General features: G+C 38.1%; 2 protein-coding genes across 3 annotated transcripts; both read right to left on the bottom strand.

Moving 5' to 3' along the window:
* Positions 1-5,858: 5,858 nt before the first annotated feature.
* GPR37 (G protein-coupled receptor 37) lies at positions 5,859-17,892 on the bottom strand (the record flags this gene model as incomplete). Its single annotated transcript, XM_084205885.1, has 2 exons — positions 5,859-6,677; positions 17,182-17,892. 2 exons carry the CDS (start codon positions 17,890-17,892, stop codon positions 5,859-5,861), a joined length of 1,530 nt encoding a protein of 509 aa, XP_084062011.1.
* Positions 17,893-52,922: 35,030 nt separating this feature from the next.
* POT1 (protection of telomeres 1) lies at positions 52,923-109,335 on the bottom strand. Of its 2 annotated transcripts, XM_084205628.1 has the most exons (21): positions 108,954-109,335; positions 108,236-108,321; positions 104,699-104,832; positions 101,015-101,087; positions 99,574-99,665; positions 95,672-95,782; positions 93,791-93,838; positions 92,517-92,631; positions 85,450-85,580; positions 76,421-76,711; positions 72,287-72,442; positions 67,714-67,874; positions 65,326-65,414; positions 64,133-64,177; positions 63,556-63,712; positions 62,777-62,982; positions 61,411-61,546; positions 58,780-58,874; positions 58,104-58,195; positions 55,858-55,963; positions 52,923-54,852 (listed from the first exon to the last, which is right to left on the bottom strand). In XM_084205628.1, the coding sequence occupies exons 3-21, from the start codon at positions 104,819-104,821 to the stop codon at positions 54,740-54,742; spliced, it is 2,340 nt and encodes a 779-aa protein (XP_084061754.1). In that variant the 5' UTR covers positions 104,822-104,832; positions 108,236-108,321; positions 108,954-109,335; the 3' UTR covers positions 52,923-54,739. The 2 variants fall into 2 exon arrangements, with proteins under 2 accessions (XP_084061754.1, XP_084061755.1); XM_084205629.1 differs by lacking the exons at positions 101,015-101,087; positions 108,236-108,321; positions 108,954-109,335 and having other exon boundaries at positions 104,699-104,744.
* Positions 109,336-144,179: the final 34,844 nt, after the last annotated feature.

Below are 144,179 nucleotides of genomic sequence, written 5' to 3'. Positions count from 1 at the left end.
CTATCACATGCACATCCAGCTACTATTAGATAATTTGATTCCAGAAAGTATGTATTCTGAAGTCTCTAGAGACAATTATGAAATTCAGCCACAAGTCATTGTTGAACTGTGCCTATCTCCCATCTCCTAAAAAGTTTAGGGTTGTAAGACCAAAATTATTTAAAAAAAAAAAAAAAGTTACCATCCCAGCCTGGGAAGTTTATTCAAATCTTATCTCTTCAAGATCAAGTCAGTCATGACCATGTTTCTAATTGAGTATTTTGGTTTCCTTTCTCAAAGAAAAATGGGCTAAATTCACTGTGTATACAAACAAAGATGTCTAATGTAAGCTAATGATGGAATTTCTCTAACTAGACAAAAGAATGAGTGCTTGTGGAATTTCTGCATTTTGTTTAGGAAAAAAAACAACCTTTGTGATCACAGAAAAATAAAGGATAAAATATATACATATTAAAAAAGAAAAAGAAAAGCTTCCCCTTTAGCTAAAAACTACCTACTAATTTGAGTAATAATGCTGCCACCAGCACTTATATTAAATACATTAAACTGAGAATCCTGTAACTTTGACAGGCCTGATTTCTACTTGAAGAAAAATCCCACAAACATGTTAGTCAGGATAATATCTTCTGCTTTTCAGTAATAAGAAACTGTGATGCACAACAAGTGCAAAAGGACATAAATCTTTGACCTCTTCCTTGAAGGAGGCTGGGACGTCCAGGCTTATGGATCCTGGCACTGCAGGTAACACTACATAGGGAATGTGTCACCACCAGAAACAGAGCACTGGCTTTCTGAGTTGTCATTTTGAAAATGCCAGGGAGTCTTTGTCACAGCTTTTACTGTCTGAAACCCAAAAACTGAACCAGCCAAATTATACCATAGGGAAAGCAGGTAGCCTAGATTTTAGGGGTTAAATGCAGTGCATGATTAAACACTGACTGGGGAACCTTTAGCTCTCAACATGAGTCAGTGTTTCTGTAGCAGAGAGGCCTGGGTGCCCTGCAGTATCTCAGTCTGTAACTTTTTCATTTTCTTATTCATTACAAAACATATCCAGGTTTTGAAAATTTGACATCTACCAAGGACAGGTGTTAAATGACTCAATGAAATACAAAACAGTAGTGAAATAATACAGCTCCTGAAGACTGAGACAGTACATGTAGGATACCATTAAGTTTTAATGCTTCATATAATCTGCTCACATTGACTTTGGCTGAGCTTTTCATAGAAAAAGAAAGAAGGAAAAAAGTTATAACTCCTCCTAATCACATTTCTGAGTGATACGAGGAAATAAGGATTGTTTCAGCATGCAGGCATAAGAAGTCAGGACATAGCAGATCCACTTCAAGGTCCCTGCTTGCCTTTGCAATTTGGGCAAATCATTAGGTCTAAGTTCTTCAAGAAGTAAGATGAGTCAGCTTTCTGCAGGCAGTTTACTTCTTATAGGTTCTCCCCTCTGTAATAACACCAGTGTGTCTATTACTACAGCAGTTATGCCTTTCTGCAGGTATGTTGAACCACCAAATTTCAAGTCTCACCTATAAATTAAGCAGAGCGGGGTTTTGAATCTTGCTCTTCCATCCTAGAAGTAACAGAACCTAAATTTTTGATTCATCAGAACATGCACAAACATATACATTATGATGCTACTGTATCCACTGACAGCCTGTAATCTTAGACATGCTCTCCATGCACAGAAAAGAGAGCCCTGCTAAGGAGACAGACTAATTTTGAGCAGGTTTTGCCTTCAGTCTTAGTTCCAGTACAATAACAGGGGGATGATTTAAGTGGTTTGGGAGCTCTGTTAATGCCACCTGGCAAAAAAAGCCCAGAAGCAGCTCAGCGATGTATCTGAGCACATCAACAGCAGTCAGGCACCCACAGGGCAAGCTGCATGTATTTACACTGTGTCTAAGACAATGGCTCACAGATACGAGGAGAGGTTTTGAATACTCTAGTTGTTTAATGAATTTGGGTAAGCTACTCAGAATTTCAATAGCAATTCACATTTCATAGAATCTAGTTTGCTTCTGAGTGCCATGAGCACAATAGAGCAGTCTCACCATGGAGCCCAGCATCACACAAATTCTTACAAAGAGATGCAGGACACCATGCTTGGAAACCTCTGTAGTGTCTTTAGGAGCCGTTCCCAGAGCTGCTGGAGCAGCAGCTGTGGAAGCTTACATCATGGTCTGTCTCAATGACAGAACAGGAGCTGAGCAAGTCACTGACATCATTTAAACGCAGAATTTATTCAAGGTTGAATGTAGGAATTAATCTTGCAAGTGGTAAAATAAGAGATCTCTTCTGAGAGACATTACTCAATAATTTACCATTTGTACTTTGGCCTACAAATTATATTTTGATAAAGGTCATGAAATGTTTTCATTGGAGATACTGAAATACTTACTAGAGTTTCATGGTTTTGAATTTCTCAATGAAACCAGGGCTGTGACAATTAGTGCTAATGTGTTAAAGGCTTACATACCTGAAAGGTATAAGGTTTTCCTACTGTACAATCTGATTTTCCATTTCATCACTCTTCTATGTTGATCACCATGCTCCGCAATTTTCTCTAGTTTAGGTAAAAAATTAAATCTTTGCAATAAGGAAACCTTCAGTTATTAAATTCCCTCTTGTTAATGGACAAATGTCTGACAGAACAGGATTCAAACCAGACATAAGCAGCTTATTAATTATTAGAATAATAAAGAATTATTATTTAATATTGAAGAATATTAAAGAAAGCATGAAAAGCAAACACAAGAAAACTTCAAGAGTTCACAACATCAACCCCAAAAGTTGGATGGAAGCAATGCAATGCTCACTGCATCTTTAACATAAAGAATCATTTATCATGACACTTGAATGGCTGCAACAATACAAATTGCTAATGAGGTATTAGTTTAACCAATTTAGAGAACAATTTAGAATAAAAGGGTGTCAAATTGCTACAGTTATCCATGGCAAGGCAGAGAAATAGCTGTGAAAAATGCTCTTTCAGCAGCAGAAAAGGCAAGGTTACTCAGGGTACAAAGAAGCCCCACTGGCTGGAGAATGCTCTGCCACACAAGGAGGAAGATGTATCTCTAAACAAAGAATTACTGACCTGCAGATCCTATATTCTCCAATTACTTATTACATCATTTTGTGTGGGGGTCGTGGTTTTTTTGCTGGGTATGGGTTTGTTGTTGCTGTTGAGATTTTTGTTGGTTTGTTTTGTTTTTGTTGGTTCCTTGATTGGCTTGGTCGTTTGGTTGATTTTTCCAGGATTATCATACATGTATTGTGGAAAACTTTAAATGCAGAAGCAAATGCACCTCTCTGGGACACAGAACATGCAACCTGTGAGCTAGCAACAGTCCTTAGCAGAGCTCACACATTCCCAGTGCTGAGTGGAAAGCTGGAAGCACCTTATATCCAAAGCAATGGGGACATTTCGTGTCCTGGTTCAATCTTGAACCCAAAATAGCAAAGTATGATAATTTAATATTTCCAAGTAAATTCTCTGTTTTTTTCATTTGTTTCTTTTAAAGTGCTTCCTCCCATTCTGCTGTTCTTTTCCAAGATCCTTGAGCCCCTGTTGTAACAGAAAAGGCAGCTGAGGGAAACAGGTCTCGCAGCAAGGAACAAAAAGGGAGTCTTATTCCCATTCTTTATAAATATTGGCATGTAAAAAAGAATAGTAAAAATCAAAATGCAGAGATGGAAATATATATTTGAGGAAACACAGGCACCAAAGTGAGGAAGATTTTTGTTTCCATCTTTTCTCTTTAATCCCTTTCATACTTTATTGAATGTAATCAAGCAAAGCCGAGTCAATGAAAGGTTTTATCAGGAAGGGACAATTGCCATCTTCAGAAGTGATTGAGCATGTTAAATAGGACTTTAAAGACTTGGGTAATTTCTCAAGTTCTAAGCAGAAACAAATGCCTGTGGTTAAAGAAGACTGCCTTGCTAGGCTCAGTATCTGATTCAAAAGTCAGAAGAAGAACTCATGTGGATATATGTTTAGATTCATATTCATATTAATTAATTTCAACTGGTTTTTTTTTCAGTTGAAATTATTATAGGTTAAAATGGTAAAGAAAAAGAAGAAATACTGATTGGCAGGGAATATCACCAAGATTAGACACATTAAGTCTGGAATCTACAAACAAAAAATAGAGTCCTTTCCAGAAGTTACAGTAAGCTCTTTAACATATATAGAGGCAGGTATCAAGAGGGAGGTAAGACTTGCATCAGTTATATTCAGTGTTAATTTCAAAGCATGAATGTATGAAATTTTCCTTCTGCTCAATACAGCTGCATTATTTATTTAATTAGTATTAAAATACAAGCTATCTATAAAAAATTCAGTTCCTCAGCCTGTGTCTACACTTCAGCCTGCTGCCCAGTGTAAATATGAGCCGGCTTGCCTGCCAAGAACAGAATGTCTGCTTCAGCCAAGAGTGGGGATATAAGCTCTGCTGGTAAGGATAGGCACTTTGCAGTCTCCAGCCTGGCTTCCTTATAACAACTTTGGATCTTACTGTATCACACTGATGCTGGCAGTGTTGACATACCTTCCCCATTTTAACAACTCTGCGGACAGCAAGAAGCCACCAGCAAAACACAGAGTGGCTCTCAAAAGCAGCTTCAGGGCTGTGGGCTGCTGGTGAATGGCAGTCTCTGAGAGCAGCATGGTTCTGAACCAGCACACAGAGCCCCTGTGATTAATATTCATGCTACACATCCCAGAACAAATAGGAGATGCCAGTCTGATTCAAAGCTCTCTGAAATTGATGGAAACCTCTCCATTGACTGCCATGGGCTCTAGGTCAAGCCTCAAGTGTGTTTATACCTTTTAAAATAGAAGGAATTCACTCTCCACATGTTTCAGTCCCTCACATTTATTGTCAGCAAACCTCTGGCACAAAAAATGCCTTTCTCTGCAATGAAGCTTCTCACTGAAGCCAGTAGGAGCTATATATACAGAGATGGAGGAAATAAACTCAATGTAAAACCAATAGCATACTGGAAAGAATCTTGATTTTGAAATCACACCAGACAAAATTCAGTGATAAAGTGAGTGTTTCTTTGTAAGAAGTATAAAATAACTCAAGATTTTGTATACCTGCAGGTTAAGAAGAAAATTTTCAATGAGGCACATTGAACCTTCATAATATAACATTAAAAAACCCACTCCTATAAATCTAATACCATTATAATCATCTTCCTTGAACACTTTAATTATATCCTCCAAGTGTAAGTACTCAAATGTTAATTAAATATGGCCACCTAAATTATGATATGCAAAGATTTTTTTTTACTTATTAAAGGAATTTAATACTACTCATAGGTGTCTTTGTTAAATGTAGATTGACAATCAAGTTAAAGAATAAAACCTCATTTATTTTTATGCTACTTTATAAATTCTCTGAAGCCCAAGTCCTCTCAAAATAGTGTACAGTAATTTGATTAAAACTACCTTCAAATACTTTCCACCACGTCTTTTACATGAAAACACCTTGCAAAGCCCACAATGTCTATATAAACATTTTACAGTGATTATCAAAAAAATACTACAGAATTAAATAAATTGATATGGATCCTCCTCCTCAACCAATGAAATCCTAGCACCATACAATATCTCATGATGTAAAACTGAGTGCTGGCTCTCCTCTCTCTCTCTCTTTCTTTCCTTTTAATAACCAAAAAAATTATTTTCCAAAGCATGACTGTTAATACAGATTGGTTTCAAAAGTAGTTTTTAACAGTGATTTTTTTTTTTCCTGCATTTTGCTTCAGCAAGAAAAATATGAAGTAAAAAAAAAAAAAAGAGGAAAAAGATGCAGGAAATAAAGTCCTAAGGTCAATTAACAGTGAGTCCCCACGGAAGCAAAAGTCGACATTTCGCGACGAATGGTACTGAAAGGAGAGAGCTCCAGCTCTGTGGTGTACTCGTTGTCATTGTCATCACTCGTCACCGTGGAAGACTTCTGGATGCATTCATCACAGCAGCAACAGCAACACTCCATAAAGGCCCGGCTGAAAGGTTTACAGAGGCAGAACAGGAGAACTGGGGTAACGCAGGACTTAAAGAACAAAAGGAACTGACTAATGAGATGGAGGAGGTCCATAGTCTGTCGAGAGACCCCCGTGGACATGTAGGCAGTCACAATGTTGCAAATGTTTTCAGGAATGATGCAAAATCCATATAAAATGGTCAAAGCCACCACCGTGCAGTTCATCTGACTTTCCAGCTGAATCTGACGCTTGTTCCCCCTCGTGCAGGCTTTTTCCGCCCTCCTGATTTTCCTCGCCGTCACCAGGGAGCAGGTGATAGTGAACAGGGTAGGCAGACAGAAATAGCAGCCGAAGTACCACCAGAGCCGCGCCCCATCGTAGGTGAGAGCCAGCACGTAGATGGTGTCGGGCAGGGCCGTGGAGATCTTCACCACGCAGCGCTGCCCCGGCGGGCTGCCGCTGTACTCGGGCTCCTCGGTGGCCAGCTGGCGCAGCACCACCTCGGGCAGGGCCAGCAGCAGCGCGCCCACCCAGATGACGGCCAGCTTGGCCGTGGTGGAGGCGCAGTTCTCGATCATCTCGTAGTACATCTGCACGTTGGTGGCGGCTCGGAAGCGGTCGATGCACAGGGCGCACAGCGTGAACGTGGTGACGCCCAGAGAGGCCACCTGGGAAGGAGGAAAGGCAGCGCAGGTTAAGGCAGGTGCTGTCTGGGGGAGGGTGAAAAGAAAATGTGGGGGAGAAAAGGGAAAAGAAAATGAAAAAAAAAAGGGAGGGAGGGGGGAGGAAGAGGAGCAGCTGACCACTGTGGTGCTGAGCACCATCAAAAGAAGCATCACAGACAGCACGTGGCTTCCAGTGCTTGCTGAGCTACCATCCAGCATGCATTCCAAAAAGAGTACACGCTTCTATTTTTCTGCCTACAAATTCTTATTCCAGCTTGGTGTCAACCTCTCCTGGAGGTCCAAGCAAGCATCTGTGCAACACTGAGTGGAAAAAAAACATATATAGGAATTGACTAAAATATAAAAATGAAACTGTTTCCTCTCCCCACTTCTTTCTAAGAGGTGTTTTCCAGAAAGATTTGCTCCACCAGAGGGGTTGGAATTTTAAGTCAAAATGGGAGAGATAGGAAAGTCTTCCTTCAGCAGAAGTTATGACCACCTAACAAGCTCACTATGCATGCAGGGGATCAAAACATGAAACCTTCCATATCTGCACAACTTAGAAATCCTGGGGATGAGGCATCTACTGAATTGAATAGGATCCAACAACTATGTTTGTGGACTTAGGCTTTTAAGCAAAATTTTGATGGGATGTAGGCACATAAAGTCATCCCCCGCCACAAGTTCAAAGAAACTGTATTTGAAATCCTCAGACTTCCAGAGCCTGTGCAAAACTAATCTTCACTACAGTGGTTAGGTTCTATATAACCAAGAGTCAATATTTCATTTAGAAAAAAAATCAAGGAAAACCCAGGCCTAATTTCATAGGAAACATTCTGTGGGAGAGTGTACTGTAGACCAGGAGAAACGGAAGAATTTTCTTTCTTTAAATGATTTAAAGATGGATTGGAGAGAGCTGTCAATTATATACTGGGAGGAACAAGTACAGACCAATGCTTATGTTCTCTGGCTTTAATAATCATTATTCTATGCATGAACAGAAATCTTGTGCTGTCATGAAACATCATTTCCTATCATTTTATCCTGTTTATAATTTAATTTCCTAAAATAAATTTGCAAGAAGACTATATACATTTTGGCCTAATTGTATTAGCAATAAATTCAACTTCAGTTCAAATTTAAAGCAGAACTCCCATTAACTTCAATTGGGGAAAGACTAAGTGCCCTGTTGAATTTTAATTCACTTATTTTCTTGCGTTTGCATACACGTGTTATGCTGAAAAATTGTTGATGTGTTGTGAAGGAAAAACAAAAGTAAAATAATATTGCTAATAAATTGAAAGAATGCTTACTTTTATAATGAATGAAACAAATCTCTGCAATTAACAGGGAAATATAAAGTAATATTAGGCAGTTCACTATAATTTTGCTTATCAAAATTTGATGTGCAATACTATATTTAAATTTCATATAGGCAGACTTTGAGAAACACTTTCTGATTTCCACCACAAAATTGAAATAATACAGTTTATGCATCTGTGAAAAAAGTTCTTTAAAGATAGATAGCACGATTATGCACAATTATATAAATGTATCATTAATTTTGGCCTTCAATTTTTAGCAGCCATATCAGATTGCTAAAATTGACTATCACTGAAAAATATAAGGCACTTGAAATTACAACTGCAAGATGTTGGCTCGGTTGGAGAATTCTTTGAAGCAGCTTCCTAAAAGATGGAATAAGTAAGATGCAATCTCTTAGTAATTAACTTGCAGAAATATTTAATAATGACAAGGCACTACTGTAAGCCATTTTTAATAGGCAAGCATTGATTTGAAAGTTTAATTGTCTGACAAGATTCAAAGAAAGCTTGGTAAATACAGCAAAAAAATAAAAAACATTTAAGGAAAATATTTACAGGGAAATCTTAATGAACAGTGATAAACTTCGCTAAAGAAATATGATTATCCTGTATCACAGCTCAAGGTCAGATTTTTTAATTCAAGATTAGCAACTTTGTTTCCAAAATATTTAAATGTGTGTGCAGTCTTCAAATCTCTCAGTGACAGCAAAACCTTTAGCCTTAACATGCAACCTGAATAACAAAAGGGTCAGGACTCGGCTTGCTACAGTTATAGGAGACAGGGAAATAACAAAGATCTGGAAATGACTAGGGATTGGAATAAAAATCAGCAAAACAGAAGCAAACCTGAGTCTCTGTACATGAAGATGTTTCCTTTCAGCTCTGGTAGGAGCCTCCCCCCACGCCAAGGCAGCCACTTGCACTGCTTCAGCGTTTCATTGCAAACAGACTGTTACACAGCAGCACAGACATTAAACTCTGCAGCTGTTAGGGCTGGCCTAATGAGAGAAGACACATCTGCCACGAAGAAACATAACCTACGGGGCTCCTGTCACATTAACTGACCAACAACTTGGAGGCTTCAAACAGGGAAATAGAGCAAGAGGAAACAACTAGGAACACTGGAAGGCGGCTTTGAAAACCCTCCCATGGATTTGCTGATGAAACAAGCTAAACAAAGCCAGTGTGTCCCTGGAACAAGCAACAGTCTCCTATTTGCTGTAGATTAGCAGAGTTAGTGATGCCATGGAAAAGCTTGCAAAAACCAAACAAATACACTCAAGCAGATGATCATGGATTCACTCCAGCTGACTTGCTTAAACGCAGTAGAGCAATTCAAGGATTGGATTACTTACTCCACACAGCAGACTATGAGTAATAGCCAGCAAAATCAATGGCTGCTGCTCAGAGCCCATGGGTGAGAACTGGGACATGCATTCTGCATGTTCACACAATTCCAGGCTAGGTGTGTTCCTTCATACCAGTCATACTAATAATTAGAGTTAAGCTGAGAGTGTGAAAAAATTCAGAGAAGTTTTCTTTTCAGGGATTATATTGCCTTGAAGCAACTACAGAATTAAAATCATTAATTTGAGGGGGAGAAGGTAAAGCACAAATTAACAAATTGCAAAGTGGTGCAAGGCTGCACGGAGTTTAATGGTGCTCTTCTTGTAACAGCTGAGTGTCTGATATGCTGTTCCAATCTTAATTCCACCAACCTGGCAGGAAATGAGGCAAGGTAAGGGCCACTCAGGCTCAGTAGTTTTTGATCATCACTAAGTTGTCTGGATTATTTCCACTAAAGATTATTGTCCACTAAAGATTCTCCTGCAGCCCCTAGACATTCAGGATGACAAAATTTTACAACTTTCTCTTACTACATGAAATCAGAAAAGTTCCCAAATCTCCAACTGAATGACCATCAATCTGCTCTGAGCAAGTGGTGAAGGAACCCCTGCTTTGAGGAGATACCTACAGCATTTGGGCAGAGAACTGCTGTTGAAGGGATTGCCAGCTACAGCACACACAGACAGAAGAAGACATTATTGCTTCAGAAGAGTCTCTTTAAACACTGTTGCTCTTTAAAAAGCCTTGACAGTGTTCGTGGGCACTGTGATGCTCCTTCAGATGCTGCATAAACCTTTGGTCATTAGCTCACCAGCTGTTAGTCAGCAGTGTCAAAACTGATTTGGGGAACTGAGGCCACAGAGAACAATAGCAAACTCATGAAATGCTCAGCATAATTGCTGTTCTCCTGTCCACTCTTCCAATATACTGGTTCCCCTTTCACAAACTTTAACAATTACCAAAATGTTCCCAGGCCTTTCCTGGCCTGCCCTACTTCTTCTCTTGGCTGTGGTCCCACAGCTCTTGGCCCTGGCTTCCAGGAGCAGAGGCTCTGGCTAACCAGCAGAGCAGTGGAGGTATATTACAGTGAGTTATGGCTGTGGGAATAAGACTCAATTTTGTCCCACTAATTTCTAGTCAAAAGTAATGAAAACCAGAAGCAAAATCAGAAAAGGTGACTTGGGTGAAAAGTCAAACAAAGACCAAATTCTGTAAGTGAGTATAAAAGAGAAGTTGGGTCATTCCACACAGTAAGACAAAGAACAAGAAGTGATATTGCTGCTACCTACAAAGAGGTGTATCATGAGATACAAAAGTTACTCAAGCCAAAAGACAGTGAATGTAACAGAAAGGAAATCAAGCATCTCAGAGCAACTCCAGGCTGGAAATGGCAGTGACCGCTCTGATGGAGAAGTGACGGAAACAATGTAGACTAAGCTTATATTGAACAAGTTAAAATAAAGGTGTTATAAGAAGTAGACCCTTCTACCAGCTGAAGCTGAAGTTTCTAAGACAGAATATATTTTATGTTGATAGCAAAGAATTTCTTAAAACTACATGGCACTCTTCCTTTGTTACAAGATGGGTATACAAAACATTTTCCCATAACAATGGGAAAGCTGAACTACAGAAGAGGTTGGTGACCACTATCCAGGCCACCTCTGAGCTATCAGTGACACCCTGTAGACTCTGTATATCCATTCCTGTTATACCATATAAATTAGTTTTTATTCTTCAAGCCATTATACTTTATCATTTTCTGATGGCTGTTCCACATCCACATTAAACTTCATAGCTTTTGAACATGTTAATGCAACATACCAGGGGGACTCCTGTAGATTTGTCAGTTTTCCCTAAGATCAATAAATAAATTCAGCACAGACTGCAATACTTTTTTTTTTTTGTGCTACTTCACACTTACAGCACAGACTCCCGTAATGAGAACAGACTACTGCAAAATAAAAGATCAACTCATTGCAAACAATAATGTAATATTTATGCAGATTTATGTTCTTTTAGTAAAAAAGTCCCATTCCATTCCCAAAAAAACCTCCAAAAAAACCCCAAAACAAAACCAAGAAAAACAGCCATTATTAAAAAAGAAAAAGATATCTGTATTTCTCACAAGAAGGGCTATTAAACATGATTGGCTTTATGCATTAAAATAGGGAAGAGTCTCACAGTGAAAACACTTCTGTGGTGTGGCAAGAATAATTCAGTGGCCAAGAAGATCTGGGGCCAGTGTACAGCTCTGACATCAGCAATTACCTTATGCATTCCAAGTAAAAATCTACATCACCTGTCTGAAAGATGAGATGACAATTCTGAAATCTACCATCAGGAGAGGATCCTACACACATGGAATAACAGGTACAACAATGCTGTTTCCTTTGAAGAACTATCAACATTCACACCAAGGAGTCACAAAGCGCACATTCTTTATGTGATATTTTTTAATATCACATACAGCACGCATGCTTTATGTGATTACTCTTAATATCCTATACTTCTGTATAACACAAGATGTACTGCTTAGAATCAGAATCCACTTCCACACACCACCCTTGAGTTCTGCTGGAAGCAAAAGCCAACAGACTATCAGGGCACTGGAAATACTCACTAGTACACCACATGCTTATCCAGGGGCTTGGAAATATTACAAAACACACAAGGATTTAATTTTTGTTCATTTTCCTGTTTGCAATCTACCACACTACCAAATAGGTACATTCATTTTTTTTTTTCTTTTTTCTGTATCAGTCTCCACTGAGGATCAAGTTCTTATCACACTCCTCAAGGGACTCCTGCACTAGTTCTTACTAGCAGCAATATGGAACTACAGATAGGAATCTACCTCTGCAGGAAAAATCCTGTCATATGGAGAAATACATACTAGCATTCAGAGCAGAGTCAATAGGGCTGGGATCACAGATGCTGCCTTTTCCTCTTCACACATATGTAACTTAAATATTATTGACCCAATTTTAAACCTACTCTGACACAAATTCATTTCCATGCTGAAATGCCACAGGCAAAGTTTAGCCAAAAGCAAAAACTTACAGGATCCTAAGGACAGTATTTGCAGAGGAAAGACTGACAGAACAACCAACATGGCAGCTATCATCATAGTGCCATTAATACCTAAAGGGCAGAGATATATGAACACTTCAGTTTTAAATAACTATTGTGTGATAAGCACTGAAGATATTCTGCTCAGTTAAAGATACATCAAGCCATTGCCCTAGAAAACTCTCATGATGAAGCCTTGAAACTGCAAACATCTCTCAGTGTCTTTGTCTGTGACCCAGAGGACTCACTGGAGGTTCAGGAGCACAGCTCTGACTGGAGTCAAAGAAGAGACATAAAGAAAATGCCGCACATCAAAAACACAGAAAAGATGGATAATACACAGCTTTTATAAACTCCCATTAAAAATGTATCTGCTTCCCTAAAGTAAAACTTAAAATAGGGATCTCTTCTCCCAGCTTTGGAACAGGCAGAGAGCAGCAGCTTTCTCTGTGCTTCTTGCTTACCTCTGTCAAGTAAAGAGAAATGGGAAAAAGCCTCACCTCAAATTGCCCTGGAGGATCAGCTCCAGGGAAAGAGAGTAATTCGTATTTCAGTCCAAATCAATCCTTATGCTTTCCACTAAGAACACTAATTGTGATAGCTTTCCTGAGCTGGAACTTGCCCACAAGAAACAGGAGTGATGCCACAAATTCATTGCCAAAAGCACATGCAGAGTTTGGGCATCAGATTTCAAAGGCTTTTACTGTCAGCCTGCTCCAGAATCACGCCAGTCTTGTATGCATGATGTGGTCCAGATGAGGACTCCACAAACTTTGTCCTGTTCTTTGTGAGGTGTCTGGGAAAGGCAGAGGGCCTCATGTTCACTAGCACTGAATCGGGGCTGGGTACCATACACTGGCCTCAGCAACTTCTTGCTCTGTGCTGGGCTGCACAGGATGGTAAATCAGCCTCTGCAAACCCTCATGCTGGACCATTCTTTAATTCTGAACTCTCACTTGGCCATAAGTAGCTTGATTCAATCTGTTGACATAGAATGCAACCCCCTCAAACAAAGCTTCTCATGTAACCTCCAAGAGCAAAATGCACACAACTCAAGCTACGTTCCTCCTTAAGCCTGAAAGAAGGGTTCCAGTCCTACCTGACAGAATCCATTTGTCATCTTCTGTTAGTTGTTCTGGGCCTTAAACAACTTATTTAATCTCTCCATTACTGGCTTTTAGCATTAAATAAAATAAAGAAAAAAAAACCTCATAACTTCACATGACTAACAGTTGTAAAATATTTGAAAGCACAGTGACAGTACAGATTTTGGCTACATTTATATTTCTTTCTATTAAGGCCTAGAATAAATCTGTAAGTAGGGAAACTGGAACTATATTCAAAAGCTCAAAAGACTGAGTGCTTTGAACAAAACCAAAAGGATTCCACATCAGCAGAAATTGGCCAAATTCAATGTCTTTCTATTGTCATTTACCTCATGTCTCCTGATTCTGAGCAATACTGACAAAAGTATATGAAAGACAAAACAAGCAGTGTGCAAGTAAACACTTCAGACATGCATGCCAAAACCTAGACTTCTGAACCATGCAGAAAAGTGGCAGAGTATTAAGAGGGCAAAGGAGAAGCACATCTCCACACTTGTTTACAGGCAGAGTAGCTGCATCAGTCATTCAAATTCCCTTCTCAACTCCTTTTCAGTACACTCAAAACTAGTAGTTGCAAGTGGCCATACTGTGATACAATATATAGCTGAAAGCACTACTTAATGTACTTGTCATAGAAGATCTTTATTAAGTATTGGAAAACTGCCCTTTAAATTAAATTTGTGAAGACATTCCACTGGTGGAAGCTCAGTCTTTACCTATACAAATGTGCAGGAAGAGATCATAAAGCATTTTTCCCAGACCGTGTGTGCATATGTGTTATCACTAGCAGCAGATGCTTTGTTGGAATTCTACACAATATCTATGAAACAGCACAAATAAAAACCAATTGGCCACAAGAGGCTGAACTAAGAAAACCCAAGGTATTTTCCTGGGATCACTTGAAACCTTCAAACAACATAAAGCATGCTTGAATTATGTTAAAATGCTGTGATCACTGCATCACTTGCTGTGGATAATCAGCCATCCCCTGTTCTCTAGCTCTGAGAGTAAAAGCTGGTGTGACAGAAGACTCAGGCCAATAAGGGGGGTTTTGATGCTTGAGATATTTCTGGATCTACAAACCCAGGTGAGACACATAGATGTCTCTCTAAACAGCATATGCAAAAAACCCCCAAAAATAAAGAGATGAAAAGATGAAAAGAGACACTTAAAGGAACTAAATACTGTGCAAACTTATAGAGGAGGTTAAAAAGTGTCCATCTTCAGGAAGATGATTCTATTTGTATTCCACAAAGGTCTGGAAACTTCTCCTGAAGATAGCTGTCAAAGCTTTCCTCTCAAGGAGACAAGAAGACTTCACCCTTCCCCTCTGTGTGAGAAGAAGCTGGGCCTGCCCAGGTGAGTGACAAAGGAAAAGAGAGTGTTGTTCAGCTGTCAGATGAATGTACTGCTGTAAACCATCCTTGACAGAGCAAGGAGCAGCAACTGCTCATGGGATGGGTTTCATGACATGCTACACATCTGCATTGCTCCTGGTGGTGTCAGTGTCACTGTGTAATGACTCTGAGGTTAGATCAGCACTTGGAAAGCAGTGAACCTTTGCTCTAGCTGCCTTCTCTGCCTCAGCAGGGTCAAATCCTGATCTATAGGACAGTGTCCTTCGTTCCAGGCTCCAGGTGAACTGTGGAGAGTCATGATGCACTAGTGTTAAGTACCTGCCCCTCATTGCCACAGTTTACAGAGAGGGAAATCCAGCCTTTTACTTACTCCTCTCAAGGTGATGAGATACTTTACATGCATGAGTATCATATTTAATGACCACTGAACAAAAAATATGCAATTCTGGGAGCAACACAGAACCCTAAGGCTAGACCTCTTTATTTTTGTAACTAAGAAGTAAAGTTCTTAAGAACTTAACTTTAGAACTAAGTTATTATACTTCCTCAAGGACAAGGAAAATGCTTTACTTTTAGACCAGTGATAATTAAGCCTAACACAGACACTGGTTCACCTGACTGGACTGGTGCCAGTTCTTGAATAAGACCAACTCTAGACAGCCACAGAACTTTAAAGTGAAAAAATAAGGTAACATTAAATTATAATGGCATATAGCAGCAGCTGAATATATTTCAGGATTACAGTTTTGAATTTCAGCAACTACATTTCAGCTAAACTCCTTTTAGTTTGAAAAACTCTTTAGTGCCCAAAGCTGCAAAGCATAAGCAACTAATTTTGAGGAACAGTGTGGCCACACACATCATCTAAACTACTGATCTGTTTCAACTTTGCATGTGGATACACCAAAAAAGGGTTAGGAAGCACAAAATGTCACATGAAAGTCCTTGAAACACAAACTCTAGTATCTATTTTAAATGAAATGGTTACTTTTAAAACACTGCTGCTTACCTACTGGCTACTTACTTTTCCAGGTTAACACAGCTGCCCCAGAATCCGTTTCAGGAATTTTAAAGGATTCAAGCACTATCAGTTTCTCAATAAGTACATATTTACTGCATCATGTCTTCTTAAATGCTAATCACTTAAGCGTCCCCTGAGTTTTTCAAATGCAGGTGGTATAGTACTGGCCTAGAATCCAACTAAGCATAACACAGCTCCAGCCTTTGTCCAGTACCACCAGTAATAAACTAAACAAATGAAAGAAGCAGCGGCAATTTTATGGCTACACAGGTCACACGTCTTTCATAACACTTTAAAATACCATAGTATCATTTGACAGTTAATTCTGTGTTCCTGTGTGTTAATGTGCTGCTGAAACTGACACTCTCTATATTAATAACAAGTTGGGCATTTGAGGTTTTTGGGGAGGGGGATAGGGAGTTGCTTTTTTGTTTGTTTGCAGGTTTTTTTCTAATAGCTTGTTCTTAGGACAAGAGAACCACCAGTTGTTTCCTCTGCTCTCAGTTACAGAATAATGTTGGACATAAGGTTTTGGGAATACAGGAGAGCCAGCCAGAACTCCAGGCTACCATCGTAGCAGCAAGCCTCAGTGTTCAGTTCCAGTAAATAAATAAAGCGGACAACCTGAGCACTGCCGGCAGGACTGTGGCCAGCTGTCTGAGAGCTTCTTTGACAGAGCCGCTGAACAGCTGCCAAGAAGCTGCAGTTTAAACGGAGCTGGTATCTTAAAAAAAAACAAAAACAAAACAACAAAAAACACAACAACAAAAACAAACAAACAAACAAAACCAGAAAAAACCCAGCAGCTAAATAAACGTGAGATTTGAAGGCTGAAATATAAGAGCCCAGACATTCCATTGATGGGATGATCCCATTTTTACAATCACCTCCTTACAAGCGATCCCCTCAAGCCCTTCATCCGCTTTCCTGACTCATCTTCACTTTACTGAAATAAACAAAGCAGAAAACTTGAAATCTAATTCTGATAGGATCACTTGGTTTGCAGGGTCACAGGGAAGAAGGAAAGTTTGGCAGAAGTCGTGCGAGTGGCAGGAAGCGCCGGACGCATCAGCGGGAGCCACAGAAATCCCGGTGCCGCTGGACCCGGTGCGGGGCCCGGCTCCGTCGCAAGAGCACTCAGGAAACCCGAACCAAAGCGCACCGGGCCGGCCCCGGGCCGGCACCAATGACAGCGAGCAGCGCCGGCCCCGCACACGGCTCAGGCCCGCGGCGGGGAGAGGAGCTCGGGGTCCGCGTATCCCCAACTCCCACGGGCGTTACCTCAATGTACGGGACGATTTTGCAAGAGAAGTCTTCTAGAAGCCACTTCTTGGTGAGTTCCTGGAAGATAACCAGCGGCAGGCAGAAGAAGACGATGAGGAAGTCCCAGAAGGCCAGGTTGGCCAGCAGGGAGTTGGAGATGCTCCGCATGTAGTAGTTGTGGCAGACGATGCACATCACTGCCATGTTGCCCATGATGCCGATGCCGAAGATCACCACGGAGAGGCACATGACGGCGTAGGCGCCGTACGACTCCTCGGTCAGCGGGTAGAAGGGGTTGCGGAGCCGGGCGCGGCGCCCCGTGGCGTTCCCGCGGCCCCCGGCGCTGCCCTCGCCGCCGGCCGAGCCGTTCAGGGGCAGCCAGCGGGGGCCGCCCGCCCCGCCCCTCCCCGCCGCCGCGCCGGCTCCGGGCTCGCTGCTCCGCGCCCGCCGTCGCCCGGTGCCCGGGGCCCCGCGTGGCGCGCAGCTGCCGCCCGGCCCCGCCGCTCCGCCGGGTGCGGCGTCGGCCCCGCCGGGGAGGGCTCCGCGCCCCGGGAGCGTCGCGGCCGCCCGCCGGCCCGGGGCGAGGGGCGGCGGGACCGGCGGCGAGCGGGCGCGCTGCGGGGGTGCCGGCGGCCCAGAGGCTGCGACGGGGTCCGGGGCCAGGGCGCAGGCAGCCCACGCACCCAGCACCTGGCAGAGCAGGGCGAGCGGAGCGCGGAGGGGCCGCATGGCCGGGAGGCGGCGGGGCTCACCCGCTCTCCTTCAGACCCGGCGGCCGCCTCGCTCGGCGGGGCTGGGAGCGGGAGTCATGCCCACCCGGTCCCCGGGGATAGCCTGCACGACCGGGGCCGGGTCAGGACCAGCCACGACGCCGCTGCCGCCGGGGTCCGCAGCGGGCAGCGGCCGGCGCTGGGGCGCGACGAGCGGAGCGGCGAGGAGCCTCTTGTCGCCGACGCCCGGGGCAGACCCGGAAAGTTGTGTCGCCGTCTCCGACGCGCCGAGTTAATGTAGCAAGTGCAGCGCCGGGAGAACCCCCCCTCGGCGCTCCGCCCTTTCCCGGGACCGCTGCCTCCTCGCCAGCAGCCGCACCGGGCTCCTGCTGCCCATTTGCGTCCTCTCGCCGCCGCGGGCACCCAGTGGCTGTACGGGTCAGGAAAGATCCCTTTAGGAAGACACCTCCCCTCGCCGAGCCGTCGCGAACGCTAACTCCCCATCTCCAGCACCTCGGAGAATACAGGTTGTTGCGCTCAGCTTAAGGCGCTTCAGAGCTTTGCAAAACTCTTGCCGGGATCGATTCTTGCACGCGCAAGCACTCGCACGCGGGCAGGGGACGGCGAGCACGGCCAGGGCGCCAAAGATGCTGCCGGCGCCGGGCGGGCAAGCCCCGGGACGGACCCCTCGGGGCTGCTCTCGCCTCCTGAGTCGTGCGGGCACCAGGTGAAGCGGGGCGGCAGCCACGGCTCCGCACAGGCAGGGGCTGGTGTACGGCGGGCTCTGCTCCTGCTGCCGGCTCCCCGCGGCTCCGGCCCCGCTCAGCCCGGTGCGGCTCGCAGGGCTCGGACCGGCTCCGCCGCGGCTCTCGGGGCGCGCCGGAGAGGCGGGCGAGCGCCGCGGCGGCCGCAGTGCGCAAGCGCCGCCCGGCGGTGCCGCGGGGCCGAGGCACCGCCCGCCGGGGCGGCCGGGGCGGGGGGCGGGTGTGGGGCCGGGCCGGGCCGGGCCGGGCCGGGGCGAGGGGCGGGTGTGGGGCCGGGCCGGGTCCTGTGCTCCCCGCCGGTCCCCGAGCTCTCCTGCAGGGATGCATCCCCGCCGCCGGCTGTCCGCAGCTCACCGGCGCGCCCCGCTCTCAGCGTCTGGCTGCCCTCCTCGGGCCGCGGGTGCCGGCGGGACCGAGCGGGGCGACAGGCGAGCCAAGCGCCCTGCTCTGGTAGCGGGAGCCTCGCCCCGGTGCGAAGCGCGGCGCTGGGAGCGGAGAGTGGCGGGGAGGCGGTGGGGGAAGCTGTCGGCACCAGGGGAAGCTGTCGGCACCGGGACGGCGCAGGAGCGGCGAGGGCACCTCGCTGCAGGGGCAGAGGACACGGACCGGGAGAAAGGGGCGCGTGTTCCCCTGGGAGAGCGCAAAACGAAGCAGCAGGCTGGGCGAAGGAGGTGGTGTTCACACATCGTCCCGCAGTGGAATAGCATCAGAAGCGTGTCTACAAATTTCTTTGCTGCTGTGGACATTTGTGTATGGTTTTCTTTCTTGCGTTTGTACAGTCAGATAAACTTCATAGTTCTTCTTGTTTCTCTGGTTTGTGTTTCATTCAAGTGACAGCTTGCCGAATTTGGATGCAGTAACTTTGTAAAATTATAAGTACCCTTAAGGATTCTCCATCGCCCCTACAAGTTGCTATTTTGTAGAGCTTTTGTGTAAAGTATGCCCAACTAGTTTAAAAGTTTAATATTTTTCCCATAAAGCAGTTTGAGAAGGTGTTGTGCTATTTTTCCTTTGAAAAACGTCCATGACAGTCACCCAGAAAACATAAACAAGACAAACAGAGAGTTTTTCCTTTCCTCAAACCATGCTCACACATGTAAGTGAGGTGCAGCTGTGGAAACCGTAAGGTGTTTCTGGCTGTTACCAGAGTGTGTGATCAGTTGGGCACTGCTGTGTTGCATATCCCTAAATACAAGTCCAGCCATTTTCTTCTTCTTCCTTAGCAATGTAAATAAAATCTCCAGGAAAAAAATGACCAAGTATATTTAAGAATTCCCAATAAATAATAAGTTTAATCTAATAAAGGTATCTATGAGTCTTAAAAACTAACTAGGAAGTGCTAAAACCTACCAGGAAAAGAAGAGAATGGCAAATGTATTTAACCTTTTTTTCCCTTACATTTTTCTCCCATTTGTTCCTTCTGAGCTCAGCTGGTGTATAAAAGGAGTTAATGATGATAATGAGCTTACATTTACAGTGCCTTTCTTCCTGAAGAGTCCCAAAGGGCATTACAACCAGATATGATAAATTCCCTGCTTGTTCTTAAAGGGTACTGGGGATTATTGCTGCTGGCTCCTTTTATATGAAAGGAGCAGACAGGAACTAGCAGACACACTGCCCTTCTATATACTTCTGCAAGAAATATGGATCATCAAGAAGAAGGTTAAGCAGTGTTTGGTTGACATCACTGATCCTGTAATGGTGAGATAAGAACTGAGTTGTGCATAGGTTTTCCAGTGTCGGCATTTCGCCTGCTTTATAATGGAGAAAAATGATTTCTGAACACAAAGAAAAGTCTTATAAACTATTATCTTTGTCACATTTCTTTTGGTTCATTAAGTATTTTCTTTGTTGCAAATAACAGCACATACAGAAAATTTGGATTTTGTTGATTGCATTCAGTCAAGCTAAAAAGGTCCTTTGCTGGCTTTAGAAACAGTTGGTTTGCCATTATGATAGCCTCCTGTTTACTTCTGTTGCTATTAAATACTGAAAGTTAGTGTGTGAAAATTGCATTTTTCAAATATCTTTGGTCCCATTTTTTTTAAAAAAAAATTGCTGCAGTGCATACAATTTCTGAGTTTTTGTTTGTTTGGGGTTTTTTAGGGAACAAGTTCATTGTGGGGTTTTTTAGGGCTGATAAGATATTCCTGTAGAAAAAAACTCCTACTCCATTATTTTCTGATACAGCCTACAGTTCATTCAGGCTTTCACAACTCTGCTCAAGAATTTGTATATGTTTTGACAGTCTTTCTACCAATTCATGCATCAGCCTAGAAACCACAAAAACCACACGTAGACTTTTATATTTATAACATGTTTAAAGAAAAAAAAAACTAGTTAGAAACACCCAAAACATTTTTCGCTGTTAGATGGGGGAACTAAAATTCATAGATGTTTTTGCAGCCAAAATCTATAAAAGGAACACCAATAAGCATGTTCCTACATGAAAAAAACATAAAATTGAAAGGTTTCCAAATACATTCATTCTGTTCTGTTGGTGTTCTATGATATTTCATCTATGATAAAAAAAATCAATAGGCTTTCAATGCCTGCACTGCTGGTTTTTTTGACATCTCCAGTAATCATTACCTGAATAAGTAATACTGAACATGTTATTGTGTTTCAGCAAGAAGCTGAAACAGCAAGAAGCTGCTGTTCTTTTGCCTCTCCTCAGGGCTCATAGAATCACAGAATGGTTTGTGTGGGAAGGGGCCTTCAAGATCATCTGGTTCCAGCCCTCCTGCCATGTACCTTCCATAGACCAGGATGCTCAGAGCCCCATGCAACCTTGGCCTTGAACACTTCCAGGGACAGGGCATCAACAACTTCTCTAGGGAACTTGTTCCTCACCACACTCACACTAAAGAATTTCTTCCTGATATCTAATTTAAAACTACTTTCTTTCATTTTGAAGCCATTCCTCCATGTCCTCGTGAAATGTCTCTCTCCAGCTCTCTTTAGGTACTGGAAGGTACTTTAAGTTCTCCCTGGAGCCTTTTCTTCTCCAGCCTGTCTTGGTAGGAGAGGTCCTCCAGCCCTGTAATTATCTTTGTGTCCTTCTTCTGGACTAGCCCAACAGGCCCATGTTCCCAAAAAAACTTCTGCCCTTTTGGTTTTGAACTATGGTGTGCTCAGCTAGTTTACTCTTGCTTCTTCTTTCTCGTTTAGGCAGATTTAATAGAACAACTTTTTTGTCTATAAAAAAGATAGATTTGTCTATGCTGTCTTCTTACATCTCACTGGATTTTGTTGTGTATTCTGTCATAAAAATCTGAGTTTGGAGAGAGCATAATTACTGTGATGTGATACCGTTGGGCTTTTTATTTCAGGCAGAAAAACACACTCTAATCAACAGGAGGAATTTTGGTTTTGAATTCACTTTCTTACATGGTTGGGCCAAGCTCTATAACAATAAACAAATGCTGAAAATTTTGAAATTTAAATTCAAAAAGAATTTGAAGTTTAATGATAGTATTGTAAGTTTCTTGTAATTAGTATTTTGATTGTGCATTTATTGATGTCCATTAGGAAACCTTCTGATGTCTCCCGAGTATAGATTGCACTTCCTGTCTAGGTTCACATTTTAAATGATAATGCTTTTCCCTTTAACCTTTCTCATTTGCTGAAGTTTGAATTCTGTTTTAAAGGATAAATGCTCATGTCACACAGTCCAAATAGATTTGTTTGATAAGTTACCCTTGTTTTAAAAGGGAAGTTTCAGCAACTCTTCAATCACAATTAGTAATAAAGAAACCAAGTATATATGTCACATGGAAAACTGTGATATGGTTGATACTTGCATTGCTGCTTTTCTGTCCTTTTTTATCCAAAAGGCTTCTACCTTTTGATGATGATGTATTGACTATTTACAAACAGTGATATTGAGAAGGCATGAATTCTTTTTTTCTGGTCAGTGACTTGAGGAATAAGTTGTATTTATGTGATGTAGAGCTGTGGGAAAGAGTATCTATTATTAGTGGGTATCCTTGATAGAATATAGTTTAAGACAATGAGGAAAAAGCCAATGTGTGATATCCATCCCCAAAAATTCATTTTATTTCAGTCTCTTCTGTTAGCATCACCCCTTTTACCCTTATGTTCATCTTCACAAGTTTCTGTACAGAAAGTACTCAAACAGTAAAGGCCTCCATACTAAAGGTGAGATGCAAAGACTTCTTTTTTTTCTTTGCCTGGGTATGAAATTTAGATCAGTGCTAAAATAATAAAACCTTTCTTTCTTAAAATCTTATCTGCCTTTTCCACTCTGTAATTGGTAAGAAATGTTGAAAAGCAGTGAGAGTCATATGGACACAGTTTAAACCTTTACAGACTTTAAAAGTGTTAGGTCATGTTCAGCCTGAGAGATTTTTCTTTAAGCATCCACCATGGTGAAATTCTTTTGATTATTGCATTTCAGAGAATTTTTAGATATTTGTTAATTTGGTAGTCTGATTGCTTGTGTGGCGTTTTGTTTGATTTTGCTAGCTGCTTTATACAAAATGCTTTTTTCCTATATTTACCAGTTTGACTATTTCAACTCATTTTAACTGGAGCCATAAAGCCTAAAAAGCACAAACTGATATTCAAAGTTTCAAGTCAGACTGCCATAGTGATATAGATACTCAGCATGAACATTGCTCCTGTGAGTAACTACTTGCCCTAGTTTGTTATCTAATGCAATCCTGAAGTTTGAGGGAAATAAGGATCTGAACTGTGGTGACTTCTTAGTTGTGCTCCATGAATGGTGGAAGATCTTTGGGGCCATAACAAAGTTTCACAGCTGTTGTGAATAAACTGATGGAAGAATGGGAGCTCCACCATTTCCAGTTGCAACCATACTGAGAAATTGCAAAGAGTTTCAAAAGGTTTTGGCAGCACTGCTGTCCTTGGGACAGCCAAGATTGCCCAGCACAGCAGCACCTCCTCTCATCCAGCCTGCAGTCCAGCCAGGAGTGGGTGATCAGGTGTATCTCAGAGGGCAGAGGTAGTTGAGTGGCATCTCAGTAGCTGGTTTTAAGCAGCCTTGTGCAGCTTTAAATATAAATTAAGAATGTGAGAGGAAGGGAGCTGAGAAAGACTCTGAAAGACAAAGAGTGGGGGAAGTCAAGAAGGCTGGCAGAAAAAAAAAGTCATGAATGAGGAAGAAGGGATTCTCTTGAGAGGATATGAGGAAAAGAAGAAGAGCTTAAAGAATGGAATAGTGAAGGGAGAGACTATAGTATAGAGACTGCCTCATCCCTTGAAATCATGAAGCAGACATTTTTACATTATTTGTCCCTAGCCCTTGTTGTTATCTCCTGGTGTTATGGTCCCTGTCTCTCCCTAATGTGTGCATTTCAAGATTTTTCTGTATTTTGGTATGCTAAAATGTATTTAATAGTTAACAAAACCTTATGTTTTTTATAGCCAGATGATTTTCTTCTTTCTTGCTCCACATTAAACTACTAAATATGCAGTTTGGGCATGCATTAACTTTTGTGTCCAATGAAGTGCACTCCAAACAGTCATATGTATCATAAATAACATATATTAATTTCATTGCTAGGCTAAGTGTAGGCCATTGCTTTGACTGTAGAAGATGCTTGGTTTTTTCTTTCTGCTGTGGGGTCTCCCTTCTCCAGTGCAGTAGCTTGGTACTTCAATTTATTTTTTTTTTTTTTAATTAGATCTTAGTTTTTATTTTCTGCCACTTTAACATTACTCTCAGTAGTTTAATCTGTATGTAATTTACATATTGTTTACCTTTTCTTGAGCTTATTAATGAAGCTATTAAAATAAGAAACAACTTCATACTTTGCAGCAGACCCACTGCCTACTTCCCCACAACTTAGCGCAATCTGCTGCCATTTCTCATCAGCCAGTGATTGTGATCCTTCAACCTGCTTTCAATTTACATGACAGTGCTTATGTCCAAAGCAATTTGGATTCATTTTGGGAGATTTAGTAAGACACTGCATTAAATCCTTTATTAAAATCATGCTGTGTATCTCTCATCCAGGATTTTTGCAGTTCCATCAAAAAAGCAATCACGTTTCCTTGGCACGACATGTTCCTTATGAACCCATGCTGCTTATTGCTCATTGTACCATTCTCCTTTGAATGTTTAGAGGAGTGCTTTGGAGTCATACGTTCTGGGGTTTTTTTCTGTTTATTTTCTTTTTCCCCTCAACAAATGTTCTGTTCTTTCTCATTACAGAATATGCTTGAAATTAAACTCCTTGTTTAATAAACCACACTTCTTCCCTTTATTGATGTTTGAGGCTATATTTCCTATGCTATATGACTTTTCAGAAATACTTTTTGAGGACTTACTCTTTTCATTGTGCACTTAGGGGGGTCTTAAGGTGGGCTAATTCACTGGATACAACTGTTTTTCTTACTTTTGTGCTATCCATAGTAATTTTTTTTCTTGTCCTGCTTTTGACTGGGATAGAGTTAATTTCCTTGTCCTGATTTTGGCTAGGACAGAGTTAATTTTCTTCCTAGCAGCTGGCAGAGTGCTGTGTTTTGGATTCAGTACAAAAAGAATGTTTTAACACATTGATGTTTTAATTGTTGCATATTACTGCTTACCCTAAGTCAAGTACTTTTCAGCTGGCTGGTGCTCTGCTGGTGAGGAGCTGCTCAGGAAGCTGGGAGGGAGCATGGCCAGGACAGATGACCTGAACTGGTGAACAGGATGTTCCACACCACAGAGCATCATCCCTGTATAGACACTGGGGGAAGTTTCCTGGCAGCTGCTTGAGGGTGGTCAGCGGATGGTGAGCAGTTGTCTTGAGCATCACTTGTTTCTCTTGGGTTTTATTCCTCTCTTGATTTTATATCATTATTATTACTGTTACTATTATAATATTTTACTTTATTTTGATTAATAAAATGCTCTTAGCTCCACCCCTGGGCTGTGCCTTTTTGTGATTCTCTTTCCCAACCCTCCAGGGCAGGAGGGGTGGGGAGCGAGCCAGGGGCTGTGTGGTTCTAAGTTGCCAACTGTGGTTAAACCATGATACTTTGTTTTCAGCCAAACCCACTTTCAACGGGAACAAAAAATAAATACATGTACAGGGGAAAGTGAGTTTTGCCCACTTCTCTCCCACCAAAGTAGCACTAGATTTGTATCCTGATTGCATTTATTTTATATATTTTAGCAATTCGCTTTGGGATGATTAACTTGTTCTTGGCTTTATCCTGAGAGCCACTGAACCCTTTGACAGAGGTCTACTGAAATTGTAAGAGTAAATTTCCTTTTCATTGCTCCAGTCGTCCTTCAGGAATTTGGATATTCCCTGGTGTTGGGAATATTCATACATTCAGGTTAAGCACAAGATTTTATGCCTTGCTGTTGCTCATGCAAGTTCTCTTCTGCAGTTCATCTTTTCCCTGAAGAGTAGCCCACTGCATGGATTGTCTTCACAAGTGAACACTACACACCCTAGGGAGAAGAGTTATTTTTCATTTATTTATGATAAATGTCATACACATTCTCCCTTTCATGACTTATTTGTTCTCTGTTAAGGGCAGATCTAGAGTTTGTTAAAGTTGTAGACAATTAATTTCTATCACACCCTTACTTGTCAAATGTCATTTTTTTGGCTTAGAATTCTCTTGTCTGTTTTGGTTTTCTTTTGGGGTTTTTTTGTGGGTTTTTTTTTGTTTTGGTTTGGTTTTTTTTTTTTTGTTGTTTTGGTTTTTTTTGTTTTGGGGTTTTTTTGTTTTGGGGTTTTTGTTTGGTTTTGGTTTTGGTTTTGGTTTTGGTTTTGGTTTTCCCTAATTTTTTCTTCCTTTTCCTCTCTCCCACTTTGGTATTGCATGATGAATTGATAGCTTCTGAAGAATGACAGGGAATAAGGAGATCAGCTAACTGCATCTCAGCAGCTGGTGGGTTACTTTTTGTACATTTTTATGCTATGTAGATAATCTGTATTAGAACAATTTCTGTATTTGTTTCAAAGGCTGAAATAGCAGCCTTCCATAGCATTGTTCGAATTTGCCAGCATCTGTTAATGAGGTCGCAGTATAGAGTCACTGGTCATGTCAGCAGGTCATTAAGGAGGAGCAGCAGTCAGGGATGCCAGCTCTTCTGTCACTGGGCTCATGAATCACAGATGTCCAGGACCACAGAAGGCATCTGAGGGTGTTGGTAAAAGCTACCTGTGGTGATGTTAAATTAGGCTGGGCTTTTTCTACATAAATAGCATCAGCACTTATCTCTGCATAGGTGCAAACCTCAGTTTGCTGCATGAGTTAGTACATTCTTCTCTTAAAATCATCAGTGAATACCCTGGTTTAAGCAATGACCTTTGGTATACCAGAACATGTCTGTCAAATAAAATATCATTAGGAGGCACTTGCTATCTGTGCCCAGTAATAAATTCTAGGATACTTTTTACAAGACTGAAAATATCTTGACACTGAGAGCATGGTCATTTCCCGTAGCAGAAATCTCTTCACTTGAGTGGTAAGTAAATTACTTGTAGTACAGTGGGGACACATTTTTGGCTGAGGCTGCTCTTTGCTAAACAAGCCAGCAAAAAATACAGAGTTAAAGTCAATTTCCTTTTAGGTACTTTGACTCTAAAAACTGCTTTGAGGTTCAGGGATGCTCACAAAAATAGTGCTCTGGACTGTCATCTGCAGCTGTCTTTCCTCCTGAGGGGTGTCAAAAACCGTGCTAGATGATTTTTGGCAATCAGCAACTTTCTTTAACCAGGGAAAACTCACTTGCCGTGTTTTAGCTGCCTTTTAATATGTGTAGTTCATAGCACAAGGAGACCAGAAAAGAAAGGTCGAGGATCCAGTCTGATCACTGTAAAGAGCTTTAGAAATATGTTATTGACCTCCCAAAGAACTTAATTCCATGGAAGTCTGAGCAGCAGAGAAAGCCATATGTTTTCTGGAAGAAAAATATTTTATTGGCTAGAAGAGGTTATTGCAATTGTTTTAAAAAACGGTAATTCAAATTTCTAAATAATATAATCTTGAATCCCCTTTTAAATTACTATGGTTTGAAAGAACGCTAATGGCAATTATTTTCCTCTCTACCTTTACTTCCAGAATGAAAGTTAAGGGTTATTAAGGTATAATTGTGAAGTGAATATTGTCTCTTTTGAGAATGCTTTCTTTTTTCTTAGCATCCACAGTGAAACTGTATTTGTGTGCTGTTAGCTTCCTGTAGAGAGAAACACATATGCATTTCACATGGAACACATGTATCATAGATGAGCCTGGTTGAATTATATGTTGCTGTGAACTAAGGCTTCTGCCACATGCCCTCCCATATTATAAAGGTAAGGAACAGCAGCAGCGATTTATGTGAAGAATTTTCAAAATGTATTTAATGAATATTTTAAATAGGAAAGGGCTGGGCTGTTAGGTTTGTGAAGATCCTTCTGCTCTCAGGCTGAGCCTTTCTGAAAAGCACTCATCGTTCAGCTCAAGTCACTGGCTGGAACGCTGCTGAAAATGAAGGGCTGCTCTTTCTAACCTCTCGCAAGGAAGGCTTCAGCCAGAGCCAGAAAAGAGAGCACGACCCAGGCTGCTGCTTGTTAGCGTGAGAATCCCGCCCCCATAGAAGTCTTTGGATTAATGACTTCAGACAGACAGATGTGAGACTCAGAGGCCATGTGTGGGGGAAGGGGTTTCTTGTCAGAGGGCCCTGGAGTGTTCTTGGTGATGAGAGCAGCTTTAGTCCCTGAAAAATACAGGGTGTTGACTGAGCAGCTCCAAAGGAAGGCTGGCAAAGTGGAAGGAAAAATATAAATATTGCAGGTATCTTTGTGCTGGAAAGTAATGCTCAGCAGCTGCCCTGAGTCCATCCAAGAAAACACCTTCCTTTCTCTGCGTTTGCTGTAAAAATCTTAAGCTGAGTTCTCCACATCGGAATACAGTAATGTTACCAATGCATCATTGCTAATGGGAGTGATCTGAGTTTCCCATGAGCCATTATTGCAGGAAAACTGATTTCTGTGGGGTAGAAGATTTTATAAGCACCAAATCTGTCATAGCAAATCCATCAAGATTATCCCCTGCACACTAGCCTTTCTGCCATGCCATCAAAAATAAATGAAATCAAATGAAATCTAAACATCTTCATCAAGGCCTTATAAATGAGGGAATCCCTGTAGAGCACAAGTTACAGTACGTGCATTGTACAATAAAATAATCAATAATAAAATATTTGCATGTTCTGTGACATCTGTAGAGTGCAAGAGGCTATTGTCTTGAATGACATTTGGAAGGCAATTGTGCACACAGAAGAGGCAAATAGAAAAGTTACACAGTATTTCAAAGTGTGCTTATAGAATTATCATGGGAATACAAAAATGCAAAACACTGAAATAGATTTCTTTACATATTGTGCATTCAAATTTAATATTAATTACATTTTTATAACCTGTATGTTTTAAGTGCACACATGCACAAGCACTGTTTCACAGAAACACGTGTCCTGCCACACACTTATTAAAGTACATGTCACGCTTTCTATTTTGTGATGTATGTTAATGTTAAAACCAAGAAAGTAGAGGCATACTTTCAGTCTAAATTCATAACACTGGGAATGGGTAATAGGAACAGATGTGATGTAGAAGGAATTTTATTCTGGAGGGCTGTCATAACAGAATTAAGCTATCCAGCTGACTTCATTTCAGTGGTAGAAACTTTCAGCAGTGGGTGGTGTATGAGCACACAGTCACACCAGTTTAGAGCTCAGTGAATATCTCTTAAATATAGCTAAAGTACAGCCCACTGAAAGATTTAGGAATAATAAACAGCAGCTGATGCAAAAAAAAAAAATTGCTGGTGGACATAATGTGTCACAATAGCCCATCAGATTGAGATAATGTACATCTGCAATGATGTCAGCTGCCCTGTTGAGAGCCCTATGATGGGGTCTTGGAATGATGCAACTGGATAAAATAATAACAAAGGCTCTGTCAGTGTGTGCAGTGTGTCAACAGGCTGGAGATGTCTGAGTACCCTCTTGAGGTGTGTGACCTCCTCCAAGAACACAGAGCTATCTTCTCAGGTCTGGGCACTAAGAACTTCTGATGCATTCAGTCACCTGTCTTTCAAAATTTCCCATGGACCAGGCCCTGCAGCCACAAGGCCAGGAAAAGATCTTGCATCATCATCAAAAAAAAATTGTAAAACTCTGTCCTGTGTTCTGTAATGATCTCACCTAGATATTTCGTATTTACAGCATGGGAAATGGGAAAGACAAAGAGCCTTGAAGGGTGTCATGTTTCAAATTCCTTTACTCTGACACATGATTACCCAGTTACCTCCCATTTTTCAGACAGCTGGAAGAGGAAGGATGCTCTTATATGTAAGACCTTAGGAAATAGCAGCTCAGTAGCTGGCTCTGAGAGAGCTTGTTTAGTGTGTCCTTGAGTAAGTTCTTCAGCTGGCTACTATTTTCTCTTTATTTACAAGAGGATCACTGTTTCTGGTCTTCTAATTTTCTTGATATTTCTAGGCCCATGGGTTGACACCACACACCTACAAAGTATCAGACACACAACATTCCAATGCTGTTTGGACCTGCCTGCATGTCCAAGCACACAGTTCTTACACTGCATGCAGTTGTTTCAGATGAACAGTGAACAAGACTGCTGGAGAACCACTTTAGAAACACCAGCCATTTCCTCTGTCTGCTAAAAGAAAATGATATGGATTAGATACATTATTTATTTAAGAATCTCAGGAGAAACTAAACAATATTGAACTTCTTGAGGGACTGAACAGGTAATCACAATTGTAATTGATGTTTTCCTCAAATTTAATTCCAGAGTTTTTCCATTTTCTAGAAACTCACAAAATAGAGTAGGATTATTTGCTGAATTTTTAGATCATTTTCTTGCAAAGCTTCTGGGTAGAGCATTGAGGAAATCATCCATTATTTTGATCACTATGGAATGTTGACACCTGTTTTCCTTGGAAGCTCTCAAGCAGAAGTTTGAAATGTATTGCAACAGGGCAAAGAAAGAGGAGGTTCCCTCTAATTGTTTCCCTGAAATCTGATTCCACTGGAGCTGTTTTTTCCCTCTGCAAGCGAGAAGCTGTGCCCTTCTCTTTTGATGGTGTAAGGGCAGGACCTCGAGGCACTGTAGGCTGATGGCAGGGCTGTATTTGGATATTTGGAGGCATACACACACACACACACACACACACACACTCCTGCCCCTGACATACCCTGCCAGGAAATGTCTCTGTGTGTCTGACAGGGAGGAAGGAATGCAGGGAAACCAGAGGAGGTGATGCTGATGCTGGTGAGCACTGCAGCACAGGTGTGTGGGCTGTGCCTCGTGCCCTGCTGGAGCTGCAAAGGCTCCCTTAGCATCACTCCTCTAAGCCTCTACCTGCCTCCTACAGTGATTACACACTGAAATGTCTAGTGAGCCATCAGAGATGAGGTCTTGCCCCTTCTGAGCAAAATGTCTCTTGATCTCAGCCATATTTGCTGCTAAAGATCTTTTTCTTGGATCTAAATGATTGGTATTCACAAAGTGAAGGAGAGGGGAGGGGCAGGCAGGAGAAGCAGCAGGACCCTGGCTGCAGTGAGAGGTGTTTGAATGCTAACATCTCCTTCAGCACTTGCTTGAAACAGCATCCTGGGTAAAATAAGGGGAGTCTTGCTAATATTTTATGGATCAGCCTATTAAATAAGGGGCTACACTTTCAATCTAACACATTATTGTTTCTGATTACCACTTTTTGATGTATTTCTATCCACTTGTTCTGGAATGCCTATTTTATCAGACTGACATGGACTAATAGCTTGGTAGATTATCAGGGTAAGTGGACAACAATTGGGAAAATTATCTATGCCTCTTAATACAAGAATTCTATTATGTTAATTATGTATTCACAGAAGAGCCAGAGGGCAAATATATTGTACCTTCATGTAACAGTGTTTCAGCAGAAGCTATTACTGATTATATTTGAATTCATACTTTTCAGAACACTTGTGCTTTTTTACTTATGTTCTTCACAGCAAATTTCTAAAATTATATTTGGCGAAAAATCTTGGTACCAGCTGTGCAGGGTCTGCAGTAATTTGTTATCCTAGAGAGTCACTGTCAAGTCAGACAACCCAGCTCAGAGAGGCAGGACTTTCAGGAATGGTAATGTCATTTCACTGACATGTTCCCTAGTGCTTCCTTTTTTAAGGAAGCTGCTTACCCCACACAAACACACACAAAATTATGAATGCTGCATTGCCTCTGCAGAAATATGTCTATCATATTGCTGCTGTTAGATGTTATGTCACTCATGGGTGGTGGTATATGGTTCTCTATAACTGAGACACCCAAATTCCTAGCTTTTCTTGCTGTTTTCCCCTGCCACAAATAATCATAACAAGTGAGGGAGCAGCTCTTTTTTTGTCTCCTGTTGCTATATTCTGACATCTTAATAGATAGACAGTGTAAGGGAAGACTAGACACAGCACTCTTGTCTTAAACTGCCATGGTGGGATATCACTGTAGTATCCTCTTTTCTAGATCTGGGGACTGGAGAAAGACCTTCAAACAAACCTCATTCTTTAGCAATTTTCTGGGTTAAGTGACAATTGTCTCCAGCAGATACATGTGAGGCATGTTCATAAAATTCTCCAGCAAAGGTCCCCCAGCCTCTATGGGAACAGCCTCAGAAAACAGGATTTTTTGCTTTAGATTGAGATGTTAAGGGAACCTGCTCTAGTTTGCTTAAAGGTAATGACTGAGACAGGACAGTGCAAGCACATAAAGTACACAATTACCTATCTCAGACACTGTGTAGGATGCAGAAGGACTTTGCCATGGGATAAGCCAGAATGGAGTAGCAGGATGCTGCTGACTCTGGTCTGCTGAGGTCTGCCTAGCACATCCTGGCTAACACATCCAGACAAAAATTCCCACTGTGGCAAACTGTGTAAAGAAGCAGCTGCTAGTACACATATCACTGGTTAAGCCAAGATCACACCAACTTAGGGGATAGATGGTACCTGTGAATACCAAAGCCCTCTGAGTATGCCTCCATGCATATCTGAAACATGGAGTGTAGGTTAAGCCATCATGACAGGAGCTTGAGGGAAGGCAATGGTGCTACTGATGCCCAGGAGTTATCTCAGACCAAAGGGGAGGTTAACAAAGCTGGGGGAGAGGAACATATCACTGATAATGGCAGAATTTATGGGACACAAGGAAACCCAGCTCAGCAACTGTGCTGAAATTAGCCTGGACCAGGTAAAAGGTAATTCTGGTGGGGGCAGATTGTGACCACCAGCTCACAACCCACTGACTCCAGAAACCCACTGACTCACAACCCACCAACTCAAAAGAAAAGAAACACTGAACATGGAGCAGTTTAGCATTAGAAGTGAGGGAATAATTTATTCTCTTATAATAAGAGAACTGTGTAACCAATGAGCATTAATTCCTTTGTTTGCTGAAATCCATAAATAGCAAAAAGTGTTGAATGACCTCAGGATCTCCACCACCAAGAAGCCCAGTGTGAAGGAGGACCAATGAGACACAGGTCCTGACTATCCTTTGCTTGATATCTCTCTTTTCCCATCCCTCCACCCCTTCCCCTTTCTATTTCTTTCTCTCTCTCCATCACATTTTATTGTTAAATAAATTCCATATGATTGACTTCTCAGATCATAACAGAGAACAATTGTGAGAGAACAGAATACACCTGCAGGAAAGTCTTTCTTTCCATCCTACCTGTGTTTTTATTTTCTGAGGCTACAATAAGTTAAAAAGAGAGAACCTCTGTCTTAACAAGCAGTCAAGGATGTTTGAGGGCTACTGGAAGATGCTCCTACTTGCTGTTGAATTTTTTGCCTGAAATGTTTTGGTTGAAAAAAGAACTAAGGAAAAGAAGTCTGACATAAAAATCCTAGTAAAATGTGAAGGGAGGAGAAATGTGCTCTTCTCCTTCCCTGGGATCAGACAAATTAATCCACAAGGGCTTTTTGAATATCATGGCACCTTAGTCAGAATTAGTGAGAGGTTTTAACCATGTCTGCTGACATGTGTTTTAACAAGAGAAATGGTTCACGTGCTTTCTCAGTTCAAAAGAAATATACTCACTTCATTGCAAAGCTGATGAAGTTTGAGTACCATTAGCAATAACCATCTCTGGAAATTTTCTAAGGATGCTACTGTTACTGCCATTGAAAACTCAGCAATCCTGCTGTAGCAGAAGAAAAATTAAACTGATGAGCTGCAACTTAAGTGTTTAACAATGAGATATCAGGTGAGCAATTCAAATTTGCTGCAGCATAGCAATTCATAGCTGTAACTAACAGAAGGCAACAACAGGTATTTGGGAAATGAGTGAGAAGCATGCAGTGTGAATGCTGAGGTGGCTATAATGGATGGCTGAAGAAATGAAGCAGCAAAAAGAAATAATTATTGAAGGGGCAAGAGAGTTTAGTAGCTCTGAAGTTGACAGGTAGCAGTGCATTAAATGACTCATCCAAACTGATGGAAGTTGATGATACTGCAATAGTAGCAGAGAATTTTTCAATTATATTCTAATGGTTAAGGCTTTTGGCCAGCAGATGACCATTTCCAGAGCAGTGCAGCTTTTTCCTTCCTTTGTGTAGTCAGGAATGTGGGAATTTCAGGAATACAAAGGAAGAAAGAGTGGCTCCAGAAATGAGGGCTTAGACACTCATCTTTTGAATTACAGGTTAGAGACTAGTAGCTTCCATGGGGAAATAACAACCTACCTTCAGTTCCCTGCTTGGAGTCATTCAGCCATCTGACTCCTGCCTACTTGGCATCCTAGGGCTAGGACTATCCTGGGAAGCAAGTGACCAGAGCCCCCATCTCTGCTCCCCAGGGCATTCCTGCATGTTCCATTCCTTACTCACTGAGAAGGGATCTCCAGCACCAAGGGCAAAAGCTGTACCTGCTGGTGACTGAGCAGTGGCTGAGCAGTTCACTGCCTCCCCACCCCTGGGATAAGGAAACTCTTTTTGAGCAGTACTGACAATATAAATCTTGATGTGGATGGAAAAGAGAAATTATTTGGGATGGAGCATATGACAAACCTTGTCAGCTGCGCTCTGAAGTGGGGAGCTGCAATCCTGGCCATCCTGAAACCCTGGGATTGATGGAGGTCTGCTGAGCTCCTGGTGTTCTCCTGAGAGTCCATTCAAAGATTCAGGTATTTGTTTCTAGCTTGAACTCAGGACTCACCCTGTCACTCTAAATAGGCATTTCCCAGACCCAGAAAAACCATACAAAGAAAGAAAAGGATTTGACTGATCAGACACTTGATCTGACACTTGTTTGTTCCACTGCCTCCAGGCTATTTTCCCATTTTTTACTGAGGCAAATAACTATGAGTGAAATCTGAGCCAAGATGTTCCAGTTTAGCCAAAAGGATGTTTTTTTTGCAATGATAGTTCATTTTTAATCAATCTCGTGGAACCCTGACCCTGACACATACAATGATTATTCATTTTATTGCTGTTATCACTTCAATTGACAGAAGGGAACAAATGGAGCTTCATATGAATATCAAGCAAAAAGGATACATGTCTTCAAAGCTCTGAAGTTCCTTTTTCTGACCCAAGAGAAACTCCAAACAAAAATGAAATGCAGAGAATTTGTTGAAGTATAATAATCCTGAAACAGAGCGAATTACAACAATACTTGCAGAAAAAATACTGTACCAAAAATTATACATAAGTTTTCAAATTAAAATATTGATCATTAATCTGTTTTACAATAGTATAGCACTTTTTTTTCTCAGTAATGGCCTTAAAATGTAAGGTTATATAAAAATTAATTGTATATAGGTAATGAGTATTATTAGGTGGTGAAAAATATTAGAATCCAATACAGAAGCAAGGGCTGGCTATTTCTGTACCCTGTGTAATAACAAGCATAATTTTCATGTTTCTTTTCAACAATGTTGTTCTATATTGATACAAATAGAGCTTTAAACTGGATTCTGTAGGCAATTTATACAGGTGTTTGTAGCTGTTTTTGCAGGTAGAGAATTTGCACAGAAATAAACAGCTTTTTAACATCTCTAAGTACAATCGCCCAAGAGAGAAAAATGACAGAGAGAAGGAGGATGCTGTTCAAAATTATGACTATTAGTGTAGAACTTGTTCTTTCTGTGTGTTCCATAACAACCATCAGCTGGTGTGAAAGTGAATCTGTTCTTTACCACAATTATTTTCCTGCAATTTGAGTCCAAGTTGGCTTGTTGAGATAAACTGGTGGGCTTCTGGCACTCATTTTCCCTTTGGAACCTAAAAGGAAAATAAAGAAGATTCATTTATAAAAAACCACCAAGACAAACAACCAAACAAAAACATACAAACAATCGTAAAAAAAATCCCCCCAAAAAACCCCAAAACAAACAAAAAAAATAAAACCAAAACAACAAAAAATTCTGTAAAATTGTTTTAACATTACAAAGCAAAAATGAGAGCAGAGGAAGTTACTTTTCAGGTCTGCCAATTTCAAGAGTTTTTCCCTAATTTGAAATTGCAGTGGTTCTATGAGCTTGAGTCCCATTTGAGTTTCTTCTTGACCTTTTGTAGAAAGCAGCAGGTGTGAGGGGATAGGCAGTTCCCTGTGTACAGGTTACACTCATGTACACAGCCTTAGGAAGGCAAGGCAAGGTTGGGGAGATGTTACAAACACCAAGGAGTTATTTTCCATTTCCCTGCCTCCCATCCAGAGGGTGATCAGGGCTTTTCAGAAAGTGCTTAGCTGATACAATCTATCCTATTGTGATTTTCAATTTACAGTGCAAGTGATTGACTGATGTTTCTTATTAATGGAGTGAATATGTAGTGAATATGTTTATCTGTGTGGTTTAGGCTGTGTTGAAATTGCATCAATTTACAGTGTTAACTGTTATGCAGCATAACTAGAGCCTGCATGGAAATTTGAATTGGGAACTAAATGAGCAGATGCAGAGATAATTCTAGCTGTCACTATTAATATTTCCTTTTTTTAAAACGCATACTTCTCCAATTTTAAATGCAAGTTGGGGGCTATGTGTGGATAAGACAGGAATCCATTTTTACACAGATATTGTTCAGCCAGGTACCAACAGGCTGGTGTACCCACGGAGCACAACCAGGAGTGCCACCTCCTGACTTGCACAGAAGGCACTGCCCTGCAGGAAACACCTGGTGTGTGCCCAAGGAACTCTGTGCTACTGATGCTGCAGATGAAGACATTACCAATACACAAACAGATTCTCCTTCAGCCCTCTGTGACTTTCCCACTCATAGCTTAAGGTGCAATTGGTGCAATTTCCCTTTGGGGACACAGCAGATGAGAGGACATAAAGCTGGGATGGAAGTCTGCCAGATGCCAACAAATAGCCAAGATTTGGTAGAAGAATTATATTGTGTTTTCATGTTATATTTTGTTTATATAGACAGAAAAGGAGTTTGGTACTAATGTCATCAAATTTGTGCAGATATCCTTACCTATAAACAAATCTGAGTCCTCAGCTAGATATTCCTTCCTCCCTATTTGAGGTGGGGATATAGGGCAAAGCAAGTGGTTGGAACATATTGTTAAGGTGAAGGTCTGCAGGAAAGACACTTCCCTCCATTATTATCATCTTATTTATCTGTTTTAATCTTGGAGACAGCACAAAATATTTCCCAGGCACCCCTAACCTACCCAGCATAGCTGCACTTGCTGCATATTTCTCCTTAGCACACTGATTTTACAGATCTACATCCTAAAATTTGTAGGGAACAGCTCCCTCCCCTGCAAAAGATAAGGTATTGCTGCAAGAACCAATTTTGTACTGATTCCTTAGGTGTTAAAGGGAAAATCAGCCCATTCAGTTGGATTGCAGTGGTAAATTGCTTTTGCTGATACATTTGTACAGTATTTACTATGTCCAGTGTGTAATTTGTGAATTGTACTCAGACATCTAGGTTGTAAATTCATTTACAAATATAATGAGAGTCTATAAGAAACACAATAGAAAAAGCTCACTAAGGGAATTTTTCCCTAGAAAAAAACCAAACAAACTTCTTAAAGACTTTTCTTCTCTGATTGGAGGGCTTATGCAGTCTTTCAATAAAAAGAAGATAAATGAAGCATCTGTTTCATAATCATAATTTAGACAACATAATAGTGTCAGAATGCAAATGCTACAAGAACTGCAGATGCTGGGTCAATCCTCAAAAAGTATTTGATATGATATCCAAGGCTTTGAGAACAGTGTAAGATTAGCATACAGAGAGCAGTCTTTTCATTACAAAAAAAAAACACCCCAAAGCCCTCAAACCACCACTTTCCTGCAGGATAAAGCTTCAGAGCTCATTTTCATGAATTGTAACATGTCGGGTGTTTGCAAGAAAATGTGTGAAGTACTGTAACAGAATTTCCATTCTCCTGAAGAGGTATGGCCTAAGAAGAAAATTAGTGGGTTTACCAAAGATGAAAAGTGATTTAGATAATATTTTCTGCTTGCATTTGCTTAACTGGTATTTAGGAATATCCATACTAATTGAGACCCCTGGGTACAACAGTAATAAAAATAATAAATGTATTGTGAATAGAGATCAAAGTCCCCTTCTTCCCTTGTCCTAGGATTAGAAGTATGAAATGATAAGAAACATTAGAATAGATTAAAAAAAATAGAAATAATATTTGCAATCATAAACTTCTCTGTTGTTATCCAGTAAATCTGTAAAGGTTTTTCCATGGCAAGCCCAGCTGTGGTGGCACGAAAGCCTGCTCATCTCAGAATCAAAACCATCCCCTTCTGGTGCAGTGTGAGCAGAAGGAGTAAGACACTTGGATTTCAAAATTGGATGAAGAAGTTTATGTTTTACCTTGGGTAGAAATCAATATAGTATAAATTTTTCACATCCTATGTATTTTTCAGGCCCACAGTTGTAGAATGAGCTATTAAAATTGCTCTGTAGAAGCTACTGAAGAGTCTAGAATTTTTATTTCCACTAATATATTTCTCCTGGTCCTGAAAGTATGATTATTAAGAAGCATGTCTTTAGCAATACTCACTCCATCAAATGGTAAAACATATACATGTAAGAAAAGTTGTCAGAAAGAAGCTGACAATTGTAAGGACAACAAAAAGATGGTGCTGCACTAACAGGTTGTGGTGGGTCTTATCCTGCCTGGACACCAGGTGCCCACTAAGCTGCTCTATCAATCCCCTCTTCAGCAGGACAGAGGGAGAATAAGATGGAAAAAACAAATTTTTACGAGAAAATGGTAATTTACTAAAGAAAAAGTGAAGATTGCACATGTGTAAGCAAAAGGAAAACCAAAAGATTTTCTTCTCTACTTCACATCAGCAGACACTGTTTGGCCTCTTCTGGGGAAGAAAGGTTTTAGCCTCCACAGTAGTTACTCCAGAAGGCAAACATCGTAAATAACAAATGCCCTTCTTTCCTCCTCCTTTCCCTTAGCTTTGGTATTTATCATAAGGTATGAAATATCCCTTCAGTCAGTTTGGGTCAGCAGCCCTGACATTTTCCCCTCTCAACACCTTGCCCAGCCCAGCCTCCCAGTGGAGCGGTGGAGAGCACACATGCTGTGCCAGCCCTGCTCAGCAGCAGCCAGAACCTGGGGTGTTACTGGCACCTTTCTGGTCCCAGTATAAAGCACAGCACCATGGGGGCTCTGGAGGGAAATTCCCTCCATCCCAGCCAGAGCCAGTAACAGGTTACATGTCTGTTCTCATTTCCATGAGATCTGGCTACCAGGCAGAGAACAGGGCACAGAGCACTCCAGATCTCTACCTGTCACTGCTGATCTCAATCTTTCCTTTGCTTCCTGATGAATCTTTGTAAAGATAGAATAGGAATTCAGATCACAGTCATTACCAAACTATTCCTGGAATATGAGAAATAAACTTGGCAGAATTGGCAACCTGGGGTTCTGGATGCACTGTCCTGTGTTTTCTTTTCCTTTTTTCATTCAGCAAATATTTTAAAATGTGCAATTACATTTTGGTTATTGTTGGCACTCTTTTTTTTGGGTTTCACTTCATACTCTGGAGTCTAATTTTTCAGCCACAACAAAGGGAATAACCTTACTGAGACTGATTATGATGCCCTAGATTCTTTCAAATTACATCCTGGCCCACAGTTGAAGACACTGTGCAAACATATAAATATACACATAGCTTGCAGTGCTGGTCTCTCAAAAATAACCCATTAGCAAAGACAAAATATTGAGAATAGTAATTGGTATAAGAAGCCAGACCCATATTATAATACAAAGGAAGACTTTTAAAGTAAGATTGAATAGGTGGATATCCATTTCATTTAACTATAGAATTAATACTCTATAGTCTGAGGAAAAAAGAGAGCAAAAATCTCATAAAGACTATTATCTTCTTTTTCATGATAAGACTCAATTTTAAAATATATTGAAATATGCTGAGACTTACAAGGAGCAGCTGTGGTCACTTAATTGGTTCAGTTTGGAGAAGAGAAGGCTGAGGGTGCATAATCGCAGCCTACAACTCCCTCAGGGGGGCAGAGCTGTAGATCTCCTCTCTTTGGGGACCAGCAACAGGATGAGAGGAAATAAAAGGAAGAAGTTCAGATTTAATGTTGGGAAAATGTCTCTCATCTGACAAAAACTGAGGAAGAGTATAAGAAACAGCACTGATGAATAATGTCCTTTGATGTGGTTTAGTGGTTTAGGGGTATGCTGTGCCAGAGAATTCATATTTCTAATTAGTCAGGAATAGCCTGGAAGTAGGAACTGCTAAGCAATTAACTGTGGGTGTAGAACCCATGAGGAATTAAGCACAGGGAAGCTTTTGGTGAAATCCCACTCCTCCTAAATTGACAACAAAATGCACCCATTGATTTCAGCAGCATCGGCAATGTATTGACTGCATCACTTACTCACCAGCCTTCTGTCCTTGATCTGTTTGCTTTTCTCATCCCTGATGCAGCCAGTGTGACTATCACCTCCTATTTCATGCTGGAAAGACTGTGTAACCAGCAGGTTTTTCAATCCACAGGAGCAAAAGGTTGAGAGTTTCCAGTGATGGCCCAAAACCACGGCACGATTGATCAGCGACTCCCCGGTGAGGCGGCAGGGCTCCAGTGGGCAACACCAACCTTGTCAGCAAAGCAATCTGCAGTGCTTGTGGCCTTTGGGACTGCAAAGAGCTAAAGCCAGAAGGAATGAGGTGAACTTTGGAATGATGCCACCACCCCTTGGGCATTGCCAAATAAATAATTCCCCGTGGCACTGCGTAGACTAAGGACCCCGCGTGGGGAGTAAAAGGAATGGTGGGCTTGTGCCACAACTGCATTCAACTAAAAGCTGGTGTCTTCCAGTTGCTTTGTTGATGGCAGCATCCAGAGAATTCCTAAATGTTTAAAGGATAAATGAAGTATGTTATGGATTTTTCACAGTCTTTACACTGGGAAGAGTTATGTCCAACATTAAGCTTAAATTGATTTTCAGTGTTTGAGCACTGGCCCGGACAATGGATCTAATTAGTATCTACAGTTATTTAAATAGCAGAATTGAATGCCTGGGTTGTAACAGCTCACTTCTTGCTTTAGAATTATGTTTTGTTGAGGAAACTCTTCTTGTGGTTCTGAGGTGAATTTAATTGGGAACTGTAAACATCAAATAAAACTTGCCTTTGCTATTTAGGCTGTGATAGTTTGTCTGAGTACTCAGCTTAGAAACAAACAATGAAAACGGGAGCCGAGCCACAGAAAAACCCAGCTGCTGTAAAGCACATCTCGTGGGAACCATAAATCTGTATTTATGAAGAGCTTACATTTGCCATGATCTTTGGTCAATTCATTTGGTCTTTTTTTGGTCTTTTGAGGCCTTTTCCACCAGCTTTGGGCAAAGCAGGCAGAAAACTGGCCAGAGTGGTACCTGTGGATCACTAGAAAATTCAAATCCACTACAGTCTAAATCAGAACTCCTTTCCTTAGCTTGTGATAAAGATATAGAATCTTGTGTATTCTAAAGAAGGTATTTTGGGACAGAACAACTGCTAAAATGGGTCCTGGGAGGACTCTGGGTCTCTGATGTTCATCCAAGAAAACAGCCCCACAGCAGCAGGTACATGTTAAATTTAGTCAGAGAAGAAAGATATCCGCCTCACACTGTGTTGCAGTCCTTAGCTACTTGCTACATTTAGACCAAAAAAAAAAAAAACCAAAAACCTGTGGCTGTTACATGCTCATTTCCTTTCAGAGTGAGAAAACAAGACAGATTTATAACTAAATGTGTATGACAGGCTTCCCACCTAATCCTTCAGCTTCTGAATACCCTCAGCTCCCATCGAGGTCATGTGGAATACAGGAGTAATAGCACCTTGCAAGTTCATGAAGGAAAGACTGTTCAGGGGTTGCAGGTTCACCAGAATCAATGACAGAGCTCTGGAGCAGGGGTCACACCAGGGATATCACACATTTTCCTTTCCTTACCTCAGATTGCATTCTGGATGAGTCATATTTGGGGTGTGGGGTATTTTTCTCTGCACAAAACATTATGGAATTTTAATAGCAGCCAAGTGTAATGTTAACCCCTGTGATTGGAATGATGTTCCTCTAATTTGCAATCTCTTAATTAAGGTCTGACAGAGCTCAGCTATTATTTACACTTATAGTGGCTGGCCATCTGGGCTTCACTAATAAATAAGCACTTTAATGGCTGAACTACTTAATAACCCTTCAGTGAAAGAAGATGAAAATTAAGGAAATTCTTTCATTATGAAAATATGCTGTGCCATCTAATTGTTCAAAAGCAGATGTCACTCAAATTCAATTAAGCTGTTTAATGACCTGCATGCTTATTACTAACTTGATGGAAGGTTTGACACAGTTAAAGTAAACACAAATGGCTGGTATGACTTTATCTTGTCATGTTTCTGCATTTTTCTACTTTCCCAAAATATCCACATCAATCTGTTTTTGTTTTTCCTTATGATATATGATAAATTTGCATTGTGTGGTCTGAAATAAGAGCTTATGAAAATTGTTAACAGACATATTTTTCTTCTCACTTCCAGATGTGCAGTACCTTTCTCACAAAAAAATGTCTCAAATTATTCAAATGTGAGGCAGTTGTGAATGTTGTTGGTTAGACAGCCAGCATAGTTCCCCAAGAAAGATCTTAGTTTAGTGATCTAGCCTCTTTTGTTAGTGACAGATTGGGAGAGATATTAAGGCTGCTTTTTTTCTGTAAGCAATATCTTATAATATGCCAAGCTTTACAGCACATTAATGAAATCCCTATATGAGTTCATCCTGGTTTATTACGAAACAGACATACTATATTCCCTGATTATTAAAATAATATTCAGCACTTCATATTTTATAATATGCTTCCCTCTTCCTTGTTTCCCTCATCCTTGTGACTTTTTAAATCAGCTAATATTGCTTGGTACTTATTACTTAAAAAATTAAGCATGGATGATCTTGGTTGCAAACTGGAATCCCTATTGCAGACTTCCTGCCACACAGCTTTCCTGGCATTGTGAGGTGGCTCTATCAGACACATGAAGTCCTGTGGATGGGGTCTGGCTCATCCTGGCTCTGCAGTGGGATAGACTTAAAGGAGTGCTGGAGGTGCTTCCCACAGCCATGTGTACAAGCCAGCTGCTGCTGTGCAGCAAAACTTCTCCCCACAGAAGCCACTGCCCAAGTCCTTTCCTTGGCTCTGCCGTGGGCAGCAAGGTCAGCTGCACCTGCCCAAAGCAAGCAGGAAATGTTTAGTGCTGCCTGGGAGTGGGAGAAGGGCTAAAATGGCCTTTTAAACATCTGGGTTTTAGACTAGATCTGGTGCAAATATCTATTTATTATAAGCAAATTGAGCTTTTCAGATGTCTCGGTAATTCTGAAACAATGACTAAAACCCAAGAAGAAATCCTGGAGTGAATTTTAATGCAGATGCTCTGGATGGACAGCTTCCTGCAAAGGAGTGGGAAGAGGAGCCTGTCCTTCACACACTGATCTCGGATCCAGGATCTGATTTCCAGACCCCATGATGGGAAGCAGATGACCTGGGAGCCCTGGAGGCCCAGGGCCATCCACATGGTGACACAGCCCTAGAGCAACAGAGCCTGAAAAACAAGGCTCTTCAGCATCTGCTGCTGTAGGCAGCTGGCAAGCCTCCAGCTGAACATAGTCTATGTTCCAGCAGAAGGCTTTGAACAGGATGCATTTCTGCAAAATGCTCGCATTTAGACTTTTTTCATTTTATAAAACAATTTTAAAACTGCTTTTGCCACATCCCAGCCTAGATTTTTGCTGTTTCAACAACCTTCAGTAGAACTTATGTCCATTTCCTCTCTTCTTGTATGAATATGGGGCTGCCTGCAAAGCACTGCTCCACCCTCTAGTTCTTAAATGTGTCCCTGTGTTTCAGAAAATAGACAAAGGTACTCTTTGACCAAGAGTTTTGCCACATTTATTTTAATTTAGGTCACTGCAACTGTTGTGTCTTTTTAACTGGCTGTTAACATTTTGGATTGGAACTCACCCCATTTGTGCTTCTCCACATACAGAAGTCCTCGATCTGTGTTAGGCAGTAGATGTGTTTATTTACCTATCAGAGTACTAATAGCAATCTTGGAAAATAAGGACTTTATAGTTCAGACACAGCTAAAACTTGTGACATGGAAAAAGTTTTAAGTTGCTCTGGAAGATAAGAGTGATTTTTTTAAAATTTGAATTTGGAAAGATAAAAACATATCCAAGCTAAACTTAGTTTACAACCAAATACCAGAGATTTGCTAGAAAATCTTCTGAATAGTTAAAAAATGCAACAAAATAAAGAGCAACAAAAGCAGTGATTTCAAAAATGTGTGTCATTCTCCTTATTTTGTGGCTGTGGTCATCATCTGCAATTACAAGTTCTGTGGGAAGGTGAATTGCAAGCATGTAAAATATGCTATTCTCTTTTCCTCCAACTCCTGTGCTTTCTCTGTTCTGCACAGTTTAAACTTCTAGGATGTTTAGCCAGTAAAATTCTACTGAATTAAACCAGGACACGTCTTCCTTAAGAAAGTTCCTTTCCTTTCCTTGGTAAAGTTCTCCTCACAGGTACTTGTCTGGGTGAAGTCTCACTTATGGGGACTCATCTGGGCAAAATCTTACTCTGTCTCCTTCACAGTTAAATGTATCATGGGCCTTTTCTTAGGGCAGGGCTAGCCACAGCTTATAAAAATGATGATCTCTGCACCAAGTGCTGTGATTATTCAGCAGAGGACTGAGTTTTTCACTTGGGGTACTTCATAGGAAAATGTAAACTTGTCCTGCCAGTGCTCAGAGCTGACTGAAATCCATGCTGGAATGGTTAGTACAGTTCTAAGCTAGGTCTGATCCTTCATCTCCAGTGGCTCAGAGTAAGGGTGGTGTAGAGCGTGTGCACCTCTGTACAATACTCTCTTTTTTTCAGTCTGAAAAGAAGGGCTGATATTATCTAAGGATGCTGTATAAAAAAGGTAGTCTGAAATTAACAGAGAAAATTCTGAAACTTGAACAGATCTTCAGATGTCCTCCAATACAACAGCTTTTAAAAAATTAAGTACAAATACTTTGTGATACACTACCCAAGGATTGCCCTGTCCACTTGGTCTTTTTAACTGTGGCTACATGTCCCTAAATGCTCATAAGAAAATCCAGTTTAAAAAGTTACATTCACCATTTCTGTCACTTATTGCCTGCCACTCCTTCTTAGCCCTGATAACCCAACTTTTCATGTGACTCTTTTCACAGCTGCACTTGTGGAATAATCCAGACTAAGTGATCACTTTCTAGCATTTCTTTTTAAGGATTTCATTTATTTTAGGCCAGGATATTTAAAATTCCTTTGGAGAGCTGCCGTGCTCAAATCCAGAGGAGATAATAAACTTTTGGAGAGGGGGTGTAGGAGAACACAGCTGGGTACAAATGTAAATCTGGAAGTGGATTTGCTGCCAGTACAACAGCAGCTTGTGTGGAGAGAGAGCTGCTTCCCTCTAACTCACTATAATTTAAAAATTGAAAATTCTCAGTTAAGCCCTTTAAGCATTTTTTGATGGTGAAATTCTCCAAATTGCAGAAAGGATTTCCAGAACAGGACAGTCAGGAACAGCTGCCAGGCCTTCAATGACTTCTGGAAGCATGAAATAAGCCAACAGGTTTTGGTGAGGAATGAATCTAAGCTTTATTAAAGATGAAACCTCTTTCTCTCAATGATCTCAGGCCAACCCTGCCTAAATAAGAGTACGTAAGGGGAAAAAAGTCAGGTTTTTCTATTCAGATGCCCTCCATTCATCTGCTTCATTTATGAGTTGAATCTCATCATAAGCACACTCAACTTACAACAGAGACTGTCTCCATATGCCTCTCTGGGAGGGACATGGCACATATGATTCCCAAGTCTGGCTGTGGCTCCTGCCTGGACTGGCTTAAAAATGATGTATTAGTCAGATATTTTCTGTCCATTGAAATAAAAAAGGGAATACTTCAGATGTACTGCTAATAAGATAATATGTTTGCTCAGGCTGAGCTTTGGATTTTGCATAATCGGACACGTGGCTAGGCAAATGAATGAGCCTGTGGCAAACCTTATGCAAAAACATAAATGTCATCATTTTCTTGGACAGCAGTCCAGGAAGACTAACTGAGCTTGCATCTATGCTTGTCTCTTCTCTAGAGCAAATTTTGGGTCATCATCCTCAATTTGTGTATATTTAAGTGGATTCCCCTTTAAAAGCATCCCGATGCTGCCAGAACAATAAGGGTAAACATGAAAAGCTTAAACCTCCTCCAGATATATGCCAAAGAGATTAGAATTACAAAACAGAGGATGAGTAAAAGGCTCAGGCTAGAGGGTCTGTCATGAAGATCTTATTTACAAGGAAAGCACTTATTTTCCAGTTTTTGCAGATAATAATACTACTCAGAATAAGAGAAATCTGTGAAGAATCTCTCAGTTCCTTCTTTTACACATTGATAAACAAACCAACATTTTCTTTCAATGAGCACATACATCATCGTGCTGCAGTATTTCTAGTACAATTAAAAGAAGAGATGTGATACTCATTTGCTCAATTTTTTGAAGCCCTTTCCATCTACTTGCATGTCCCTTAGTACTAGATGAATTAGTAGATAATAGTGCCACTGCCTGAAGCACAGCTGGGTAGAAGTTGCAACAGATTGTCTAATTTCTAAGGGGTTGATTTAACCTTAAAAATATGGCTGTGGTTCTGCACTATACAAAACAGATGGGTTGTTTGTACAATTAGGCCTTAAGTGTTAAGTTCTCCTCTTGATTAAAATGCCCAAGACCTCTATTGCCAATGATCAGTTAAGATGTGTGTGTCTAGTACAGGGAAGGACACAACTCTGAGTGTTAAACAGTGTGTTTGTCACACAGCTGGGGACAGAAGGGAAACTAGCACACCGCACATTTCTGCCCCATGTTATTCCTGCTCTTAATTTGGGAAATAGAACCATTTATGGATCATAACAAAATTTATTTGTGTTTATCAAAATCCCACATCTCATCAAGGACCTGACTCTGCTCCATCAGTGAACATGCCAGAAATTTTGGATTAAGAACTTTCCAAGTGATTTATTATGTCTTCAATTCTCACACTTTTGTCTTTAAGACCAGGACATCTGAGGCAGCAATGGACAGACATCAGTGTCTTAGTGCAAGCATCTGCTCCTGAGCCTGCAAAGTTAGAGGCTGTACTGGGCACAGATGCACAGCTGTCCATAAATGTTTTGAAACTTCAGGCACAATTATTGTAAACTGTGATTTAATCTGCTGCTTCTATTTTGAACTTGTCAGTGCTCTCTTTTAGATCTAGATCAACTATTTCATTTTTTAATATCTAACCTTTGAAAATTAATTTGAAGACCAACAGGAGAGTGCTGATATATTCTTTGAAAATTGATGGTGTGTTATACTGAGGAGGTGCCAGTTCTTTTGGGATCCCAGTAAGAAAGGCACTGACACTCCAAGCTGCATGGGAGCAGCTGATTGCAGCAGGATGATTTATTCAGTATGGAAATTGTAGAGGGGTGACAGCAATCTGAGTCCCTTTTGAAGCTGAGAGGTGCAGCTGTTGCAGAGTCAGAGGAGCCCCTCCTTGTGGGTCACAGCCCCCCACTCGGCATTTGCTGGGGCTGGGGTTTGCCAGCGTGGTGTTCACTGGCACTCCCAGGTACAGACTCATCCATCACTGCAGCTGGCAGCTTTGGAACCTGGACTCAGCTTTGAAGAGTCCCAGGGACAGGGCACTCCTGTCTGGGATACAGAATAAACAGGGTCGACTGATGAGGAGATTAAAAGATGGTTTATTGCGAAATCAGTCACACGGAAGGACGAGACCATAAGGTTGTTACATCCAAAACCATCACATCAGAAGCTGTACATCAGAAGCCATTTTAATTCTATTTACAATGCATTTTATAAATTTCTTATCCAATCTTCTACTTCCACAAAGCTCACTAGCATCTTTATAAACCAATTGTTAATTGCTACATTTTACACGATTCTGCTGCAATGCATCTCTTTTTATCCACTCGTGTAACTCTACAGAAACTTATTGCTGTATCTTCTACTTTTTACCAATTCTATAACAAGTTTTGTTGTTAGACTTTGTTTTCTACTATCTTGCTTAACATATTTGTTTGTTTATATGAGGCATGTTTCTACTTGCTTAGAACACATTTCTGCTTAGACTACAAATCTTTATTCTTACTTTGTGTCGGTTTCACTTTTCTGTTCTAAAGCTTCAAGCCTTCTCCAAGGTCTCAGGTCAAACACTGTATCCATCTCTATCTCTGAGCTTGTGCAATCAAGGCCTTGGGAGCTCTCTGTGCTTGCATTTCCCACACACTCCAATACTCCCAGCTCAATAAAGGTGTGCTTCCCAAAGAGGTGCATTCATAGAACCATGGTTGAATACATATTGAATACATGAAAATTGGCTACCTGTGAATTTGTTATGCATACCTTGATCAGTTATGCTACAGTATAAAGCAGTCGTATGGTATCTATAAGAAAAAAAAAAAAATCCCTTTTCAATACAGAGCCTCCCCTGGGGCCTCTGCTCTATTTGAGCAATTTGTTGTGCTTGTTCATCAGATTAAGTTTTTATTTACTACTTGGTTTAAGTTTCAGATAAAAATTCTTTACCAAAGCTGAATTATCAAAAGCAGAATATATCACTGTCCCATTTTTCCATGTGTCAGTTTCAATTATAATTGATTTCCAATTCTGATTTGCTTTGTTGCACGTGCTCTTGACAGGAGAATTTGGTACAGCTCTGTGCTTTCCTGACACATATTACCCAATGACCTCAATATTTGAGATGAGGCTTGAGTACCTTTGCCATAGCCCCTAAGAAAAGAGTTCAGGATTCCCTGCTCCATCACATCACATCAGCTACCTCTTTACCCAGATTGAAAAGTAGGCCAGACATTCACATCTATCTAGACCTTACAGCAGAGATAAATGAGTTTTGAAAATTATTGCTATTTTTAAATTGCCTTGAAAAGCTTGCTGTGGAAAGGTACACTTAGAAAGTATCATTGTGGAATACCATCTTGGCCAGAAAGAGTGATCTGAGTAGGTCTGGCACTTGGTGAATGACAAATACTGCAATTTTGCCAATTCTTTTTCCATACAGTTTTTAAAGGATAGAACCAATTGCCAGTAACTGGACCCAGAGGAATTAAACTAATTTAGAAATATAATTGTGAATTAGTCTAGTTAATCACTTCCAACAGACTGGAATAATATTCGAAATGTTACTTATTATCAATTCATATAGACAACAGCAGTCAACAGATCTGCAATAGGATTTGCAAGGTACAATATCTGATCTATAGAACTGCCACTTTAGATATTTAAGGTTCACTCCTCATTCCTCATTGTTCCTTCATGTGTAACTTCTGACCTTTCCCAACCCTTCAAACAAAGCTTTTGAAGTTTTCTTTTCTGCTTCTATTTCCTGCAAGAAGGACCCAAGCCACAGCACATTGCTAAACGAATGCATTGACTGACCTGTAGGGGAAAAGCAATTCTTCACCCTTCTCCTTACTTTTAAAGTAAAACACTTTGGTTTATTCTCAAAAAAAACCAGCAAGTAGTGGAAGTAGCTGTTTTCCTTTAAGTCAAATGCAGTTTTCTGGGCAGTGAGACCTTACACACCCATCATAGTTTAGGGATGGCAGTTCCCAGTTCAGTGCCCCCACCAAGACTCTCCAAACCATGTTCTGCTCTCTCTCACCCCCCCATATTCCCCTCTCTGTCCCCTGTAGCAGAATAGAGAAGAGAACTGGAGAAACAAAAGGCAAAGGTCACAACTTGAGATAAGAACAATTTACTGGAAACAGCAATGGAACAAGAAAATTAACAGTAACAGCAACGGTACTAATGACAGAGGGTACAACAAAAGAAATTATGCACATGGGAAAAAAAATCCCCGATAGTAGACCAGAGGACCTGCTCTGCCATGCTTACTCCACTTCAAGAAACCTCTTCTCCTCAGAAGGAAGTCCCTTTCCTCCACCCCTGGCAGTGATGTGATGTGGTACAGAATAAATTCTGCATCCCAGGCACACCCACTCCTGGCTACAGCAAAAAATGTGACCCCTGTCCTGACCAGAGGCAGGACACTATGACACTACAGGTACCAGGGCACCTCTGTGTGACAGGAGACCACAGGGCAGCGTGCCTAGATGGCCTGTGACAGCTCTATATCCCTGGCTTAGGTCAAACACAATCACTTCCATGTTTCCATTCTTATTAATGGGATTTTACTCCTTTAGCATAGTAAGCATGTTAGGAAAAGTGCATCCTCCAAGATGGAGTAGCAAATGAATGTATGCCAGTGACAGCATTTAAGACAGCTGGGTGGTGAAAGCCCCCTACCCACCCCCTGTTAAAAACAATAGAGAACCCCTTTGGTTAATATAGAACCCCTTTGGTTAATACAGACCCTGTCAGAGACTGATCATATTTGTCACTTCAAACACTGCTCAGAGGGGCTTTGAGTTGCTTAAAGCATCATTTGTAGACAGAAGAAGCAAGAAATAAAATCTGTAATTAAATCTGTTCCAGCAGCAGATTTTGGTTTCAGTTTTGCTGCTCTTTTAACCAAAAAATTCAAGCAGCATTTATAAACTGCCTTTACTCAGAGAATGCCTTTCAGTGAAGTAACACCTCCATAATTGAAAACTATCTGATAGCTGGCCTTTGAAATTACAGCTGAATATGGACTCAATTCTAAAGGTGCAGCTTGTACAAAACTGTATTTTTTTGTCAGCATCAGGTTAGCAGTGTCAGTCCACAGGCTGTGCACACAGAGTAGAAGGTACAGAACAAGTTATGCTTAAAGCTTTGTGCAATAGAACAGCTGATATAAAAAACCAAAACCTTTTTCTTTGCTGGCACGTATTTCCCCATTCAGCATATATCCTTGTAAAAAATTCAAATTAAGACAAGTATCTATTAAATGTAAATTTATTCCTAGACTTTCAGTCTTATGTAGACAAATGGTCCCAAACAGCAGTTTCATGGAGATACCTCAGTGGGCATGTATCAGAGTTGCTGCAGAAAACAAGGAAAAACACATAGTTGCACATTGTTCTGGGGTGAAGTCCACCCATGGCTTTACCACAAATATGAATTAATTGTAGTACAATGCTGCTCTACATTTTTTAAGCACTTTGGAGTTGATATTCCATCATCAGATGAATGTTTTCCCAAACCATAGCTCTTACTGGGAATTTCATATATAGGAAATGCTGTGAACAGGAGCTGCAGCAAACTGTCTCATGAAGTTTCTCTATCACTTCTTTTTTTTACTACTATCCTCTGGAATTTTGTCTGTTTCCTCTGAAAAAATCAGAATCCTCTGATTTTTTTGTTTCAAATTCTTAACATTCACTCTATACTATAACTAACACTAGAAGTAAATTCTTATTTGGATTTTTTTTCCCCTCCTCCACTGAATAACATTTTTTTGCCGTGGTCCCATTGCACCTGAAGAACTTGAACATACATTTACTTAATTTTTTTCACAAGTCCATTTAAATATTTGGCCTTGCCCTATATGGTAGTATCCCAGCTCCTGCCCGTTTTACATCTTAATGCAATGGCTTGGCCAAAAAGTGACCTAATCTGCATAAGTTCTCGTTATCTAAACTACTGGTACTGAAAAGCTAAGCACTCATCCCTGTTAAGACAATAAACTCTCTTCCTTCTGTTGCAAACCTCTGGGCTCCACTGCCCTTCTTACAGCCCCACTTCCTGCTGCACAGTAGGCAAAGGATTAGCATTAAGCTAAGCATTTCAAAGCCTTGTCTGTAAATCTCTGGATCCCATAACTGCAAAAGCTGATGAGAAAGTTCAACAGCTACTGAACAGCAGGTCACCTACCAGGAATGCCTCCTTGTTTCTGAAATATGTTATTTATTTGCATTCTGTCTTTCCAGTTGGAGTTTCCAGAGTATGACATGTCCAAGACCTTAAACTCAACTAGATTTGGAAATACTTCCAGATTTCTTTTAATTCCCTTAAAACACAGACTTTACGGAGCCAAATTACATAGACATCCCTAAAAACACTATTCCAAGTCTATTTTGTTTTCTTTTCTTTCTTCCCTGAAAAGATCTTTTTTTCTTTTTAATTACAAGTTTATCACTTTTTTTGCACTTAACATGCAATTGGAGCAATTAACAGTTTCATGTTCCTTTATTGGTCTTTCATAGCTCTATTATTTTCCCTCACAGCTCCTCCTTTTTTATTCAAATATTCTTTCCCCTTGGTGATGTTGCTGTGTGTGATGTACTTCACATTCCATGCATATTTTCCCTTTCTAGTAAGGTGATGTTTTGATTCAGTTTTCCTGAATGCTGGAATGTATGTGGAGGAAGAAAGATGTGAAACCAGCAAGACATGCCTGGAGTTTTCACTGGATCTTAGTATACCAGTATTAACCCAATCTCCTGTTGGTTTTGAGAGTATTAAAATACATATTTCAGTAATTTAAAAACTATTAGAATAGACATCTGAACTTTTATTAACATTTTAGAAACTGAAATCACACATCTGGTCAAGAAACTCACCAAAGGGAATAGGACTTTTACTTGAAAATAAGAAAATTGTAAATGTCTGTCCAGTAATTCCTTTCTATACAGTGATCCTTAGTATGAACAAATATATAGTTATTCTTTTATTTCTACACATTATATTTAGAAACAGAAACATGTACATTTTAATCCAACAAACTATACATTCATTTGGAACATTATGTTGGATGAAGGCTAGTGATGACAAATTTTTCACAGTCATGAAATTGAAATAAAAGTCAAATACAAGAAAAACCTCATTATTTGGAGAAATCTTTATTAAACATTTTAATACGATATTCAATAGTAAAAAAATAATGTCATGCATAAGTAGAGATTTTAGGCAGGGATCTCAGACAAGGCATGTGGTGAAATTGATTTATTTTACACAGAAGTTCAAAACATCTTTTTATTTATTCCTTTATGAAGACATGTTTAGAAAAAATGTACAATATCGGAATCTTTCACAGTTGTTAACAAAAATCTAAAAATAGAAATTCATGTTTTCGTACCCTGTATAAATACAAGCAAAGAAGATTTCCTTCAATTTAACTTCTAACTTGTGAAAACATTTGGGTATGGCCATTGTCCAAAGTTTTATAATATTCATTTGCTGTGATTATTTTCTGTTGATGCATTTATGCATCAACATATTCAACATATTTATGCATCAAAAATTCAAGGAAACATTCTTAAGTCAGTAGACTCTGATAAACTGATGGCTCAATTCCAAAATATTTTTAAGAAATTTTTAAAGGAAATATGCACTCACCACTTTTAATATTGGTTCTCCCTATACACAGATCAATAAAGAACAATATCCCGGCTTATGACATATAAACACAGTGTAATTTTTACAGGAAAAGAAAATTACCAGAGGATATATGATGAAATTTTAAGACAAATTGCATAATCTATTAAATGGCCCTCAAGAATGAAAAAAATAAAATGTCATCTACTATCAAAATAATGATCTACTTACAAATATTGCATCTTGCTTCTGCAGTTCTTTAAGAACAGCTGCTGTAAATAGGAAGTAATTTTGCTCAGATGGAAAGCATTTGATTTGACAGGGATTTCTACATTAATTATCCTTAGAGAATCATGCCCTGAACTTGTCTAGAGACTTCTGAATGCAAAGTAAAACCACCACATAGTTTTCTAGTTCAGCAGAATTTTCAATCCATGATATCACCAGATCAGTTCTGTATCTCCAAATTTAAGCACACAATCTGATTATGTAAGACGGAAAGGCAGATCAAGCCTTTGAAAATACAGATCCAGCTAACCAACATGCTAACAACTTTGGTACCCAACAAGGCCACCCCAGAATCATTACCATCTACCTAATATTAATATTCATTTTGCAATTTTTCACTATCTTGCTTTTGTGATTGCCTTTTAGTGATAATCACTACATGGTCATGTTCACAAGCCCATCAGAATCTACAGTCGCTGGTACATGTAGCAGTAACCTGAGTGTTACTAACAGCAGGAGTTTGTCTAAATGCACATATCAGTACAAAATCAAAGAAGTCTCTAAAAACCAACCTCCCTGTCAAACTGAGAACAGTAATATTGGCTTCCACAAAGTAGTCTGAGTTTACTAAAGAGCTCTGTATCTCCGCCTCTGGTGACATAATTTAATACAAAAATGAACACACAGCATCATCCTGACTACATTTTTTGGAGTAAAATTCATTTAGAATAACCTCATCACTGCCTTTTTGAAGGATAGATGGAAAGTAGCTTGCTTCCATCAACCTCAGCCAAGCAGCTTCCAGTGAAAAGCTTAACACCTCCACTTGCCCTTAGATCACAAAGTTGTGTGCCAGGAAAATAGCAAACATATCAAAGCATAATTCCCTTTCCCATCCATACATAAACTAAAAATTCATAAAAACAAGTTGAATTCCTAAGAATGGAACAAAGATAATTTTTTTAATACAGTCTGTGATTCCAGCCTCCCACAGAAACTGGGTCTTACTGGATTACTTCCAATTAGCAACACACGACTATACAACATCTTCAGCAACTGTGGTGTCAAAAATTTGGTAATAAACTTGATTTTTCATTGCGTCTCTGACATTATAGGACTTGATGAAACATTCCAGCCACGGCAAGTCACCTACCAACAAAATCCAAATTACTGTTCAATATTCATTTCTAATTTTTATAGAAGGCAAGTATAACTTGAGCAAGATATTAACTAGGATATCTAAATATATACAATAGTCAATATGAAGAAAAATTGTTAACTTTGAAATTCCAATTGGTATCTTTTAAGTTTCCCACAAGGTCTGAAATGGTGTTCAGTAACAGTCTTCCAAGACTTGTTGTCCCTGTACCAGCACTCCACAAAACACTTGGACCCAGTAGTCGTGCCACAGTATAAAATACATATATGTAAAGACTTTCCAATAATAAAATTTCATCTCCACATGTCTCAATGAGAAAATCCTTTACAATCTTTATTACAGGACAACGTTTTAAAGTATGGCAAAGACTCCAGGGTGATTGCAGTGGTCACTGACAGCCATGTACTTGGAGCATGCTCTGGAGGTTGGGGGTGCATCACACATCCATCTACCTTGGACATGTGTAATTTAGGCAGAGATACTTTCTGCCACAACACCTACACTGTACAAAAATCTCTGTAAATGGATTCAAATTAAGCATTGCTCAATTTCCATGGATATTTCCCATTGCAAGGGATGCTTTGAGTCAGCATCAAAAGCAGGATATCACCCAAAGCATGTGCTTTGGGAAAACGAAATTTCCTTTCTGTTTTCCCTAACATGCTGTGACATTCAGTATGAGGGTGTTCTGGTTAACTTCCATATGGATACAGATGGCATGTTAGGGGCTGCACAGGCATGGCTGTATTCACACACCACTGCATGCTGCATGAGAATTTAATGAACCATTTATTTTCTTTCTCAAAGGTAGAGTTAATATGAAAGACATGCTTCAGAACAAATTAATATGAACCGTGCTTTCAGGATCCAGCATTTTCCTGTATTGAGTTTTGCCTGTGCCTAAGTTGAATTCTATAACTTTTCATATGCAATAGCAGATTGAAAGACAGCTTTCCTCCCCCCCTCCCACCCCTTTAAAATAACAGCAAACTGACCTAATTTTCTTCCTGGAGGACAGAGCGCATTCATGGTCATCTGCATCTTTTGCTGAAGAAAATTACTAGTTAAGATTTCAGAGGCAGGAATTTGGAAAAACTTCTCCTGAAAGAGAACAGAAGAATATGAGGTGTTGAAAGAGCTGTAAAAAAATAATTGATTTTTTTACAGAACCTTGATTGCATGTTCTTTTAGGAATTTAAAATCAGGTAACACAACAGAAGAATAGTATTATTTCAAAAAGCTGTTTGGATACAGAAAAAACCCAAGCTGTCTGAAAAAAGTAATGCTCTTTTCTTCAGTACCCCTGACTATTTAGGGACTAGAGCCACCCAGATAGCACAAATGTCAGTCTCTATACATAACTGGCAGATATTCCTCAAGAACCTCCACAACCAGACAATACCAGATAATGTTAGGGCCAAAGAGGATGGTCAGTCCCCCTCAACAGTCCCTCACATCTTGAGAGGAACAAAATCACTTGAAAACAAGGGGCACTGCAACCTGGCTTTTTATTTGTGGAATTCTCTTAAAGCAAGTTTAATTTGCTGGCAGTTTTAGAAACTATGGAAAAAAGGCTTATACTGTGGGGTACACTTCTGAATGGAGACAGAAAATAATAAATGAAACATTAAAATGTTAAATAAACATTTTCTGTGTATTTTTAAACTACATACATTAAGCATGACTGAAAAAACTCCAAGTTTATTCTTTCCAAGTTTGTTAGCTGATTTTGGATCTCTAAAGGCTCATCATCTTATAACTTCTCATATTGAGCTAAGGTTTTTGGTAGTAATTTCTCATTATTGTTAAAATATACAAATACAGAATAATCTACCTTTGTATAATTTTTGTGTGACATGTTTAATGGCAATGATCAGAAGTTAGTGGATAATCCAGCAGCAAAAATGACACAGATAACTTTCTCTTCTCCTCTCTCTCTTCAGTCTTCTTCTGACTATAGAACTTTTCAATTTTTTTCCTTCACTGACTTTTCCAGTAAGGAGGAGAGGAAAGAAAGGCACTGTGTTCTTATGGAGGCGCAATGGAAGCTAATGTAAAGCTGCACTTCAAAGCAGCCCAGTTCCTTCTCAAGTGGTGCTGAAGGACCGGAGTTTAGGCTTGGAAACTCTTGGCTTGTCTTTGAAGTACCACCAGCAGGAATGCGAGCAGCTGGCACTTCAGAAGAAACTGTAGGTATTTTCCTGCAGCTAAACTGTAGTACTGAGCAGTATCTGCTAAGAAAGTGAGCCACCCTGAAGTAAAAATTTTTGGAATTCTGCATCAAGAGATGTTTAAATCTTTTTCCCCGACTTCATTTTGGAGTTTTATTTTTCTTGATGTAAAAAGGAAAAAGGACAGTAGAAGGAAAAGATTACTGGCTGAAATGGAGGTTGTAGTCTTTGATCTCCGTTGCTGTTAAAATACCATGTATTTTAAGAAAGAACACATTTTTTCCTGATATTATTTTTACTTATAATATTAAATTAAACAAGGAAGAGTATTCTCTTTAAAGTCCCAGTCAAAGTAATTTAATATAAGAGTGGAAAATGTGCAGATATATACACATGAAACAACACCACTGTGCAGAAAAAAGTCCCACTAAATTCTTTTTCTGTACAATTTTGTCACACCCACATTGCTGTGACAGGAAAACCATCCAGTCTTCAGTGTCTCAGGTAGCAGGAATGGGCATAAGTTGCTTCAGAGAAAGACAGGTTAATTCTAAGGTCAGTAAAACAGTAATTCTAAGATCAGCAGTTGAATAAACTGCTTCTGAAATCAAAGATAAATACCTGTACAGATATAGCTGCCTCCTGATCACGTGAAACAAAAAAAACCAAGGATTACTTAATGGAGAGATTCTACTGAGAGTTAAAAAAAAGAGGTGATGAGATTTTAAACTGATGCAGAAGTTAGTTATGTAAATCCTGAAACATTCCTATCATTCACACAGCATTCAGGCTGCATAATTTGACATTGCCAGTAAAAGAGAAATTCAGCCACAGGAATATGTAACAGTTTTTGGAAATACAAAATAATCTATCTTCAAGTGTCAGTTCTGTCTTTATGCTTTAACATTCTATACTCTGTGCAGTATTACCTTATAATATTGCAATTATTCCCACAAAACACTGTAGGTAACATAGAGTGAATATTTGTGCACATACATTTGCCATTTTAAAAACAAATAAAATCCAAACTCTCATCATTTGTAGAGTCTACCTTTACCTAATTTACTTACATTATCAAAAAGGTATGCATTTAGTGATCCTGTTTCATCAACCAGTGTAAACTTCATAATAAAAACATACTGGAGCAGTTCAATACCTAAAACTGAAGAAAAAAAAAATTGATATTTCTCTGAGAGGATATGCTGACTGCATGTAGCAACACAAGGAAGACATGAAGCACAGAATACACATAATTGTTGTGGAATAATTCCTTTCATTTGAGTACTATTTCTTGCAGACTCTCTAGAACATGGATTTTACAGAAAATAAAAGTCTAACTTGTGTGAGTCATTAAATAAGACTGTCTTTAGTTCAGGTCAGAAAAATGGTATCTACAAAAGGAAAAGCAAGATTAACTTTAAGGACTACAAGTACGTACAGTTCGAAGGTAACATCTACAATCAAAAATTCCTGACTTCTGCACTAACCTAAGTGTTACTACTGATACCAATGGTAGAAGAAACTAGTCAGCACATAAAGTCTTTTAATTCATACTGCAACTGTTCCAAAAGTAACTATGTTAATTCAACTGGTATAAGATGAATTAATTTTACAGCACCATATTCAACATGACCATGATTACATACTTTCTGTACAAAACTGCAACCCAGAACTGCAAATCAAAGCACTTCACATCAACACTTCAGAATCAAGGCACAAAAGTATTTCAGGATCATGTCAGCTAACCTTGTGCTATTTCAGTTGGTTCCCATGATGGTTGCTGTTCTGCTGCAATGGAACTTAGATTCTTCAGAGGCTTTGGAGTTGAACACTGCTTGCACCTAGCATTTAAAAAAAGATACTGAGGCTAACCAAACACTGATTATTTGTACTAGAAGCGCTCTACACAGAAAAAACCAAAACCCTGATTTTGTTACACTGCGGAAGTGCAGAGGTATTTCTATTGCTTGAAGTAACTATTTCACCATACACACCAGCTTTAGAGCACAACAAACCCCTTAATGCTGTTTTTGAACTATCAATGAGGAGAAATAGATCTGGAAGACTACTTCAGTGATTAGGCAGGAATAAAACTGTACATCAAAGCTGAGAGAGCTGGAGTTGTTCAGCCTGGAAAACAGAGGGTTCTAGGCAGACCCTACTGTGGCCTCTCCATATATAAAAGGAGCTTATAAGAAAGACAGACTTTTAACCAGGGCCTGTAGTGAAGAACAAGGAGAAACATTTTTAAACTGAAGGAGGATAGATGTAGATTGTGCAGAAAGAAGAAACACTTCACAAAGAAGGAGCTGAGGCACTGGAACAGGCTGTCCAGAAACACTGTGGATTCCCTACACCTGGAAGTGTCCAAGACAAGACTGGATGGAGCTGAGCAACCTGGTGCAGTGCAAGGTGTCTGTGCCCAAGGCAGGGGGTTGGATTAGATGACCATGAGAGGTCCCTGTCAACCCAAACCATCTAAGATCACTACACTGCTAAACATATGCTCATATGCCACTATTTCTCACTTTGTAAATGTAGTAATGAATCTGAACTTACAGCACAGTCTAAACCTATTACAGAGTTACAGGAGAAATTTAGCTTTGCCTATGTTGAGAATGTTAACTAAGAGTTATTAAAACAATCTATTTTATTCCTGGTGTATTTATATCAATTATAAATTTTACATGTGACATAGTAAGCTAATGCTGCAAGTGGGTGGAAATATTGAAGAACTGTTTTCAAAGTTGCTCCCATTTACCTCAAGGAATGAAATTACCAAACAAAACCTTTTGTTCCAAATTAAGCTTATGTATAAGCTTATTACAGTTAGAACTTGAAATAAATATTATCTTTTAGAATGATATGCAAAGCATGCTTTTTAAAAATGAATAAAACTGCTTCTGCTTAAGTGATATAGTCAAGTCACTTTTTTACTTTAAAAAACCTACTCAAACTCCAATAAACTAACTTAACTGTGAATTTTGCTTTTTATATTCAGTGTGCCTATGTTTATTTTTATATATAAATGAATATACATGCAAATACACACACATATAATTCATTCCACTGTACTGAATCTTTTCTAGGCTTTGCTAAGTATATGCCACTGATAAAAACGTGCATGAAACATAGCTCTGAAATGTCAGCATATTTGTAAAGTTCCTTCCTAAGCATCTTATAAACCATTTACTTTTATAGTCCAACCATTTGCAAAGAGAACAATGTCTGAAGGTGAGTTGTGTATAGCTGGGGAAATATATGGATACGGATTATGAAAGTACAAGCAGAAATACTTTGTATTGGTGAAGATCCTGTCCCAGTAGGAGTACCCATATACTGCCTTTATTTAAAAAAAGCAATATCTGTAAAGGTCAAAACTATATATGACAGAGAGAAACAATTATCTGTATTCATTTTATGGATAGCCCCTTATGGGAAACTTTAGGGTTCACAGGAAACATGGAATATTTCTGCACAGAAATGTTTTTACTGCCTGCAGACCTAGCACAGTGCCCCACTGCATGGTGCTCTAACTGAACTGCTGAGAGAGGACTCAGTAGCTTGCACAGAGGAGATTGGTGTTTCTGAGCTCAGTAGCTGCATGTTGCTGGGCACTGGGGGAACACACTGCTGACTGCTCTCACTGAGCAGGAACATGGCATTGCACGGCAGATCACACAGACCAGACTAGGTGTGGGTACTGTATTCCACAGCTTCGGAACTGCTGAATTTAGAAACCTGTTGAAGTCATCTCTACAGTGAATGACAGCCACCAGGTAAGGCACTCTGCAGTGCTGTGGATCACAGTAAGTTACAAATGGTAAGGAAAGGCTGTCCAAAATCCCTTACTGCTTCCAAACTTCAAGCTTTCCCAACACTAAGAGAGAGAATGAGTTGTAGATTGACAGGCTATTTAAATATTATCTGTTAAGTTGTGTGTACATATATATATGTATATGTATATATATATAACCCCTCAGCATACAGTTTTAAAAACAACATATGTTTTGACTTCAGTCTAAATGAGACCAGAAAATGGAAGATGCAGACAAGAAGAGGTATTCAGGTACTTTGCACTCCATGTGCGTTTCCATTTCTACAGCACACTGCCCTGCCCACACACCACAGACAAGACTGAAACTGGAGCGCTGTGTAAGATTTATAGATCAAGAGCCAAACTGCAGTCAGTCCTTTGATACCAGGTATCAGATGATATGGCATTTCATCCCTGATGTCTGTACTGTGGATCATGCCATGTGTTTTACAGAGAATCTTTGGGTGAATTATCCCTTCAAGCACTGCAGTCTGAATTCTTGAAGAAAATGCTATCTATTACTGCAACTAGTGAAATATCAACAAATACTTTTAACCTACCCATAATATTTCACATTCCCTTTTAGAAGAAAAGGAGCTGAAAGATCTAGTAATTCAAGATCATCTTCTGTGGATCTCACAGGAATAATGCACTTGAATCTTTTTGTAAGCTTCCAGATTTCTTTTAGCGTTCCACCTATTAAAAACAAAAAAAACATGGTTCCTTAAACAGTAGTCAGAAATAAATTGAACAACTTACTCAGCTGATTTCAAGGCCTTCAATAATAATTGATATCCACTACCAAACTCAAAAGAGTCCAATACCTTCTCACTTTTACTCAACAGCAGACTCAATTAAGAAACAAAGACGGACATTAATCAAAGCAGATGCCTCAAAATCTTCCTCATAGCTAACACTGTAACCAAGAGGTTGTACTTAGTCAACATCACTTTCATATAATTACTCCTATGATTTTACTAGCCATTTCCTTAGAAAAAAACAAAGCAACTAAACTGACCTTTTATATGCACATATGCATACACAGACCTACTTAGTTGCTGACACTTTAATATCTGAAAATAGATTTACCGAGTTGCATTGCTCAGCTGTTCTAGGAAAAGAGAAGAAAGAGATTTTTTTTTTCCCAGAAAGAAAAGGTTAGATTGAAGTTAGTGGGGAACATGTCAGAAATAAAGCAGCTATCAGAACTAATTTATTATAGAAGAAAGCAGAAAACAGAAGGGGTTTTGTCATTGACCCTCACACAAAGGACCACCTGACTTACATTTGCTTATTCACATCACTACTTGAGCACAATTGAAGGCTTTGTTTTGAACTCTGAATGGTGCTATATGCAATTCATGATTTTTATTAATATTTTAATACTCAATAGCATTCTTGCTATATTGCTTTGTTTAAAAGTCAGTGGCTATTTCTCTTTCCTGAGGAAATCTGATAAAAACCACACCAAACCACGGAGAGGAGCTCTATTAATCTGAAACAACACTGACATCCAGAGGCTGACAAATTTAATTGGAGGCTTGTATGACTAGAAGCCTTTCAAAACTTTCTACATCAATACTAAAAATAGGCTTGTTTAGAAGACTTGGCAAGTTTTTAAATCAGAACTGAAAAACAAGTAAGCACAGATAGGAAAAAAACCCCAAACATTCAGATGTTAATTTTAGCATAATCAACAATAAACAATATTGGCAGTTTTAAAACAGACAGAAGCAGCTTACAGACTACAATCTCCTGTTCCAGACTACAATCACCTATAGTTCCAGCTCAGTTTTTCTTTTCTTTGAAGATACCTTTGTGATCATCACTACTTACACTGAATACAACTTCAACACATCTTTACTTCATACATACACAGAGTGGACACAGCACTGTAAGAATTGGTATATTTGCAATTGACCTTACCTTCTATCATGATCAAGGTGTCTTCAGGATGTTGAAGCATTTCATCATGCTTCACAAAATGGATGGCTATTTCCCTCTGTTTCTGCTCTTGTGTAGTCCATGTTACAGATTCATACCAGGATGTATTGTGTAATTCTGGGTTTGGGGCAGTACCAGCAGAGCCGTGTAAAATGAAGTCGAAGTCATCTCTATCTGGAACTTCTTGCCTAAAACCAGTTCCAAACTGAGTGAGTATGTTCTAACAGTTTCTCCTTAGGCAATCTACTAACAAGGATCACAGTACTCCAAATAAATATTAGAATATAGTCATGAGAGTCCAAGGACATACAGGAAAAATATCCTCATTGTTTTATCAGTTTAAACATTAAGAGTTGTATAGTATACTATGACTTTCCATGTTAATAAATACTTTAGTCAAAGGTATTTCATTAATTTATTTGGAAACTATTATACCTCTTTGAATATCCTATTTTAAAACTGTAATAACGAAACACTTAAGATACTTCTATACAATTATGGTATGGAAAAAACTGTACTGCTGCATTTGCAAATAAAGAAAAATTTTTGTTTTGAAAGTACTCAAAGGATTCTGTAAATGGAACTCATCTGATGATTTAAAAATTTCCCACTTATTAATGGTGAGTTTCAAATCTTTGCACAAAATGATATAAATTTATATTCAGCTTATCTTACACAAAAGTTGAAAACACACTGAAAATCTAGGCATCCCAACACATACAAAGCAATTCCTAGTTACTTATACTGTGTAAAACACTTACAAAGAGTTGCATTTGGAACAATGAAGTTTAACAGACTGATGGAGCTTCTGGGGTTTGTAAGTTCTCAGCTTTGCTCTAATGCGATACTGTTGAGGAGCTGTGCTGTTTGTTATGGTTTTCAGTTCTGTGTTACTCAAATCCTGATGATCTGTTAATACTGCAAAACAATACACAGAGAGATGAAACAGCACCACGCATACTATTGATCACTAAAATATTTGTAATACTGGAAATGGCAATTGCAGGTATGCACTTCTCCTAATTTCCAACTTTTCTTTCCTTCCCAGCTGCAGGCTCAGTTTTATCAACAGAATTACAGTCAGTAGAATAAACCACATCAGGCTGCAGGCGCATGGTGCACTTCAGGGTACAGAAACACAACATGAACAAAAACCAAACGAAAGTAGAATGTACAAATATGCTCCATTCCTCTAAAAAACAAATACATGCATTTATGCTATTGGAATTTATATTCTTACAACAGCTCTCCCTAGAATAACCTTTGAGATAATGTTTCAAAAGTACTTTCGTCCTTCAGCAAAATTAAAATTCACCTTACATTCAAAATGTTACCTACCTGTAACAGATAACTGCTGACATCTCTGTAAGTGCAATTCAAGGTCTAAAATAAAGAAGAATTGTCTAATTATTGTCCTTCCTTCTCTTCTTTTTTATCATACAAAACTGGACATATGGACACATACAAATAGGTAGGTACAAAGATAGACAGGTAGATACACACAAAACCAAAAGCTGAACAAATGAAAATCCCAATAACATATCAAAACAATACAACAACAAACAAACAAAAAACCCCAGCAAAAGTAAGCAGGCGACATACACTGAATATCAGGAGTTAATATATTAAAAGGGGAAGTTAGCCTATACATTAAATAGCAATTCTTATCAAAGGGAACACTTTTCAGAAGTATACTGTGAATGATCTGCTGTAATAAATTGTATCCATCCCGTGTGATCCTTCTGGACAAGAACATAAATACATTATTCTAAGAACAATACAGACTGCCTGGTCTCCCCTCTGAACAACCTCAACTACAGACAGCAAGTGCACTAAAGAGGCACACAATTTTTTCTAAATTTTCATTTATGGACTGGACATGAAGCATTTATTTATTCTTAAGTTTTGCATCCTTTTAGAAATGTCGTATGTTTTTATATTAATAGCTGAGTAACACAGATTTTTAAAAGCTAGAAGCAAAGATACAGACTATGTCAAACCAGCTTTAGAGTTTAATTCCCTTTTAGATATTCTTTTCGTAGGCTAAAAATACATTCAGAAAATAGTATGGGGTCTGTAGAACTGTCTATAAGATATCACTGTTCCATGGAAGTGCACCTTACACCTCAGCCACTGACACAACTTTCCATCCAACAGCTTAAGAAGGACTCCTCAACAGGCAGCTGTTTAGCAGCATTTTCAGTGCCTGTCCCTGCAGAATCGCCCTTTAGAGGGAAGCACTTATATAACTCTACTTTGTGATCTAATATAGTATGATTAAGAACACCATCTGTGTTTAAGAATTTATTCACTAACTCCTACAAAAGTATCTTTCCATGTAATATGAAATGCTTGTGCTGGAAGACAAGAAAGAGTAATGTAAATTTCCAGTCTAATAAACTGAAAGAATTCTCTAGGGCTTTGAATGTGAAAGTAGCATTACACACATAGAGAAGCAGTAACTGTGACCTTATCTTGACCATATATATATATATTGGAAGAAAGAGCAAATAGCTTTCAGTTGCTCTTACCTGTAACATTGCCAAAAGTGCTGTCAATGTCCATTGAACACATGCTTTCCATATTCTGACTGTCTGTCAGAGTAACAGATTCTAAGAACCTAAAGACACATGGCAAAATATTTTATAATCTAGAGAAATCTTTTATACATTATCATACACACACACATATATATATGGGATTACACAGACATTTACATGAAACCTATTTATATACACAGGTGTAATGTTCAGACATAAATGTTCCAGCAGAGCCATAAAACTCAACTGAACGAGAATTTTCAGAAGATGATATTAATGATGCAGACAAGACACTTTCCAAATCACTTCTGGAACACTAAACAAAAAATAGTGCCAAAAGAAATAGGTACTACTAGAAACAGAATTCCTGATAATGGAATATGGACTTTGGTTACTTAGCCTTTCCTAAGGAAGAAAAAAAGTTTATAATGTTTGAAGCAGGGGCAGATCACTCAGCAGGACTACAAGGATTTCATGCAGGCAGAAAATTAGAAGTGCCAAAATCTGACTAGAACTTAATATGGCTACTGCTGTATGAGACAACAAAAATAGCTTCTCCAAATATATCATGAACAAAAGGAGGGCTAAGGAGAATCTCCATCCTTTATTGGATGTGGGGGGAAACAGTGACAAAAGAAAAGACCAATGTACTTCATGCCTTCCTTAACTCCATCTCAATAATAAGAGCAATTATTCTCTAAGTATCCAGACTCCCGAGCTGGGAGACAGGGATAATCTAAGAGCAAATGGTCACTGACCTGCTACACCACTTACACAGGTTTAAGGGGCTGGCTGGGATCCACCATGAATACTGAGGGAGCTGGCACAAGTGCTCAAAAAGCCACTTTCTATTATTTACCAGCAGTCCTAGATAAGTGAGGAGGCCCCAGTAGAATACAGATGGTTATCTACAAGAAGGGTCGGAGGGGCGATCCAGGGAACTACAGGCCTGTCAGCCTGAGCTCAGCGCTGGAGGTCATGGAGCAGATCCCCCTGTGTGCCATCATGTAGCACATGAAGGACACCCAGGGGATCAGACACAGCCAACAAGGGTTTATGAGACACGTCCTGCTTGACCAACTTGATCTCCTTTTATGACAAACTGACCTGCTTGGTGGATGAGGACACAGCTGGGCATGTAGTTTACCTGGACCGTAGTAAAGCTTTTGACACAGTTTCCCACAGCATTCTCCTGCAGGAACTGGCTGTCACGGCTGGGACAGGTGCATATTTGCTGGGTAAAAAACTGGCTGGATGGCTAGGCCCAGAGAGTGGTGGAGAATGGAGTTACCTCCAGCTGGTGGCAACTCACAAATGGTGCTGCCCAGGGCTCAGTACTGGGGCCAGTTCTGTTTAGTATCTATACCAAGGATGAGGACAAGGTGACTGAGGGCACGGCACCCTCAGTAAGTTTGCAGGTGACCCCAAGCTGAGCAGGAGTGTAGATCTGTTGGAGTGTAGGTAGGCTCTGCAGAGCACTCTGGACAGCCTGGACTGATGGCCAAGGCCAAGGGTATGAGGTGGAACAAGGTGAAATGCACTTGGTTCACAACAACCCCATGTAGCACCACAGACTGGGGCAGTGTGGCTGCAAAGAGGCTCAGCCAAAAAGGACCTGGTGAAGGGGCTGGAGCACAAGTCCTGTGAGAAGCAGCTGAGGGAGCTGGCATGGCTTAGCTTGGAGGAGAGGAAGCTCAGTGGGGACCTTAACACTTATCTCTAGAACAAGGGGACAGGAAGTTGTGTTGAGGTGGGGTCAGCCTCTTCTCCCAGGCAGCAACTGACAGAAGGAGAGGAAATGGCTTCAAATTGTGCCTGGGGAGGCTTACATTAAATAACAAGAAAATTTTCTTCACAGAAAGGGTTGTCAAGCATTGGAAAAAGCAGCTCAGCCAAGAATCATCATCCCTGGAGGTGTTTTAAAGTCATGCAGATGTGGCACTTAGAGACATTGTTTAGTGGGGCACTTGGACCAGTGGCACTTGGACTTGATGATCTTAAAGGTGCTTTTCAGCCTAAATGATTCTGATTCCTTACAAGACAGTTTAGTAAAGAATGTAAATTATCTGCTTCATTGTGAACATCCTTAAGCCTCACCATTTTCAAGTAGCACATATGCACAGGTTAAAATGTGCATAATTAGAATTAAGCTAATTAAAACTGAAATCTTGATCCCTACTGTATTTTAAGTTTGAAAAAATTGCCTTTATTTTCTATCCCTCCAAATACTTCTCATCCTAGTGGTGCTAAAGACATATTCTGTTTCTGAGTTTCTGATTGTTAGAAAAGTTTACAATTCTAAACTGCACAGCTGTAACATTAGCCTAGAGTTTTCAAGAATGATATAGAGAAAACCAAACATCTACACATACTACTTACTCTTTTAGCTCCTTGACATCTGGGTTACTTTCTGGCAAGACTCCTATTCCTCGACCATAACAGGTGCCACCATGAAGATGAAATTCCATAAGTGAGACATCTTCATTGTCAGCGCTTGCTTCTTTTGCATGAATACTGTAAATTCGCAGAAAACTTCCAATCTGAAAGAAAAAGAAAAACCCACTTTGATAACACAAAGTTAGTTATTTACATGGAAAATCCTAGTGCTCATGAAGCTTTTTCCCTGTTTTAACTGATCCACAGAACAGCTGAAGCTGGCAGTGACCTCTGGCAATTACCTTGTTCAACTCTTGTGCCCAAAGCAGAGTCAACTAGAGCAAACTTCTTAGGGTTGTTTCCAGCTGGATTTAAAGTATGCTCAGATATGGAAACTGCAAAACCTCTCTGTGTGATCTGTTTGTTTTGCTTTATAAGGAAACACTACTGGCAGCAAAAGGTGATTCAGAACCAGAATAAGCCTTCTTAGTAAATCTAATTCTCAAACACACTTCAGAAGACAGACCAAACGAATCAATACATTCCTTTCCCAAGGGCACAATTTGCCTTCTATATTCCCAACACAGCTTGACAGAGACTGACATCCTGTGATTTGTCCTGGGAATGATCACATTTAGCAACTGACCTCCTGTTCATCATTGTGCATGGCTTATTATGTTTACATGTACATAAAAACATATCTGCTTATCAGATTTCTCCATCATATCCTACATTACAGATAACAGCACCAGGAAAAAAGACAGCATGTGTTAGAAACTGAAAGATCCTGGCATTTTTCCTATCTCTGTTAGATCTTCTCAGGTTCATGGAGAATATGCCTCTTGTTTTGTTCAGAATGTTTTTGTGTTTTCTGAAAGAGTTTTGTCAAGTTACACAAACAGGCTAACTTATACAAGCACCTATTAAAAAGAAAGTTATGGAGTGGTGAACACTGAACACATGTCTATAAGTTTGTTTTTATCTCAAAATACCACTCCCATTTTCCCCCAAAGAAAACCCACACACCCAACCAGACAATCAAAACCAAGCCCAATGTTCTAAAGGCAGATAAAATGGAGACTCAATTACACAGTTACCAAATATTTTTTAAATTATAATCTGAGATCCAGATAATAGCTGGGAAGCTACACATGCTCAACAACCTGGTTTTATATTAATTCTAGACATCTTTTAAATAGCCTGATAGAAATGATGAATTATTTTAAATTTACAGCCATCAATTTATTAAGTCATATTTCAGCTTGAGATCTAACTTTAACCAGTGGAAACTTAAAAAGTATTCCTATTTGATTGGTTTGGTCATGTCATACTACAATACCTCTAAACACATGTATATATGCATAAAAGCAGATGGAGCAGCAACCTGTGTCTAGAATCCTCCTCTGTATCAAGGAACAAACTATGACTACATAATGTTGGTATCCAGCTGCTCTTTTGAACAATAATCACACATGAAAAAGGCAGCATATTTTCCAATTAAGGCAGCAGGGACATAAACAGTGCACTTCAGCCTGCACCTATTTTGCTTCTGGCATGGAGCTCTTACCAGACTTTTAATTGATCTGCCCTGTTAGTAGGCTGCTCATTTTGTTCATTCAAAGCACCACCAGGACAGTTTGTGCATTTAGATGGCAGTTAAGAGGCTTATCCAAAGACAACTTTTTTTTTCCTTTCCAGATGCTGATTTCACTTAATTATGAATGTCCAAAAAAGCAAAGGACACTCACATCATAAGACTAATCTAATGACTATGACAAGTGCTTTTGGAGGAAGTTTCTTAAAAAGTTCTTACCTAAGTTCTGCTTATGCAGTAACCTTATGTAACTAAAACAGTGTCAAACTACTTCCCTGCTGCCAAGAAATTTGCTTATAATTTGCATATAAGCAGAAAAAAGTTGATTTTAATTGACAAATTTCCTTTTTTTTAAAGATAGTATATAAAAAATTAGTATTTTCTCTATGTAGAAACACAAAAAATTAAATGTGGGAGAGGAAAGCTCATAAGCCAAGAATATAAAATGCAGCGTCTGCCTTCTAAACTTATGTGCTGAAATTCCCACAAAAGTGTGAATTCACACAAAAGTCAACTAAACTACAAGTTTTAGTGCAACATTCACTCACTTTGCAAGACTTATCCCTAAAAAATAATCTTCTAAACATTTATTAGATTATTTTCTTAAAATCTTATATTTTATATAGCAAGTTAAATTTTTTATATTCTAATTTCACTTTGAGCTACAAAAAAGAGATGCATAATAATCAGCATTGCCAAATGCTGAAAAGGTGTAGAAGGTTCTAAATGTCAGTGCAGAGATGCCTGGGTGGACAGCATGCTGTTTCCCTGGATTCCTTTGGGAGGCAGCCTTGCTTATGGTTAACAGCCCAGAGCAAATGTGCAAGCTATGGATAAAAATGTTACTGTATTTCTGTTGTTTACACAACACCGGCAGAATGGCTCTTTATATACATATACAGCTCTCTGTATTCTGACTCAGAAGAAATAGTGATCTACGTTAAAGTAAACATCATGATTCACAGAGCCATCACTAAAATCTACAAACACAGCTCCTCACTTGACCTTACAGCAGTTCTGTTTATGACCTACCTCGTTGAGAGGAAGTTCATTTAACAGTGAAATTAAAGTGAATAAAAACATTTCTTGTAGTAATATAAAATATACTAATACCCTATTTTCAGTCTAATTCAAATATTACTATTTAGATAATACATATTAAGTCTAGAGAGAATTGAAATGCACAAGTCATATATGCAGTTCCCTGTAACTAGTTAACTAGAACAACTTTTTGGCACAGGAAATGCTCTTGATTATTTCAAAACATATCGTGTGTTCAAAATCACTCTGGAATTCAGTGAATTCACAACAGCATGTGTCACTGCAGGTAAATATTCATGTTTGTCCAAAAAGGCACGCAAGAAACTGTCTTTATCTACAGGAATCACCTAACAAATTCACCTGTACTTATTTTTTGCATATTTCTGGCTGATTATATTCAGTGGTATTTCTTTGTCATCCTTTTTATTGCATCAACTGTCTAATTTTACTGTGTCTTAGAAAATGAGATAAAGTGCTCATATCTTCAGTATTCTTTGGACAGATGATCTAAAGTTTTTAACAAACTCTTGCAGCAATTTCCCTGACACTGTGCTCCAGGAATTGCCAAAAATTCCCTGTAATATATTAACCACTTTTGGTGTGTAGTAGTTACTCAGAGCTTCTTTGTCTGAACATGTGCCTACAGATACAATTCTAAAATAAGAACATGTATTTCAAGATTTTTATAAATCTGCCCTTCTTGTTATCAAGGTTGTGTAAAACAGATTGTAACAGATACACAAAACATCATTTCCAAGCTGTAACTGTCATTGCAAATGGTACACAACAACAGGCAAGTGTGTAACCTAACAATTCTGTAACAATTTACATTAAAAAGGCCATTCTAAGCTAGTGCTAAGTATAGAAAAAAAGATGGAAAAAGAGTGCATTTTTTATTGTTTCTGAAACCACAAACTGGCAAAATATCTAATCACACTTGGGAAGGTGCATGTGGATACACTAAACACTTGCCAGTTTTATACTGGTAAAAAACGAATTTAAGAAAAACAACTTTGCATAACAAGGTCCTGAACTAAATAAAATATCATACATACTTGGAGTACACTTTTTTATGATATGACATGATTTCCACTAGTATTTAAAAGCCTTTAAAAAATCCCCTTTATTTTCAGGGAAAGCTCCTACCAAATTTTATAATATATGTGTGTATTTATATATAGATAAAAATTATTCTGGGAAATACAATTAATTCTACATGCTGCAATCTGAAATCACTTGTTTTGCTATCTGCAATTTACTTATGAATGGTGTTCATTTATCAAAATGATTTCATGTCTGCTGATAGACCCAGCATAAAAAAGGATTCTCACTTATTTTTATTTTCTGGTAAAATGTTTTCTTAAAAATAAGTATAGAGTATAGAGGGCAAGGCATGAAATGAAAGATGCATTCTTTGCCAAGTTCCTGTATTCAGAAGCAAGATGGCAGTATTGCTGAAGATCTGGTGTTTAATTATGTTGTTGTTTTCTCTATCTAAGCATAATCAACATTACTGACCTACTAAATGAAGATTGCACTGCAAACTGCAGCTTATAGAACAGAAAATCTTGTATTGACTTAAGAATTAAGGGTCTTTAATAGGACTACAGGTTTAACATGGCATTGTATCATTTAAAAACAATTCTAAAGCACAGAATACATTTTCTGAGTGCATTATTTTCATTGTATTATCTATTATAGTGCAGTGTCTGCAAAGTGCCTCATTTGAAGTATTTTTTCACGGCAATTTTTGGGTAATGAGCCTGTTAAACACATGTTGAAAAAGTTTTGCATTCAAATAAAAGGTATGGGAAATACAGTGGGAGATAAAGAGGCACATGAAACTAATTACAGCAGAACTGAATTGATGCATTCTCTGAAGTGATTTCGAATCAGAAAACAAGCCACAAAAAGGGAGTGAAATACCAAACTGTGCATTACCTTAAGTGATTCTGCCAGTTGTACATGATTATCATAGACCAGAATGTCCACTGCTAGATTTCTCAACTGATGAAGGAGAACTTTTTCTCCTTCCAGGTCTTTTGCTTCTACAGGAACCTTCCATGTGGGGTAGGGACATTCAGTGCCATCCCAAACCTGCAATGCAAATGAACTATTTCAATATGCTCAGAATACTTTAGATTCAGACTTTAAATAACTTTTTAAAATATTTTGTTTGATTAAAAATTATTAACAATAAGAGATCTTAGTTGTAGTCTCAGTCTAAAAGTCCTTAAAATACTTGAATTTGACCTTACAGGATTTTTGAACTCATTACTCCTTACAGAGAGTAAAATAACCTCTACAGAGAACATAATCAAGGGCTAAGACCAGGAATTTGTTAATATTTAAATAAAAAAGAAAAATAGCGGCTCTAGCAAAAGCTCAGCTGCTTATCCAGCACAGAATGACACAGTCTGAGCTGGAAGGGACCCACAAAGATCATCGAGTCTAACCCTTAAGTGAATGGTCCACATGGGGATTGAACCCCCAACCCTGGCGCTCTCAGCACCAGGCTCTGATCAACTGAGACAATCTCAGGGTCAGCTGTCACAGCTATCAGAATTCATCATATGCAGAACTGTCTGTACTTAACATTTTAATCCTGCTCTAAGGGTTTTTAACGACTCCAGTCACAGTATGTGAATACTGAGTGCATATATATATATTGCATATGCATATAGAGCATATATTGACTTAATTACTGATGATCTCCTATAGCAGTATACACTGCTAGTTACCCAGAACACATTAGAAAAACATCAATACCTAATCTATATTTATTAACAAGGATTTTAAAACTTGTTTGCCTAAAGCCAAATCCTTGATACACTCCACGTACTGAAATATCAGTAGTTATTTTTCAGCTATCAAAGTGTTGTGAAAAGGTAAGTTTGCTGACAGGCTTAACACCTTGAACTCAAAATCTTACTTCTTAACCCAAACATTATTCTGTAAACTATGGTCTCCTGAGTTTCTGAAGATACACTCTTCTCAAAGATTCAAAAATAATGGTGTGGTATACTGGCATAGTAAAACAAAAATCTAGAAGCATTTGGAATTCTGAAATGCTGCTTCTCATAGGATTTCATATATATAGGTTCAGCAGAAGAACCTATTTTCCAATTTCAGACAGTGTGTGATTCCAAGGTGCTTTGTCCCATGAGTTAGGCACTGCAGAGGGCAAGAAAAAAAGACACTAAAGCCTAATTTTTAAAGCATTTCTACCTCTTATGCTTAACTGCTTTGGATCAACGGACACACAGGAAAAGATCTAAGAATCAGCAGAGCCATGTATAAATGCACTAGGAATAACTCATGGAATATGCATCCAGAATCAAGAGATAAAGGGAAAACTGTTCACAGCGAAAATGACCCATGACATCAAATTATGTTGCCAAATAAGAGTATATTCTGAAGGACCCAGATAATGAGGTGGTATATGCTGCCACAGATTAAAAAAAGCCTGTTATCTTCTGATCCTGCACCATGAAATACTTAAAACCACCTTTGAAAAAGAGGTTGTCTATTGCTTGAATTATCACATCTTTTCCAGAACTCAGCTTGAAAACAGATTTAGTGCATATATACTACAAATTTAGTCACTCTGACAAAGTAAAGAATCTTGAATTTGTCAATTTTTTCATTATTTTGCAACTGGCTTTACTTGGTACACTTTGGCAATTCTACACTGGAGAGATGATCTGACAAATGGATTAAAAGAACCTGCCTGCTCCCTGTTCAGATAAAAAGGATGGTGACTTAGCTCTAAAATGTCCTTTGCCAGAGGAGCTAACAGGGCTGGCACCAGGGCACCTTTTAGAGGAATTTATAAGCTAGTGAAATTTCTCAAAAAAAAAAAATCTTTCAAAAGTAGTTGGAATTGGGTTTTTTCTTGCACAAATACAAAAACACTACCTCAGGAGCTTGGAAGCTCTACTTTACACTAAACATGAAAACATCCTGGTTTCAAACTGTCTTGGTTTCAAAAATGAATACTGGAATAGAACCCCAAACTGGTTAAATTAATTCTGAGTAAGAAACAATAAATTGTTCAATTACTAGTCATGAGCAGATAGGAGCTAAAAAAAAGTTAGCGATAACATTTGATCACCATGATTGGAAAACACTGAAATTGGAGAGACAAAATACCTGTTTCTGTCTTCAGCAGAATATGCTCATTTTAAGACTTACCTTAATGTACACAATTTAACTGACAGACAGAAAGGAAGAAAAGATTAATAATAAAACTCTTATGAAAGGCATAAATGACAGGATAATTTCTAGCGTGTATTCTTTAGTCTCCTCCAATATGACTAGCAAAATTCTCAGAAAATGGAAAACACTAACAGCTGAGTGATACCATCTTTATGCCATGACCAACTGCTGCTGTGCAAATAGGAATAAATTTATCAAGTGTTATTTAAAATTTATGCTACAGGTGATGCACAAAATTGCTGAAAATCATTTTAGTTGTCTTTGAAGCAGTCTCCACTAGGTACATGAGATCAATGCTAATGCTAATAATAATATTAATATTTTTCATAGTGTAATCAATCATTAATTTAACATATATACTTGGAATAAAATAAATGTAAAACATTATTATAAAATGGATAATCAAAATAATACAATAAAATGACATTCAATTTGAGTTGGTATTGAATTGGTTGTTTCGCTTGATTTTTTTTATTTAGCAAATCAAGAAAAAAGTCAGAAATCTGTCAACAAGTTTTTAGAAAGGTTTCTTTTCAATCACAACCAGTATTTAATATCAGAAATGGATTTTGCCACTGTTGAAAAATGGAGGAAATTAGCAATAGACTAATAATGTAACATTTTTAAGCTTGTCCAATGCATTGTAATACATATTTAAGTATTTAATATTTTATACTAAATAATTGATCAACCATTATTTGACCTCAGACTTCTACCTTCCTAAGTCTACCCTAAAATTTCCCCAAGTCATCACCTTTATTATACAAAAGTGACAAAATCAACTTCAGGTCTTACAACACAGAAAAGTGTGTGTTAGGAAATAAAAATTTAAGAAAGCACTTGTCTCTGTCCTTGCAAAAGGTCTTTCAATGCTGAAGATACACTTATTAATGAACAACTTAATTACAGTCCACAAAGTCATGAAAATTTACTGGGTTTCATTTGACATCTATTTCACAAGGCATAATTAAATTGAAATGTTTGTACAGTTGCAGAATATGTTATAGCATGCACTTAAGGTTTGTTTCTCTGCACTAATGCATTGTTCTGTACGAGAAAAATCTTTGCTGCTTCAATGAAGGAATAATGCCAAGCGCTATTTCTAAAAATATTGTAACAATACAGTTTAACACAGTAGAACCAATAAATAATTTTATGAAGTCACAAAGTGGAAAATAACAGCTTGATCATTACTTATGTTTTACAAATTAAGTACAAAAATAAATATAGAAGAGTCTTGGAATAATACCAGACTGATACAGCTGAAGTAAAACAAGGAATATTGTGGAGACCTCCTTTTCATTTAGTTTATGTCAAGGATCACCTTTAGAATCTGCTCTCCTGTTCTGTGGCACTTTGCATTTTATATTTTCAGTAAGCAGTGATGCCTAGAGTGCTTATGAGTAACTAAAAGAAGCTACCTGAAATCCATCATGATAACATAGTCCATTCATTCTTTTTTAGGCAGCACTACTTACTGCACTAATCATATCCATCAAACCTAGAAAAGCAAACAGTAAATGCTGCTAACTAGAAAACAAGGATGCATTTTAAAACTAACAGTGTTTTTCAAGGTTAAGAAATCTTGTGATATTTATCTACAAATCTTTGTGAAATGATGATCTATATAATGCCATCTTAATAAACCTCTGTAAAAAACCAAATCAGCTGATCAACTTCAAAGACAACCAGGCTTTCTATTTTGTTTTCATAAAAACAAAATAGCCAAGGATCAGATTTGTTTACACTAAAAATATTTATCTATATAATATAATTTAAATTAATATGTCCGTTTTATTGAAAAATGTATCACAATGTCTTAATAAACCTAAAAAATATTTTTAAAAAGAAGTCTACCTTTAGAAGAAAAGAAGATCCATCCACTTTTGCTTTTCCTACCAGCTGGCAAGTGAGATCAAAGAACAGCATTGGCTGAACACCAGACAATTTTGTTGCTGGTCCAGAGATGGAAATATTACTGGCTGCCCACATACGTAATTCTTCTATTGCTTTCTGTTCTTCGTCCATGAAAGTGTACACTCTGCTAGAAGTTCGAGGAACCACTGGAGCTCCTACAGTTCCATCAAATGTTAAGGATGCAAATCCCCCACTGGTAATTCCCTGCATCTGTCCATTGTATTCCCTGATCTGTAATAAAATATGAATGAGAAAAAAAAAGTTTGTACTGTATGGATAAACAAATATATTTCTGCTTTATCATAGAATTGGAAAATGGACCACTGATCATTTCTGTCCCTGATGCTATTGGGAGAAGAGAGTCAAAATAAAAACAAAACAAAAAGGTAAAATTAATATTAAAAAGAAAAAAAATGGATAAGTAGAAATATAATCTTACATGAGAAGTTTTTGAAGAGGCAGACTAATTACTGCCTGTAACACTTATACCTACAGCATCTTTGCAGAGTATTTGATTTGCACACATCAAAATATTTGTGTGGGGAACATATCAGGATTGATCTTATAAATGGGGAAACTAAAGCACAAGAGAAATTAATTTTTAGGGTTTACAGAGCAGAATAAAAGCAAAGTTATTATGGATTCTTGTTTTTGGCCCCTCACAATAGCCATTTCCCAATATTATTGAACTGAAAAAAAAAAAATCAGTTCAAGGAGATATTTGTTTTCCATAAAGCAAGCAGTGATGAGCCTTCATTCCTTGAATTATGAATACAGCTATCACAACTATTCAATGTCTATTGCCCTGCTTGTGGCGGGTCTCCCGAATCCTGCGTATTTTGCTGTGTATCTGCTGCCATATGAAACACAGTATTTCAAGTCTGAAGCATTCCTTCAAGGGTCTAGTCTAGTCTTACTGCTCCCTGCAATTATAGATTTATCTGTATCAAAGCACTGCATGACTCATTATCCAGAAATCTGAAAGAGTCTGTTTGGCTCCATCCCCTTCTAATTAATGTGGGGTCACCGAGTAAGCAGTAACACGCACAAACATGGCATTTGTGAGTCAGTCCAGTATGGGATTCCCGGTGCTCAATTTCCAAAGGGTGGAAAATCCCACTGATTTGAGAGTGCAGAACATGCAATGTGTGTCAGAAGCTCCAAACAGCAAAGCAGTGCCAATGATTTAGGCCTGTATTTCATAAACATGGTGAAATTTAAAAAGCAAACAAATCAGGCATTCATTGACCTTGGAAATTCATAAGCAGAGCAGTTCAATCTTGGTGACAGGAACTCCTTTAATCCCTGCTACTCTGACATAATGCATAAATGCATTAAGGGTCATCTCTAAGATAAACTTTGATTTAATTAAGCATTCTTCAAACCTGACCAATGGAACACATCAATTCAGGATGAAGCTTTTTTCAGTGAAACACTGAAAAGCTTCAATCTTTAAACCTTTACATTTAAATATTGAAAATACAAGAAAAGCCAAAGGACAAATAAGAAAAATACATGGTTTCATAACCAATTCCACCCCCCCCATTATCTACGATCTGGAAAAATGTGTTCCCCTGTAAGGTGCAATATAAACACACAGATTTGCTTTAGTTGCTATCACTGGCATTATATTCCAGAGCTTCTCCAAACAGGTGATTTCATCCCCAGAGGGGATGAAAACTCTCATCACTTTTACCTATTCATTCTGTATCAAAATATACTTCAAGAGTATTTTTCATATCTTGTCTGACATGTCAAATGTTTCTTGAAGTGTTTTAATTTCTAATTTACCTATTCATTTATTTCTTCATTAGTTCTTTAAAATCATCATAAAAATATCTTGATTTTTTTCTTAGTAAAAATTCCGTCCTAGTCCTCTGCAAAGGCTCCAAACCTTTCACAAAACCAGAAAGAAAATACTTTGTCTGCCTGGGCTTCCACCATCAGTTATTTTCCTCTTTTCCCAAGTCCTTTATGTCATGCTGTGAGCATTCAGGAGGCTGACATACTGTATTTCTGACATCTCCCAGTACCTTCATTTAGTGAATTTGAAATCAGCCTTAGTGTTGGAAGAGGCAATTATAAAATAATAATTAAAAAAAAGAAATAAAATATGTAAGAAGGTAAATCTTAACTGTCATGATGAGAAAATTACCAATTATCTTTAGCGAAACCAGATGTCCTCAGGCACAGGCAGGTGGAGAAGCCACTGAGTCCTCTCAAATGTAAACAAAATTCAACAATATTATTTAGTGAACAACAGAAGAAACAGGAGAAGAAAATGTAGAGTGGGCTACAGAACAAAGTATTTCACAGGTGGAAAATTACTTGTGCTGGACCCACAAAACAGATGATGACCAACAGAAATTCTCTGGGCTTGTCCTTTTGAAAAAAATCATTGCTAAAGTCATGAGGGATCACTGGAGTGTAAAATGTACAAAATCTATGGAAAAACGTTGTTTCATATTCATCATTTTATGGCACTCATGCAGATCTCAGATCAAGTTAGGCCCAGATACTGTAAACATGTTGTATTTTCCAAATGATTTTGAAATTGAATTAAACTTATAAAAGCCAATTTGGGACTTTTGCATATGAATGATTTCCCCTTCAGTAGATTTTGTGTCATTTCTAGAGGATATGGATACATTTTTTAAAAAATTGGTGGGGGAGGGTGAAGCAGGGGGTTAACAGGGAAACAGGGCAGACTGCTATCTCTTTAAAAATTACCTGAGAATTTTAAATAATTTCAATAAATAATGGTTGCTAAATAAAAATATCCTCTGGGACAAAAAATGGAGCAGATAAAATGCATTTAGCTTGTTCTAAGCAAGTAAATTCCAATACATATTGCAGGAGTCTTTGGCATAGTTTCTGTAAACTAAAGAACAATAGGTGAAATGTCACCTTAATAAACTGCATGGACAATAAACTCTAGTGATTTCTATGGGGTACAACCCTATCCTGAATATGGTTATTGAAAAGAAGCTGATCTTGAAATATTTATAAATAGATTTACAGCAAAGTAAAAGACATCCTTTTTTTTTTTTCTTTCTCTGAAGATGGTGTTATTCATTTCACTAAATGGAAAAGTGTGATAGTAAGTAGTGTATAAAGCTGGAATAATAGCATCTCCACGGTAGCTTTCCATCAAAGCTGATTGTTAAATTATAGAAGCAAAGGACTATTATGAAACCACTGCAGGCACAGATCATCTCAGAATATCAAAAAATGCCTAGGGAAACAACATATACCAAACTAATGTATGTTTTTGTACTAAGAAGGAAGATCTCATTTTTTTATGATTGTCACTGATGATATTTGTATGAAAGAAAGCATCCTGTCAGAAAAAAACCCACCAGAATGCATCTGGTATATTTCATTATATTTTGTAAATGTTTTCTCATCTTAAGTAAATAGTCTAAACAAATTTGGATAATACAGGATGCTGATTATATTTTCTTATATTTTAATAATGTAATTCTGGTTTACTTGTACTGCCAGCTGTATGAACAGAGAGATACTAATGAAACAGAGAAGTCATTTGAAGTATAAATTAAACCATTTTGAATATGTTCAAATATCACAAGAATAAAACTGAACTACCAAAACTATGTGAAGGCATCTCCTAAAAGAAAACTAACAAAGACAGTCACATGGAAGTAAAATGATTTTTTTTTTGAAGACATGATAAACACATTTAGATATTAGGACCATAAGTGACAGCTTATTCTCTAGCATTCCTGAATTGCTGCCTGCAAAATAAGTTTGTTTGAAACATCTGTAGCAATGGAAACACAAATTAAAGAAGAAAATGAGCAATACATTATATTTTATTTACCAATTCAATTCACCTGAAGATATAAGTATTTTGTGGAAAATTTATATGCAAGAAGTTTATATACTTAAAGCAGTTGGAATAATTTCTGGTTTAGTAATTAAAAAAGCCAGAAGGCACTGTGATACTGCTTTAGAAATTCTAATAGAGCAAAAAGTTACTATTTTGGAATATTTTCTACATATTTAAAACCTGATCCAGTAACTTGACCAACAGTATTGATATGAAAATCATATTTGCAAATTTCTAAGACTTCAAATTACAGAGACACTCTATCACTGCCTACAGCCATTATTTCCTGACATTATTTACTATAGGAAAAATACTTGTTTTTAATTTAAATTCTATTCAAAGTGAGTTGCATGCCTTACAGAATTTTTGAAGGGGAACTACAAGCAATATTAATACTGACATTTCTGAGAAAAAAAAAAAAAGTTGCTTTTTTTTCTGTATTAAAAAAAAATCTCCTAACTCTTACAAAAAACCCCAAAACTTAATTCCTTCCACTCTTCAGAAAAAGAATTTCAAAACTGGATAGCAGTGTAGCAGTGCAAAAGACAACACGCTCTTCAACATCTTTTCTAGTAGAAAGTCTCAAACCTAATTTTGGCCAAGTTCATATATTTGGACCACATTTTCTCAGAAGACACTAAGAGTCTGGGAGTTATATTCTGACAAAGTTTAATGTTCATGCAGCATGCTATATATCCAAGCTCCAGACTTAGTGAGCAGATACTTCTGTTCTGTCTCTCAGCATCTTCCATATTGCATCATGTAGAAAGAAGGAAAGAAATCAACTTTCATTGGACAAATTGGATTTAAACTAAGGGAGAGAGTATAAAGAGACAAGGAAAGTGTTAGCTAAGAACAAAAGTAAGATTGCTCCTGGAAGTAACAGCAGATTGTTTAAAGATCAAAGTAAATAACACAGTGGAATGAATGCTATGTTAAATATTACTAGATTTAGGAGAGTGATGCACAAGAAGAGAGAACAGAACTAGTAAGGATCACAAAAAATGGAGCGTGATACTTCTATGCTGTTACGAAGCCATGCTCCATATATTTCACATTCAGATTCCCCCCTCTGTGGATAAACACCTTAGAAAGTCACTAGCAAAACCTACATCTTACACTTGCCAATCTACTGATCTATGAAAGGAATAACCATCTTCATTGTGGCTATTAAATCCTTGTGCTCAAAGAGACTATGTGTTTACACTGTAAATCTAAGGAGTTTGAATCAGATGAATATGCAATTAATCTGATTTTCCTGGTGGTTTTTTTTCATTTTTTTTAATTCTAGAGATCTAGGATGCTGCATTGGGTATGGTGGTAATTTGGTCAAAGGTTGGATTTGATGATCTTGAAGGTAAGTTCCAATCTTAATGATTCTCTGGTTCTGTGATACAACCAAAACAATCTCATTATAATCCATGATTATCCCAAAGTTAGTAGATGACAGTTACTGATGTCTGTGTAAACTCAGTTCAGCTCATGATGCATTTATGATACCACATTCCATAACCCCCAAGACCCTATTTTTCTAAAGAGTATTTTCTGACACGGTGCATGGCTTGAGAAGTGCAGTGGTGATGCAATAATACTGTCTAAGAAAGAGGGTGACAACTTTACAATTCCTACTTCATTTGTTACAGCAACTGGCCCCTATGTACAGAAGTTAAGGTTAATGACAATAAGAGAGGAGAACAGCATCAGGATTACTATGACAAAAAGCTAGAGAATTAAGGCTTTGTAATTGCTACAGAGTTTGCATCATGTCAAGGAAGCCAGACAAGGAAGTTTATAACCAGAGGTCAGTGTCTTGGTCTTCATTCTCCAAGTGTTACACGTGAATCACACAGTTTTGCTGTGCATTGAGGAAAAAGACCCACCAGAACACATCCTGGACATCCTGACTGCATTAAACTACTAGAGTACACTGAACAAGATGGACACCAAAATAACAATGTGCTTCACCTTTTCTAATACTCCAACATTAAAATGGAAATCAAATACCAGTTCTCTTCACTGGAAGTGAGGAAGTAAGTTCTTGTTTGTGAATCACTCAGAGGTAATAAGGAATAATAGAGAAAAGCCAATGAGGAAATTAACCATTCTATCATCATGGCAGGGTTTGAGGCATTTTAAGAAAGGCAGAATCCCAGCCAAAACTCCTCAGTCAAGGAAGTATAAAATATTGCAGGCTTAGTCAGTACCAGCAGATTGCCCCTTCCCACTCTTTAACAGTGTGCCTAGGCATTATTTCTAAGATATTAAGAGTGTTCACAGTGAACAAACAAGAAGGTCCAAAAAAAATCCACCTAAGAAACGTCCTTCTTTGCCATGAAGATAGAAGAAGACTAGACAAATAGATCACAGGCCTGGCTTTTATACTGGGAGATGGAGGACTCACCTTCCACAATCTCTGCAGAGCATTGATTGTGGCTGAAAGCCCAGGTACAGTACTGTAAATCACTAAATTCTGTAATTCATGAGAAATCATCATAAGATGACATGCATAAATATGCACTTCAAGAAACATTAACAGAAATGCAATTAAAACTAGATAATTTTCCAGTTCTATTACTAAGACACTTAAAATTTTCTTTCTCTGCAACAAATACTAAGCAAGTTAAATTACCCTCTATCCAGAGTAATTCCAACAAAATCCTCTTCATTAAATTCCTATTCGCTCTGACCATCAGATCTTGCCAACACCTTTGTTATTATGAGGAGAAGTTATCCATTAGAAGCCAAAAGTGTAAGTGGGAGCAGTGATTTTTAAAATGTGTTTGCTATCAATGTCAACTTCCTGGAAGTCACTTGAAAGCATATCTGGGGCAGACAGAACATGAGGACACCCTGTAAGGGCTGTGTGTATCTATCTCTCCTCATTGGTAAGCATAACTTTCATAGACTGTGGCCTCTGCTACCCTGGCTTCCTTTCCATTCAGCAAGCTAAGAAAAGGTGATTAAAGTCTGAAGACAGAAGCAGGAAAGAGTGGAGGAACTGCAGATAGTGTGATTAGAAGTCATACCTACTATGCTGCTAGTGGCTGAAAGAGAAAGAGGTCCTTCCTAGTTCATTCCCAGAAGCTGGCACCAGGCTTTTGTGTCAGACTTCTCTACCTGCTCAGATCAGATATGAAAACTTCCAAAGGACCCTGTTACTTAGTCTGGGGTAATCAGAACATATCCATCCAGAAAAAGACATCTTAGTCACTCTAGATCATTTTCACTTAGAAAGTAATTAAACAAGCTCTCAACTCATGCATCTGAAGAGACATAGATTGTGAGCAGCTGGAGGTCTGTTAGGACTGGAAACCACTTAGCTTATACTTAGCTCAACTGTGATGAAACAATAAGTGTATATGAGAAGCAAATTGACAGACCCTCTCATTAAAATCTGGAACATCATCTTGGAGAATGATAAAGTGTCAACTGGCAAGGATTCTAGAATTCTAGATCTCCTCAAAAAAGTGATGCCAAATCAGAGCAGTGAGGTCCCTTACCTGTGCTATATCAGTAGGTTTCTTTAGTAAGTTTGTGATAATAATAAATAGTAGAAGTCAGACAATACTATGTTTGCATAAAACAGGGTGCATACATAAACTTCCTAACAGTGGTCTTGTTTATTTTCTTAAAGTGTACTTAGAAATCCAATACTGACCTACCATAACAATACAACTTTTCACTTTTCAATTCTATTATTTTGACCAGTCCCTTTCTACTTTCTCCTTCTTCACATATATAAAATATGTACTCTGTTTTCAGAAGCAATAAACAAGTTATCTCCATTGAATTTATGAAATGAATGTATCTGTACAACATTTACCCTGATGGATTCAGAGAAAATATTAAAATTTAGCATAAGAGTTTTCCATCTGAAGTCAAATTCAAGAACTTCCAAGACTGATAACACATCTCAAGTACTGATCAGCACACAAGCTTCAAAATGTAAATACAATTTAATTCCATTCTTACTACATAGATAAGTGACCTTAGAGAAACCTTATACTAACCCAGAATAGGTTAGCTAATTTCTCTCTCAATTGTAAATACTTATAATATAGAAGAGTAACTTAAGACTGTTTTCTGAATCTTAACAAGTCGTTTCTTAACAATCTCAGTAGCAGGAAAATCAAATCCTGGATAAATCTTACCACTTTTTACATTTACTGTCATGGGGTTTTCTTCTTTGTTCTCCTGCTACAGGAGATATCAAAACGTACATGCTCAGTGCTACAGATATTTATCCCTTTTATCATCCTCTTGTACAATCCTAAATTTCCTAGATCTCTTAAGTTCCTAGGACACTCTCAAGAGTGTTCAGATATGCAAACTGGGTTTTTTTTGTTGATGTTATGTTCTTAGGTTTTAAGGGTTTTTCTGTTTTTTGGTTTTTTTTAATGGCCTCTCTCATTACATTCAATTTCAGCTACAATTATTTTACATAAAAATACAAAATTATGTACGATTATGTTGCAAATTAAAATCACATATTTCATCCCATTATGCACCTCTTTAGTTACATTTAGCACCTCTTTAGTATGGTCCAGCTTTACAAGATTTCCATTCAGTCCCTGTAGGGTGGTTCTTCTTCCCTATACAGTTGCAGAAGGCATAAGAAAAACATCCAGCAGAAGCAGTATCAAAGCTATAAGTTTCCTGCATGCCCTTTGATACAGATAAATAGAGAGTAATGCAGGATAACACTGAAGCAGAAGCAGGAGCACAATTTACACTAACAAACCCAGACAGATTCCCTCTAGTGGAGTGATTCTCCAGCTGACCTAAACTGCTCCACAAGAGAAGACCTAAAGAAACTCCTCAATTCTATCAGTTTGAAGAGGAATAAATTGTGCTGATTAATGTCAGTTAAATTCTATCCATCTAGAAGTACCACATGATTTTTTGTCTAGTAGTTTAATAAATATTGTTGTTGTTGTTGAAAAAATGTTACAGTTTACTTTCAGTTTTGGTCCATACCATAACCATAGCTGTTTTAACAATCAGCTGCTTTATCCAATGTCTCCAAGAGTTAATTTCTGTACATATAGAACTAAATTATCCTACGGTCCTCTCAGTGCAGAAAAGCAAGCACATAAACCCCCCACATCCTAGTACATACCTTTATTCTATGAAATCGAACAATATCTCCAACTTTGTAAATTTTTGGTAGAGAATCAAGGTTTCCACTAAAAAGACTGCACGTTAACTTCACATTTGAGGGGTCCACAAGTGTTACAATTGAGCAATAATCTGTAAAATATAAAAGTGTCTGGATGAGTAACAGGCATTATGGAATTATTAATACACAGATACTAAATCTGGGAGGAACACCCCTATGGCCAATTTTTTTCTGCTATGATCTGTGTAACTTTTTTAAAGTTAATTTTTTTACAGTACCGTAATAACTGAAGTGTGGCCCATCTTGCTGATAATAAGCCCAAATAACTGAAAATGAAATGTGTGATTAAGTACAGCTCTGTGTGCAAGAACACACAAGCCTTTTTCTTCTGTCTGCAACAGGCATGCTATTCTTTCACGTTTCAATTACTTCTTCTACAAAATGAGGCACATATCTACAATTTAATGAAAATTTTCAAAGATTTTGCACAGCTTTCTGAAAAGGTAATGAGTTCTACAAGTTCTACAGGCAAATTAAAGCAAAAATTACATATCCTTGATTTCAACAAAATATGCAAGATAGATATATATACCACAAGAATAGATTCACACAGTGGTAGCCAGAAAGTAGAGTGAAAATATGAAATATGGCCTTCTGAAGTTAAACTTCATAGAATTTTACTTCCAATAATGATCTAAAAAGTAAAATCAAAACAAGACACAAAGATGACAATGCAGATCAGCCAAGAACAGAGCAGTATTTATGGATTACATAAACAAAACCTGTATTTTCCATTTCAGCTTTACAGAACATGTGTGTTCTGATACTTTATAAACCGAGTAAAAGCACATTTGCTCTTTTGCAACATGGCAGCTGGTAACCTACCTGATAAACCAAGTAGCAGTAGGAAGAAAGACTACATCCTGGCCCTGATCTCCTGTACCTCCTATTGTCCCTCCAAGAGACACCTGTAACCATAGCCAGAGGAACAGAGACTAGAAAGGAGGAAGGAGGGGTGCCTGGAGTGAAGCTGAACCTGGGAAAGGTGGAGGAACAATGTTCACCCTAAGTGTTCAAATATTTCTTTGTTTCATAATTTCTGAATAAGTTATTAGATGTCAAGTGGAAATGAATTAAATTCCCCAAATCAAATCTGTTTTGCCCTGACAGACACTTTCTAATCTCTTAAAAAGAAAACCCCCCAAAAAATCTAAATTATCAAAAACCCCAGCTTCCCTTAGCTGTAATTCTATGAGGCACCTGGTGATAATGACACTACACCAGTTTATACAGTGGGGAACTGAACAAAGGTGTTGTAGGTCTAAAACAACATCAATAAAGTCCCTATTATACACATTATAAAGATGCAGACATGAAAGTTGTTGCTAGACAGCTTTGAAAGAGAATGCTATCAGTCTAGTGAAACTGACAGATTTGCCTTGTATAAAAAAGCTATAGGAAGGCAGTCATAAAAAGATGATTGTTTTATGTAAACTCTCTGAATAGATTCCCTAAACATGAAGGCAGGTATGTAAGATACATGCTTCAAAAGACATATTCTTCCATTTCCAGCACATATACCCTTAAATTTTGCTATCATTTGAACTTAAAATTTTAAATTCCCTAATGACTTGAGTGAATGAAGTGGTGAAACAAATCCAATGAAGGCTTACCAAGAAATAAAACTTTTCCTACAGATTCAAAAACCTTCTGTATTTCTATAAAACCACTACTCTTCTTCCTTCCCAAGATTTTACACAGATTCAATAATGATAAATCATCATCTTCTTCATTCAGAAGTTGCTGAGATCACTCTTTTCTACTCCCACCAAAGGCACAAGGTCCACATAGTGTCCATTTTAACATTTTATGCTAGGAATGTCAAGAATAAACTCCAGTCACTGGCTGAAAAAACTGCAAGTATTTACTACTGTAGTCCAAAGACTGATGTATTTCTTTGGGTATGAATTCTAGAAGTTACCTTAAAAGATCTGTTGCAAACACGAGCAAAATGAGCAATTAAGAAGAAAAGCCCATATGGTTCATAGATTTACAATCCTTTGGGGATGCAGAATAACATGCTACAGTGCACTGATATAATCCAACATCACAATCAAGGGGAAATAGCAAAAACATTCCACATTAAAATTGTGGTTACTCTTTGATGCTGTGATTATGCAAACTAGTCAGCTTCATACATGTGCAGCTGCCTATTTAATGGTAGAAGTTAAACACACTACCTCAATTTTCTGTGTAATTAGCATAATCATATAAGACTGATAATCACCCTAGTCAAAGCAGTATAAAATAGTACACTTGCTTTACATAGCCAGGGAACACTTTCTACACAACAGAGGTTCTCTGTCTCTGTGACTTTAGTCTTCCATGCTTTACTATCACCTCAAAACATCACTTCTACAAACCTAATTACAATAAAGATCCCTGAGAACAAAGCATAAATACTAATTTTTAAAATTAAATCCTCATTCAGCAAAGTCCTTTTTGAAGGTTAAAAATAAAAATTCATTTGTATTTTTCAGCTGAAATGTGGAAATTGTTTCCTGTTTTCCACAGTAGCACTACAGATCAGTGAATGAATTCACTTTTCTGAAAAAATAGTGTGTCAAATTCTACAAAGAATTGCTGAATTTACATAATGTCCTAAACAAAACAATATAATGTCATTGGTCACACTTTTGATTTTTCTCAATACATTACCCAAAAAAGCAACATTCCTTCATTATCAAGCCAATGAATAAATAAATAAATAAATAAATAAATAAATAAATAAATAAATAAATAATGGAAATTTACATATTGGAGTAAATTTTCCTTACTAGAGAAATTCACTCAACTGAATAAAAAAGAATCCACTGGTTTTCTTTAAAAGAGAATTTTTACCACTGGTAGATTTTACTTAAAAATATGACACCCAGGATGCACAGCTCAGCAAATTTATATGCTACAGAAGAAAGCTTTCTACTTTCATACTGGATTGTCTCAGTAAAAGCACTGAATTTCAGTGTTTCACAGGGCTACACAGAACTTCAAACTGCACCTACCTTTTTAAAAAATATATTTAATTATTATGAAGAGGTATTCTCAATTAGGCTTAACATCATGTGAGGAACCACCTGCCATGGACAGCTACCTATGCTGGTAACACCCCAGAATTGGTGTTACAAGAACAAGGAGACATAACTCACGTTTAATTTAAATGAAAGTACAGAGTGATGGTCTGCATGCATCCTACTTTTTATACTCTTTCAGCTAAGTCCTTATTGTTCTTTAAAAATACAATTGCTACAACTTGTTAACAAGTTCTTTATTTCATTTCATAAAAAATTCCACAACTATTTGGTAATCAGTAGAAGGTTGCACTGTCTGCATGGAGAATGCTGACTGTCAAGCTATCTAGGTCCTTTAAATAGTTTGAAATAGGAATCTCTTGCAGGTCTGTAAAGGTTACTGAAAATCTAAAGTTGCCTCCACTATCATGACAGTCTAGGTTCATTCTTCAGGTTGCAACTTTTCTTTCATAATGCCATAGTATTTCCATTCTTTTTATGGAAATCTCTGTTATGTTGGCTATTAGCATGAGCAGAAAGCCAGCATTTCTCCACAGTGCGTTCAGATAGATAAAAAACCCACAAAAACCCCACACCCCACAACTTCACGTACAAACTCATTTTTCAGTCATCCTAAGAAAACCAGAATTGCTTAAAAATCTTTCCAAATTAGTAGTTATTGATATTGTAGGACCAACAAGTTGTTTAGTATTTACTGATTAAAAATTTATTGTAGTTGTACTGAGAACTCCAGCAGTTCCTGACAAATATGCTTGTATAAATTGCTAAGGTGGAAAGCACCGATCTAATTACACATCCCCCTTTGGGCAATCATATATTTATTCTTCAATAACATTTAGTGGAAAACCCACTACCCTGAACCAATAACTTCTCCCTTCCAAGAGATAAAAAAGGTTTTGGGCAATGTTGTTAGCAGTCAGGGACTCTAATTAAAGATTGCCTTCTGTTTCTTTTATTTCAATACACACAAAAAAGACAGATTATTGTAGCAAATTATTCTCTCTTCAAAACTAAATGAAACATTTAATACTGTTTTCAAGAATTACTGAGGCCATTCAATACACAAGTGTCTGCACTAACACCAAAGTGCTAACCCAGCTAATTTACCATTTATATTTCAACAAGACAGGAAAAAATAATACAAATATACACACACTCCTATGCATGTATATATATGTATATACAAATATATGCTGCAAAAGCCCAAAACAAAACCTCTGAAGAAGCAAACTGTTTTACTAGAGCTTGTTATTTCTAACATGGTAATACACTTTCGAGATACAATTTGGTAACTACCAGAAGCATCTGGCTAAACAGATGTTTCAATGCCATCATTTGTAATTTCTAGATCAAAGTAATTGTCTTGAGATTTCTATTAACGTATTATTATTATTATTATTATTATTATTATTATTATTATTATTATTATTATTATTACTATTACTATTACTATTATTATTATTTCCTTTAAATATTTTAATCTTTTTTTTAATCATCTATATTTTAAGAGAAGAAAGAGTGATTATTTTAAAAAGAAATGCATATAAGCCACTGTGAACAGAAGGGATCTAATCCCTAGGGGTCCAGAAATGAAATTGCTGTCTTTACCTCTGAAACAGTTTTTGTTCTGTTCTGCAAAACTTATATAAATCCTCAACACTTTGATTCAGAAAAAAACCCCGCAATGGAACACAATACTTTTAAGGAAAAACTACTGCAGATATGAGTCTGCTTCCTCACAAAAGGACACCACAACATTCTGTGATGGGTTTGCTTTGCGCTGTAAAGTTGGTTTGCTATTACTTGCTAAAAACTGACTGTTGTAATTCAAGTTGGCCAAATGGTATCATTTAAATTAGAGTTAGTTTTTCAGCTACATAATTTTAAACAAACTCTGGGCTGTTTGATGAACTTGGCTCAAGATCAAATAAAAATTGAGAACAAAAACAAAACTCTGGGCTTCAAAAATTCTTTAAAAATCTGGTTTGATTCTTAATCTGCATTTTGGGCATGTAGAACTTTCCATCTGAAGTGGTCAAGATTTTTAGAAGTGTTTTTTCCAAAACTGCTATCCTTCATTAATTTTGATTCTATGAAGTATTTCTTAAAAATAAAGTAGTTACAATCTAAATGAATGTCTAGATAGGATAAAATGAGATTTTAACTGAACATGTGACATACAAATACACTGCATGTATCTATGATAAAACACTAGATGAAGGTTTCCCCAGAAAAACAGGACATTAATTCTATTACACTGTTAACCAGCAGCAAGGATTCTTCATTCTCCCTGCATTATGGAAAACACTGAGTAGTACCTGCATGAAAAAAGAAGGGTTGGGGAAGCAGTAGGTGTCACTTTGAATGTCCTAAAACTTTCATGGTCAAGCACATAATCTCTGTAATTGGACACTACAAAGACAGAGGCTCTTTTTTCTTCTATTTACTTCTCTTTTAAATCTCAAGGTTAAGTACTTGAGATATCCTTAAGATTAAGGGAGGCAAGAGAGGAGAATATAATCTTTGTTAAAAATTTAAAATATCTTAAACTATTGGGGAAGGAAAGTTAGAATATAGTTTTGAACACATCCAACAGATCTTCTAGCAGACAAAATCCCATCAGTCTCTTTTATGAAGCAAGACCCAAAGCACTTTCCTGCACAGTTTTCAGAACTCATGAGGGTCTTATATCCAGAGGTTTCAAACTATACGCCCCAAGCAAAAGTGTGCTTAGCTAAAACAACTTTCTCTGTAATAAAGGATTTATGAACATACTGAAAAGTCATTTAATTCATCAGTGTTTTAACACTCACCTAATGCAATAATGGCAATGAAAATTATGAACTTTTAATTACAGATTATATAAGCCAACAAGACTAAATTAGGTACCAGTCCAGCGGTACCCACCTTCAGTAGGAACACAGCGCAAAACCTCAGCCTTAAGCCTTAATATGTGCAAGAAGGAGCAGCATCTTATACCTCAGGGCATATGTATATAGTGAATAAAGACCCATGTGGATAAAGTACAGTGGCCCAACTTTCCAGGCTTCCAGGGGGCATCAGTTTGAAGCTACATGACTCTATTATTACATTGTCAGACAGAGAATGTACTGGTGCAGGATTGGGTCAGTTCTAAAGCAATTACAGAATTTTCTGACAAGAGCCACTTCATGCCCTGACAATGCAGAGCGATCATTGACCATTTTGTACCCTCTCAAGCAAACATCGTTCTGGATTGCGCAAACAATCAAAAACCAACACTGAAATAATTGACTGATTAGTGAATATTTTTACCCAAAACCCCAGACTAATTAGAACTGTATTAGAGATTTTCATTATAAAGTAGCAAGTGAATTACAACTATCTTCATAAATAAGAAATATCAGATTGTGTCCCTGTTCTCTAGTGATACTGTTGCGTTATTTTAATAATGCCAACTGAAAATATACCGGGAAGACATATGAGGAAGTTATTAATAACATTTTGGCATAGACTAGTTGCTAAACAAATAATCATTTTCCCTATTAAATTTCTACTAAAGAAATTGAAGTTATTAACTTGACAAATAAGTCAGCTGAAAAAAATCTCTCGAAGCTGCTTCAGAGACATGCTACTTCGAAAGTCGGTGCATTTAACTTCACGTTTTTATGTTTCTGGAAAGAATGGCTGCCCTAATGATTTCCAGCAATCAGTGCTTGTCTAATTAAGATGTTCCAAGTCCTCAGTTCCCTGAAGTCTTGTTAAAGTAGCTGGACGAATGATAAATCTCCCATAAGAACATTCTTCATTTGCTATCTCCACCAGTCTGCCTAAACTGACTGATACCTAACTATTTGTTTTTATGTTTCCTTGGTATTAGCTGGTCTAAGCTATGGTCAAAGGATCATGTGAATTTGTTTTTCTGGTTGATTTTGAACAAACATAGTAAGAACAGTTCTGGCTGGAGGACATTTCAAATCTCTTGAATATAGTACATACCAGTTCCTTTGCTAATATATGGAGGCTTGAAGAATTTCACAACGCCATACAAGTTCACTACAGTTCCATCTTTAAGATGATTAAGGGGAGTATACACATATTTTGGAGCAACAGACTGAAAAGGCACAATACATTGAGGGAACAGAAGAAAAAATTATTCAAACATTCATACAGAATTTTGTCTTTTAACATCATTCATCCTCAGACATATTTATTTCCATCTTAAAAAAAGAAATAAAGATTAACTATTTCTTTGTATCTTATTCACTTGAGACTCAGAAAGCACACAAGACTTTTAATTTCTTTCTGTGATTGAACCTTTCTTACACTAAGCCAACCAGTTAATTGAAGTAAGTTTCAGCACATGAAGCAGGTGAGTAGAAGTCATCACAATAAAGAACAATGAAAGACAATTTTTTACTGATTCATTTTTACATGTCCATCCAGAGGACTTTTTAAAGCACATATATAAATAGCTTTGTATTCTGCTTGGCAGAGTCACCGCACAGAATCCTTGTCTTGGGCTGGAGGGAAGGTTACCTCTCACAGCCACTGTGCACATATCCTGATTAAAATACCACAGCTGCTGGAGGATTAGAGAAATTAAGGGCTACTTTCTACAGTTTAAGGACTATTCTCCTCTCGTCTTAAGGTTGCTGATTAGACTCTTTTAAAGAATATGAGTTCTCTGAAATTGATTGATAACTTAGGTTTCCAAGTACTATACTGAAAAAATGGAACTGCAAATAAAAATTGAAAAGAAACTCTATCACCATTGGTACTGAATCTTTAACATCATGATAAAGCACACAAAAATTTCATAAACCAGTTCCTCTGCTTTTAAATTACTATTTCTTCTAGAATTTTAAGTCCGACACATAAGGGTTTGTTCCAAACAGAAATCAAAACAAATGTTAAGACCAGTATTAGTAATCTGATTTTAAATCAAAGGAAGTTTCATATTTCCTTTTTTATTTTTACAACACAAGCATACAATCTTATTTAGACCAACAGTTACCTTTCTAATTCAAATTTCCTAAACCAACAAGAAATTCATTTGGAGATCGAGATGGGAACTATACTACAAGTATAGAAAATGTACTACTTATTTCATATTTTATTTTGTTTATATTATTTGCAAAAGTAAAAGCTAAATGACTGCTGGGATAAGTATATGGAAATAAATTAAACAGGAACAAAAATGAATTCCACACCTTCTTATTAACATGCAGTTAATCTCATGTGATTTAAAAATATCCCAAATACAAACTCACCACAGATGTAGTTTCTGAAGCAGCAGTTATTCCTGGTTTAGTGTAAATCTGTGGAGAAAAAATAACAAACTTTCTGATTACAAAATTGAAGGTACTGAAAATATAACAACATTTGATAACCTTAAAGCAAATACAACACTACACAGAAATACAAACCAGCCCTACAGATATTTCTGCCGTATCTGAACCATTTCTGCATCTAGAAAATTTTAGCTACAGAAGAAAAGAAAGTAGTATTTAGTGCACTCACACTCATACAAAAGGTTCTTCAAAAACACACACATTTTCTGAAGTCACCCAGCTGAATATGTTAGGTCACATTAAGAGAGTAGCATTTGAAAGCTGGAGGCCACAAATTTAAAACTACAGTTGCTTAACATAGACCTTGAATGTGTTTAAGGTTTTGTAATTGAAGATGTATGTACATGTCAATGCTTAGAGCAGATAGATCTGCTCTATTCTCAGTGACTTGTTACTTTCCTTTGGCAGAAAAAATTCACCAAAATGGGATAAATTTTATTTAAAGATAGTGCCTAAGCTTTTTGAGCTTTGTTTATAAGCCAAACTTACCTTCACTGTAAGGTCTTTTAAAGAACTAATCATGGAGATTTGATGAAAAGCCAACACTGTCCACTCTCTGTGAGGAACACAGGGCTCAGCTGCCATCCCGATGGCACAGCCCAGCCTGGCTGCTGGACACAGAGCCCCACGTTACAGCTGTGCCCTGCCCCAGCACTGCCCACTCCTGCCAGGGCTCTGCTTTTGCTCTCCACCTCAGCTCCACTCCTGAAGCTGATTTTAAACAGCTGAGTGAAAAGTTATGACTGTGGAAGTGAAGCCCACACAAAGTCTACTCATTTGTACTAATGTTAAGCATCCAATATGTGTGTCACCAAACAAAGTGCCACAAGCTTCATTCTGTGGTCAGTGACGAGATAAACACTGCAGCACAACCCAGGCATTCAGGGAGCTGCACAGTGTCTTTTGGATTAGACTGTATGTCATGAGGTCTTGCCAGTACTCAGTTGAAGGTCTGGAGTAGTTTCTAAAATATAGACACTTTTAGCTTACACACACCTATTCAGACTTGGGGCGGTTTTGGTATCCATGATATTAAATGAAAAATATTCTTTCTACCTGTATATCATCATCATCATCAACACATAATGAATGTCATGAAACAGTCTGCACTATAATTTTAAATAATTCTGTTTTTCACTGAGTTGCGTGGCAAGTTTTAGTTATTTATAGAGGTCAATTCCAAAACAAAAGTGCTTTTCTGAAATTTAAAAAAAAAAGATTTTTTTCTTAAATTTAGAATTTAATTAGACAATAGTTATGCAGGTAAAACTAAACAGAACAGATGTGACAATAGTACAAAAGAAGAAATATTTTACTCAGGACAAAAGGGTACAATTCTCTGTATACAATTTAGATTATAGCAATCCATGTATTTGAAAAGCAACAAGTAATGATTTGAGTTGAAACAGTACAAACTCATAGACCAGAGAAAACTAAAAATTTTAGACCTGAAATTGCTCTTGCACCCTCTACCTTGTCTGCATTATTGAAATGTGTTATGCACAGCAGTAGTTTAAACAGCTCTGGGAATCTATCTAAAGTCAGCCATAGTCAAATTCTTCCACTCGACAAGCAGAAATTTATCTGGAAAATAATTTGCTTATCTGGAAAATAATTTGCACACACACACACACAGTCACACAAGAAACATGTCTTGTTTCCTACTGACCATGGTAAATAATCTCTACCATTTCAGTTTCACATAGATTTTACTGGTTTTTTTCCTATTATAAAGCAAAACCTTTGCATTTTGTATATTAAAATTAAAAAAGAGTAAAAAAAAGTTGGCCAATCACATACATAAATGGTTGATCCAGCTTCTTCAGACACTTCCAGGTGACAATCATGTCTAGCATTCTCTTTCTCTGTAGGCAATTTTATCACCTTGAATCCTGCAGCTATGAAGGTTTCCTATGGGGACAGAGCAATAACAGAAAATTATGGAGATTCTAACACATGCTCTATTTTAAGACTATACAATGTGAAATTTCACCCTAAAGTCTCACAACACTGAAGAAACAAAAATCCTGATCAAATTGTAAAAACTGTCTTTAAGCTTCCCTATTTAGTTCTCCTCCCCACAGAATTTATATTTACAACAAATGCCAGGAAGCTTTTCTTTTTAATTCTGCTAAAATTTTCACACTCATGATGCCACTGTAACGGAGTGCTATTTTTGACAAAGCCTAGGGAGGAAGATTCACACTGAATAAAGCAAAAGAATCATTCTTTGGATGCAATGACTGACTGCTTTCTGGTTAGCTTAACTAAGGTAAAAGAGAAATCACATGTAAGACCTGCAGTAATAAACCATTTTTTCTTAGAGCTTCTTTCCTACTGAATTACAGCTCTACTTTTAAGAAACTCTCCTATAAACTCTGTTTTGGCTGGACCAACAGCTTCCTTAAGGGTTAAATAGGTAGGTCAAGCAACAGGTAAGTTTCTGGTAGCAAAAGCGACCTTAAAAACATCTCTGGCATCACTCCTGAAATTCTGGCACAGAAAGCAATTGTAACTCTATTTTCACTTTGGTACAAAGTTCCTTTGGTACAAAATGAAGAAGAAAAAGATTTTAAGAGTACATGATTCAAGTCCCAGCAGCAGCTTATGTTTTTAGCAGCAACTTCAGCAAATCAGAAAAAAAAAAAGTAAAAATTCAAAAGGAGGAGAAGATAAAGAATACATTAAATATGTTTAGGTAATCAGAGGTGATTAAAAAAGCTATCTGATATAATGTAAAGCTCCTTTATAGTCAGCTCCCTTGCTATCAGAACTGTTTAGCAGGGCTGTGCCAGTGTGCTTCATTCAAATAAACATGTTGGACTTGGAACTCTATTTCTATTCCAGTTTCTACCAAAAGCACTTCCATAAACTTTTAGTGAATAACTTTTCTTTATGTATTTATTTGATAACAACAAATAAAAGAGTTTTCTGATTGAAGTTGACAGTTTTAGCAAATATTGCACCATGTCAGTGCTTTTTTTGCTATTTCAGCAATCTGACAATGCTACGCTAAATGATTTAAGATCCAAAACCTTAATGTTTTGTGCAAGAAAAAGAAAGGCTTCTAGATTAAGTGACAGTGATATATGTAGTTATTAAAACATTGGGGAAAAAATTTCTGCAGAAAACACAAATTTAATCAGACAGTTTAATTCACAATGAAACTACTTAGGGCATGATGATTTTCAGGGAGTGTCACAATGTACACTTTGACTAAAAAGTAATATATAAACCTAGAAGTAAGCCACACTCAAAGCTAAGTTAAAACATGTCAAAACAATTAGAACACTCAGTATTCTCTGCACCTCTAACATGCTGTCCTACTAACATACATGACAGTTGTTTCATTCTTTCCAGATACAGAAACACACAAATATAAACTTCAGGAAACTCCATGAATTTTGCCAAATTCAGGTATTACTATGTGTCTTTCCTTTCACTGTTAGGTGATGCTACCCAGAATGTTCCTTCAACAGTAAAATCACCCTTTATCTAAAAAGCTATGTCTTACTTATACATTATTTCCATTTCAGCATTTTATTAGAATGTAGACTGCACAAGATTCTGGGATATGGCTGCTGAGACAGGACTGGAGATCTGTACAGGGAACTTCTCTTGTCTTGCTCTCCTGTGTCAGAATGAACTTCAGAATTACATAGACTCAGCCTTTAACAAGATGATAATAAGTGAAATTTTTTATAGTAGTATTAGGTCACTAGTGATTACTCTCACATAATATATATGCCATACAAAGCATCTCATTAAAAAAACCAAAACCAAACATCCTCTCAAACTGTGAAAGGACTGTGCAATTTCCATGAGAAAAAGACAGCACTAACCTCAAAATCTAGTTCTACAGGCAGAAAGAATGGATATAGTCTCAGATTTTTTACAAATTCACAGTCAACTTTGGCAGGTTGTGACTTGCATTTTCTAAACATGCAAAAAAACCTTCCTAATATTTGCACACTGCTTTGAAATTTAATGTTATATTAGTTTTCAAAACAGATTATTTTCCATTTCATCTTTAGCTAAGAAGCCTTGGGAATCAAAGCTATTTACTTAAATTGGTGGATTTTGATGTCAACAGAAGTATATTGCATAAACAAATTATGTGATTCAAACAACACTTTTAAAGGGTAAAAAAATTTCCATTTCCCTCATTCAGAAAGTGTGAAATACAGGAAATATGATATTTTTCCTGATGGTTATTCTGTTACAGATTGAGAAGACTCTCAGAAGACAACATGGTCACTCACATTTTTTAGAAATCGCCAGCTCCTTCCCCTGGCTACTTTAGCTAAAGTTCTTACAGTATTGAACTTTATGAAGATATGATATGGAAATTAAAAAATACTAAAATCTGAAATGGTATGCAGCAATAAACACTACCTTCTGGACTGTACTGAAGTAATTCTTTAATGGCTAAAAAATGGGGCTTTTTTTCAAACTCTGCCAGCTTCAGAAATCATTGCTTCCTCATATGCACATTTTTCCAAAATTAAAATCTCATTTGAGACATGAGGGAAGCATCTTGACGGTTCAGTTCCCTGGGGAAGAACAAACTGAGGTTCTAGCACACCTTGGCTGTGTAGCAACCCAATGGCTGTTGCCTGTGGGTTGTAGTTTCCTACCCAGCTCTTTAGTAATGATCTTTTCATCTTCTAATTGCTGCTCAGTGCCCTGTTCAACATTTGTATTTTTATCAGGAAAAAATTGATTTGTTCATTGAATTTAAAAAGATTCAGCAGATTGCATATTTAGCAAATAAGTTCAGGAACTTTCCACCCTAGCTTCCCCATCAAAATTGAAAATTACATGGAATTGAGAAATCTGTATAAAGACTGTAATTTGCCCAGAGAAGCTGTGGATGTCCCATCATTGGAAATGTTCAAAGTAAGCTTGGATAGGGCTTTGGAGCAATCTAATGAGGTGAAATATGTCCCTGCCCATAAGTCCCTCCCTATGACAGGAGGGGTTGTAACTGGTTGATCTTTAAAGGTGCCTTCCAGCCAAACTATTCTATGATTTAGTGTGAATTCATATCACAAATGAAAAAGCACTAACATGAGTTCGTAATGCTTCATATTCTAATTTTAATTTCATATTTGGCTAATACTGAAATGTCAGTAAACTGATAGGCAGTCTTATAAAAAAGACTGAGGTAATTGTTTTTATCTTGTTTTCCTTCTTTAGTGGTAACACATTGTCTCACAAACTCCCAAACTGACTTGTCTAAGTCTTTTACCTGGAGCTAATCAAACCAAACTATTATCTCTGACAAAGCAAGACACTAGCACCAAGTCAATAAAAAACCCTGCATGCAGTTTTGAAATTTTTTTAAAAAATCTTTTAGTGTAACTCTTTTAAGTGAATTTAATTATAAGATATATCTTATCAAATGGCAAAACATTCAAAGAATGAATATAAATGGGTGACTTCTCTATTATCCATATTCAAGATCCTTTGCTTGCTAGGTAAACAGCACTGATAAAAAGAGTTGCTTTATTTCAATATTAGTGTGAGAAAGAATTTACATATGCAAATACTATCGACTTGAAGGGACTGAAAAGACTATTTCTAATTTTAGGGATAGGTAGACCAAGACAAGAAAAGAAGTCAACATACATCTGTGAAAAACAAAAAACAATTCCTAAACCAAGAATTTATATGTATATATGTTTTGGTGGATTTTTTACCCCATGGCGTATAACTTTTGCACAATCCTCTGCCATTTTTCCATATATTAAAACATTGACGCTGCTGATCTGGGAACACAAGTTATCCGAATCTGGAGGAAAAAAAGCAAAAGTGATTCCAATCACTACACCTTCTCCAAAACAAAACAGCAGGGGAAAGAGATTTATAAAAGAAGTTGATTTATAGACTAACATTTTTCAATTAATGTACAAACAGGAAATGTGCTAACTACAGGTCTATCGCTCAGCATATTCTTCATAAGAGGATTAAAATGTGTCTGTTGTACACCAGGGTACAATTAAACAGAAATGAAAAAGATTTCCACTTGGATAATTCAATGTATAGTGTTAGATTAACAATCACATTAACATAGATCCTATTGTAGAATCTATGATAAACTGAAGATATTCTAGGTCATAGAAATATTAATTAATAGCCTTCCAGGAAGAGTGAAGCAGAAATAATGTTGTTATTTTAAGAGTTTTCTACTTTTTACCGTTTCAATGATTTAAATGTGCAAACTTATGTTTCTATGGAGAATGTGCATGAACTCTCATTTCTTGAACAGTCACTGAAACTGGCAAGACTCAGGGAGGTTAAGCATCCCTCTGAGAAACCTGGAGCCAGCAGGGAGACTGACTGAGGCCCAGCAATTCCATTCACCTCTGCTAACACCAGGCACAGGCAGCAGCACCAGGCAGGAGCTGCACACCCCAGGCTGGCTGCTCAGGAGTCAGGGGGCTCTCAGGAAGCACATGTGATTCTCTAGCCACTGCAAGGAATAAGCTGAGAATGAAATGGAAGGAAATGGAAAGTTCCTTGAATCCAACAGACCCCTGACAAATTACCTCCACCACCTTCCTGACTGGAGGGGATGATAAACTTAGGACTTAAAAGGAACATATCACTTTTTCATATCATTTCATATCATGATGAACAACTTAGGTCTTTCAAAGTGCTAATCCAGCTACTGGTATTCAAATTCTTGCATAGTCAGGTGAAATTTCCTTTTCTTAAATGCTTAAATTAAAACAGAATGAAACACAAATATTTTGCTGCTATTCAAAATACTGGCCTATATTAAAGGTGCTCTTACATAGTATAGTATATTATATATATATATAATGTGGTAAGTATTATGTGTGCAATTTTCTTGGTCCTTCTTATGATAAGCAGTTTGAAAATACACTATTAAAGCTATAGATATAGCTAATACATTCCCAGGACAGTCTTTTAAAAAGTTATGCAACAAGAAGCCTACTGAAATATAAAGACTTGTTTCCATTAACTTACCTGGCATAAGTTTATCTTAAACTTTTTTTTAAGAAAATGAACAGTTTTAGAGAGTATTTTAAATCTAACATTCTACTAAACATTATACAAGAGTAGGAACTACTGATCTAGTACCATAAATTTAAAATGTATATTTAAATGTAGTACCTTGAACAACAATCTTGACAAAGTCTGTTCCATCTCTGAGTTTTGTTAATGGGTAGGAAAGAGTAACTATTCCCTACAAGGCAAAAAATAAAATAAAACATTGTGAACTAAGACTGCATGCCCCTAAGCTACTGAAATACTGATATCAGCTGAAACACCTGGAAGATAAAAAAGGCAGAATTTATGGAAAAAGCACAAATTGCCATCTACATTCTTAACAAAAAACCAAAAACCAACTGCTATAGTCACTGATCAAAAGCAACATTCTTGAGATGTAACAAAAGAAGTATTACATGTCAATACTATTTAGATGCCACGGACTAGATGATAAACAATAAAACAGTAGCTATGGAACTATACATGTAACTTTTATTAGTTACAAAAATTGCAAAAAAGACTGGAGTTTTAGCACAAAATCTGAAAGGCATCGGAAGAAGTAGTGATCAAAATCCTAAAAGATACAGCATTTTCTCCAAAAATATTGGCAAAGAATTACAACATAAATATCAGAACAAAATCTCAGTCAAGATATGATAGACACATATGAAGATAAAAAACCTTCTGTGAAAAAAAATACAGCTGTGAGAAGAGTATTAGAAAGTTTTGAAACTGTCATGTCCTAATTGTTTGGCAATGCAAATGCTCTAGAAGAGCCTATGATTTAACAAATAATTCAAAATATTCTTTTTTATTGTAATGCTGGAGTCACAATGAAGCAAAACTCAGCAACTTCAGTGATATTAACATTTCTTTGGAATCTACACATCTAGTTAGAAAGAGGGTATCATCAACAGTACCAAAAATGTCAGTCAAGTGTATCTTTCACAGAACAGCAGATGAAGCATTGTAACCTTGTCAACGATAAATCAAAAAAAAAAAAAAAGGTCAATAAAGAAAAATAAAATAATTGAAAAAAGACTCTGCAAAATGCTTAAAAAACAACACACACAGCACAAAAACAGACTAAAGGTATTTTGTAAAAAGAGAGTATGGTAATATGTCTATAAATGCAACATTCACATACATATTTTTTCTTAGTAAAAAATTTCAATCTGCACCAGCACATTATTTAGAAGTGAAACTTATTAATGTGATAGCGGCTGCTTTTTAACCATCTTTATTTTTTATTTTTCCTTTTACATCCGAGTATCTTCAAAGAGTTTTCAAATTCTGGGACCACATTCTTTGCTATAATGTTCTGGCCCCTCCACTTTCCTTTGTGTCCCAAACCCCTACACTACAGTAGGTGTTAGTATAGTTGTGTTCCCCAGCTACCACCCATTTCCTCATACTGCCCCGCTGCCTTCTACACATGCCTGAAACTCCTGAGCTCCAAACTTCAAAAGAACCCACCTTAGTAAAACTTGCTCAAATTGGCTCTTCTCTCACAAATTCTGCACTGCTTATTGAGCTCAGAAGCAAACTTTTTCTAAAAGGGTTGTTCCAAAATCCTCAACATTCCATATGCCACTAGACACACTCTCAAACCTACCATGTACAATTCTTTTGCTGCATGTGTCTCCCTTCTTATAAGGCCTCACTCCCTCGGTTTGGTTCTTTAGCTGATTTGGCAGCTGATTTTAAGGTTTGGGACAGATTTGCCACAGCAAAATGCAGAGAATTATGAACTAATAGGATAAGACATCATGTTTAGTTAACAGACACGATGACTGAGGAGGTACAAACATTGTTTGTGCCATTTTTCCACAAATTTGAAGCTTGCAGATTTCAAAGAGGTGCCAGGAAGATAAAAATGCAGAAGAATGAAAAGACTGAGGCACACAAGTCAGACAGAAGCATCCCAAATGTCTTTTGTGGCATTTCCCAGAACACATTTCATGACAATCCTCTTCTGCCCTTCCCTCCTTGTCAAAGCATGATCCCTATTTTGGCAGGTCTAGAGTGACAGTGTGCCACCACTAAGATAACCTAACACCTTAGTGCATTCTAAGGTTCACTTCAAGCTCAGCCTGCAGAACTGGATTTTCCTTCACATTTAATGGTGCATTAGCACCAGCTTTATCAGCTCTCCAGTTGTGCTGTTTATGCCAAGCTGTTTTAGTCACCTACTAATCCATGTCAGCAACAGCATGAAGTTCTCTTAACATAATGCAGAAGTCTGAGAAAGACATTCTATACACTTTCCCTTTCAGAATCAGCTATAGCACTGCATATATGCTTTATATCATAATCTGGTAGTAATTGTTCTGCTTTCCAAATGGAAACATATATTTTGGCAGAAACATTTTTTAATTTATAATGCATTTTTGTTTCCTTCACCACTTTCTTCTGAACAAGTATTCCTGTTCTTCCATGTCAGGGCTGCTTGCAGACACAGTTCTTCAAAGCAGGAAAGTCTATGTATTGTGCAGGTGAACAGGGGCAGGAAACTACCCCCTGAGGAATAAACCCTGTTTGCTAGCAGCAGTGGCTATTGACATTTCCATTTGTTCCTTTACAGGACCTGAGGGAGGCTGAATCATTCTCAATCAAATCACCTCCTACACCACTCAACTGCTGCCTGCTTCCAAACAGGGCAGTTCTGCTCCTTCACTATACCAAAGTGCACCACTCCCGGCATCAATTTGACACCACAATGATCCAGTGCAGAGTGACAGCAGCAGAAAATTATCCTCTCTCCAGCAATATGGATGGTCTTCTGCCAGTTTCCTTCTCATAAATGGACTCAATCACAGGGTCGTATAAGAACTAGATTTGGAACTGAGAATATACAGCTGTGGTAGCAGAAATGTTTCTTTCAGATACAGAAAAACATTAGATCAGTTCAGCTCATATTTTTAAAATGTTTGTGCCATTTTTTGAAGGATTCAAGACAACTTAAGTTTTCTACAGAACCAAATTTCCTTAATTTTTCCCCCTTTTTTTTAATTAATAGATTGAAAGAAAACCTTGGTTAATGCTGATTTCCTGATACATAAGCATCAGGGATGCCTAAAATGATTCTCAGAGCCACAGACAGAAAAAAAGTTAAACAGGATAGAAAAAGACCACACTCAAGAACTGATGCTGCATTTTACAGAGAATACTTGTTTTAGGCATGAAAAAAGTTATTTCTGCATTTCATTAGTATAGCAGGATTGTACTTCCAATCCAAAATACATTTGGGATTACGGTCAAATATAAGTGCACACTTGGTAATGATAAAAAAGACTGATTGTGTCTTGATGCTGGTAGTTGCTACAAACAACACTTTTCATAAAACTGGATATTGCATAATTTCATACAAAAGGAGAATTACTTCAGAAGCTTTTTAGTTAGTCTGAAATCTGATCTTTAACAGGACTGGGGTGCTTATTACTATTTCTTTTAAACAAAATACCACTTAACACAACTCAATCCCTCCATTTGCAGCAAACCATTCTGCATATTAATGTGTTTTTAAATCGGTCCACAGCTCATAAACTCTGAAAAGAGAAACTCCTAGAAAATTTTAGTCTGATAACATAAGAGAAAGGATGTGACTGTGAATCAATGAAGGCAATAGCAACATGCAATGAAGTTCAAGATGATCACAATTTTTCACTGCTTAAAGATATTCAACAGATGAACACAAAGACACACAGCTGCAGAAAGTCACCAAGTGAGATGGAATATGAAAGCATCTTGCTAATGTAACAGGAGCTATTTCAAAGCAAGGCAAAATTTTTTTACTGGTCAGTTTACCTGAATGTATTTGTTGGTATGATCACACCCTTCTTGCAAATGTTTTACATCCTCCCTCTGCAAATGGCTTGGTAGTGGAGTCTCAGATTGTCCTTCACTGATCTTCAGCAACTGAACAGGCATAGCTGCTTTATCTAAACAAAAATAATTTAAAGAGTCCTGAAGCTCCTCATTTTGTTCAAATTAAGAGTTACTAGAAGTTGCATCTTACTCAGAAGGGGAATATTTATCTATCTCATAACAAGAGAGTTTAATTATGTAAAACTAAGAATTTTCAGAGGGACTAGCCTCATCTCTTAGTACCATACACAGCAAGAAGAAAGTAACATTTTCTTGGCAATAGACAACCATCCAAATTACTCGATTTTTCAAACATTCCAAAACACCATAAATGGCAATAAAATATTACTTTACATATAAATAAATAGAAATACATATAAATGTAAAGGGCAATGTAAACAGTGTTAATATTTTATGTACAGATATAATATTTTATGTACAGAAATACAGATAAAAATCATGCAAAGACTTTGAATGAATGACTCCTTCCCCAGCAGAAGGTCATGGACAAAGAGCCTATATTCAGTTTTTTTCCTATAAGAAAATCTGACTGCAAGAAATTAAAACATTTTTCGTTTCAACTTAAAATGAACAACAGATGGCTATGTACAGATTGAAAAAAAATTCATCAATGACTCAAGTAAAGAAAAAATAATAAAGAAAATAAGAATGGTATCTACAGATGCTAAGCATGGAAGGCACTTGGAACAAGGTAAGAAATGTATGACTGTGTCATCTATGGTCTGCCCTCACTGTAACAAAAGTCAATGAAATAAATTACTAGTGACAGTGTTATAATGCTGAGAATAGGAGAGCAGAAGAGCAGTCTTTTGCAATGAAGTTACGCATAAGAAAAATAGAAAAAAGTGATCTAGCAATAAGTAGCTATTGCTGTATTTTCTCATTACATTGTCATCTCATTTCTTCTGGGGGTATCTTTGTCTTTGCAGTATAATTTTTATTTCAAGTGGGTATCTAAAAAAAGCTGCAACATTATCAATCTTCTGTTTGCAGTAAGTTGCAATAAACTAAGCAAAAAACAATTTCTGTCTTCTGAAAATCCAGATGGCAGTATTATAGCCACAGACCTAATTTCAAACAGTTTTAGCAATTTTTATATGATAGTAAAGAACAGGAAAGAAAGTACTTCCTATAGTTTTGAATGGACACAAAAATTTGGTAATCTACTCAGTAAAAGCTTAAACTACATTTCAATTACAGTTCGAAAGAGCTTCTGCAGGGCTATGCAGACTGAATTCCTACAAAATATTCAGGTATAGTTAAACTGAATTGGGAAACCATTGCAAAATGGAAAGACCAGTGAATCATAAGTTACAAACGTAAGTCAACACATACAAGTGCAGAGAGCAAAATTATACACATTCTTTTAAAAGTACCTTATTCTTCAGAAAAACAAAAAATCCACCTTATTGTTACTCCAGTATCCACGGATATCTGACCTCACTAATAACTCATGATTATTTCTCTTGTTGTGAGCAACCCTTCTTTTTCCTGCTGCATTTACAGCAAACTCCCCAGTGCTGTTATTCTTCTCTAAGAGATATAAGCAAGCAGTCACAGTGACTCATGACATGTCAGTAAAATACTTTGGTTTGAGGATGTCTCAGCTGCAATGGCACACATAGGGCAATTAGCTTTTGTTTTTTTCTAGTTCCAATTTGCAAGAGGAGCAAGGAGGCATCAATGAAGCATAATGACCACAACCCCCATTCTCTGTCCCCTGCACTGCTCAGGGGAAGAAACTGGTAGAGAAACTGGAGTGGAACTAAGCCCAGAAAATGGGAGAGGTGGGGGAAAGATCTTTAGACTTATTTGTCATTATGCTACCTTGGTTTGATGACCAGTAAGTTAAATTTCTTTGTTTGAGACTCTTTTGTCCACGTAAATGGTGAGTGATCTCCCTGTCTCAACCAGCAAGTTTTTAGTCATATTTTCTCTTCCCTGTCCTCCTGAAGGGAATGATAAGAGCGACTTTGGCAGGCACCTGGCTTACAGCCAGGGTCAACCTATGACAGCACAGAGCTGGGAGTTACAGCACCAGACAGGTTTCAATTTCTGCTTGAGCTGAAGCAGAAGTAAAAGCCTGCTACAAAGGGGCAGATGCTCTTCCTGCTTTGACTAGTGAGGTATTAGAAGTCAGAACTTCCGTAAGATGTTACTAAATGAAGCTAAAAACGATGCCTTTATCGGTATGTTTTCAAACACACACCACAACAGCATTGTTGTTAGCTTACTAGGATTTCAAGTCTCTAGTGAAAAGAGCAACTGGAAGATTTACACAGCTTTTCAGTTCAAGGTATCTACTTCCCACTTTATTCTAGCAGACTGAGAAGCTGATCTATTCCACCTAGAAAGAGTCAGCTTCAAAGTTAATCAGCAATATTGATCTTACCCAGCAACTGTATAATGAGCCAGGGAAATATACAACATAACAGATTAACTGGTTTTTTTACCCTGTTTCTCTCTGTTATACTACTTGAGCAATTAAAAATAGATTTTTCTGTTTGTTTTTTTTATTTTCCCATGAAGATGTCTTAACAACACACAGCATTGTAAATAACATTCCAGCAGAAAACAACTGGGATGTTTTTACAGATCTTAAACTCCTACATATATAAAACTAAGGTCATGTGTTCTAACTGCTAATCTCTGAAGCTTTCAGATTTTTGTTCCCAGCAATTAATAAGCAAAGATATGAGCATCCAGTTCTACAAGTTATGAAAGTAAAATTTCCAAAACAGAGAGAGCGTTGGCCTTCAAAGTGCACATGAAGATATTGTTAGTGCCGTCCTTTGTGTTCCCAACTCTTCTGGAGAGCAACTCAGGGCAAGTAATTAAGTCTGTCAAATACCTTTGCTGCTCTCAAAAGCCTGACAGGAATAATTTCAACTTGAGCCTAAGAAGCCCGCAAATGGTGTAAACAGAGCTATAAATAAGGATGGATATCCCCAAACAAAACCAACAGAGACTGCAAGAAAGGCAGACAGCAGCATGGGACACTCCTTGAAGAGGAGTGAGACACAACACATACACAGAGCAGAAAGAAGACTGTGAACCACAAAAACCTTTTGCCTTCCAGTAATTAAAGTGACAAAAATTTGGAGAGTGAGCAAACAAAGAGCTTCACAACTTTAACAAAAATTTATATGAAAGGATGTAGACTGTTTAAAGTAGACTATATACTGTATAAAGGATGTAACCCACAATTTACCCCCTAGAGAGAATGCAATATGCATCACTCAAGTGAAAAACAACACTCAGGATGACTATGGTCTTGACTCTTATGTGCTCCTCTGCCCTATCCTTGACATTCTGCCTACTAACTAGAAAGCTTAGTCCTTTCTCTACTACCAAAAAATACTTCCATCATACACAAAAATTGCATTAAGAGAACAATGTCATTTTGGGAAACAGAACAAAATAGGTGACTATGTTGACTTCTGAAGGAAACCTCACCAAAGTCTCATGAAGAATGAAGGAATAGCCAAGAGCATCAGCATCTCCTTGATGTGGTCAGTCACAGTGGTAGATACCTGAAGCCCCTGTAAACACAAATACTAGTCAGTGCAATATTCAGGCTAATTGTCCAAAGTTAAAATTATTATGAAGTAAGTCATGCTTCATAATGAAAGCACACACCGGTGTAGACCAGCCATAGATTCCCACTATATTTTATGCAACACTTTGTCATAAAAATGAACATTTGCTGCTTGAACAGAATGGGCAATACAGAACTACCACAAACCCAACGTGCCATCACAAGACAAAGCTTTTGTCATACAGCAGTCTTAATGAAATTTAAAAGAACATCAGTGAACAAAGTGTGTAGTCTGTCTAGAATTTTTTCAGAAGACTGATTTTATAATATATTAGTTCCTTGAGAATTCTCAAGAGGTGAAATATTATGTCAGATTAACTAGTTAAACAGAAGCAGAAATCAAGTCATTAGCATGACACATCTTATTCCCTTAGCTGCAAGGCTCCAGCTTGCTCTTGCTGAAGAGCACTTCTCTTTTATGGGAAGTATGTCCTTGGCTGATCTTACTCTTAAGAACAAGGTGATACTTAGTTTCCTTAGAATACAACACGGTTTCTTAAGCAAACAAAATACCTTTTATTTCGGATAAAAATTCACTTATCTGACACTGTGCAAGAGACTACAATCAAACATTACCTGAGGAAAAGGGATTCTCACACAGCCATTATTATCTCAACAGTACTTCAGCTCTAGAAAGCAGCAATCCACTGCGAAGCAGCGGCCTCAGGAGGCGAGCGCTACTCTGCAGATCCCACGCTTCACACGATACGAACTAATCGCTTCAGAAAGCAAATCCACAAGAACCGAGACCTTTACAACCAAGCCCATCAACACAATTATCAACCGCGTTTACTCAGCGCCCGGAAAGAAACTTTCAAAGCCGCGGAGCGCTGTGCGGGGACTGCGTTCCCGGAGCAGAGCCTGTGTGCGGGGCGGGAGGGAAGCGAAGCCGGGCCCACAGACCCGCCGGTCCCCGTGTGCCGCCAACCCCACTTGTCCCTGTCCCTGTCCCGTTCCCAGTCCCTGTCTCTGTCCCTGTCCCTGTCCCGCCTCGCCGCCGCCTGCGCCACTTCCGCCCTCCCCGCGCGCCGGCCGCGCATCGCGCATGTCCGGGCGGCGCGCGCACGCGCAGCGGCGGTGGCGGGCACGGCGGTCCTGCCGGGACGGGGACCGGGAACAGGGAACAGGGACAGGGACAGGGACAGGGCATGCGAACAGGGAACAGGGAACTGGGACAGGGCATGGGAACAGGGACAGGGCATGGGAACAGGGAACAGGGACAAGGCATGGGAACAGGGCATGGGAACAGGGACAGGGAACAGGGACAGGGACAGGGCATGGGAACAGGGACAGGGAACAGGGAACTGGGACAGGGAACGGGAACAGGGACAGGGAACAGGGACAGGGAACAGGGACGGGCTTGAACCCACCAGTGCTCTTGTTTCTTCTTCTGGTTCTGTGTTTTCATGGCCGTAAAGGATCTGTTTAGCTGTTAAAACTACGGCGTAGTGAAATCGTGGAAAGCTTATACATTATAGATGGATTAAATGAAAATCATTTGGGAACATCAATTTGCGCGGCAGATTAATTTAAATGGTTACTTGATCATCTCCTCTCCTTTTTTTGCTGTTTCTTTTTCCAGTTACTTTTTAATAAAATTTACTATTAGATTCTTTCGATACAGTAATCTTAAGCCTAGAAGAATTGGAAGTTCTTATGCCCTGTCCTGTATAGAATCAAAAGAGGAAAAAAAAGCGCAGAATTTTGATAAAAGAATACCCCAGTTTTATGTGTCAACCAAACAACTGGGTCTGACAGAAATCTAGCCTGGAGCCTGTTTTTCTTTAATTTTTAATACTGTTTTTGAACGGTAGTGTGAAATACAAAGCTGTGTTTTGTGTCAGGTACAGACAGGCAATGTGTGTATTTGTGATTGCGATATGTGTGGACTGACCATGGGACAGCTGTGAATTCTAATAATAACTGAGGAAAGTAAAGCATGGAAGAAGGCCTTTGAACCTAGCGTTTGTTTGCAATTAACCTGGATTGATTTAGGAGCATTTGAATTACAGCATTCAGGATGTTGCTTTTTGCTTGTAGTCAGGCCTTAAAGAGTGCTGCAATAATAACCTTTTGAAGTATAATTTTAGAATATCGCTTGTATCCTTGAAACTATAGCTTTGGAATATTTATAAAGGAAATATGCTTATCTCACGCCTTAACAAAAGCGAGAAAAACAGCTTGAGAAAGGAAGATGGACATCATCTCAAGGATTTATAATTTCGACCAAGGGAAGCTGGACATCACTGTTATGAGATTTATAGTCATTGTAATTAAAAAGGGGGACCCACATCTGGGGAGCTGGACTTCACCAGATGGGATTCGTCATTGTTCTTGCGGAAACCGGACCAACATCTCGGAAACTACCACCACCATCTGGGGATCCTCCTTTTTGGGACGCATCCTGAAGAAAAACTAAATCACAATAGTCTATAGAATTGTGATGTAAAAATTGGAAATAGAAACTGCTGAGAAAGCTTATGAGTACCTCTATAAATACCTGTAAGCCCAAATATCGGCGTGCAGTTGGAGGGAAAACTGCCTCCACTGTACCCAGCGCTATTTTGTTCATACTTTACCATATTAATTAATAAATTGATTGCTGCTTGAATATTGGCCTAGTCAAGCTTCTCGTTTATAACAGTAGTCCTGTTCCTCTCCAGGAGGATGGCACGGGTGAGGGAAGGGCGCTGATGGCACGGCACGGGCTGGCCCTCTGTCGCCGGCCGGGGGCTCTGTACAAATCACAAACGAGACGGGACTGCTGGGAACGTGCCTTGAGCTGTTCTATTTTCCAGCACCAGTCATTACATGGTTATGACAATGGGAAGATGCCATCAGCTCACATCCCAGGCAGCAGACCAAGAACTTACTGTTACAATTTACTTTATAAGTTCTTTGACCAATCACACAAACCAAAAGCATATTGATAGTAGTTCCATCCAATCACTATAAGCACACTTACCTTAGGTTAAAACAATGCTTGATTATTTCGAATACAATACCTGCTTGTAAGCATTAAAACACAATGCACAGAGCTCCATTATTGACCTTCAAACTTCCTAATATCTCACTGCAGCTTAGGGAGTTATTCTAGCCAAGCGTTAATACACAGACCATTGTTCTATTTGTCTTTACTTTTCTACTTTTTAAATAATTTTTCTGCTGACCTATCTCATGGCTACTGCTTAGCTCTAATCACAGTTCTGCTGTCTCTGAGGCCTGCCTTTTGCAGCTTTCCCAAAACCCTCTGATTTTAAGGATTCCCACAGCCCTCCTGCAGAGCCGTGCCGCTCCCCATTCCCGCTCCGGCGGCGGCGCCCTGGGGAAGTGCCCGCTCCCAGCCCCCGGCCACGGGAGCTTCAGTGCCGGCGGCGGCCGGACCGGGGCGGGCTGGCCCGGGAAACCTGCGTGACACGGCCGTGCTCAGGCGAACTTAAAAGCTGCCACCTGCAGAAAGTTAAAAAAAAGGGGGAAGAGAACACCCTGCTGCTTGCTGGCGCCTGTTGTTTAAACGGCTTTGGGAAGCGGTATTCATCACTGACAGCGACACGGGCTCCCTGAGGCTTGCTGCTGTTTGGATGCTGCAAGTTGACACATGCCAAGATCCCTCTGACACATGCCAAGATCCCGTTTGCGGTGCTTGCCAATTCAAAATTACAGCAGTCGTGGCTCAGCATTGCAACAGTGACTCTTCTTCCTTTAGAGACTTCAGCTTTCTGTCTCCAGTACCTCAGAGATAAATCTGCTGCCAGTCTATGCTCTCTCTCTTTCCTTTCCCATCTCTGCAGTCCTGAATATCTGGGACAGCTCTCTTTTTCTTGTTTCTCATCACTTAGTGATTTTAAGAAAGTCCCCGTGGAAACAATTTTCTCCTTTCTCTACCTTCAAATCATTTCCTTCACAACCCTCCTCCTATTTTGGAACTCTTTTAGTTATGTCTCTGGAGTGTTTTATAGTTACATTTAGAATTCAAATCCAATTCAAAAAATGGAACTTGGATCAATCCATGTTCAGGAAGCCTCTGGAGGGACATCTATGCTTTGTACTCATTTTCACCGTTGACAACCTTTTCTGGAACAGGCTTCTTTTCTTTGATCATCGCAGTTCTCAATAAATTTTAATCCTGTAACTTCCACTGGGTATTCACGTACCGTGCTTGATTATGAACAAAAATATTATTTAGACCTTGTTATACAGGCATGATAAAAGTAGCCCACAGTGAGAGTTAAGTCAGAGCTGGGAATTTAAGCACAGCTGGCTACATGGAGGACTAATGATCTCCTATTTGAAGAGCCAGCTATAGCAGATAGGCTGAGAAGATTAGTGTGACTTGCCCACATCCTTTGTTTCCATCAAAAGGTTTTGAGAAATCAAACCTATTTTTATGCTATTAAGTTCTGTCAAGCGAGCATTTCAGGTGGAATATTCTCTGTCTTCTTTTATGATCTCTATTTTTAAATCTGCATTTTGAAAACAATAGTTTTCAATATAGAAAACAATAGGAAAAATTCATCAGTGAAAAAAAAGTTGATGAAGTGGTAAAGGATACATTCAGGAATGAAACATTTTTCGAGCTTTGTGTCATTCAGTAAGAAGATGGATAATTTGAAAGAATATGGCAAGGAAATTGTGCTTTAATCCACTGATGCATTTCTCTTTTCTGTTAGGTTTCTTTTTCTCATGTCTGTAAAAGACCTCTTTAGCAATTAAAATTATGGTGAAGTGAAATCATGGAAAGCTTATGCATTATAGGTGAATTAAATTAAAATCATTTGGAAACATCAAGTTGAACTCTAGAGTAATTTAAATGGTTACTTGATCTTCTTGCTTCTCTCCTCTTTTGATACTTCTATTTCCAGTTACTTTTTCTAAATTTACAATTAAATTCATTCTATAAGTAATCTTAAACCTATTTTATGACCTGTATATAATCAAAAGGGAAAAACTGACAAAAAGCTGTATATAAGCAAAAATTTTAGTTTGATAAAAGAATACCTCAGTTTTATGAGTCCACAAAAAATTGGGTCTGCCAAAAATTTAACCAGAAGTCTGTTTTTCTTTAATTTTAACCCTGTTTTTTTGTGGTAGTTACCTTCCTCTTCTTCAGCTACTAGTTTTAATTCAAGAAATTTTAGGAGAAGTTAGATGAATTATATTAGATAGTGACTTTTAATGTTCCAGTAAGTGTGTTTATTCTCATACTACTTGCAGTAATCTTGAAATATGCTGCAATTTATATGTATCATAATAAAAAAGTAGTACCTTAGCAGTGGAAAAAAAACAAAACCATAATTCTGATCTTAATGTTGGTTTGCTTTGTGGCTTTTAAAAAACGGCTTACACTACGGAACGAAAATCCATAAATAAATAAGAGGGTAGTGTTATTTCCTGAACCCATGATTTGGCGTGGGGTCCACATGGAAGTTACACTTGCTCTTAACCAGTTTAGGAATCCTTGGAAATCCCCAAATGCAACTGAAGTTCTGATCTCACTGAAAATAATAAAAACTTTCCATTCCCTTGAGGAGGACCAAGAGGACCCCCATGCTGCAAAATTGTATGTAACACAAGACGTTGAATCAAAGCTTTCAGGAATAGGAGCCTTATACACTGAATCAATACCTAGTCACAGGTGCTTCTGAAGACTGTTCTCTTAATGAGGCAAGAGCTAGATAGGGTTTTGGAAGCTAGCCTTGAGTTCATGGGTTAAAGAAAAGAAAAAAAAAGAACAAAAGACCAACCCCAAAAACCCTAAAAGCCAAAAAAAAAAAACCCAAAACTGGGCAAGTTTTTTAATTATGTCTTTCCAAACACACATTGCAGTGTCAGTCAGGTCCTTAAACAATATGGAAAATTCTATCTTTTCAATCTTATTTTCCTTGGATGTCTTGGTAAACAGTAGCAAAAGAATTTCCTATAGGAATACAGGCTATTTTCATTAGCAGCTGCCTTGGTATAATGTTTTCCAAGTTCAGCATGAGACATTTCACAGACTAAATGCAGCCCTTTCTACTTCTTTAACTTTGCTTTGCTTTGATGATAGCACTTGATTTTTACTTGAACTCGCATGCATACCAGCCAAATTCAGGCAGAGATCCTTTGCAGTGCCTCTGAAATTATGTGTTGCTTGCTAGAACTGATAGGCTAAGAGAAGTCAAAAATCCAGATTTATTAAAATCACAGAAATTATTATTACAGTATAAATGTTTAAGAATTTCTGGATTATTTCCAGGAATTAATTTTGATTAATTGCATCTTTATAGAAATAGTTATGTGTAGTCACTCAATGAGAAACCATATTATTATAGCATGCTTCTCATTACAAAGTACTTTGCTTAAAGGATTTTCCTTCTGTAAAGAACAGTCAGATTCTTGACTTTAACTGCTGGGAAATCTGAAATGCAGAGACCAGAATTAGAGTAGTTTGAAATAAGTATATATGAAGTACTAAAATAAGTTATTCTTTGATGTTTGTCTTATATTAGTGTTCTGTGTGATTGAAGCTCACTTACATGGGTACAAGTTATGTGGGTGTAAAAATAAATAGAGCATATATTTATAAGTATTTAATGGGTATGTTATGATAATTTAAGAAGGAAGAATTGTAGAGGAGGATAAATCTTTTATTAGACCAAATTGTATAGGTTATGATTTGTATAAGTTATATGATAGCACGGAACATTTTCACAGACTATTACTGATATTTCAGTAGCTCAATCACTGAGCAGATTCATGGCTGGCTCCCTGATCAGAAGAAGCCAGCTTTAAATAACTCACTAATGGACTATTGGGTGAAGAAAGACTCATTTTGAGCAGGAGACAATTTTATTCTGTGTCTAGGAGATAAGGAAAAAGAAATAGGAGAGGATAAATGTAGGCAAGGAAATGAAGAAAGTCTCCACTAATGTGATCCTGGAGACACATCTGCTTGCAGCAATTCTGTAGTTCAGCAGCTCTAAAGTGCATCTGAGAATCTCCAAGTTTGCTTGTAAAAGTAGGTGATATGTGATACATGGAGTCTCTTGCAAAGGATTCTTGTGCCAGCTGGAGACTTCAAAACTTATTGGGGTTTTGAACATTATTAAGACAAATGCTAAGAGAATATATTCACTTATTACAGTTAGTTTAAATTTTGGAAGCTGACATAAAGCTGTTTGAATTCAGTGTTAGTCTTTTCATTGGCTCCAAAGGTTTCCTGTTTATTGAATCATCACAGATACTGCAGATTAGATTTTTGTTTGCAAGTATTAAGTATTAACTTTGTTTAAAATGAGACATTTTTCTTTTCTAAATTTAATATACCGATTAAATATATTTGCTCAGTGGTTGTGTTCTTAGCTAATTTTCTTAGCAACAGGATTTTATTTTCTAATAAGGCATCCAAAAGCCTTCTGTAGAAATCAATTATGGAAATTCCTTAGCTCTTTGCATAGAAGTTTTTCTGTAATTCAGTTGAAATACTTACTAGCTCTAAGAATGGTGAAATACTGTTCTTTATTCTAAAGCCTCAGCTGTCTGACTAGCTATTGAGGTTTGTGCTTGATGGTTATAAGCTTGCACTGACTAAGAAGGCTTCTGCAAAAAAAAAAAAAAATCTAATTCATAAAATTGCCCAAAGAGTTGATGTGTTAGTGTGATGCATGTCCCAGGAGTAAGATAACAAAAAGAAACCCCTACACTTCAGAAGCACTGGATTTTTTCATTTGTTGGAAACACAGGAAAAAAACCAGGGATGTATTAAGATATTTTGTGAGAAAAGCAGAACATCTATAACTACAAGGTAATTAAAACCAAAGTGTCATCACTGGAGTGTTTAATCTTCTAATGCTGGAGCATTTGTTTGTATATCCATTTATTGCATGTGAATTTTGGTTATGTGTGCATCAGTGGCAGACAACACTGGACAGGAATCCAGGAACACATTTTTGAAAAACTCATTGAAAGAGCTTATTAAAGGGTACAGTTGTGTGAGGGCAGATAAACAGAACTATTTCAATAAAAGCTATTTATGTATTACTTTTAAAATAGTAAAATGTTTCTTCTTCTGTTATTTTCAATAGCTGAAGCAATTTATTTTCTATGACTATGTACTAAAACCTGAGATTTTTTCCTTTAGAAAATAGTCTTTAAATAGAAGTCTTTATGAACCAGTTTACCTGGAAATTCAAGTTCTTCCATTTCAAGAATGAAATTCTAACTACAGTTATTATCACACGCATTGCTTTCCTCACTGTGAAAATCTATAGATGCCATCATGAACTGAAGTAATTGTGTTTAACAATGTAGTGGCAAACAAAAGAGCCTGTCTTCACCTCACCAGGTTTGTAGTCAAAATACACTGAGAAAATGGGAATTGAAGTTAATTTAATATGTAGTGAGCTACTTACTTTGAAACTTAGAATAGGAGTTAAATTAATATGTAGTGAGCTACTTTGAAACAAAAAAATATGTCAAGAAGCTGAAGGAGACTTGGAAAAAGATGTTACTGGGAAGCTTATTTCTATTAGATTTTGTAGCTTTCATGTGTCATGATGGTGCCAGTTTTCCAGACATCGAGTTCTCCAGCCTGGAGAAAACTTCTATACATAAAATGAATTATAATTTATTAAAATATGGACCTTTTGGGATATATAAAATACCCCAAAAGCACAAAACCCATTTATTCTCTACTTGAAAATACTTTAGCTATTAGGGCTCAATTCTGATAATCTGTCTTCATTGACTATGGTGGGATTTTTCCAAATTTTTTCTCCTGTTTTTTGTCCTGTTCTCATTTAATTCTCAATTCATTTTTGCATCAAAGTATTTTTTTAATGATGCATTTCTTTTGGCTTTCAGTAAAATAAAGGTAAAAGGAAAATGAAATTGAAATTAAAATTGAAACAAAGGAATAAAAAAACCTGTAGCTTAAACAGAATGACTTTATGTAGTCACACTTGCTCGCCTAATCACATGTTCACCTCCTATCCTGAGATATTCTGAATGTTTTCTAAGAGATCCTTAATTCAGGATTTAACTCAAAGGGTCTTAAATGCTTTTCAGTGCCCAAAGCTAAAGCATTGGGTCCAATGCTCTTAACCTTTTCAGCTTACACGTTCTATGAACAACTGAACAGAAGTTGCTCTACCAGGAACAAGAGACGACCTTATTTAAAAATGTCTATAACTTGGAAGATGTTTGTCTTCAGTCTTCCAAACATTTTTGTCTGTGTATTTTCCTGGGCTGCATAATTACTTTTTACAGCTTCTTTGTCCAGGAAAAACAGAAACAGCATTTTCCAAAACATGGTAAACATAAACCTGTTTTTGGTTTTGGAAACAGCCAGAAACAGTTTTTGGAAACAGTTTTTACATTTGGAAGCAGGCAAACAATTCAAAGTCAGACAAAATATGCCATTTGTTTTTTCATTTCATGACAGAAAGTCTTCCTTAGCAACTGAATAAGAGGGAAGCACAAAAAAACCTGACCTCTGTGTTAGTATCTAACAGCGTAGTGATGAGTTTGTACTCATCTTTACTTCTAGAATTTGATTATGTCATGGCTTAGGACAGTGCCCCCAGCAAGACTCTCAAACCATGCTTCACTCTCTCTCACTCCCCCATTTTCCCCTTTCCCTCCTCTGCAGGGGAGTGGAGAGGAGAATTGGAGACAGGAAAGGCAAGGGTCACAAGTTGTGATAAGAACAATTTACTAGAAACAGCAATGAAACAAGAAAAAGAACAGTAACAGCAACAATACTAATGACAGAAAGTACAACGAAAGAAACTGTTCACATGGAAAAAAACCCCAGTAACAGACAATACCACGTTTTTTTGACTAGCAGTAACCTCTTCTCCCCAGAAGAGTGTTCCTTTCCCTCACCCTGGTGTAGCATATACACCACCATAAGTCCCAGCCATGCCCACTCCCAGCTACTGCAAAAAATTAACCCTGTCCTGGCCAGAACCAGAACAGCCTAACTCAAAAGTGCTTGTGATTCCATCCACTACTGTGCACATTTTTTAGAGTGCAGCTGTGTTGTACTTGATGTTTCATATTCTTCTGGACTTCAATGGTACTTAGAGCCACACGGAATCTTGTGGAAATCAGATTTTTCAGCTGTGTCAAGACCTTATGTAACAGACTGCTGAGCTCTTGAGAGGTACTACATGAGCTCAATTTCCACAGAAATCTCAGGGCAGATGTTCAGGCCCTGCAGAGTTATGAGAATATGCTGGTATGTTCTTACAACCTTGGTGATGGTCTTGCTGCCGTGCTCTGAAAAATATAGCACACTGAGGAAGTATGATAAATTGAGGACTCTTAATAATAGCAGATACTGATAATGTTGATTCATCCTACAAAATTATTTTGTTGAACTGAAGAAAATGATTAAAAAATAAGATGCAGTCAAAAGAGACAAGCAAAAAAACCTATCACAGTGTAAATACACAAGGATAAACAATGGGCTGTGTGGCAGTTCTTTAGAGAAGAAAGGAATGAATCACATGTGAGTCAGACGTCATTCTGTTCTTAAAAAAAAAATAAATTACAAATTGCACAAAAAACCTGTACGGTGCATAAAATAACCTTCCTGTTCAGGAGTTCTGATAAGCTGAAGTAATGTGTCATGTTTCTGTCATAAAACTTTGAGAAAATAAAACCATCAATCCATTGGAGGCATTCTGAAGGACATCAGTGTAAATGAGGAAACATGACTACCAGAGATGGATGGAAAGAGTTGGGATTATTTAGGCCCAAAATTTTTCTAATGTGGAGTCATGTGTATATAAAAAGAGATGTATATTTTTGAAAAAAAAAAAGTATTTCTGTGTGTATGTGTGTCCATGGTACAGAGGAGAAGTAATAACCTTAAATTCTGTAGTGAATTATTTGCATTTGACAATAGGACAGACTTTCTGACCAAAAAAAATTAATGCTGAGGCATGGAATAATTTTTCTGAGATCTGCGTTACTGAATGATTTTTTTGGGCCAGGTTAATAAAATATTTAGTTTAGCTAGATGATTTGTCTCAGAGTAGATGAATAGATAGTTAAGACACCTTCTGAAGGTCATTTTAACTCTATTCTTCTATGATTTTTTTCAGATTTGGCTTGAAACCTTTGCTCACTTTAAATTTATTCATTTCTTAAAGCTGTATTATTCTCAGTTAGCATTATTGTCAGCTATTTATGTGAACTCAAAGTATTCACTGGACAAGGATGGAAATTTGTTTGTATGCAGATTGTGAAATATTTAAAATTTGTTGCTTTTTTGTGACTTATATATTCATTGTATTTGATTGGATGTGATTAATATGAGCTTAAGAGCTGCCATTTAGTTTTATTTTAAGCAATCTTGCTTGATTGTTCATTGCCCCATTTTTATGCTACATTTGTTCTTTGTTGTTTTTTGTATATTGACAATGTCATTCACTTTTGTGGTTTGTGTGTTTTAATGTTGTTTATTTAATTGTTTTGTAGATAACATAAAAATCTACAAAGTGGTAAGAAGTTTCAAAAATAGATGTCAAAATTTCTTTGATAATTTGATTAGTGGCAAAAAGTTATAAGCATTGTAAACAGTGTTTTCTGATATATCATAGTTACAATTGCATTTAACTGAATTGACTATGACTAGGTGCTCAACCAAGCATCTAATTATTTTGAAAAATTGGAGTTGGGTGGTGCATTCTGACATTGAATGTAGACAAAGCTTCCTGATACTGACTTCTGCATCTTAAAGAAAGCAGTCAAGCAGGAAGGAACACAATAGCACACCAAATTTGGAGCTTGCAGCTTCTGCTAATAGAAGCAATGTTTTCTTAAATTAGGTGGTCAAATTATTTCATATATTAATTAATATTATTATTTATAACTGATGTCCAAGATGGTGTTTTCTAGAAAAACAGGACACTCTTCCAGGAAGAGATGAGGAAGAGCTAGGTAGGTCACATTTGTCTCAACCTTGGTGAATATGAGTATTTCTTTGCAATTTTCATGCAAATCTTTTGTGTTATTCAGTTTGCAGAACATTGCAATTGATCGAACACTGCACATCTGAATTTATCATCTCAAATGTGAAGCTTTCTCTGAAGCATCTACAGCAGGGAGGGTGGCAGTTTGAGCTTCTCTGTGACTTGGGTGGGTTACTGTAAAGAAGGTTAATTTCTGTCTAAGAATAGGGACTACTGAGGAGGTGAGCAACATTATGAGAAAGAAAATTTCCAGAAAGGTCTGTGGTGGACTGGTCCTGGCTGGTAGGCAAGTGCACAGCTCCTTCTCACTCTTCTCACTGTCAGTAGGGCTGAAGAGCAAACAGAACAGAAGACAGCTTGTGTTTCAGGATAAAGACAAGCACATCACAATTGCTGTGGCAGGCAGAGTAGACTCAAACTGGGCAAATTATTTATTGAAAATTAATATAAATACTTAGTTACTCTTTCAGGTATTGAGAAACAAAAGCAAAACAAGAAATAACCATTAAAACATTTAAGAAAATACACCACTTCTTTTCCCAAGCTTCACATCAGGCACCTCTCACCTCCCAGCTTGTTCCTGCCCCAGCTTGTACTTTCAATGAGATAAGGGATCCGATGGTGGTGGGGTGGCAGTGTTTGCAAGTCAGGGTTCCTTTTGGCGCTCCTTTGCTTTTTTCCTCTGCTTTGGCATGGGCCTTCCACAGGCTCTGTGCCTTTGGGAATTGTGCTCTGCCGTGGAACAGCTCCTGCCTCTCTGACCTCGGTATTCTCTTGCTGTTTCCCTCAGGTTCCCTCCACCTGTCTCTGTTCCCTCATTGTCTGCATGTTCTCTCCTCCTCTCTCAAGAGTTTCTACCCTTTCATAAAAAGATTTTTGTGGAGGCAACATCAAATTCAGCGATGGGATCATCTTTGGCTTGTGATGGGTGGAGAGCTAGCTGGAAATGACTGTGTCCAGTGCAGGACAACCTCTGACCTTCTTCCACAGGGGCCACCCCTGCAACTACTCACCCCCAAAACCTTGCCACACCAACACAAAAGGTTTTATACATATTGCATTTTCAAATATTCCCCTTGTCACTCTTTAAGAACTGAATAGATTCATCAGAATTCTGAAGTTCGACTTGCTTTCATCAGTTTTAATAATTCCTTTATTCTCAGCCTGCCTCAACTTTTAACTTGAACAAATAATATATAAAGGGTGTGGTTTTTAGCCATTTGTCTGATTTAAACAAATATTGCTATGCATTGGCAATGACAATTTCATTTGTATTGACATCCAATTCTATATTTATTTCAGGATGAGCAAATTTTATTCTTATTTATTAGTTGTATTACTCTAGCAAGTAGGAGATTTATCAGGAACTAACCCTGCACTGTCCTGAGGAGAACACCAGCCACTGACAGTAAGTGCTTTCAACTGGCACAAGAGAAGGCCAGCAATGTAATAAGGTCAGTTTGATGAGAGGTAGTTTCAACACAGCAGCAAATTAAGCTTTGCCACCATTGCAGTCCAATTTCTTAGTGAGTCATCTGTCCATTTTCTTGTTGGTCTGACAGAAGCCAGTGTCCACTTGTGAGAAGTCAAGAGGGAGAAAAAGTCCAAAGGAATGAGTTGTGGTGAGCAAGGTGTAAAAAAAGGGTTATAATAAAGAGTGTACAATATTACCTTCATTGGAAAAATAGCCAACTGTAATTTCAGAGGATTCAAATATCTCACAACTAATATATTTTATTAAATGATGTTAGAAATCACAAACAGAAAAAAAAAAGGCAAAAATTATTGCAGTAGTGATTGAGGCTGATTACTTTGTACTTCTCTTAAACTCTTGAAAATGCCATCACTACCAAATTCTGCCTTTTTTTTCATCCATCATTCTTCATAGTTTCATGAAATTCTTGGGATCAGAAGAAAAGAATATTAGCCGGGGTCTCTGGCCTCTATGAAAAGAACTTTCTACAGAGTTTTCTTAGGGCAGTGCAGTTTGGCACATCTCAGAGGTAAGAAGTTTCAGAGATGGCAATCATGAAGTTCCTAGGCAAGATAATAGCAAGACATTGATTGATAGGTTGTCTATTTGCTACCATAATCTTACTCTAAACTTAATAACCACTGAAATATAGTGATTTCCCACATGATGTGCTTGCAACAGACAGTAATACACTACTCAGAATATTAAAAATATTCCTTTCTTATATTCATTTCAGGAATCAGATTGTTCTGGAAATGTTTGTCAGGTGGTACTGATAAAATGGAAATTGTACCAGTACCACCTCAAATGATAATGTATAACAGAGCACAGCTTCCTCTGGTATCAACAGGTGTTGCATGTAGTGATCTGAGAATTGATGTGGACTCTCTATATAGAGTGACATTTCAGAGATTAATGGATATTTATGGAAACTCATGAACAATCCTTATATGAATTATTTAACTGTCATAGGCACATAGAAAATCAGAGAAAGTTGTTATGAAGAAGTGAAATGGAAAACAAGATAACAAAGCAACAGGACAAAAAGAAAGGCTATAAAACCAATAAAAGATACAATTAACATTTTACTATCTGACCAGACATCTATAACTTTTTGTAAAGCTATACAATGTCACTTAGGGAATAAACTGAGATGATTAAGAGCTCTGAAACAAGATAGAGGCTAACAATTAGCCATTAAAGTTTATTGATAACTACAGAGGAATATTCCAAGAGTAGATTTTAAAATTTTATAAGGCTCTTATGAAAGCCAAAGGATGTCAGCAGATGTTGTGAAAACATCAGAGCTTATCAGGTGGGGCCATGAGTCTCAGATAATGCTTTTCCTTTAAATCAGTGCAGTATTAATTGCACTTTTTAAAAATACTACTGAAAATTGTTCACAATTTTTCACAGAGAAGAGAAACATCCTCAGAAAGTAAGAATAAGTTACAGCCATTGTCTTTTCTAACTGTAAGAACAGGAAAACAGTCTGGAAAACCAAAAATTGGTTTGAGAGAATAGAAAACACACTCATCTGTTGGCTGTTCCAACTGTGGTCATCAGGGCAAAGTCCTGCAGGAGGACACTTGTTAGTGAAGTGAACCATCAGCTGATATATTTTTGCCCAAAACATTTTTGTTATTGGCCTGGACAGGGGGATAGAGTGCACCCTCAGCAAGTCTGAATATGATGCAAAATTGGGAGGAACAGCTGATGGCTGTGCTGCCTACTCTTCAGGAACCTCAACTGGCTAGAGAAGGGGGCTGAGAAGAACCCAGGAGATGAGCCATGTTAGAGGGAACTCATGGAAGGAACCTCACCTGTGATCCCTGAAGGAGTCTCTGGAAAAGTCTGTCTCTCCCCACTGCTGAGAAAAGGGGAACCTGCCTAGTTTAGGCTTTTGTGCCTGACATTACACTTAGGGAATGTGCACCTTTTAAAGCAGCCAGTTTGTAGAACCCTAGTATATAAAATCAATCTGACAGAAAGGATATTTTCTATCATATGACAGCCAGTTCTCAAGAAGTGGAATACAGAGCTGAAATGACATGTTTCCTCACTGTGGTTGCTGTTCCAGTCCTGAGTAACGCTACCTGGTGCTTGTCCAACCAATGTCCTGACAGCTTGTCAAGAGGCTCCTTGGAAATAGTTTTCACATGATTTACTGCATCAAACAAGCTGTCTTTACGTTCCAATTCAGGCTTGACAAATTTGTCAGTTTCTCCAATTCATTCACAGTTCATAAAGTCAACATTTCTGTGACGCAACCTGAGAGACTGGCAAGGAAACCCCTGGAGATTGCTTCAAGTGTGACTAATTCAGAAATAGTGCAATATACTTTTAAATCTCAACAAAAGAATGAGGCTTGGAAGGTAGCAGGAGGTCTTCATTAAAAGCTATTTAACAACATCTGAGAGTTTCCTGCGCAGCAAAGATTTATGTTTGAAATTCTCACTGGTTTGGGGAAACTCAGGACTCCCCTTGAGAAAGTATTTGGGTCAGATTCAAAAGTTATTAGAGTGTGAGTTATAAAAATGATGAGGATAAAACCTGTAAGCACTTGGGTGAGCAAAAAACCCACTTCTTCTGCTGCCTGGGTAAACAACTTGAGTACTGCATTCCTTAAATATTGTCATGCTTTTAAAGTTGTGTTAGTAAAGAAGATTTCCACTTAATTTTTTTGCTATTTTTTCCCTATTAAGATTAATATCCAGAGATATTAATCTGTTACCATGTCAGTTAACCAGGGAAAGATCGATATTAACAGTTGTCTCTCATTCCTTTTCACACATGTTTCTTATTATTTTAGTGAAATTGAGTTTTACCATGTTTTAACAGATGACACAAGTTAAAAGAAGCAATACTGTGTAAATTACTAGAATGCCCTTGTTTCAGCTAGGGTAGAGTTAAATTCTCCTCAGTAGCTGATACAATGCTGTAGTTTGGACTTGGAATGAGAATGGTGTGGATAACACTGGCTGAAGGGATGTTCCACACCGTAGAATGTTGTGCCCAATATATAACCTGGGGGAGTTACCTGGAAGTGGTGTTGATCTAGGATGGGATCTTGCATCAGTCAGTGAGGAGCACCGTTATTGTGCATAAATAATTCTTGGGGTTTTTTCCCCTTTTTATTGTCATTATTATTATTATTATTATTATTATTATTATTTACTATTATTATTGTATTTTGCTTTGGTTTTAATTATTAAACTATTCTTATCTCAACCTCCAGGTTTTGCTTTTGATTCTCCTTCCCATTCTACTGCAGTGGTGGGGTGAAAATGCCATTGAAACAGAATTCGGCAGGGTTTTCATCTAAAAATGAAATGAGAGAATTGGGTTTTGGGACATGTTCTCATCCCGATCCTTCAGTCCACATGATGTGGCTGAAATGTGCACTGGAATGCTCTAAGGGTATGAGCAGATCTTCAGGGTGCTCTAGGCCACACAGCCTGTTGAATTTTGCTTAGCAAACCTGGAACAGCCATTGAACTGACAAAGGTCCCCAGGGCTAAGCCCCATCCCTTGAGCAGCAAGTCCGGCTGTTGCACAGGGAGGGCAAACCTCAGCTGAGGCCACGCCCAGCACGGGCATTGCTGCATCACCAGCTGGGATTGAAACCATGACATAAAGGAAAAGACGGCGAATAAGAATACAAATGTATAAACTAATTTGGATTGGGTGGAATTCTAAACTGGAATTAAGTTTAGTTCACATCACTGTACTTCATGAAATGATATAGCCTGTTCAACGTAGCAAGTCATGATGTGATGTAGAAATATTGTGGGATGTAATTATTTTACTGTTTTTTGTACTGATTGAATCTCCTGCATGCAGTGGAGTGATCAGTTCAGCTTTTTGAAAATTGCTTTAGGTTTTTCTGAAAAATGACAGCAGGCTCTGAATAAAGACAAAGCCAATTTGTTGCTTAGCAGAACAACATATATATGGCAGTGCTTCAGAGGACAAGAAATGATCTTAGTGCTGGCCCAAGCAGTGACAGGAGTATGAGCTTGAGATTACTTGAATGTGTGGGCAGAGACGTGTAACTGATATTCACAAAATCATAAAAGTCTTTGGACAATTTATGGTACAAACAGGACAAGAAATTACTTACAATCTTTTATACAATTGCTTCTGACTCACATTCTCAGCAGTAACCTGCACGCTTGGCCACGCTTGGCCCTGCTGTGCAGTTAGATGTCAGAGAGCCCAGGGTAACAACAAAATTCTTTTGTTCCTGAGACATGCATGCAAACATTACTTGAGGAACTTTGATTTGTGCTAGTACACCTGACATTTTCTCTGTCAGCAGAGAGAAATACCAAATTTGACAAATCAAACTGCTCTTGCTCAAAACACTTTTCTGGAAATCAATTTGTCTCTTTCTCCTGGCAGTCTATAAATTCCTCAGACTTGATGTTCTGTCCTCAAGATGAAAGATGCTTTAAATTATGAGGATCGTTTTTCACTCTTTGGGGTCCATGGCATTTATCCCAGCCTGTAACCTGTGCAGCAGGTTGTTCACAAAGTCTTCAACAATCCCTTGTTCCTTCAGAAAGTGTTCAGTCTGGTAATCAACTGGAAGCAGCTACAGGATATGATCATGGCTGGGTTTGGCCAACAAGAGCCATAATGTGCTTTCTACATTCTATTACCAAGAAGTGTTTGGTAGTCTCCTGAAATAAGTTTCCTCTGCTTTAAGTCATGATCTGTGCACTCAAAATATCTTCCAAAGGTGGGCATAATAGAACAGGTGACCTGCAAGCAGCCAGACAGTTTGGGTTTGTCTGGAGCTGCATGGAAACAGTTTTATTTGTCTAGTTCAGCTGGGCTCTATGCATGCAAGTATTTGCTGACATTGCACCAACAGAGTTTACCTAGACAGGAGAAAGTCCCCTTTGTTTTGTGTTATTACAGATTCAACTTGGAACTACTGGTTTTCAGCTCCACGTTCTCCAGCCTTGTCCATGTAAGGTGCTGTTCTGCTGAATGATGAACTAGCTTGAGAGTACTCTGTGATCTAATATAGTTAGTTAGAGGATTTTATTGAATAATGGCCATAAAAAAGTCAGAGTATATGTGACAGAAGGAACATGTGAACATTGTTGTGCTTTGGCTCTGTTTTGTGTGTGCTCTGTAGGTTTGCTCAAGTAAAAATGCAGCAGGTTCCCTTGCCAGGGGGCTCCTCAGCTTTAACTTGGAGCAAAAGAGTGGTGTGAGATCAATAGCAAATAAGTAAACAGTATTAGATCCAATATAAGGCAGCGATGTAAAATTGAATGAGGATGAATAAACATATGTATATAGGAATGCCACAGGAGCTGTTGCCACATAATTTGACTGTTACAGCATTTATTTTATATGTCTATTTTATGTACATCTAAAATTTTATATGTGCATTATTCATGCAATCTTAATACTTGACAAAAATTTCTAGCTCTTTATGCAGTAGGTAATGATGCTTCTGAGTGTTGGAACACAACTGCTAATGCTACTAAGCTTTTATCTTTTCAGCTAGTGTGTTTAGCAGGATTTTTCAATGTGCCATGAGTAACTCACTCAAAGAATTCCTAGGCATGATGCTGGAACTGAAAGGTTCCAATGAGGACTGCCAATAGATAGTTTGCATGCAACCATCTAATTTTCCAGAATAACAGTGGTTACTAGTTTAGAAACAAGATTCTCTGTACAACCTGGTTTCAACACCAAGGAATACTCTCAGTAAATTTAACTTACTAGCATAATCAGGTATGTCAGTTTGATTTTCTCTTAATTTTTAACTTGCTCTCAATAAAATTCTGTCTAATCTCTTGCAATCTAGAATTTCTGCGACTGCATGCAATACTGAGACTGCATTCTGAAAAGTGAGTTGGGTCTTTCCTACTTAGAAAACTGGCTAAAGGGTTGATTCAGGAAAAAAATAAAGTTGCTTTTATTGCTTCAAGTTACCATAAGTGTTATATCTCAGAGGCTCAAACTTTTCTCTGTAACTACCTAGGTCTAGTAATTTAGTGGTTTTGCCCCTCATGAATCACCCAAATCCATACACTGATGCTTTGAAAAAATATTGACAATAGACTTTGCTGTAAATGAAATATGCAACAAGATGTCATAAAATGCAAGAAGCACATAAGTTAACTGCAGAAGTGCTTAAAAGCATACAGTAATCAATGTATCACATCCTTTTAAATTCTCTATAGTCACAGATGCAGTCATTTAATATACTGACATAACTAATCCTTGTGAAATCAGTAGGAAATCTCACAATGGCTGATATAAAGGACAAGCATTGGTAATTGCAACAGCATCACATATAGGGAAAGGAAGATTATTTTTTTCCAAATTCTATAGTCAGATGGAGCAGACTTAGTAAAAAAAATTAGAAATTTTCATGACCACAAAATAAAAACAAAACCCAAAGAGTCGGATCTCTTAAAAGATACTGATTTTGGCATCTCTCTTTTAGTGAAAGTTCATATAAGAAAGGAAAAACTATCTCCTCAGATTTTTACCTCAGGTTTTTAAAATGTAATTTACAGATTCTCATGATGTAAAATCGGGATTTCACTTAGGGCAAACAACAGGAATTTATTGAGGACCAGAGGTAAGTTATTACAAGCTCTTCTGAGTAGCCTAGTGATTTCTTCTTGGGCTTTTTTTTACTATATGAGATTTCCTGACAGAAAAGTAATTGCAGGTGTTCAGAGAGATATGGATCCAGCTCCCAACATCCAAAGTTAAAGCTGTCAATTGAAGTACAGGAATCTATCCTTTCTCTATGGGATTTTTACTTTTCAAAAACGCAGTATAGTTGCATTAACTAATACTTGGACAATAAAAGACCCACGAGCAACTAACTAAACAGCTTCCCTGGAGTTCTGGTGAACAATGGTCCAAGGCAGATTTCTGTTTCTGTAATACTGGCAAGCCAAGAGCCAGTTTTTTATCTTTCTTATGAATAAGAGTAGATTGAGGTTATCCAAATTTACACAACAATTCTATCACTAGAGCACTGACATACTGAGAGTACTCCTGGGTCTTAAAACCAGCTGTCACAGAAGAGCGCTAGTGCCACTACTAAGCTGTCCTAGTGACCTTCTTTCACTGTTGGGAGTACTGTTGTAGCCAAAATAGCATAAAGATAAATGAAATATTTAATAAATAGGGAATGACAATGGTCAGATACTTGAAAAATGCAGAGCTGGAGGAAACAGGATTCTTTTAAATGTTTTTCCATTATTGGACGAGTATTAGCATATCTCTACCACAATCTGGATAAAAGTTGGGCAAAGGAATGGAGAATGATGCAAAACTTATAGGCAGAAAACACTCACTATTCTTGAATTTCTGTCTGGTGGAGATTCCCTCTACCATAATTATTTACAGCGCTTCAGTGCTATGTGGATGTCAAGTGCAGATATTAATTTTGATCAGACCATGATTTCACCTTGCTTAATAAACACTTTTGAAAGAGGCTTAGTGCTGCGTCTGAGGACATGGCAATGATCTGATCATCCATGCCTGCCTGACAGGATGGGACCTTGTTATCACTTGTTTAATGGCCTTTTCTTGTCACAGATTCAGATATTGATCACATTTTGTTTATAAAATAAATAACATTATATTACCAGTCATAAAAGTAGCCATTTATTTTAAAAATATATCAGGAACATTTGATTGTAGGAGTTAATAGTATTGACAGGTTCACATCCTGACTACAGGCCAGGCAAAAAAATACCTTGGAATAGCCTTTGAAAAAACAGTGATGGTAAAAACACCAATTACTTCAAACACTAAACTAAGCAATCTATTAATTACATTATGGAACAGAAACCAAGGGATCTAGAATCAGAGAGCAGAATGGTCCCTTTTAATCTTTATTTCCAGGGTTTTAATAGTTTTAAATTTAACTAACACTAATAGTGAGTAAAATAGGCAAGATGGGCAATGCTGTTGCATTGGGAAGGAAATGTAAAATTTATGGTTTGTGTACTGTCTACTTTCCCAGGAACCAGTTGGCATCATAATCCAAGCACTATTTTTTACAACACCAGGATCAATACTGAAAATGGGAGAGGTAATAAGCAGCTTTAATTCTTCCTGTAAAGTCAGAGCACCATCTACCAAATGATAAATAGGCTCAACCATTGCTCTGTTTTCTGAAAAGCTCCTCATCCACAAGGACCTATTTAATTATTTCTTTGTTTTTATGGGTCTGTCTACAGTCATTTACTTTTCCTTCACAGTCGGTTACCCAAGGTAATTCTAACTCTAATGACACTGGGATGCTTTGCTACAGACATTGGAGGACAGCTTAGAGACCCTGCTGAAAGCATTTTCCTCTTGCTAATAGTAAAACCCCCTTCCTCTGGGCCTCCTAAGTCCCATTATGAAACATTTCTGGCGTCCTGTCAAGCCTAGAATTGGACCCCTACCCTTCTACACTCATGCCACGGCCAGAAGTCTCATTGCAGCTCAAGCCTGAGCCCCTAGTGTCATCTCATCTGCCTGTCTCCAGCCTCGTCCACATCATTGCCCAGCTGTTGATTAGATTTCCTGGACTGATACTAGACTGAGTTGTTACCTCAGCTTTCTCTGGATGGTGGGTGGAACCCACTGTTGTGGGCATCCCTGCTGTGCTCACCGTGCTCAGATGCTGTGGGTTTGGGATCTGCTGGTGAGGATGCAGTGATGCCTGCGCTGGGCATGGCCTCAGCTGAGGTTTGCCCTCCCTGTGCAACAGCCCGACTTGCTGCTCAGCAATAGCTTTGTCGAGGGATGGGGCTTAGCTCTGGGGACCTTTGTCAGCTCAGTGGCTGTTCCAGTTTTGCTCAGCAAAATTCAACAGGCTGTGTGGCCTAGAGCACCCTGAAGTTCTGCTCATACCCTTAGAGCATCTGGACTGCCAGAGAACTGTTCAGCTCAGTGATCGGGATGAGAACATGTCCCAGATCCCAATGCTCTCATTTCATTTTAAGATGAAAACCCTGCTGAATTCTGTTTCAATGGTCTATTATTCCTGTGATTTGTTAAAAAATTATCTGTGTTTGTTTTGACTGGGGTAATTTTCTTCACAGCAGCTGGTACGGGGCTGTGGTTTGTATTTATACTGAAAACAGTGTTGACAATACAGAGAAGTTGTTGTTCTTGCTGAGCAGTGCTTGCACAGTGTCAAAGGCCTTTCTGCTACGTGTACCACCCCACCAGCAAGGAGGCTGGGGCTGCTCAGGATGGTGGGAGGAGATACAGCCAGGACTTCTCACTCAAGCCAGCTCAAGTGGCATTCCAGATCATATGGCAACATGCTCAACATGTAAAGAGAGGGGAAGGAAGGGTGAGACTTTTGGAGTGGCAGCATCTGTCTTCCCCAGTCGTGTGATGGAGCACTGCTTTCCTGGATATAGCTGAATATTCCTTGTTTTGCTTTTCTTGTGCCCATGACATTTGTGTTCCCTGTTAAAATGTCATTATTTCAACCCACGAGTTCTCAGTTTTCCAATTCTCTTCTCTATCCTACCTGAAGAACCTCAGTTTCTATGAGATGAGTACAAGAGGAAATGTGAATGTGTATCCTATATATGAGCAATCAGTTCTGTAGCATGACAAATGAAAAAATTTCCTCAGAATAAAATCTAAACATAGAATCAATAGCCTGTTGTGTTTGTGAGGTCCCCAGGACAAGGTGAGAGATGAGGAATTTGACTACATGTTCTTAGAAGGCTGATTTATTATTTTATGATACTATATTATATTAAAAGAATGCTATACTAAAACTATATTAAAGAAAGAGAAGGATACAGACAGAAGGCTTAACAAGAATGATAATGAAAACTCGTGACTGACTCCTCAGAGTCCGACACAGCTGATGGTGATTGGTCATTAAGTAAAAACAATTCACATGTTGGAAAAACAATCTCCAAATCACATTCCAAAGCAGCAAAACATGAGAAACTGAGGCTTCCCAGGAGAAAATCCTGGGCAAGGGGATTTTTCTAGAAAATATGACAGTGACAATAGACCTGTTTTTAAAAGATAAAACCAAACAGGCAAATCTAATGGAGAGAACAAGCAGCCTTAAGACAGGCGTTATATTACATATTTTAGTTGGAAGGTGGGAACAAATATGTAAATTTTGCACACTCTCCTTTTTCCTTTGATTATATTTTTTGTTTTGTTTTGTTCTGGTTTAAATTCTTCTACAGCATTTCCATCTCAGCATCATTCCTATTTGCTTTTGGCTTAAATGTCTTTTTTTGAGACATTAACTAATAAGTTCTAAAGTGAATCAATGATCCTAGCCATGCTCTATGGGAAAAAGACTATAAATAAATAATAATAAATAATAATTGTATGTTGGAAAAAGTAGCTCTCCTCAGATCAGGGCCTGGAAATGTTGCATAGTACTAATGTTGTTCAATTTATTGCTCTGTTTCTTAATTATGTCTGAAAAAAATAGGCAAATCTTTCTTGCTGTCAGGAAGCTCTCGTCATAAGCATATCACACATAGGTTCCCACTTGACACAAAGCATGAGAATATGAAATTAGCATTTTAAACTCTGTTCTTTAACCTTTTAATTATAATCTCTGCCTATTATACTGTAAAATATTGCAGCTCCTGTTAAGAAATGCAGTAACAACATGTACAAAGAAAATATGGTTAAGCTTGCATCATCTGGCTTACAACGTCTAGCTAAAAGTTTAAATGATATTTAAACATATATTTTTATGAATTAATTACATTTTTTGGATATATTTTAGAGCATTACTAATACTGCTATTAGTCCTTTTTATTTAAGCAAATCACGTAGGTTTGGGGTTTTTTCCTTTATTTTGTTCCTGATTCTTTCCTGTGAGTTTCAACAATCATCCTGAAATTCTAAGTCCAAACTTTCCAAGGAATCATGTTAAAAGAAGGTTTGTTAAATTATTGGATTTTTTTCTTCTTCTGAAATAAAAACTCTTACTCTGAAAGCTACAGTGTTGTCCTGCACTATCTAAAATGATCAAATCACTGCAGTCAATTCCTTTTTTCTTGGCTGTTGGAAAGAATAAGCAAAACAGATGTACAAGAATTTCACAGTCTGAGGCAGCAGAAAAGGTGTTTGAACAAGGTTTCACCTTTACTCTAGTTCAATTAACAAGTTTCAGTTTCCTGAAACTGTTGTTTCAGTTGCCAGATTATACTTTCTCAAATATCACAAACTCTGTCATCTCAGATGAAGATGGACAGCTAGAAAGATTGAATAATTTTTTAACTCTTGTATGTCAGCATAGCTTTTCCTTTAGTAATGTCAGAAGTCATTTTCTTTAATCAAAGGAATTACTCAGAAGAGTTGACAATTTTGAAGGTGGCCATAATTTAAAATTATGGTCATCCCTTGACAAATCTTTTGCTATTAACCTGTTACAATTGTCCAGTCTGGGTACTTCAGTAGAAGAGAAATATCAGGAAACTAGAAACAAGATAGAGGAGGGCCATTAAGGTGTTGGGGGCCTGAGGAATATAGAGTGGGAAGAGGGGCTCTCAAGCTGAATTTGCTTAGGCTTAAGGAGGTCTTTCTCTCCTGAAATGGAGTTAGAGACAATGGAGCTAGAGTCTCTCTGGAGGTGATGGAATGTCTTCACAGTGAGAGAACCAGTAGCACAGACAGGCTGCAGAATCCAAGCCCCACAAATCCTCGAGCAGCCTGCTCCAACCTTGGAACTTAGCACTGTGCCAGGGCGTAGCATGAAGGGGCTGCTCTGCAAAGGTTGTCTGATCATGCAGGGATGGGATTAGGAAAGCCAAGGCTGACCTGGAATTGAATCTGGAAAAGGGATGAGAAGGATAAAAAGAAAGGATAATGTGAGTACATAAACAGCAAAGGGAACACTAAGGAAAACCTGGCCCCAGGGCTGCATAGGGAAGAGGGGCTGCAGACAAAGGGCATGGAAAAAAACAAGGTATTTGGTGCCTTCTTTTCTTCACTCTTAACTGGCAAGACCAGCCTTTGGGAATCACAAGCCCCTGAGACCAAAAGACCAGAGAAAAATCTAGAGAAAGGAAGAATAACCTTTGATAGAGGAGGACTGTGTTAATGAGAACTCAGCTGAACATACAGAAATGCATGCAGCGTGGGTGGTTGCAGCTCCAAGTGCTGAGTCACTAGAAGCACAGGACAGTGAAGCATTGGAAGACGATCAGGAGTAGTCAGCATGTTTATGAAAGGAAAATCTGCCTTAACCAACCTGATAGCCTTGTACAGTGAGGTGACCAGGTTGGTAGGAGAAGGGAGAAAAGTGAGTGTTTACCTTGAATTTAATAGGGTTTTTGATGGAGTTTTCCATTACATCATCACAGATTAGATGGCAAAATCTGGGTTAATAAACAGAGAGTGAGGAAGGATTAAAAGCATGCTGAACAGCCAGGACCAGAGGTTGTGATCAGTGGCATAAATTCCATTCAAATGAAAGTCGCTACTGGTGTACCCTCAGTGGTTCCCCAATCCACCACCCCTCTTGACAAGGGGACAGCGCCGAGAGACTATAAATTAAAACCAATACTAAAGTCACAAATAACAACAAGACACACAGCAAAAGTACACAAAAAAAGGGGCCCTACCCACAGTAAGAGCAATTTACCAGTGGGGCAAAGTTAAGGAAGTTGCTGTTCCCACCCCACACAGCCCCAGGGAAACAGACACTATGGTGGGGGGCAGGGACGGCTTCTGTGTTCGCCCGCACGGGCCAAGAGAACAAAGAAGACAGTGTGGTAAATGAATTTTTGTGGGCCAATGCACTCCCCCTTCCAGACAGATGATGGGGAGACAGAGACAAAGCCAAAAGAAACCTGAGGAGATGGCTCGGAAGCAGGAGCGTGCCCTGCCGGTGTGCCGGCCCGGCGGGGCCTGCAGGGAGCGGGGTCGCTCCGGGGCTGGCACTGGGGCCTGCGCGGGCTCCGGGGGCTGCCGCCATGGCAGCGCCCCGCACAGCAGCTGCCTTCACAAGGCCTGAGCTCCACCCTGTCACCGGCATGTGTTATGAAAAATCCTTTCCTTAAGGGGTTTTCCTCCTGAGAAGCTGAGAGGCCTCAGGAACAAAATGTAAACAGTGACTGTTTGCTGCTGTGGAATGCAGCAGGTGGATCTGTGACTGGTCTCATGGTGCTGTTTCTGATTAATGGCCAATCACAGTCCAGCTGTCCAGACTGTCTCAGTCAGGGACAAACCTTTGTTATCATTCCTTTTCTATTCTTAGCAAGCCTTCTGATGAAATCCTTTCTTCTATTCTTTTAGTATAATTTTTAATATAATATATATAATAAAATAATAAATCAAGACTTCTGGAACATGGAATCATCTTTCTCGTCTCTTCCCTCATCCTGGGACCCTTTTGATCACTGTCACACCACCCAGCTGGAAAAATGATGACCAGCAAACCTGCAGAGATGACAGTGCAGTCCTGCAGGAAGGCTACCTCTCCCCGAGCTCCAGGCAAGTGCAGAGCCATGCTTCTGCTTCCTCCTGTGCTTAGAGAGACCACCCATCAAAGGTGACATGGATGATGTGGAATGGTGCTAAACTCTGCCTCCTGCCTCTATAACTGGGACAATTACTTATTTTATTTTTTTTTTATTAGACAGAAAGGTATATTTCAAAATTATAGAGAGTTTTCTGTTCAGATTTCTGTCCCTGTTGTTGCCACTCCAGCATGAAGAGGTTTTGATTGATAGGGTGCATCCTTTCACCCTTGGCAGAGCTGTTGCTGGTTTGCCAGCTTGTTGCCTCTCTCAGTAGGTTTCTTACCAAGTCTCTTAACTGACTGTAAACAGCTTGGCAGAGGGGTTAATTTTCTATCCTACATTCTGCAATAAGGTGTACCTAGTATAACTGAATGGCGTAGAAATGGAACAAAAACATATGGGCTGTCAATAAAATGCTGTCACCTTAGAGTCATTATATACTCTTTGTAAGAGCCCAGGCTTTAAAAAATCACTGTGTAGAGGTTTCCTTTCCCAACATAATTTCTATCTTTTTAATTTAGTCCTCTTCAGAAACTACTATATTTCATCATTTAACTCAGAAATTGGATGCCTTAGGGCTTGACTTTATCATGCACTAATAAAATGAAGAGAAAGAGACCTTTAAAAATAATTGTGAAAATACAGTCTGTCAGCAAGGATTAGATTCAGCTGTGGCACTGGCTTGAAAAAATTATTTTGCTCTAAAATACATTAAATATTTATTAGCCTCACCTGAGGTAAACATGTAGTTGTTTACATATCTTCAAATTTGTATATACACACTCGTAAATGAATTTAGAAAGGAGCACCACATTCATGAATATATACCATTCTTAGCTCTATTTTAAAAAATAGATTGTCAAGGTGTTCCATTAGCAATAGGCCAGGAGTAGAAAGGTAGGATATTTGAGAAGCAGGACCCATTTCCTTAATCTGTTTAATAAAATGTGCTATTATAAATTTGATTTGTTTTGTCTCCTTTCTATCTAAAACTCTTCCTCTGCACAAGCTATGTCAATTGATTTAGCGCAGAAGTTATACACAGAAGTAATGTATTCTGGCTTTCCTCATACCAGTAAGACAAGATGGTCTGAACCCACAAGAAACCTAAAAGCCCCTAAGAAATATCTCTGCTGTGATCAAGAGATTTGTGAAACTGAAGACCTCAACAAACTGTTTTCAAAATCTTGCTGAGTGCAGATAACATTCAGAGAGTTTTCTCTGGTGCCTAGGATAAATTTTTGGTAAAATGGGGACATGTTGCTGGACCATGCAACTCAGCAATTAAAAAAGCTTGTGCCCCAAAACTTGTCACTTTTGGCACCAACATTTTGAAGTTCAGAGTCAGAACTTCTGTGACTGAACTTCTGTGACTCCTTCTTATGCACAGAAGCAGTTCAGTGTCTGAGAAAACTGTGCCTCTTCCATAACCAGAGTACTTGGTTAACCAATGGTCAGAGATCCTCAGAGCACACCAGATGCACAAAAAAGTGAACAAGAAAGTATTGAATGCTCTAGTGCAGTATAGGAAATCTGTGTTCCACCCTGTGTTCTCAGGGCTATTTCAATCTTCCCCGTAATGTAAGTTAATTGTCATAGGAATTGAGACAGCAACAGGTTTTAAAGTTAATTTTAGACCTTGGATCAAATTTTTTATGTGATTTTCCAATGCTTGACATAGTTCCATCTGCTCAATCCCTTTTCTCTGGAACATTATTTACTTAATGTTTTTTCAACACTTTTATTTCTACCTCTTTAATAATAGATATTTTTCAGATGCTATGATTTATTATTCTTATCTGTCTGCTGCTTGTAAAATACTTTTATGTGTTCTATGGCAGTAATTCAGATTCTTCTGCTTTGTTCCTTGCAAGAGTCCACAAGTTTTCTTAGCTTTTTACTGCCCTCACCAAATTTTTCCAGTATATTAGATTTCAGTCTATCAAAGATGGTATTCCTAGCACCTTTTAGGCTATAAATCTTACCATTTTTCTCCTCTTGCAGTCCATCTGTTGCCTGTGTCTTGGATTGCCTGATTTCCTTTTCCTTTTGTAGTGAAATAATGCAGGGGCACCACATGATTTCTTTACAATTTTCTTCAGCAATTTAGTAATTTAAATTGAATTTGTCTTTTCTATGTATTTTCTCAGCTACTTACATAGATTTTGACAGTTGAGGGAATTAATCCTTAACTAAATTCTCCCAGTGGTAAGATGTCTCCAGCTTTTCCTATGATTGAAGCAGTTTTTCATTTGCATTATCCTGTTCTTACTCCTCTAGAAAAAGCTTTGGCCTTCACTTCTGCAAGCATCTCCTGCAGGTCTGTGTAAACTTCCATGCACCCTCTCTGGGGGATACTGGCAGTCCTTCGCTGTGGTGTAAAGGACAGTCAGGACACCTCTTGTAGTTACCTTTCTCTTCAGCCCTTCCAGCTACAATGCATATTCTCAGTCATAGGGAGCAATAAGTAACTTTAGAAACATTACAATGACATACTGAAAAAATATTGCTAGATATGAAGTTTCACTCACATAGATATGCTTCTGCCAAGTGTCAGCATTCTTGCTGATCTTCTATTTCCACCTTCAGATCTCAGAGACTAAATCCTTTTAGTTCTTGTACCTATTGAGTGATTTTTCAAACCTTTTAATTTTTTTTCTCTAGATTATTATAATTCTCATTTAGGATTTTTGAATTGACCATCAGCTGTGGTGAAATGCAAGAAGTTTCTTACATGTCCTCAGCTTTCAAGTCATAGTCTCCACCTGCAATCCCTAATCTTCAAACTGAAACAAGCCATTGATACTCTCAGCTGTGACCAAAAAATCACATGGAAATGGAGAAGATTTTTTTTTTTTTGACCCCAGGAAACAAAGACCAGGTTCTTTTTATTACTGTCAGTCATTTGATTAAAGATTATTATCTTTAAGGAGTGTCCAAATTAACATGAATAATGGAATAATTGGAAATATTAATAATATTTTACATCCACATCTGCCTTTGTATCTTTTAAAATATTATAAGATGTTCTTCAAATTAAAAAAAAAATCTGAAAAGTAGATAAAGCTCACTGGAAATCATTAAATTCAGATAGAAAAGCTATTTTATCATATATTTATATGCTTTAACATTAAGGCACTCAATGAAAATATTTCTGTTTCCCAAAGATCATAGTTTTGCCTTTCCCTTAGGCTCTGATAGAATGATCAGTTTCTCTATTTGGTGCAAAAGACTGGAGTGCACATTACAAATGTTCTTGATCTGACACAGCGACAAAACTCTTTCACATTCAGCTGCTTCTTATGTCTATGGACTAAAACTCATACAGCATGTAAACACTGAAGTAGTAATTAAATTCCAATCTGTATTAAACTCAGTGATGCCTGCATCACATGCCTACAAATAAGCAATGAACTTTGTGGAAAACACTAGTGACACTACATTCCACTTGGTATAGTCTCCTCTGCTTAAGCAGTTAAAAATGGTGGCATTATTCTAACTGCAGGGCTCTTTAGCCATTAGAAAGACTTTGCAAGTGTGCTCAGCCTCTTCTGACCCCTGAGGAGTTTCTACTGAGGTGTCTTTCTGTTCATATTTGATAACACAAAGGTATGCCTTATCCACTGAGATCAAATTATTGCTCAGCAGGTATGAGTTGATATTGCTTTGCTCATGTCAGTTGTATGCCTTTTAAAACTTGTGAATATGACCTATGATAGGATTTTGAGTCAAACTCTGTAGGATTTTAGTTTGTTAAAGTGATTTACCCTATTTGCTATATAATTTGAGCAAATTAATATTTTTGGAAGCATACTTTGAGGAAAACCTATTAATACAAGCGTTCACACTGTGCTCATCTGTGTGGTATGTCTACTTCTTACATAATGAGCAGGAAATAAAGGAAAAAGGAAGAATTGATTGAATCAGTGTCTTCAAGCTTCAGCAGTGTGCATTCACACTGTTGTCTCTTTTTATGCCAGCTAGTTTGCTCTCACTATCCTGAGTCAACAGAAAACATTTACTGTATGCAGCTTTTCTATGAAAAAGCAAGAATATATGAAATACAGTGCATGCCCATTCTGCACTAGAGAGTATTATACCCCTTTGCCTCACCTCAGACAGAGTAAATGGAAACTGCACTTTTGTAGCTCAGGGCACATAATTTTAGAAGACAGGATGCACCTCTTGACAGAAGAAGGCTTGAAATATGCATGAGCATTCTTCTGAGAGTTTTCAGTCTTCTGGAATTACCATAGTAAGTATTTTAGCAGATACATCAGGTTAAAAGAGTAAGAGAAGATATTCAGCCCTTGGTGTAGTCTCTCACTGCAGTAAGGCTTTTATACATAGTGTGCAAGTAGGCACAGAAGGGAACAATAACAATCTAATAATGTTTGGTGGGTTTTTTTCAGTTTTAAACATTAAAGAGCACCCTTTCTCTGCCATACTTAATTTCAGGAATATCAAAGCCTCAGTTCTTGGTCCTCTCCTTCTCTTTGTTGCCATATCCATGACTCTCTCAAGCACTAAAAATCAAACTGGGTATTTCCAGCCATGTGAACATGAATCGTTACAATTTGATCTTAAATGTCTGCTGCAGTAACTCTAAATACTATTTAGATACAGAAAGCATTGCCTCTCGTACATTACCTGGGGGTAACGCAAAAACATAACAGAAAAAGAAATTGTTCCTATCTTGGGTAATTGTCTTTGTACAGCTGCATTGACTGGTGCATTCATGCCAATAGCATGACAAACATTTCACATTTTTTAGCTAAAAGAGCAGGTTTTTGGTGTGGCTGTCACACACAAAAAAGGACTGCTGCCTTTCTTTTCAGCACAAAATATTATAGTGACTGTGTAAATGATTTGACAGAGGACCTGGCATAAAAATAGAATCGTGATCTCTCTGGGATGGCTTTGGAAAACACTGTCTGAGATAATTTCAAAAAATCTTTTGACTAACAAATCACATTTTTAATCTTCTGGTAAAAATGTAAATATATCTCAGATAGTGTTAGTCCCATTTAAGAGGATATTTTATTTAAGATTAGATTAGAGAAAATGAAAGAAGCTTGTTTTGTGTTTGGCAATAAGAAAAAAGTACCTTCAACTACCATCATACACTGCTAGCATACAGAATTGCATAACGCTTGAAAAATATATTTCTGGATTTCCTTAACAGCTAGAAATTACTGTATGTTACTTAGACGATTTAGTGGCAGAATACTTTCTTTTTTTTAATAAACAATCAATAGATTTGTATTCTACTTTGTACTTCTACAGATGCTGAAGTGAACTAAAGGGGAAATTAAATTTTGCCTGGCTTATATTTCTGGAAGCAAGAGTTGTAGACTTTGTCCATAACAACTATACAAAAGGAGGTACAGAAAGGTAATTAAGGTCCACCTTTAACAAAAAAGGTGTTACCTTTATTATTATGATACCTGTCATCCTTCAAGAGTTCAGATCTTGTTGACTATGATTCCTCACTCTATAGGTTACATTTTAAGAATCCAGAGCAGTAATCTTTATAAATTTGCTTTAGACACAGAACAATGGCTGTTGTTGATGGAGTGCTACAAACCTCCAAAGTGGAGGGGGGCATGAAAGTAGATAGATAGGCTTGATACTTCCTTGACAGCTAGTGAAAACTAATTAAAAACAAGTTATTTGTTGATAACATAGAAATCTACATATGAATTTTGTGGATAACCATTTTGTTTTAGCCCAGAAGCTGGTATGAACATAACTTCATTGGCACTTTAATAGGATATGTCTCACCTAACTTTAGTTGTGTGAAAATTATGTGTTCAGCCCAAGGTGATTATATAGAGAGCTCTTTAGTCAGTGAAGATATTTTCAGTGTGGGCCATTATAGCCAGAAATAGATTTCTAATACAGAATGGGATCAATTCCCTCTGAGTGTGCTCATCTCTCTCTACAGGTTAGAGCACAATGATAAGTCCAAACCAGTCACACATTTTATGTCAGTTAAGTGACATAAATCCTACTTCTAGGTGAACAAAACACACATAAAGGAGAGGATGAAATTTTAATTTTATTAACTCTGCTTCCAGAATTAGTTTAAATATATTGTCCTGAGATGTTTGTTCACCAGATTTTTATTCACCACAACCCCTAATTTAATTTATTTCATGAATATGTGTGTATTGACCACTGAAAATGAAATTTTGTCCTGTGTTAAACAGAAAGTAGGGTCTGCAGCTGCTGTAAACTGAAACTGCTGAATGATGAAGAGGTGCAGAGCTTGTGCCCTACAACATGCTGAGTAGCATGTTCCCATTTCTCCAGTAAGGTGAAGAAATCCAATCCCATGAACTTCAAAGCAGGTAATGTCTTAGACACAAAACCCATTTGATTATCCAGATTTGCCACCATAGGAAAAAAACCCTTTTAAAATATACCCTAAATGATGCCAAATTATATTCAGTCCTTTCCCAGTTTGCAGCAGAAGATGGAAGAGTGGCAGTACTTTGCAACAGATTAAAACTGAGAAGAAATCTTGGTTAATGACACACTATTTTGTATCAGGTCTCTTGGTCCTTTCTCCCCATTGTACCCAGATGGAGATAAAAAAGTAAGACCAAAAGATCCCATGTTCTCTCCCTGATTCCTGAGCCTGCTCTGTAGCAGACTTTGCATAGCATACTTTAACCTTGGACCTGAAATGATCTGGGCTAGCTGGTAATAGACTTTAAAAGTTTGTTAACCAGTAAGAATTTGCATCAGCATTGTAGACTTCCAACAGCTGTCCACACAAAGAAGGTAACTTGCTAAAAGGTTAAGTAAGAAATGGATGTGTAGCCATATTTCTGCCTGGTGCTGAAAAAATGGATGGAATAGAAGAGACAATATGGCCTTTTATACTCACATCTCTTTCAATTTCCCTTAAACTAAAACACTTTAAAGTGCATTAATAATACAGACTTGCTCCTGTACAGGTTCTTTTTTTCAGAATAGCAACACGGAGTAGGAATGGCTGATGACACTCATGATATAACATAGAACATTAGGAATTGTTACCTCATTCAGATAATAAGGGATAGTTTCCTTAATCTATTACAAATTTTATATTTAGTGGTGCAGTTTCCTTTTCCCTTAAAAAAATTGACCTTGTCAGGTGAAATGAAGAGTAAACCAAAGAGAGAGGAAAACAACACTTACTCCCTGCAACAGCTGAAGTCCAAAGGAAAAGTTCTCAGTGGCCCCTGGCTCTCATTCTGCTATCCCACAAGAAACACTGCAAGCAATTTTCAACTTGTCATCCAAACATGTATTTTGATTTGGTGATGAAAATTAACTCAGTATTTAAACAACTCTTTCTGAAAAAATTTACTAAGCCGAGGTTTGGCAGCCAGGGTTTACTGATTACACTACAGGGCATGAAGCTGAGCCACTTAGAGGAACCAATCCCTCTGCATATGTACAATAAGCTCTACAGGATTGCTCTGATTCTGTTTGAGTTTTCTTTTGTTTTGAGGGAGGTACTGTGTGTGTGTGGATTTTTTGGTTTTACTTTTTTTTCCCCCCATCTCAGTAGATCATACTTAACAGATTCTTCTGTCTCTGCCTGAACTGTCAAAATCCAGACACCATGTGCTAATTGCTGTGATTATGACATTAAGAATCAAATTTCTGACTCTTCTGTGGCAGTGGGGCCAGCTCAGCAATCTCTAGTGTAGGAAGGATACATTAAAGGTTTGAATATAGTGACATATTTATTCCATAAGTGTCACAGACTTCTCTCATAATTAAATCTGTTGGGTATTCCTTTGTAAAAAAAGAGCTTTACTTACAGTTAATTTTTATGCATTTTTGGAAACAAAAAGTAACATTGGTTGATTTCCTTTGACTGGCAAAGTATCTTTAAAAGTAAAATGTGGTACTAATACCTCTCATTTCCTCCCCTTCCAGTTTTTTTAAGTGGAATTTTCTGATCCTCATTACAACAGTGCCCCAGAGGGATGTTGATGTTTGCACATAATAATGATTGCAAGCAACACTGTAGATAAATCTTGGCATGGAAAGAAAACAGGCTATAAATGAAAAAGAAAAAACTCTACTAGAAATGCAAGATAATGTAGTGGGCTGTTTTTGCTGCTGTTTGAAACAAATGTATTTAAACAGAGAGTGTTAGGCTGAATAATTAAGAATTATAGAAGAGAAAATGTAGACAAACAAACATGTACATGGTTACGCTCTAAATGAGATTTTTACTAGAGAGAGGACTTTCACATTTATTTCCTTATGTTTGAAATGGTGCCAAAAATGGGTGAACAGAAGGAAGAACTTCAAGACTGATCATACCTAAGAGCGGTGTTGCTTTTTCTTTTGATGCAATTTCTTTTATTCAACAACTATACAATATTTTTGTTCCTATTTCAGCTTTCATATTTAAACTGGGAATGGAAAATCAGACCAGCATCTGGGAAATAAGGAAAGAAACATTTGAAAGCCTTCAACATAAGGATATAACTGTGACTGGGGAGAGTTCAGGCTGCCCTCTTTTAGGACTCTAGTGGGGTTTAGCAGTCACTGTAGCTGGCCTAACATGGTTGAAAATGAGAGTGTTTTCTAAAATATTCTCAGAAAACATTAATTTGATATCTACTGAGGGAGATGCTCTGCCCAGTGATTACATTGTGTCCTGATGCAAATTGGGATTTTGTGGCAAACACACGTACTCTTTTCTTTCAAAGTCACTGGAGTTACTTGGAAGGTTCCTCCTGGGTAGCAGAGCAGAATGTGACCCCAAGCCATCATTCCTCCTCTGGCTGTCAGCTCTCCCAGCAGCACGCCACACAGGCTGCAAATGGAATCTGGCTAATAACAG

The sequence above is a fragment of the Fringilla coelebs genome, assembly GCF_963513975.1.
Source record: "Fringilla coelebs genome assembly, chromosome: 5".
Lineage (NCBI taxonomy): Eukaryota > Metazoa > Chordata > Aves > Passeriformes > Fringillidae > Fringilla > Fringilla coelebs.
The sequence above is the reverse complement of the archived record's forward strand: the minus strand, read 5'-3'. Positions and strand labels throughout refer to the sequence as shown.

Excerpts from the sequence above, each read along its gene's own strand:
- POT1 (XM_084205628.1), bottom strand. The coding sequence starts at position 104,821 with ATGCCTGTTCAGTTGCTGAAGATCAGTGAAGGACAATCTGAGACTCCA. Across the intron at positions 62,983-63,555 it reads TGTTCCAAATGCAACTCTTT|GCAAGAAGTTCCAGATAGAG; the intron begins GTAAGTGTTTTA and ends AACTGGTTTTAG. Across the intron at positions 54,853-55,857 it reads TCCTCCAGGAAGAAAATTAG|GTGACTTGCCGTGGCTGGAA; the intron begins GTCAGTTTGCTG and ends TTTTGTTGGTAG.